We start from the raw sequence: 144,179 nt of genomic DNA on the forward strand, positions 1-144,179 counted from the left end.
CACCCATATATACCTGGGACACATTTCCCTTTTAATATCAGAATGTGATAAAAAGGCTAAGTTCCTTTTGGGCATTAGTTAACCATATATTTATTAGTTCTTTTAATTCTTTTTCAATCAACTCTTCACCTATTTAAAATAAAACATTGAGGATTGAGAGCCCACAGGAACAGAGGTACCTGACTCAATCTACATGTGTACCTGCTGAATGCAAGATGAAGGATGGATTAGAGGCTCTGCAGTGAGGAAGAGCAGACTTTAGAACTTGGCTCACAGCTCATTGGCTGATATCCCCTTTAAACCTTTATTTTCTTACAGGCAAAATGAGAATAATAGTCTACTGAGTTAGGCTTTTCAGGGGAGGGAGTTTAGATAACCTGTGAGAAGTACTTCTTAGCACAGTGCTTAGCAGGTCTTGCCATTACTGAACCCTGACCTGACACATGGTAGTGCCTCACTTAGGAAACTCCAGCTGTAGTTACAGAAGTCACTTTTTTTTGTACTGGAGATTAAACCCAGAGGCATTTAACCACTGATCCACATATACAGGCTTTTTTATATTTTATTTAGAGACAGGGTCTCTTTGAGTTGCTTAAGGCCTTGCTAAATTGCTCACAATCCTCCTGTCTCAGCCTCTAGAGCTGCTGGAATTACAAGTGTGCACCACTGCACCTGGTTGGAAGGCACATTTTGTCAACTATCACCATGATTTCCACCTCTCCTAACTTCACTGGCCCAATGCCCAGGACTGTACCCCAACATCACTGTCTGCTATAAGTGAACCTGTTCACTTAATCACAGCTGGCTGGTAATGAACACTGACTCAAGATTAGCTATTAGAGTCTCTCTCTCTCAGAATTATGGGTTGTGAATCAAAAGCCTTCGACTGGAAGCTAGGAGCTGTTTCAGTTTTGTAGCAGTAATCAAGAGACAAAACTTCTAGCTCAGAATCCACAGGGGCACTAATCCCTCTAGTTTTCAAGGTTAGCCTTGGATTCCATGTGATACTCTAGATCTTCCAGTAGATTCCCTTACTACTATTTTCTCAGGTAACTAGTTGCAGTTAGAATCTGCAACCTACATTTTTTCTTAACTATTGTTAATATTAGTATTAGTCATTGTAATAGTAAGAAGAACAATATATTATTAGTAACAGTGGTGTCATAACACAGACTTCTATTTCTCAAAATTTTACATAAACTGTTTCCATCCTTTATGTTTCATTTCACCTTTATGTTTTATTTACATCCTTTAGATAGACTTCAGACTTTACCCTTGAATATATATCTCCATGAAACCTATATGATATCACATTAAATATTTGTTGAATATATGGAAGAAAGTTTTGAAGGAAATAAAGTTATTTTGGCAATGTAAGAAAATATACTAGAAAACAAGGAGGCTTTCAGCAAATACTTTAAAGCAAGGCATTTTATTAGGCAATGGTTAAAAAATGTGTACATCTCTTTTTGTCCCTGAGTTACAGAATAAAAGTTGAACTAATTAATAATTTTCTTTCTCTCAGTTAAACACCACTTAGTAAAGGTTGAAAGAACAGAAATAGGAAGCCAAAAATTTTCAAATTTTAATTAAAAAATAAAGAAACCTTAATATTATGATTCTTATTAACATAAAGAATGTCTCCATAAAAGCAGATCTTTCTGCTGCCCTGCTAGAACACAGCCACGCCCTTTGACCTCCATAGAACTGTTACAGTGCACACACTTGTAGTCACCTTCGAAAGCAGGTTCTTGTTTGAAGATTTGAGGTGAATGGCTATAGACTGCAGCTTTTGTGAACTACAGGGAACTGAGTTGGCTGTTGTTAGTTTATATAGGAGGTCCTGGTCACTTGGTGGAGGATTCCAACTGGGGATGCTGGTTAATTAAAAAAGCAAAATATTATAATGATGAGAATTTGAGAAAAAACCTGTAGAAAAAACCTTTGTAAAAAAAAAAAAAAAGAAAAGAAAAGAAAAAAGAAAAATAATCCTTTCTGACAAGGAATTAGAAGCTCCCTGAGTGTGTTTGGATATAAATATACAGCAGACTCTACTGTCTTCCTGGACTTTCTGTATGGGACTGTGCTGGCAGAACTTTCACCTGGTCCAATCCTGGTTCTATTGTTTGAAGAGGGCAGAGAGTTCTTTTACCGTGAAATGGAAGGAGAACAAAAATGTGCTTTAATTTATTTTTATGATAAATGTCACAAAAATCAAAATCTAAAGCTATAGATTTTTTTAGTTTGATGGTCATAATGTAAAATGGAGTCATTTAATAAGAGATTGAAATGAGCATTTGCTAACAATGAAGTCATTATTTTAATGAAACCTGATCAACTTTCCTGAATAATTTGGGATTTTTTTAAACAACATATTTCAAGTCAGAAAAAAAGGAATAGACCATACGTTTGGCAGAAATGAAAAATGGTTACTATGGCAGCTTGATTTGGACATGGAAAACCTGTTTCAAGCTATTCATAAACCCAACTCTTGCAAACTATTTATTATGTACAATAAATTATATGAAACATGTAATGAAAAAAATGAGAGTGACTTGTTTTAGAACTCAGAGAGTTAATGAAAACTATTTGAGGAGGAGGGACGAGGTGAGACGTGGATCCTGCTGCTCCTGCTGAACTCAATGAATTTTTACCTATTCCAAGAAGACCCCCCACTCTTCACTAGTTCAATGCAAATGTCACATTCTTTACGAGAGAAAAAAATTGGGAATTTTTCCTAACCACATAAAGAGCACCATTTTCGCAATTTAAACATTATTCATTTCACTTCCATTCTTCATGAGTGACTGAACATTTCTCGTTACAAACCCAAGGCGAAACTTAGAGAAAATACTAGAGATAGGGAGGGATGCATTGACAATCCTCTGTTCTGAGTAATTTATTCTGTAAGAGTGCTATAAAAAGACAATAGGAATATATTTTGAAGTGGGGCATGTATGTTTTTGTGAGTCAAGAGAAGTTGGCAAATCTGAGTCCAAAATAGTTCTATTGGAATGTACCTGGAAAAGAAAAGATTTGATTTCTGATGACAAATATAAATAATCTAATTGGCAACATAAAATTTACATTCTACAAGCAAGAATATTTAGAAGTAATACATAATCAGATATTCAGTAATCCTGTATGGATAATAAATGACATGGAAACTTTACAATGGTGTAGAAGGATTTAGGTAGAAAGAAAGTAAGTGGTACATTGCTGTATTCATTTCAAAACCTGAAGACTCATGCTTTGCAGGATGGAATTAATTTGGAAAAGAAACGAGGAATAGGAAGACTGAGATGTATTTAAGGCAGGGGTCTGGTGGGCAGGACAATGTGTGCTAATGAGAGCAGTGTTTCATATGTTTTAAAGTATTTTCCTATAAAACAGGCAGTAAACATTTCAACCTGTGTTCAAAAATCTATTCAAAAAAAATGTGGGTGGCAGGAGAATGAAATTAAAATCCCACTGTACAGTTACTGAATCTGTGAAGTAGTACAAATATACTCTCTCTTATAAGCAAGATTAAACAGAGCTGTATCTCTGGAGCCAAACTACAATGGATTGAAATCTGGCTCTTCGTTTATAAACTATACCACCTCAGTGCCTCTGTATCTTCATACTTAAAATGGGTTGTGTAATGCCATATTCACCCCAAAAGAATTATCTACGGCACTAAGTAAGTAAAATTTTGTAAAGTACTAAGAATATGTACCATGAAGTGAGCACTGTGTCAGTAACTACTAAGTGAAAATTAAAAATTTTAAATTGCCTGTCTAATTTTTTAATATTAAAATATCTACATTGAGCAAATTTTAGTTATTTTTCTTATTATATGGCATCTTGTATTTTAATTTTAGTTTAACTTAATTTTTAACAGTTCTTCTGAGAAACAACTGACATATAGTAAACTGTACATAATTAGGGTGTAAAATGTGATAGATTTTGACAAACACATACAACTGTGAAAACATCACTAGAGTCAAGATAGTGAAAATATTCAATAACCCTGAAAAATTTCCTCCTGTCCCATAGTAGTCTCACATGTCCATTTCTGTTCCCCACAACACTGTCCCCTGGCTACTATTTGTATGTTTTCCTCTGTATACACTAGCTGGCAGTTTTTACTATTTTGCATAAATAGAATATGTAATTCTTATAAATTCTTTTGGGGGGAAATGTCTGACTTCTCTGACGCACCATGTTTAGGCCAAGATAAATCCTTTTGTTGTTGTTGTTTTGGTTTTTGCCTGCATTAGTTTACCCTTTTTTTATTGCCAAATGATATTTCTCAGCAATAGTACTGTGGGTGCAGCTATATCATCATTTATTTTTTTATTCACCTGTTGAAGAACATATGGATTTTTTTCTTAGATCTTTATTATTACAAAGAAAACTACTATGAAAATTTATGTATAAATTGTGTAGGGCCACACATTTTCACTTTTCTTGGCCACATATATAGAAGTAGAATTCTGGGTTGTTATTAGTACGTTTAACTTCCAAGAACTACCAAAGTTTCCTAAGTGAGTGTACCATTCTATAATCCCACTAATAGTTTTCCTCTATCAACAACTGATAGATCCATGTTTTCATTTTAGACATTTTGTAGGGGATTTAAGATATACTATTTTAGTGTTAACCTGCATTGCTGTAATGATTAGTTGAGTACATCTTCATGTGCTTATTGGCCAGCCACACACCTTCACCTTCAGTGAAGAATATATATGTCCAAATATTTTGCACATATGTTACTGAGTTGCTTGTTTTCTTATTACTGCGTTTCAATTTCCAGTCTGTGTCACAATTCATTCTTTTAACTGTCAAAGAGTAGCTTTTAAGTCCAATTCATTATTTTCTTTTATGAATTGTGTGTTTAATATATCTAAGAAATCTTTTCCTAAGCTGTGTGTGATGGTGCATTCCTGTAATCCCAGCCTCAGCAAATTAGTGAGGCCCTAAGCAATTTAGTGAGACCTTGTCTTAGAATAAAAAATAAAAAACAAACTGGGGACCTAGTTTGTGGTAAAGTGCCCCTGGGTTCATGGGTTCAATTCAAGAAAAGAAGGAAGGAAGGAAGGAAGGAAGGAAGGAAGGAAGGAAGGAAGGAAGGAAGGAAGGAAGGGAGGGAGGGGGAGAGAAGAGGAAGGGAGAGTGGGAAGGAGGGAGAAAGGAAGGAAATTAAAAAGAAAATTTTGCCCACAGTGTAGGGAATAAAGTTCATTTTTTGACATGTGGACATCCAGTTATTTCCATTTTATTCATTGAAAAGACCATTTTCTCCATTGAATTCTTTTTGCAATTTGTCAAAAATTGAATAACAATATATATGGGTCTATTTCTAAATGCTCTATTCTGTCCCAGTAAAATATTTTTCTTTCTACCAATATCACACTATAAAGATATTTATAATAGTGTCTTGATCTTTATAATGAAGTTTTAGAATCAAGTGACATAAATTTCCAAACTTTATTCTTTTCCTGTTAGTCAGACTTTTCTAGGTCCATTGCATTTTCATATGAATTTTAGAATCAGCTTACTAAGTTTGACATTAAAAATCATTCTTGAATTCTTATTAGGATTGTATTATTTCTCTAGATAAATGTGAGGATAATTGTTAGGAAAAAACTCTTTCTTGCCATCCAGGAATCCATATTTCTTCATTTACTTGTATCTTGTTCAGTAATGTTTTCTAGTTTACAACATGCAAGTCATTTGTATCTTTTTATGATATCTATTTCAAAATATTTTATTTTATGATTTTCTAAATCATATAGATTTTTAATTTCAACTTCAGTTGCTTGATGTTAGTAAAAACACACCAATTTTGTTTATTGATCGTCTATCCTGCATCCATCCCAGTTAATTCATGGCTTCATGGGATTTTATATAGACCAACATTTTATATGTGAATAAGAAGTATTTTACTGTTTCCCATCCAATCTTTCTCTTATCTCATTTCACTATCTAGAGCTTTCAGTACAATTTTGAACAAAAGTAACAAATGTACATTTTTTTCTTGCTCCTGATCTTAGCACTCAGTCTTTCACCATTAAGAATGGTTATGATATTAAACAGATTTTTCATAGATGCCACTTTACAGTTTCAGTAACTTATCTATTCCTAGTTTGCCAAGACATTATTAGAAATGGATGTTGGATCTGTCCAATGCTTTACTTATTTCTATTGGGATAATTGAATGTATTTTTTTTCTTTTTTAGTCTACTATAAATTACATCCATTGATTTTTCAAATGTTAAACCACTTTCTCATTGCTGGCATAACACTACTTGTTCATGATGTCTATACTTTCTATATATTTTTAATCCAATTTTATAGTATTTGTAAAGAACTTTTATATCCATGTTTATGAGGTAAATTGATATGTGGTTGTTTGTTTTGCCTTATATTTGGTGTTAGTACAGGAATAATGCTGGTTTCACATGAGTTAGGAAGTTTTCCCTTTTCTTTAGTATTCTGGAAAAGCCTGTGTTGAACGGTCTTATTTCTTCCTTACACTGTCCACTGAAGCCATCTGGGCTTGTAGTTTTCTTTGTGGAAAATTTTTAACTATATATAATTTATTTAACATAGAGAGGACTGCTTAAGTAATCTATTTATTATTGAGCAGAGTTTCATAGTTTGTAACTTTAAGAAATCTGTTTTATCTAAGTTGTCAGATTTATTGAGACTAAGTTTTCATAGTTCTCACTAATGATAATTTTAGTACCTGTGAAATCTGTAATGATGTCACTTCTTTCCTTCATGATATTAGTAATTTACATAGTTCCTTGTTCCTGAACACCTAGAGGCAAATCAGTTTTAATGATCTGCTAAACAACCAGAGTTGGATTTTTTTCTTTGTCTTATTTATTAATATTTTTATTGCTGGGCATGATAGCACATGCGTGTATGAGGCAGGAGAATTGCAAGTTCAAAGCCAGCCTCAGCAACTTAGTGGGGCCCTAAGCAACTAAGTGATACTTTATCTCAAAATAAAAAATAAAAATGGCTGGGGATGTATTTCAGTGGTTAAGGATCCCTGGGTTCAATCCATAATTTCTTAAGCTGAGGTTACTGATTTGGACTTTTATTTCTAATTTCTATTTATTTATTTCTAATGGCATGTGCTTAAGGATAATATGTATGTATTTTCCTCTAAATATGACTGTTATTGTATCTCACACATTTTGTAATGTTGTGTACAAATTCATTTATTTCACAATACTTTTAAATTTTCATTTCAATTTTTTATTTAACTCATGAGGTATTTAGTAAAATCAGCCCTCAGTATCCATACTTTTTGTTACCATGGAATCAACCAACTGCAAATCAAAAATATTTAAGAAAAAAAAAATGTGTCTATATTGATCAGGTACAGAAATTTTTTTCTTGTCATTATTCTCTAAACAATACAGTATACAAACTATTTACATATAGTCTAGAAGTGAGTTAAGGTATATAGGATGATGTGTGTAGGTTATAGGAGTACTATAAGGGCAATAACATATACTAAAATAGCAAATAGTATGCCATTTTATGTAAGGCACTTAAGCATCTTCCGATTTTGGTATCTGCAGAGGTGCTTGAACCAATCCCCCATGGATGTAAGGGACAAATGTATTGTGTTAGTTACTTCCAATTATTTGTGGATTTTCCAGATATCCTTTCACTATTGACTTTTACATTGTACTGTAAATGTTATGGTTTGGATGTGAGGTGTGCCCCAGAAGCTCATGTATAAGACAATGTAAGAAGATTTAGAAGAGAAATGATTGAGTTATGAGAGCCTTAACTTAATCAATGAGTTACTCCCCTGACAGAATTAACTGAGTGGTAACTGAAGGCAGGTAGCATGTGACTGGAGGTGGGTCACTGGGGGCATGACTTTGGGGCACATATTTTGTATCTGACAAGTGGAATACTGCCACCCACTCTGCTTTCTGATCAGCATTTGAGCTACTTCTCTCCACCACACTCTCTGTCATGTTGTTCAGCTTCACCTGGAGCCCCAAGGAATGGAGCCAGCTGTCTATGGACTGAGACCTCTGAAACTGTGAGCCCTCAGAATATAGTTTTCCTCCTCTAAAATTGTTCTGGCGAGGTCTTTTTAGTCACAGCAGCGAAAAAGCTGATTAAAAGAGTAACTACATTGTAATCAGGATATCCACTTTTTATAAGTTGAATACTTTCAAGTTTATTAAGTTTATTAAGATTGTGGATTGTGCTTAGAAAATGACATACTTTGATAAATATCCTGTATGCCCTTGTGGGGAAAAAAAAAAAACTGTATTCTGCTGTTCTGTGGTAGGGTGTTTATAAATGTCAAAAAGGTCTAGATGGTTGGTGTGTTGTTCAAATATTTTAGACCTTCACTGATTTTCTGCTTACTCATTCTTTTAACTATCAAGAGAGGAATGTGAAAAATCTCTACTTGCTGAGAGCCATAGCCAAGTAGGATTGACGCATGGCAATTTCCTTGTCAGCCTACTCAATGTTGCCTAGAGGGAGGACTCTCCATTGTGGAAATGGGCTTGCCTTGGACCCAGGTCATTTGCAGTGACATTTCATGAATGTTTTGAGAGTTTTGGTTTGAAAGGTGACCTTGCTCAGGGATTAGGGCGGCTCCAGGTTTAGGGTGGATCCTGCTAGATTAGGGTGGCTCCAGGTTTAGGGTGGATCCTGCTGGGAATAGGGCGTCTCCTGCTGCCTCAGGCGCCCACTCCTTGAGTTCCCGTGGAGTTCTCGCGGGGTTCTGAGAGTATTTGGTACGCAGATCTCGGTGGAGGGAGTGGTTTTTCCCCAGAACATGCGTGTTGTGGGCCGGTGAGAGTTCAGGAATAAAGAGTTGCTGTTGGAATCTACAAGTTTTTGTGGTGGCTCGGTGATTTTGTGCCCAGGCAGACTGCGGCATCTACTGATAATGATTTTTGTCTATTTCTCCCTGGAGTTCTATGAATTTTTTGGTCATGTATAATCTAGCTCTATTGTTAAGTACATAAATATTTAGGACCATGATGTCTTCTTGATGATTTCACTCATACTTATCATGAAATATCCTTATTTATCCACAGTAATCTTCTTTGCCATATACTGTACTTTGTTTGATATTAGTTTGTCCATTCGAAATTTCTTTTGCTCTATGCTATTCTGGTGTGCTTGCCTTTTTCTTTTCCAATATTTACTTTAAATTTGTTTGTGTCTTTCTAATAAAAGTGTATTTCTTATAGGTTCAAATATAGTCTTACATGTTTATCCAATCTGATAATCTCTGTGTTTTAATTGAGACATTTAGACCATTTACCTTTAATGTGATTGTCTATTTGAAGTTGTACTTTAACTCCACTTATTATCTCAGCCCAAGTACTCCTAATTCTCCTTGCTTTTATCACCATCTGACATAATTATTCTGTTCCAGTCTCTGGGACTCCTTGCCATTGTTCAAACACAAGTAGTTTCCTGTCTCCTTTTGTATTTACTACTTCCTCTGTTATGTGATTTTTGTCAAGCATATTTATGATTCTCTCCTTTAAGCCTTTCTTCAACTGTCCTCTTTGCCATGGGATCCTCACTGATCATTTTACTTAAAATTGAATCTCTTCCCTCAATCCCTGGTTTTATTTATATTATTTTCTATTTTTTTTTTCCTCAGGAGAACTTATAAAATGATGCATTGTACATTTTCTTTTCTGTGTGTTTTCTTTCTCCGCCACTGCCCTGCCTCCCCCCCAAAATGGATGGTACATGTGGCCAGAGATTTTTATTTGTTCTATTTTACTACTTCATCCATGGCACCTAGAAACATACTTAGCACGAGGTAGGTATTTTATAACTATACCAGATTCAAGCTAAACCAACTTTATAACTTATGAGGGTATATTCAAACCGATATAAGATATTTCTATGTAATATATGGACCTGAAAATATCTAAGTTGCATTGCTCCCTTCAGAACTCTATTTTCTAGAGGTATACCTTTTTTAGGAATCAAGAAGTAACCTGCACATCTGAGTACCCAAAATCAACATCACACCATCTATATGGAATCCAACTGAGAACTCTCAGTGCCTCATCTCCCCCAAATTTCATTAATTTCATTTGTACATAACCCTATCAAACTTACTGTCCAGCTTTTGGTGCCACAGCAGAGTAGTAACCACACAATGTAGTCAGGAAAGTTATTTTTATAAGTAAGATTTTTATACTGGATAGGAACTAACATTGGTTTACTTTTCTTTATGCATAAGACCTATGATTTAATGCTTAATACATCACCCTTAGATATATTGCTGTGTTCATTTTGCAGATAATGATATTGAGGTCAGGGTATAAGTGACCCCAAATGAAAAGCTTGGATTTTTATACAGCTTTCTCTTCCTCCTAAGTCCACCTCTTTGTAGTTACATCATGCTGCTTCACTGTTAATGGCAAGAGTGGCAACTGATAGTCCACCAGCAAGGAAAGAATATAATCTAGACAGAAATATTCAGACCACAGACCATCCTACATTCCACAATTGGTGTCGAAGATGTCATCTCTGGATAGCACAGCAGAGTCATTAATGTTCATAATGATAAAACCAAGTCATCAAAAAGAGATTAATTACATTCCATCTACTCTGTTTAAGAAGGCAGAGAAGTGTGAAATCCATTTTAGAAAGATTTCCATCAAAAATGATTAAAATTTTCAACTATCCAGAATGATTCATTCCCTGGGGTTTCTACATAGCCAAATATGTAAATGAAAAAACACAAATATTGCCCATTTTCCACAAAACAAAGCAAACAAATCACATATACACAAAGGTGTGGAAAAGATTCAACTGAACTGTGGTTTGGCTACCCCTACAGTGCTTACCAGGGTGTATACCTAAACTGATAGGCATTCATTTTTTAAAATAATGTGTACCTTTTCTCATTGGTCAGGTGTCCATTTGAATGGTTAGTGCCCCTGCCAGGAAGGTTTTAATTATTTTGATTATTTTTTTCTGCTATATGATCTTAAAGGGAGGGGTTAATGTATTCCCCATAGTTCTGAGCACGTAGTTGAAATGAGTGTGTCTCTTTCACCCACAGCTTCCTAAAAACCTAACTTGGCTTTAGGTACAAAAGAGAGGTTATTTTTATTACACAATACTATTTGATTTGAATTTCAGTTATAAAAACAAGAAGCAAATGTACTCCTCATCTCAGTCTAGTGCTTCATATGTGGTAAGTATTTAATAAATATTAGTTAAAAGAATTCTTTCCACCCATAGAAAATGGTTAAATAAATTGTGTTAAATTGCAGCACATTTAGGTGATGGAATGATGTCTACCTATTTATTTCAAGTAATGAGCTGACAGATGCTCATATGGATATTTATTCATCCTCTATCCTCATTTACTAGAAGAATTTTTGACTTCTAATAAGCGCTCAATAAATATTGATTGAAAGGATAAATGAATAAGTTAAATATAAAATTAATGAACAAGTTATAAAACTCTATTGATATAAGTATATGATAAATATGAAAATTTGGGGGAGGGGATAGGCAATAACTGAATCAAGAAATATGTGCAATGCTACATGGCAAATTATTACTAGTAATCACTTTGGTAAACTCCACCTTTTACTTTATTTATATGTTATTTAAATGTTTACCAAACATGTGCATTACTTTTATAATTGAAATAACTTATGGTATTACCATCACAAAAGTGTTTCACTACCATCTGACAGTCTAGTAGTTAAGTGTTCATGATAGAAGGAAAAATTGAGATGCTATCAGCTGCCCACGATGTAGAACATTTCCAGAACACTGCTGACAAGACCAAAAACAATGTCTCCATATTGAGAAGCCTTAAGTGGGCAGGTAGTGGAGAGGTGTGAAAATTAACCAAAAGAGGAACCATCAAAAATATTCAAAGAAGGAAGGATGGGAATGAATTCCTCAATATGTCTGGGACTTCCTTTTGATTATTAAAATGTTGGGAACTAAATAGAGGTAGTAGTCCTCGTCATATAACATTATGAATGTCACTGAATTGTTTACTTTAAAGGGGTTAATTTTACGTGATGTTAATTTTACCTCATTGAAACAAAGCAAAAGAATGTATATTCACCAGATAAAAATTAAAAAAAAAATGCATAAAGGTTTTGAAAATCCTCCAGGCAAATATGGGGAAATTCCTCAAGGGACTAATTCTCCAAATCAGAAAGAACCCATTGTGAACATCAGGGTCCAATTATAAAAATAAATCTTAGTCTATTCTAATATAAGAACCTTCCAATTGATCTTCCTTACCAAAGCAAGTTAACAAGGGGAAAAAATATCATCAAATTTTGATACCAGAAATGGCCAACCATTCTCAGCCAGGTTGACCACAGGTTGCTGCTATGCTCTGCAATGAGCTTCTCACCTGCATAGACCACGCGTTCTTCATATGTTTATCCCCAGCCTTTGATGGAGTGTCTGGCATGGTACACAGTGGTTGTTGAATGAAGCAGTTTAACATGAGGCTTAATGCTGCAAGAAATGACCAGTTTGGTGCTGGCCAGTGGAGGACGAAAGCCAGAATCTACAAATAAAAGCAAGCAACATTCTCAGAATAGCTTATTTCTTTCCTGCAAGGCCTTCTGCCCATACAAACACCTAAAATTCTATTAGAAAGCTCGTGGAAAGGGGTATTCCTGGACTCTACCTCCAGATAGTTGTGTTCAGGGAAAACTTAGAAATCTGTTTCACAAAAGGTTCTCAGGTGGTTTGATGTAGGTGATCTGTGGACCACACTTCTAGAATCCCAGCTCTAGCTTCCAGCTGTCTTCCTTAATTTGTGGCAGAAATGGAAGCTCAGGACAGGGACAGTCTATGTCTTTTCACATAAAGAAATGTGGAATAAATAACTACTAGACTCTTTTGACCTGTTTTCATTCAGTGTAGGAAATACTTTATAACAATCAAAACTGTCCAGAAAATGAAAATGACTTGTGGTGTTATAAGCTTTAGAAACATGCTTGAAAGAAACATTTCTCAGGGAGTTATAATAATTCTCTTGCACTAAGAGGGATTTCAATTGGTTGGCTCCCAGGGTTCCTTCCAACTCAGGTTCTCTGATTCTATATTAAAAACAGCTTGAGTGGGCAAAAAAAAAAAGCAGATGATTCATATATATCTAACTGCTTTGAGAACTGTATATTTCTATAAAATAAGAAGTATTATTTACAATACTCTTGATTTGGGGGGTAGTATCTAACATGGTTTTTTGAAGTTTTCTGAACTTCATTTTAATTTGCATGAAAAAATCAAATACAATATTGCATTCAAATAGAAATTTGGGGGATAAATTTTATTTGTACAATATAATAGGGATGAGGTTTTTAAGATCTATTTTTGTCATTGGGCTTAATAATTTTTACTTTTTCTGATTTAAAAACTAATGGTGAAAAATTTGCAAAATTCAGAGAAATTTTAAAAGGACATAATATAAAGTCACATATGATTTCACCACTTAGAATTAACCTTAAAGTAACATTTGGAGCTATTCTTTACCCATCCCACTCAAATACAATGCTATGGTAAATACGTAATGAAAATGAAAATGATTGTATCTGGAGCATTGATTTAACTTTACATATTTAGGATGGATCCTCAGCTATGGAGACTCTATTTTCAGCCCTATGAATATTTGCAGACATTCCATGCATATTTTCAAAATGCTTTACAGGAAGATTGCACCAATTATGGTTCTTCCAACCATGGAGGGGAGACCTAACTCATTGCTTGGTGGCAAGTATCAGTATTAACATAAAGAAACAACCAGAAACAACCAGAAAAATTTCCACCAAATTTAATGGGCAGAAATTTGAAATTTTGTTTTTCCTTATTCTCCTTTGATTACTAAGGAGCAAATTTGAATATATTTGCAACTCCATGTTACTCTATGTATCTTTTTTTCTTTTAATGTTTTAGGTCTTACTTAAATAGTTTAAAATTTTGTGTCCTACCCAACCCACTGCTGCAGAGTCAACCTGGAAGAACTGAAAGGCTCTTCAAGATGGCGGACCAGAGGGAGGCAGCATTCTGTGTTGCTCTGTGATTCAGATCTCACCGAGTTGGAATACTGCATCTCTGAGAGTGTTGAGGACCTCTATATAGCTGCTCTCCACAGAAATCACCAGCACTGTGATCCTGCACAGGCCTCAGTGGTCCAGTAGGATGCCTGGCATTCAAGCAGGACCCAAAGTCCCAATTTCCAGCCCATGCAAGGGTCCGGAGTGCCTTAGCAGAATCACCTATCAAAACATCTGCAGATCACCAAGACTTCACTCCACTCCCATGCAAGTCACTCAGCTGCTACCTACCCACAGCACAAGGCCATTGCCCAGCTCCCCCCACCTCACCAGGCTCCCCAACCTCACCAGGCTCCCCCACCTCACCACCCACCTCACCAGGCTCCCCCTACCTCACCAGGCTCCCCGCACTGAAAGCAGGCTTCCGCCATCTTGGCTCAACATTCTCATCATATTAGGTGAAGGCAATTCCCAGATCAGATCTCCAGCGGCCAGGTACCAATTTCCAACCTTCCCCCCTCCCCAGTGGCGGTAACCCAACACAGTAGCTGCCCAGTACAGGTGTGCAGTGCGACCAGGGAGCTGCCTATGGGAGCCCGGGGTGAGTTTCCTCAATTGGGAACTGCTAGGGGAGAGGGAAACAGGGCTAAAATTTGGAGCCTAACAGAGAGACCAGGAACTGGGAAATCTCCAGGCAAGAGAGGGAGATAGTACCGGGCACTCACGTCATACAAGCGAGCGGTCCCAAACAGAGACCCATGAGGTGCATTCTTTCTGCAGGGACTGGCAGGTGCCTCTCCCTGCATCCAGGCACCCTGCACCAGGACCAGTCTTCCCACCCTGATTACCTGCACCATATGGAGGGTAGAGACACCAGCTTACAACAGATGACCCCACCTATTGGATGAGAAGAGAAGCAGGAAAGGTAAGAATCTCTAAAGCTAGCTACAATCCCAGTTTCTTCCTTTGAGTTTTTTGTTTGTTTGTTTGTTTGTTTTTCCTCTTCTACCCCTCTATCCTCCGGCCCTCATATCCCCAATATATGTGAAACCAAGAACTTTGCATGAAATAGGACTTTGAGGACTGAGTCATCTGAATAATATAATATTGAGGTGTTGTGTATGCCCCCCCTTTTTTCTTTTTCTTTTCCTTCTTTCATTTTTCTTTTCCCCTCCAAATTTTAATGTTTCAACATCTGTATTTTTCTAAATACATATGTGCGTTTGTTTTCTGTACTCTACTGTCATTGCCTACCCTAAATTACTTCCTGTCTATTCTCTTGCTACTAACCCTCTTCACTAGATTTCTCCTTCATACTTCCTAAGATATATTAACTTTATATCCTCACATCCTACCTCCTCAGCATATCCTCCTATGCCTCACCTCCAATTTATTGTCCACCATGAGAAACTATAACCCTTTTTAAAAAACTACTGATTATATTTTAGATAATAATTGAATCCAACATTTCTGTACATTGAGACTAAACTACAAATGTCTTAATTACAACAAATTGTTCATGGGTGGCATATTGTTGATAGTGGGATCTGTTAACATTATCTTTCCCCACAAAGGAGAGGTCTTGGAACCCTACAAGAGCACTACAAACCTATAGGGTAAAATCAATAACAATCTAAAGTCTCATTGCCTATGGCACAACCAGGATAAAGTATTTATTTATTTTTAGGGTGAAGCTCAATCTACAAAATTTTTCATGTTTCTTAGGGGGGAAGCACATTTTAAAGAGGAGGACATAGTTATCAAAGTTATTTTAATATTTTTATTCTTGAAATTAAAGATATTGGTGGTGCTAAGGTTTTTGCAGAACTAATAGTTCCATTTTTTTAAGGAAAACAATATGTCAATAAATATGAATGACTTTTTCAAATACTTGGGAAGACACAATGTAACATAGATATACATTTTTTCACTGCCTGCACCAAAATTTTGTTTTCAATAAATCACAATAATTCTGTCAGGGCTGGGGATGTGGCTCAAGCGGTAGCGCGCTCGCCTGGCATGCGTGCGGCCCGGGTTCCATCCTCAGCACCACATACCAACAAAGATGTTTTGTCCGCCGAAAACTAAAAAATAAATATTAAAATTCTCTCTCTCTCTCTCTCTCTCTCTCTCTCTCTCTTTAAAAAAAATAATAATTCTGTCAGCAAGAAGTAATTTCAGGTAATGTTTTATTTTCATAATTTAAAAAACTCCTTCAAATTTGACAAGATTCTTTAACATCTACAATAACAAGAATATCCTACATAAATCACTTACAAAATCATGTCTTTACTATATGATATTTGTTGTCACCTAATAACTTTGTGAATCATCCTGGAAATGGCATCTCCCCTCTGGGTGACCACCAACAGGTGTTGGTGACATCTCTGGCTGATGAATATGAGTCCATTAAACAAAGAGTGTATAGTCAGAAACTTCTGAATTTCATACAGTGTGTTTTTGTCCCATTAACTTTTTCCTGTAAGATAAAACATTTGTTAAAAGAGTAATATAAATACAATGATAAATTTTAGCATTTCCATAGTCTTAAAATAATCAATTTTAGAGCAAGATTTATTTAAATGAGCACAACTCTCTAGACACGTATTATTTTTTGTCAATAAAATTTACTTTAATCTACTACTTAAACCTCCTTTTTTTAGAAAATAAACTTCTTCTACTTATAAGTGATGCTTGAGATGCTGAGAATTCTTTGGACTGTACTGAGTTTCCTGGAAGTTTCTCTCTTTACTGTGTCATGCAAAGGAAACATTGCTTTCTTTTCATTTATTTGTTTTTACTACCTTTCTCTGCAAGATTATAAATGACAGATAGATATCATGGCAACCTAAAAAATGATCTCAACAAATCATATTTTCCAACATTTTTGTTCCTCCCCTGTTAGTTTGGATATCAAAATCTGTGGACTGTAATTCAACCAGTGCAAAAAGAAAAAAAAAAAGTTTGATACTTACTTTCCAATATCAGTCTAAGCATTCAAATAAATAATCCCAAACTTCTGCATTTAAAACAAAGTGTTTTGGGTAAATACCAATTAATTCATAGTCTAGCTGCTTCTTTGTGATATTTCTCTCCTTTCTTTCCTATTTCTCAAGGTAGTGTCAATTAATTTCTTCAAAAAGGCTTATCCTTGTTATAGTTGAAACTGTATCCTTGCAAAGAGGAAGGAGGTCTGCATGCTGTCCATATCATTTTTGCTGGTCTATGATCTGACAAAAGCATCATGGTCTTCTCTAGTCACTAGCATCTGGCTCTAGTGCCACTGAATTGTTGCTGGTACTGCTTTCCTTTTGAGTGGTTGGAGGGATGGACATAATGCCATTGCTGATATATGTCTGGTGAATTTCAAGGAAATGTCCTGCTCAGTCTTCACTGCCTTATCTCAGCTCTTATGGTCTCTGCAGAACCTCTGGTCAGCTGCCTTTCATCTGCTCTTAGCCTCACCATGGTGGTTCCATTGAAGGTCTGTTTCATGGTAGTTCAACCAGTTGTTTGAGCCTCCTAGATTCATAAGGTGACTTACAGATCTCTTCCATACCCACCTTTTCTCTGCCATAATAGGTCATCCTGACCTTTCAGTTGCCCCAGGGTTGATGTGAACTACCTGTGAAGGTTCTTCTTAGCCCCTCTTTTTGATTAAATACAGGCCAACAATTTCTAAAAAAAAAAAAAAAAAAAAACATAAGTGGCATAATGTAGCCTCTGAATTTTTTTTTTTTTTTTTTTTTTTTTGCTTTTTTCCAGAGACTATAATTTTTCTGAGCTGCGGCCTGAAACATTAAGTACTGAGAATCATTTTTTTTTTCCTCCCAGTGTTTCAAACCTAACTTCCTTCCCTTTTACCTTTTGCATTTTCCTAAGGGAAAAGCCAGGACATTCAATTTGAATTCTTACTTCCCCTCCCTTGAATTCTCTCAGAACCACTCTCAGGACTGTATCTTTGTCTTGCTTTTGGTTTAAGTTGCGATTTCCTCACATCTAGTTCTTTTCTGCTCTACACTGAAGCCTATTTTCATTCCTCCAAGACTTAATTTGTATACATAAATAGCTCCTAGAACTTAGAAACATGCTTTCAGTTACCACAAATCTCGATTCACAAGATTTTTGTCTCACTACACACTGATGATTAAATAAAAAACATGAACAATAACTCTTTTTCCCTCTTTGTATTCCTGTTTTAATAATCCAAGTCCTTCCTGAGATAACAGATGCCTCTGGCTGAATAAAAGGAGGGTCAATTAATTTCTTCAAAAAGGCTTATCCTTGTTATAGTTGAAACTGATGATAGTGAGAAATTACTTTGTCTTCCACTCGGTTTTCAAATTAATTTCTTAGAGATCCATTCCTTTTCTGTAGAACTTACTTTTTAAAAACAAAATACTTTAAAATAAAGATAGACTATAGTTTATCTTGAGCTACACAATAGTTTTCATATAGTACTAGGAGGATTTCAATAAAAATGTTTTAAGTTTCAATCTAATTGAAAAAGCATCAAGTATATTTTGTCAACCTCCAATATTGTGAATAATGTAGGGTGGAGAGGTTTATACAAGGAAGAGACAAGATCTTCATTCAGCCAATGAACACATAGTACAATCACAATAAAATGGAAGACTAGAAATAACTGTGTCAACATGTGTTTATTGCTTGCAATTGAAATAATAATAGCATAGTAGCTAAAAAAAAAAAAAAGAAAAGAAAAAACAAGTATGCTACCATTTTCTTATTCTTCTCACTGCCAAATCTTTGGGGAAAATAGTAGGTACCCAATAGAACTTATTGCCCTTCATCATCTGTTGAATAGCAAAAAGGAGTACCCAGTCTGAGCAACTTGATAAGAAAGTGAAGACATAAAGCAGGAAAGGTGGGCTCAGCCTCACATTGAGGGTAGAATCAGGACAGGTGGAAATGGAGAAAGCAACTCTTTGAGGCAAGAAGAAATCAGCACATAGAATGGCTTGGGAAATTAGACTCGTGGGTTCGGAAGACAGTGTTGTTGTAGCAAGCATTAAGTTGGCTGAACAACACAAATTCTAGAAAAATTTATTTGTTCAGATATTTGTTCTTGGCATTGCATCCTCCCCCCCCCCCCCCCGGCCCTGTGCCTCCATATTTTTCATAAAGCAACTGTTTTTTCATATTCTTCCTCTTCATGAGATTCCTGCTGGCTCATTCCACTGCTTCTGTTTACTTGGTCACAGCTGTCCATGAGCGTCTTTCTTCTCCCAAGTGGTCTGACTAAGCAAGTTCATGGCAAATAATGAGCAGCCCAAGGGTCAGTCCCAATAGGTCTGCAAGATTGGACTTTGGGATAAATCCATTTTTGCTACTAGTACTTTTCTTCTAATCCTGCAGCTTAATTTCCATTGAAATAATAATAGCATAGTAGCTTAAAAAAAAAGAAAAAACAAGTATGCTACCATTTTCTTATTCTTTTCACTGCCAAATATTTTGGGAAAATAAGAATATATACACAGCTAAAACTCTCTTCTAGCCCATAACTCTGCTGGAACTGCTTCTTCCAGAGTCCCAGTGGTTCAGGGACTCATCTCAATGACTTTTCTTTCAACTTTATTCTCCTTGATTTCCTTTTTTGACACTAACCAAGATCTCTTAAAGTGTTGTTTTTTTTCCTTCTTCTTAGGTTTCCAGAATATAAATATCTGATTTGCCTCCTACCTCTCTAAACAATTATTCTTTTTGTCTCCTTTTGCTCCCCAAATGTTATGATTTTAATGTTGTTTGTCCCCCAAAGGTTCAAATGTTGAGACCCACTGTGGGTGATGTTGAAAGGTGGTGGAAACTTTAACAAATGGAGCCTGGTGGGAAATGATTAGGGTGGAGGCATGGCCCTGGAAAGGTAGTGAGAGGGAGCTCATTCTCAGAGAGTGAGAAGTTATAAAATAAGAAGTCTAATCCCTGATCCCTAAACATCTCTGGCTACTTACCTTGCATGTGCTAGCCATGATGCCATATTGTGAACAGCCAAGAAGGTCCTGAACAGATGTTGGTGCCCTGCTCTTCAAGCTCCAAGCTTCAAACTCAACAAGCCTCTTTTCCATAGGAAGCCCTCATGCTTTGAGTTTTTTGTTACATCAGCAAAAAATGAATTGATTACACCAAATACAGGTGTTTTCTATGATTCTGTCATAATATCTTTTTCCTCCCTGCAATATCTTCTTTGGATTTATACTGTGTACCTTGAGTATTACTTCTATGCAAAAATAATTTATAACCTCTATTTTCAACCGAGTTTTCCACTAGATTATAATCCTGAATTTCTAACTATTTGCTGAACATTACCACTTTAGATATTCCTATCAATCACTTCAGTTCAGTATGTCCAAAGCTGAGGTCCCCAATATCCTTCTCAGATGTCCCATTACTTCTCTGTGTCCTTTTCTGGCAGTGTTGTGCTAGACCTGACTCATACCAGTTTATGAAGACTCATTGTGGGCATTTTTTTCCCAATCCCAAAGTCAGCCATGGTGGGAGCATTTATACTACAGATAAAGGCAAAAACTACAAATCAGGGCTTTGTTTTCTTTGTTCTTTCTCCTCTCCTTCTTCCTCTCATTTCTTTCTTCCCTTTTTCTGAAAGCTAAACATTTTCCAGCATCCTACTAATTTTTGTCATACCACTCTCCCAGTTACTTAACTTTGAAATATGGCAGACATTTGGACTCTTTTCTTTTCCTTAGCCCCTAAATCCATTCCACTGTCAAGTTTTTTAATTTTCGGATCACTGCAAACCTTACTACCTTCATTACTTCTAGCCTAATTCTTGCCAGACCTTTCTACCAGTCTTTCCCTTATCTCTAACTGACTGGGCAAAGGCTACTAAATTAATCTTTCTTAGGACCAGTTCTGACTACAGTCAAAAGTTTCAACATTCTTCTTGCTTAAAAAAGTTTAGAGTCATTAATTTTCTATCAAGATCAGTCATAATCTGGTCCCCCAATCTAATTCCAGCCTGTGTCTCAGTGTTCCTATCAGGTATCTCAGGATCCTGAGTTCCTAGTTATTTATGGATCATAAAAAGTATTTAGGAAAATCTGAAGAATCAAGAAGAATCAAGCTATCTAATTGGCTATATGGGGACTTTTATTTATTTATTTTTTTTTTACTATGTGTCTATTTTTTTCCCTCCCAAAGAATACCTTTGCCATTTCCTCACATCAAATCTTACCTATATATCAAGGTTCAGCCCAAGGTCAGTTTCTCCAGTCAAAACAATCCATTTCAACATCTAAGGACCCATCCTAATGTACTTTACTTTTATAATCACGTTTGTAATTTTTGCCTTTCATTAAGATTTCCTGTGAGTATACTACATCCTATTTGTAAAAAGTAGGCTGGGCCATGATGATTTTCTTCTTGGGTCTAAGGGGCATATAACCAAAGTTTGTTGAATAAGTCAATTTAAATGAATTAAACTATATTCAGCATTTTTTTCAAAATTTCTAGTAATTTTTCTTTTTATAACATGTTCTAATGGAGGAAGAAATTTTTTAAAATTATATTTGTGATAGTAATCATTGAGAAATTGAGGACTGCCACTTAGATGAGGTTATACTTGGAACTTCAGATTCCCTGCCTTTCCAACATTATTTTCCACCGTACATGCTCTTACTCTTTACTTTCTAGGCAGAGTTTGCAAGAATGGATGATTGTTTGGCTAATATACATATTGCCTAGACATTAAAGGAAAGATATTAAGAAATACTATACTAGACCAGAAGCTCCATGAGGACGGAGACCATAACTGTCTTAGTCTCCAAAATAGTATCAAGTTTGACTAAGCAATATTTTGCAAAATTAATGAACCCACTTCCTGTGCTTTTGTCAACTCCATAGGTAGAAGGATGAACATCATTCCTAGCATTATTTTGCTGAAGTTTATTTTTCAAAGTTTTTTTTTTCTTCCAAGTTATAAAACCACTGTGTTGTAGATTAAGGACTTTTCTCCAAGGGCTTTATTGGTTTATTTATTTACACAGTTTGACTATATCTTGGCAGATAGCATCAGTAACTGAGCACAGAAAAAGAGTAATCGGGCACTGTTTTAAAATTTACTGATGACCTCTTACAGAATACTTTAACGTGGGCAGCTTGAGTAACATCCCTGACATTTTTTGCCCTTGTTTGTCTCTGTTGCATGATGGCTGACATCCTTAAATACATAGGTTATAGGTAATGATCATGGCATCTATTTATCTTGTCTAAATATATTTACCTTGTTCTAATTCTAGAGAGGATTGTGTATGTTTGTGGAGGTGTTTTGTGTGTGTGTGTGTGTGTGTGTTGGGTGTTGTTTGTTTTTTAACATTGGATCAGAAAGTTTCCCCTTTGTTTTATTCTCTAATCTGGAAATGGCTCCACTAACAGAAGCCAAAGATCTCTTAAAAATATATGTACATAGACTGGTTGACAGTACAAATTGTTAAACCACATGAGTAGATGGCACAGTCTAAAGAATATCATCATAGGCCAAGATCCAAAATGAGAAAAAGACATTCTGAATCCCATGAAGGTGACAGATAACATGTCAGGGCTTACACAGAAATGGTGAAACAGCTATTAATATTCTCTCTATTGCTTCTAGTATGTATTGTTTCCCCCATTTTCTCTAAGCTGTGTATGTTTTTATTAAATATTAGTATTTTGTCTACAGCTGATTGCTTTAATTTTTGTTATACCTCATTCCTCATAGCAATATTTATTATGAAATCCCCGGTCTACTAAATGCACCTTTCTCTTGCTGGCTTTTAATGTGCTCCATGCCTCTTGTGTAGCTAACAATTATTGGGTTTGGGCTTATGGAAGCCTCCTATAAAGCGTAGTTTCCAGAAACACATTTTTTTGGGGAGGGTATTTAGTGTTAAAATGAAATAGTAAGGCCCATTAACACATCTGACAATCCATTTCAAGATATCATGATTCTGAAATAAGAATGTGAAAAAAGCATTATCTTAGCCTCATCCCTTCCATTTCTCTCTATGCGTAATATTTTCTCGATTAGTGTGGTTGGTAGACTGTTGTTTAAACCAGTCAATGCAAATTAGCCTTGTAATTTCCTTTGTAATAAAAGTCTGTTCTTGCTCACCTAATCTGCAGTTGCGTATTATTCAGGCTGTTGTTTTGTGGTTCTATTAAGGATAAAGGAGTCAGAAGAGCGGTAAATATAATCTACTATCATCTAGTTCAGATATGGGTTTTAAATGATGCCTTTTTTTTACATTAGTTTAAAATAAATTTTGTGAAACACTGGCTGTCATCTTTGAAAGTGCTAAACCCCATATTTATTTTAATACATTTCTTGGAAAATAGTGCATAATTATAACTTCTAACATACATAAGGATAGATAAGGTATTTTTCAAAATATTTTAGAAGCTCATGTCCAAGGCTAATGACCAAACACTCATACCAACACAGAAGGAACACATGTAAATTTATAAATAATGTGAGTTATACTTTCATTTCAGGGAAAGTCATTTGTAAATTAAATAAGCCTTTAGACTTTCTTGTTGATGATGATAATAACGGACAACAATATCTCATAGCATTATTGAGGGCTGCCATTTGCCAGATTCTTAAAATAAATTAACACTAATCTTCACAACAACCCTGTATATTTATATATGTTTTTTCCTATTCTGTCAGTGAAAAATCAAAGCTAAAAAGATTGTATAACTTTCTTAATACTTCATGCTGGGAAATTACAGAGTTGAAATATGAAATCATGTCTCCCTGATTTTGGTACACATCCTCTTTGAATTCCTTGCTCCTCACCCACAACCTCCAAATACTTGGATCTCACAATTTGGAAAATATGAATTTGCTATTAGGGTTTATATAATTGCTAATTGCCTAAAATAATTTATAACATTTTTCTATAGAAAACATTTTTCTTTCCATATGGATATTTGTAAATAAGATCTAAAATGCTGATCTTTATTAATTTTGTTTCAGTCTGGCACATTGCACCCAAATACAATTATCCCTTAGTGTCCACGGGGGATTGGTCCCAGGACCTGTGAATACCAAAAATCTGCAGATGCTCAAGTTCCTTATATAAAGTGGCATAGTATTTGCATAGACCTAATTCACATTTTCCTATACATATTAAATCATCTCTATATTATTTATAATACCTTACATAGTGTGAATACTATGCAAACATCTCTTATATTGTATTTTTAGAGAATAATTTCAATAAAATTGTCTGAGTGAGTTTGGCACAAATTAAATTTTTAAAAAATATTTTTAATCGAAGTTTCATTGAATCCACTGATGTTGAACCTGTGGTTTGAGAGGGCTCTCTGACCCACCCCTCAAGTCCCGTAGTCAACATTAGCCACCTTTTCTGTCCTCCAGTTGTTTAGACCTCTGCCTAAGCTGGAAAAGACAAATGTTCTTTGAGCTCCTCAAGCAGAGCAGGAAGCTGTCTTACCCATTTCATATCAACATCTCACAATGTCTATCACTAAATGGATACTTAATTGTTCTCCTTTAGGCTCTAATGTCTACATTGGGGTCTTAAGGAAAAGGGTCAGAATCCACCACCCCCAGATAGTAAAATGTGTTGAAGGGATAAGTTAGTCATTCAATTCATTGATCAAGTTCTTGAACAAAAAGAGGCAAAGTAGAATAGCCACCCCCAGAAAGAAAACAGAAATGAGTCACAAATTGTCTTGTCACCAATGAGTCCTTCATGGGATTATTTGAATCATCATCATCATCATCATCATCATCATCATCAATAACTATCAGTCAGTACCCCATTATCTCCTAGACTGTGCCAGCTTTTTAATATATTAATATTATCTCATTTAATTCATAGAAAATATGGCTAATATTATTTCATATCTTAGAAATGAGGAACATGACACTCAGGGGAATCACTGCTATAACATGTCAGCCACCAGCTGAACATAAGTCATCTTCCTTCAACTCTGGCTTTCCCCACAACACCAAATCTGGAATTTATCCAGGAAAATAAGAGTTCCTGTGTTTTATAAAATGCTACTGTTTCTTTCACATACTTTGTGTAATTATAGATTTATAGCTGTGCAATGAGTTTTATAAACTATTTATATATTTAAAATATGCTCTACACCAAACAAAAGCACATTGTTATTTTCATGGAATTATTAAATGTGCATCCAGGATTTGGACGCCAAATAAGGTAAACATGGGCCACATTGTTATTTCTAGGCCTATTTTATGGAGGGGTGAGTGTGCAGGGGCGTGTGGTGTGTTACCCACAATTTTAAGAGGATGCAATTCTTGAGCTTGATGATACTTTACATATAGTTTAATGTTTAAAAGAAAGTGCCCCCAAACACACCATTTCTATTACAAGCTAGATTATTCCCTATCAGATGAAAGACAAATTGGGAAATCTTTGAAGTGTTGTATGCAGCAGCAATTTCAAGTGATAGCTATTAGAAATGCATGTAACCTTATTATGCTAATATCCAAATAAAAGATGGGGGCAGAAAGGAAGAGTGAAATACAAAGCAAATAGTCTGTTCTTTACCTAGCGTCACCCTGGAAGATGTCTCCATTCTGGTTCTACTTCTTATTACAACCTCCTAATTTAGTTTGTGTTTATTTAATTATTTGTCCACTTCAGAAAGAAAGTTACCAGTAAAATGACTAATTTTTAAAAAGAAACCAAATATATTTCACAATCTCTGCCAATGTGTAATGTCTTCTAACACTGGCCAAAAATAGCAGTAGACTAATTTTGAAATAACTGTTTTCTCTGCAGAATTTTCAATGATATTTTCACTTGCCCTCCTTTCTTGAACTCCCGCCCCACGAAAAAAAAAAGGGGGGGGGGTAGGGGAGATAACAGATTACAGTAAATTTTGGCAAAGAATTCTATTTGCATCCTTTTCTTAGAAGTCACGTGCTTTGGATTTCCTCTTGTTTATGATATATTAAAATGCCTTCCAGATGTTTTTAATTATAGAAAAAAAAAACGTTTTCAAGAAAGCAGAGTAATCCATAATAAAATTTCCTTTTTTTTTTAATGGCCAATAAATTAGTATATTCCAGCTTATCAAACTGCCCCATAATTCTGAGACTGACCTGTTTCTAGAAGGTCAGGCATTGAGCTAGACAACTAGATTTGGGCTGAGGTTGAGTTTTACCAAGAACACTTTCAGTTCCTGTTTCCAATTGAGGCTGCTCTGTGCCTGGGGCCTACCCCCATGTAAAAAGCCATTGGCTGGAAGTGCTTAAATGTCCCACACAAATATAAACACCTCCGTAGTGTTGGGAAGATGAAAGGAACAGCTTATTGATATTGTATATGCTAACATTTGGATGTGGAGGGAGACGGGACAGACAGCATTTAACTGCTGGTCTCCAATGCTGTAGCTGGGCTGTAGGAGGAGGTTTTCATTTACTGATGTTGGATGTGTGCCCAGACTGCCATAGTAGAATTTAGGGAGAAACACAGAAAGGGGTAGAACCACAGAATGGTTTGGGGGAACATCCATGTGGAGCAGAAGAATAAATATATATGAAGACTGCTTCCAGAAATCAAAGGACTAGTCACTGGGGAAGAGTTTTAAGCACCCCCAAATCCTATCCTGACCCTCTCCATTTGCACATGAAGGTAACTCTTCATTCATCCTAATATTGATTTAGAGTAAGATAAAATTACAATTCAGTTAAAGGGAAAGAGGACGGGGGAGGGCTGGAAGAATTCTTAGACCACTTTGCCTGCTATTTTAAGCTTAGCAAGGAGATAAATGTGGGTCAGTGGGCTGTATTTTGTTTTGTTTTTGTTTACTAATATTATTGAAGCAGAAAGGCCTTTGTGGATCACGGACATGGTGGTTTTTAAAATGTAACTGCTAATCAGCTATCATGTAGAACAGACCATAAAACTGCAAAAATATAGATTTTTTTATGGTTCAAAATGTGAATTTAAATGGGACATGTGCTGTTCTCACTTAATGGAGAATTTTCTGCTACTTCTCTCATCACCCCATCTCACCTCATATCTTTATTGTGACTTTAAGCATATTTGCCAAATATGAGCAAGCATGTTCATAATGATAGCTCTGGAAAGGAATTTTATCAAAGAAATGTCTACAAAAAGTGGTGCTTGGGAAAATTTTAAATAAAGAAAGTGAAGTAGTATGACAGATATAAAGTGGACAGTCAGGATTTATAGAGTACCCACTATATATAGAAGAAAGAGAGTCTTATAGAAGAAAGAAACTGGAAGAAATTTCACTGGACAAGAGTGGATGGGGCAACAGTGGAAAGCTATGGGGTACCAAGAAGACCTGTTAGCTCAAAGGTTAGAAGCCTGCGATTCACAGGAAAGCATGCAGGATTCAATGAGTATCTTGTAGTGAGAGAAAAGAGTGCCAGTAGGTCAAGGATGGTTAGCACTTTGAATTTTACAACCAAGCATAAAATACCAGAGGGAGACAAAATGCTACTATTTGTTTCTGTGGTCAAAATGTGTCTGTTGGGAATAAGTGGAAGATACCAAGACAAATGAACTCAGTGTAGGGTTCTCTCTTACCACCAGTAGCATCTTCAGTGTCAGCAGAAAAGGGACTGGATGAAAGGAAATACCACTCAGTTTATTCCACTGGGCATCAAGACCACTCGACTCAATTTGAATGAGGAATTTGGAAGAATCTTTGGGAGATGTGATGTCTGGGAGAAGAGGGGATCAGAACATAAATGATATAAAACAGAATGAATAAGGCAATCTCCATCCAGAACGAATTGAGACTTTTGAAGTCACCAAGTAGTGCCACCCTACTGTACCAAGATAAAGAAATATAGATTGAGTGGTTCAACAACTCACACTAGCAAACATTTATTTCTATCGGGCTATGAATTAAGCAGAATTCAGGCAATGTTCAGGAAACAAAAACTACCAGTAACACTAGAACAAGCACTCCCTCAGTTATTTTAGCCAGAAAATGCACCTGTTGATGTAGCTACAGTCAAAAGGCATTGCTCCTCAATATAGGAAGCCCACTGTGATCCAGGAGCTTTAGTAGGAAATCAAATGGAGTAAGAAGGAAAGAAGGGATAGTCCCCATCCCTTCTGACTTACCAAATCAAAACTTCAGTCCGTGGAGAATTGTTGGGTTTTTTAGCCCTGGTCTCCTCTCCTCCTGACCAGCGGGATTAGGGGGAAAAGCATGCCCCGAACAGGAGGAGCCAAGAAAGGTAGCCCTCTCTCCCGGGAGGACAATCAGACGTTCCAGGGAGAACAAAGCAGGATCTCATTTAATAAGGAAGTACACACAGCTTATATACTGCACAGGAGCCAATCAGAATAAAGGTCAGAGGGGTGGAGCAAGTTCACATGTACACCCATCCTATAGTCCTTCCAAGGAAGGCACGAGCTGTCCAGGAGGGCGGAAGAGTCCAGGACCTATCATGAGGTGGTCTGCCCCCTCATCACCACCCAGCACCGCCTTCTGGCTGATCGCCAGGAGCCACATGTACAGCCTCAAGACCAGGAAGCAGGCAGCCACACCCTACAGAGAATAAATGTCCAAGCTGGATCTTACCAATATATATATATATATATATATATATATATATATATATATATATAACCCACATTGCCTAGGATATGGCCCTGACATGAATGGAGTTAATTATCATGCATTCCAGATAAGAAATATTTGTCCACAAATAACCTGAATGGAGCCTGAGGCTACCTCTTCCTTCTTCCATCTCTTCTGGCCCCAACCTTGTTCCAAGGAAAAGCTCATGATGCATAATTCCCATAAAATTCCCATAATTAATAATTCCCATAATTCCCATAAAATTCAAAGTCCTATAGGATGGTGACCATCCTTGACCTACTGGCACTCTTTTCTCTCACTGAAAAATAGTAGAAGCATTCTGGTTGGATGAATTATGAAAAGCCTAAGGAAGGCTGTATATCTACAAATTGTGAGCTACAAAGCTCAGTGGTGACGGAGGAGAAAGTGAGAGCAGACAAACAGACACAAAGATCTTTTATACAACTGTGCTGTTAAAAGACTGTGCAGTGTTTAAAGACTGTGCAGTGTTAAATCACAATGAGAGCAGGGTGCTGTGATACATGCCTGTAATCCCAGCAGCTCGGGAGGCTGAGACAGGAGGATCACAAGTTCAAAGCCACCCTCAGCAACTTAGTAAGACCCTGTCTCAAAATTAAAAAAGAATTAAAAAACGGTCTGGGGATGTGGCTCAGTGGTTAAGCACCCTGTTTTCAATTCCTGGTACAAAAAAGAAAAAAATGAAAAATCACAATGAGATCTGAGAAAAATTACTAGAACTAGTCAAACCTCTAGAAACTAAATCATGAGATAACTTAAAGAAATGGTGATTTTTTTTCTTAGTGTAAAGATGTAAAATATTAAAGAGACAGGAGTAGGGGTTAGAGGATGGAACCATACAGTTGTCTTTAAATATTTTGGAGATGCCCTCTAAAATAATCAGTAGACAATATCCTATTCTTGAGGGGGGGCACAAAGTTCAAGGAAGCTTTGCCAGTTTTGTTCCAAACTTTAAATTCCATCACTGTGTCAAGTCAGAGAAAAACTGAGAGGGATGTTTTCAACTGGACACCCATCTTAGATGAACGGTTATACCAGATGACTCATAAAAAATTATTGTCCAAACTGGGGCTGAGGGTGTAGCTCAGTGGCAGAGCACTTGCCTAGTACGATCAGTGCCCTGAGTTTCAACCCCCAGTACCCAAACTAGGTTTTACACACATGTGCGAACGCATACATGATGGAGTTTTCATTATGACAAATCATCCAGAATGTTTCTAAAATAGAGTTATAGAGACACCCAGTTAAAGTTGAATTTCAGATAAACAGTAAACTGTTCTTTTTTTTAATCATAAGTGGGTCACATGTAATGTTTGGGGAAAAACCTATACCAACAATTTCTGTTGTTTATCTGGCATTCCAATTTAACTGAAGTTATCTGACATTGTAAGTTTTAATTTATTCTACATTCTATCTGGCAACCTTCTGCTGTAGAAAACATACAACAAAAGAAAGGTGTGTGTGTTTGTTCAAAATTCATAATTTACATAATTAATGTAATAAACATAAAAAGCAGGGAATGGGGTGTCAGAATTCATTTGTATGTCTATGGCCATTATAACCTTGGGCAGATTGGAGGTATTGATCTTACAGCCACAACAACAGGTGGACTTATTTTTTTTGTCCCCATTTTTAAATCATTTTTGGCTGGATTATTTTACAGTTTCTAAGAATTTTAAGATGTGTTTATTTTAAGGTTGCTTTTTCTGTTCATCATATTTCCACTAGAAATTCAGAAAGGATTTTGTTCTAAATGATTCACGGTATATCATGGTGATTATTTGGCTTTATTAGTATCTTCTTATCAAATCTAACTTTTAATTCAAAGTTATTTAGTTGGATCACATTACTTTGCTGCTAAAGCCTGAATACTGATAAATTAAAAGTTGAATTTCCTTTTAATAGATTATAATTCAGAAATTAAAATTAAAATCACAACAGTGATCAAAATTTCTTACAAAAATTTTATTTCAGGTCAGCAGAAATGTGGTTCACATGACAAAGACAAATGAAGGAGAATATTTTTATGTTTCAACTAAAAAAACTGCTATAAGGTTAAAACATAACATCTTTATAAATTATAAGATTCTTGATATTTTAAAAATATAAATTAATTTTAAAATCATTACTTAAAACTCAGTACATAAAATATGGAGTTGTTACATAAAATATGGAGTTGTTAATATATTAAGTCACACTATTTTAAAATGCCTACTTTACATATTCACACAAAACAGAATTGCCTTGTCTAATATAGACCCTGACCTCAAAAGACTTAGGCCTAAGTTAGAAGGTAATGAAAAAGTGAAACAATTATAAGAAAACGAATTCAGGGTGTCATCAAGTTCTCAAACCAAAGATTTAGAGAATGGAAACAATTATCATGGGGATGGAGCAGTTGGGGAAGTTTCATTGAGAAATAGACTTGGTTTGTTTCTTGCAGGACAGGTTGGGCATGCATTTTGGAAAGAAGATCCATAAAGTCCTATCTGGATACAAATCAGTACTGAGATCTCTGAGAATTTCAGGAGAAAAGCAGTATGTATACCTTGGACAAAAAAAAAAAAAAAAAATAAGAATGAGGGTAGGAAAAGACAAAGATAATGTAGGAAGCAAAGAAAAAGTGGAAATGGAGTCTGCCCTCTGGCTCTGCAGGACTGTGCCTTTGTGGACTCAACTAATAGAAAATAAAAAATATTTTTAAAAAATGTATTTGTAATGAGCCAGTTATGGTGGTGCATGCCTTAATCCCAACAGCTCGGGAGGCTGAGGCAGGAAGATTGCAAGTTCAAAGCTAGCCTCAGCAATTTAGCAAGGCTCTAAACAACTTAGTGAGACCCTGTCTTAAAATATAAAATAAAAAGGGCTGGGGATGTGGCTCAGTAGTTAAACATCCCTAGGTTGGATACCCAGTACAAAACGAAAACACAAAAAAACCCCAACTGTGTAGACTATAGACTATTATATATATAGACTATAGACTGTATAGACTATTTTTCTTGTCATTATTCCTTAAACAACTCAATATAACAATTATTTATGTAGGATTTACATTATATAACGTATTATGAGTGACATAGAGTCAATCTAAAGTATGGAGACGATATGTTTAGGTCATATCGTCATGCAAATACCATACCATTTTATATAAGTAGCTTTGGTATCTGCAGAGACCTGGAACACTGTCCGTGGATCCCAAGAGACAACTGTATTTCCTTTTGTAAATGGCAGGACATAATTTTGAATGGGAAATAGAGTTATATAAATCAGAACCTTAAAGACCACACCACAGAATTAGGACTGACTGTTACAGCTACAGAGCCACTGTATACTCCTGCCCAAGATACAGGGATACAGGCATCCAAGAGTGGTGTTTCTGGTGGTATGCATTATGTATGCATTTCAACAAAAGCAGCTTAGAGTGCTTTGAACCATCATGCCGAAACTCCGAATATGCCAACTGACATAATCATTCTTCTTCTTCTTTTTTTTTTTTTTAAACAGATTTTCAAGCTTTTAGGGTTACTTCTATTCAGAATGAAGACCCATAAAGTCCTATCTGGATACAAATCAATACTGGGATCTCTAAGAATTTCAAGTGAGTTGGAGGCTTTGTGACCAGAAGGTGAGAAACTACCTTGATCCTGCATCCTTGCCACAGGCAGATCCCCCACTGACAGCCACAGGGGTTTGGCCTATGTCAAGGCTTTCAGATCAGGCACTGAGATTACTTGCCAAGCATTAATCTCTGTGAGACCAGACACACTGTTCAAAGAGATGTCACTTCCGTGCCATTCTCCCCAACTAAAGAGGAAGGCATTTCTGCAAGCTATATTTTTGCCAGCTCGTCCATCAGAGAATATTTATTTGTTCATTAATTTCTTTTATGATCATTGTACAAGTTACACAGTACAGTACCTCCTGATCATTTATTGCCCAGATTTACGCTCTGTGACTTGATGGAAGGTGCAGTTCCAGAATGGAACTCTCTCCTCTGAGTAAGCAGTTATGCTGCAATTTACAGGATTAAGACAATTCTTTTTAGACACTGTAATTAGCACTGGACTTATTTATACATCTCCCTTAACATTGTGTCCCCTTTAAAAATACTTTTATTTAAAATGGCATGCAAGGAAATAGCTTGGCATGCCTATGGGGGTGGGGGGATAAACCACTGATAAATCCATCTGTTAAAAACCATGGTACACAAATTAAAAGAGTAAGTTAACATTATATGCCCTAATCTCCCAGCACCATTGTTTGTACTTAGGGTTTCTTGCAGAATAGTCAAAAGATACATTTTCCAGTAGACCAACTCCTTTTAGGCACACCCTGAAAATGCTTTGCCTGTTTTAAATAGGTCCATTATACTCTCAGACACCTACATATTTAGTAAATCCAGCCTTAGTAAAGTAACTGGTCTATACGGTTTCCTCCTCTATTATTTATTTTTGTCTTCTCCCAACTCCCTTTTAAACAATTCACAGTCACCAAAAGATGTATTAAATTCCTCACTAAAGTTTCCCTACTAAGCTGATTCTGCCTCTAGCAGAGCAAGAGGCAGTAACTCAACAGTCCTGAAATTTCTTTTCTTAATTCTTAAATGTTTCCCTTCCTCCATCCCATGTGAGATAGGTGAGAAAACCAATTGCCCCCACTGCTTAATGCTTCACAACTCAGAAACTCACTCCAGCCTTATGATTTTGAATCCCAACCCAGCTGGTGGTTTCTGGATTTCGGGCTCTGAATATGAGTTCAGCACTTTTAAATCAATCACTATGAACGGCATTTCTGTCAAATGGAAATCTTTTCTTCTTTGGCAGAAAAGCTTTCCCGATATTTGGCTACAGCCTCAGAGAACTGAACAGTCTCATAAATGAAACCAGGATGTAGAAGAAAAATCAAACTAGATAAAATGTTCTAACATCGTCATTGGATGAGTCCTGTGCAGTAAGCGGAGGCACCTCTGCACCCTGTAAGATTTTTCAAACAGCTCTCCCCATTTCAGGCTAATGGCTTGCTGCAGTTCCACTAGCAAGGGGTTACCTGGGTTAGGTGGAAATGGGACGAGTAAGCTACTCCTGGGATTCTATTCCCCCAAACTTAAAATTCTCTCTTAAATTATTAAAATGCTTTAAGAATTGGGTTGCTTCATAAATTTCGCTTGTTATTGCTTTTAGCAGGTTATGTCCTCTTTCAAAGTTCAATTGTTGGTGGAATTGCTTAGCCAGATGTGATTCAGCAGCTTGGGATGTTCCTCCCTCTCCATTTCATTAGGACTAGTTTAAATCTCAAACCTTGAAAATGAAGAAATATCATCAAAGTCTTGGCAACAGAAGGGAAGATCAACTTTCTCTTTTACTTAACTAGTCATACAAAAGAGATTTTATAATTTTTAAACTGTGTCCACCCCAAAGTCACGTGTTTTAAGGTAACAAAGAAATTAATGGTTTCTATGTTTTTGAGATTTCTATTATGCTTTTTTACTTCATGTATACATGAGTGTCTCATTATATAAAATAATCTAAACTTCTGGGCATGGTGGCACATGCCTGTAATCTCAGCCACTACAGAGGCTGAAGCAGGAGCATAGTGAGTCTGAGTTCAGCCTCAGCAACTTAGTGAGCCTCTAAGAAACTTAGTAAGACGCTGCTCAAAATTTAAAATAAAAAAGGGCTGAGGATGTAGCTTATTGGTAAAATTCCCTTGGGTTAATCCCTGGTACAAAAAATATTTTTTTTTAAATAAAACAGTCTAAAATATATAGAAAAATATCAACTGTAAAACTTATTAGAAAACATCCTACTAGAGGTGATAATCTTCTCCACCGGGCTGCATAAAGGATATTGGTAGTTTCCTGCCATTTTCCATACGGTAGAGATGTTTACTATATCTTGATGTCTTCATTGTACTCAGAATACTTCAATAATCTAATAGATACCTCAAAGTTATTTTATCTATAGATAACCCTTGATTTATGAACACTGAACCCAAGATTTTTGAGCTCTAAGTTACTCTGTGGTTAGTAGATATAGGGGAATGTTAATAGTGAGGAAAAAAACATGAAAACATTTGAAAAATTCATGGAGAAAATACTGAAGTAGGTATATTCATTCATTTAATCTTTATCCAGCACATATTTATGATTTACTGTTACTGAGTATGGAATGCCAAGCACTGTATTAGTTATAGAAATTCATCAGTAAGTGAAACAGACATGGTGCCTACTTCATGAATTCGGAACATTGGTCTCCTTGAAGCAGGAAGGGCAAGCTCTTGAACTCTTTAAAGAAACATGGTTGGACTCAATTACTGCAGATTTCTGAAAATCTAATCTAACTATACAGCAAGGAAAACTAAGGCAGGGCCATAAGCCATGTGTTTCAAAGGGATAGCTAGGAAAGTCATAGAACTTTTGAGTTAAAAGCATCTTTTAGACTTTATATCCTAACCCCTTTTTTTAGCTCAACTGAAATCTTTGTTTATTTTTATGGATGAGTTTAGTCTAGAACCTATATCTATTGACACCCACAAAAGTATTTAACAAGGTTGTTCTTTGAATATTATAACCACAATCCAACTTGTCAGTGTAGTCAGAGCATAAAAGAAGGTGTTTTAAGTTAAACTGTGTTCACCCCAAACTCACGTCAAAGTCTTTTAATGGTTTGGATCTAGAATGTCCCCCCAAATTGCATGTGTTCAGAGGTGGAGCTTTGAGGAAATGATTGGATCAGAAGGGCTTTGACCTCATCAGTGGATTAATCCATTCATGGCTGAATGTACTACTGGGAAATGAGACCTAGATGGAGTAAGTAGGTCATGGGGGGCATACCCTGGAAGAGTTTATCTTCTCTCTGGCCCTTTTCTCTCTTTTATTTGCTTCCCAATTGCCATGTGATAATCAGTTTTCCTCTGCCCTGGGCTTTCTCCATGATGTTCTCTCTCACCTTAGGCCCAGAGACATGGAGTTGGCAGACCATGAACTGGAACTTCTGAAATATACTTTTAGCCAAAATATATTTTAGCCAAAATATACTTTTCCTCCCTTAAGTTATTTACATCAGGTATTTTGTTCACAGTGAAGCAATGATAACTGATATAAAGTCTTTACTGCTAGTTCTTCAAAATGTGACCTTATTTTAGAGATAGAATTTTTGCAGATGCAATTAGTTAAGAAGAGGTCCTGTTGGGATTGGGTGAATCCCTAATTCAATATGGCTGGTGATCTTTATGAAAAGAAGGAATCTGGAAACTGATGTGTACATAGGGAGAATACCCTGTGAAGACTTGTGCTGTGCTACTACAAATGAAAAAATTACTAGAAGTTGGAAGAGAAGCCTGGAGCCTCCATAGGGAGCATGATTCTCCTGAGCCCCGATTTCAGCCTTCTTGCTTCCAAAACTGGGAGATAAGATAAGCCATACAGTGTGCTTTATTATAAAAACCTTAGGAAACTAACAATTCCACTGGAGGTTTACTCAGTTTGCTTACTCGCTCCTTGAGACTTTCATCAAACAAGTATGTATTGAGCACCTAAAATGTGCTAAACTGCAGAAAACACTGAAAGTACAAAAATGGATTAACCTGATCCCTGTCTTCAGAAAAGTAGACAAATATTTCAAAGTGTTAAATACGTGTGATGTTAGGTTCCTCCCACCCCAATCTGGGATCTACTTCTATCTGTGTGTTTCTTTCCTAATAAATATGATTTATTCCCCCAATTGATACTGAAAGACTGGATTCCATTTCTGTCTTGGGCTCAGCCTCTTCCCTGGAAATACATGAAATTGGTGCTTCCCAGGAGTAGTTACTGTCTCCAGTGAGTCATGGGCTGGGGGTGTAATCCAGGCCAGTGACAGTCCCTTAGTGTGCTATTAAAGCAAGCATCTCCAATCCACCCACAGAAGAGTGCAATGAGGACAGCGTTGAGTCCTTGTCATGCTTTATCAGGGCCATAAAATGAGTCTTTAAAATTTTAAAGTTTTCAAATGAAATATACAAAGGTTGATTATTTAGCAGTGTATCAACTTTACCCTTCTGTGGCAAAGGGAGCAGATGATAAAATTGTTCAAAGGAGGCTTCAAAACTACTTTATGCCATTTTATTGCAACTTTAAAGAGAACTAAAAACAAGTCTCCCAGTAGGCCCCAGGCTGGCTTTGCCATCTTCCCCTCTGAGGGCAAATTTGCCTTCCTACAGCTGATGCTGCTGGAAGCAGGCCCTCTCCACTCTCCCTGGGACCACATGGTCTCTGCTTCCAGGTCTGCGTCTGTGACAACCAGAAGCCAGAGGAACTGGGGGGACCCTGGCCCACAGAATCAACAGTGGGATGAGTCATGCCTTAAATTTCTCCCACTTCGTGATTACCTGTTGCTTTTCTCCATTTCCCAAAGACCTCTTCCTCCAAGTCTTTTTGTCTCCACCACCACCATGGTCGCATGCATGCAGAGAACAGTAAGAATGAATTAAAGACAAAGTTAGTCTAAGGTTACACTGACCCTTAAGTAATTTATGAGGAGGATAGGGGTCCCACATATGTATGAAAGAAGGGGAAGAAAAAATGTACTTCTCTCAAGTTGTGAGGACCATGTACAGTATTTGTATTTTGCAGAAAACCCACTGGGAAAGCCCAAACAATGAACTCAAGTGAATTTATGAGGTCCTTATTGTCCATGATTTTTAGTACAGTTGCTATTTTTTTACTTGAAAACAATTCCCTTTAAATCCCACCTTTTGAATCTAGAAAAATAAAATAAAAACTCATAAGGTGGCATCTCCCTTTTGAATGGCAGAAAATGAACCAGGAGTCTGGTACAAATGACCCTCTTGGTCCTTTGGTATTGGTTTTATTGTCTCTTCTCAGCTGCAGGAGAGCACATTGGGAAGCTAAAACATTGCCCCAGTGGGTTTGTATTGGACTTTCTGGGATCCAGCCACTGTCCTGGTGGCTACTACCCTCTCAGCTACTATATTAAGAAAGGCAATTAGAAAATCTACAGCTACCACATAGATAACCCAAAGTAAAATGCAGAGAAAATTAAAACCTACAATCAATGGCTATGAGATCACAGAGAGAGTGAAATTTAAGGAACATATTCTTGTTAGAAATATATATCCATTCACATAGTCATTTATTTTTTCAAAAATATTTATTGAGTATCTACTACACTCCAAGTACCACGCTAACCTTTAGGGGCCTAATGTTATACAAAAATAGAGAGAGCTCACAGTTTGATGAGGGAGAGGCATCAAATAATGATGTAAATAAATTAATTAAAAGTATAAGTGTTAACCGGGCATGGTGGTGCAGGCCTGTAATCCCAACAGTTTGGGAGGCTGAGGCAGGAGGATCTTGAGTTCAAAGCCAGCCTCAGCAAAAGTGAGGCACTAAGCAACTCAGTGAGTCCTTGTCTCTAAATAAAAATACAAAATAGGGCTGGGGATGTGGCTCAGTGGTTGAGTACCCCTGAGTTTAATCCCTGGCACCCCCCACCAAAATAGTACAAGAGTTACGTAGTATGAAGGATAATATGTGGGTGCCATTTGGAAATAAGTGAGTGAGTTTTACCCAGCCTAGAGTAGAGGTAGTGGTGGGAGGGTCTCAGAGAATTCCAGTCTGAAAAATTAATTATTGAACTTTGATTTAGAGAAACAGCAGGAATCAATTACCTAGTTAGAGGGGAGGCTGGGGACGGGGTCAGGAACACTCCAGGCAGAGTCCAGTGGTGGGTGACCTGTCCTTTGTCAAAGGAAGAAGGCACATGTAAGATCTGAAGGGAAACCTGCGTGGCTGACCATGGGAGAGAAAGGGATGAGACGAAACTTCTGTGGTTGGTAGGAGGCAGCCAGTCCAGGCAAAGCTGGGTAGAACCTATTACAGCTATTAGAAGTGACCGCACAAACAATATAGAGCCACACAGAGGCCTCAAGTAGGGAGAGAAATGGGTGAGAATACCATAGCTCCTGCTGGGATTAGCTGCATTCTGCAAAACTGTGTGCTGCCCTTCTAGATCCATATCTCCCAGGAACCAAAGTAGCACTGGTTGTCCTGCACACTGATTGGACAGCTTCCTATTCTCCAACACAGGGGATGCAAATCACTGTTAAAAATGCAGCAATCTGGACCACACACCTAGTGAGATTAGCAACTAATAATAGATTCAAAAAACAAAATGCTCCATTTGGAGTATCTCAGCAGAACCACCTGCTAAGAGAGTAAGGAGAACTATGTGAAGGTATTTCTGTGTTGCCTTTAATTTGCTTCCATATCTATACACAACCTCTAAAACAGCAAATACTCCATCAAAGTTTATCAAAAGTGAGAGTAATGTAATTTAAGTTGTTTACCTTCAGGAATAATGAGCTGATTCATAACAACAGAGCAGTAACCACACTTCCAAGCTACTGGCCAAGAAAGTCTGGCTATTACCCAAATTTGAGTAAATCACACCACAAACACATGTTGATTTTGGCCACCCCTCTTTACTCAACTAAATGTTGATTTCAAATGATCTAAACTCCCCACATTTACTTTTACTCTGTTCTTCAACACACTGTGGACTGAGGGCTTTTCTCAAAATTCAGATCTGCCTGTGCCATTTCATGGTCAAACTCCGTAGAAAGGTCTTGGGTGCCTTGGTCTCATCTGGTCTCCAGCTTCCTGCCACTGGGTGCTCCTCCTTTCTGTTCAGGGCCCTCTATGAGAGGGGACCAGAACAAGATTTCATCCTTGTCCTCGAGATGTAGATGGTCTGCTGAGAAATACTACATTACATCACAAGGATTACAGTCTATGACAGCTACATAAATGGGCAGCTTCTCACAGAGTAACTGCAGGATGTCAGCAGAGCACATATGACCCATACTTATTGCAGTCTCATAGAATTTGGGAAGCTTTTCTGGATTCAGCATCGTGTAACATGCAGCCCTGGAGTAAAGACCACCCAGTTCAAGATGGTATTCTGTGTGTTCCAATGCTGGTTATTTTCTTTCTTCTCTGCTGATCTTGTTTCCCACATTGTATTATAAATTCCTTGAAGACAAAGACTATTGCTTACCCTTAAATATCCTGGACGTTGTTCATACAAGTGCTGACCACACGGCAAGCACTTCCAAATATATGTTGACCAAGTAAGAGGATATTAAATTCTTACCTTGGGGTGTATGGGGCAAGGGAGGGAGTGGTTTAGTGATTCCTCCAAATCAACCACGAATGGAAAGCAGAGCTATGTGGAGGAGGCTGGCATGAAGACAAAGCTCTCTTGGTACTTAAATTTTTTTTAATTTAACTGTGATAATGATATAATGGCTATATGATTTAATTGGCAGGTAGGAGCCAGAAAAAGACCTCACTAACTGACACTAATGAGAGGTAAACCCATTGCAGTCCGACTGAGGTCGCTCTTGGTAATTGATTTTTCTATTTTTAAAATATGTGCTTGGCTCACTCCAGCCAACATACACACAAGTTGACTGCAACACAGAATACACTTTGTTCTTTCATTTTGTCAAGTGTAGTTGCATTTTAATTATTTATGATAATACTTAATAGTATATTAGTAAGTGTCCTGTAGTGTGGCATGTAAAAGTAATGAAGTCTTAGTAATATGAGAACACGATAGAGCTCTCAGCTATTAAATCTTCACTGAGAAGTGAAGTAAGGCTGTGGGCTACTCTGGGAGAATTGGGGGTTTGCAGATTAGGGAAGTGAAAATTAGCAAACTTTTTCTGAATTACATTTATGAAGTATATAGTGATATTTTAAAATGCATTGAATGTGACTAATATGTTTGAATATGAAAAAATATGTTAAATATGTGTTTCCTTTATGTGGGCTGCTCAGTAGATATTAAGATTTCTTAAGAAAAAAAAAGCCTCAGCTGGTTTTCTACTTGATGGCATTCTTTTATATCCTTTATTTTTATTCCTAACTCCCACAAAACACATTCTATCTCCAGATTATTAAGAATAATTTGAGCATGTGAAGGTTTTTTAAATTTTAAATTAATCTCTCTTATGGTTATGGATGGAATTATAATCATTTCCTGAGGAAAAATAAGATTAATGTTTTAAAAGTTATATAAGACTTGACTTCATATTTTTGCTATTGGTATATTTTACATAGTTTTTTTTTTTTTGCTTAAATATTCTGTTACATCCAATTTTCCAATTCTAAATTCCAGAAATAAATTTTACAAGATCCAGTTGAATAAATGTCTGCCAGAAACTACCAAATCCTACCTCCACTTTCCCTCTCTCTCTCAAAAAGGACCCTCCTTCACTGCCCCAGGGTCTTTGTTCTTTTCTACCATTTTAGAAGTGTTTGCCCAGTATCTTTGTCAGGGTAATTAAAAAAATTCTTTCTGGTTTTTAAAATTATTTTTGCAGATCATGTCTTCCTCTTCTTTGAATAGCTCCTTCTTCATTTCTCTCCAATTTTCTCCTCATCCCCCTGATTTCTCACAGCTCATTCCTCATCCTCTTTAAAATCTTTATTGGTAACATATCCTTATTCTAATCAGCTATGTTCCCTTATCCACTAATTTCATGGATTCTTTTTTTTTCCCCTCACATTGTACCACACTCGTAAAAGACTGAAATACATGTTTTGTCCTAATACTAAAATATTGAGGATATCTGTGTTTTGAGGTTTTACGTGGCCAATTTTTATTATAGAGTTCCCATAGTTACTTAGTCCATTGGTGAACAATAGGCATCGAATGTGCATAATGAGATAATAATGCATAATTCTTGTGGAAAGAATTTTTATTTTATTGTAAAAATGAAAACCCAGGGAGAAAGGAGATCTTGTCTCCAATTTCATGATGAGTAGCTAAGGCAAGCTTGCAAATAAATATCAAAATTGTTATCCTAGTGAATATTTTGGCAACCAATCTTCTGCAGACAGAAAAAGAAATATATATATATGTGTGTGTATATATATGTATATATGTATGTATGTGTATATATGTATATGTACATATATATGTATGCATATATATATAAATGTGCATAAATAGTCACTCATAGAGGTTAAAATATTTATTCATTTTATATTCATCTTAAAAGAAATGGTTGATAATGACTTATCTGAAAATTTGGTTGTGAGAATAAATGGTACTTCTCATGAACATAGAAAAGCTAGGCAAGGCATTGTGTCTAAAGAATGTAAGTAATAGAACAAACAAACTAGGAAACATAACATACCAGTTTTTCCAAGGGGAGACCTGGAACTCACTCAATGTGTATGTGGAGAACCAAGCTGAACTTGGGAGATTGCTTTAAGAGTTTTAACCATGGTTGTAGTACCTCAAGCATTATATCATCAATTGGTGGCAGATGCTCTATTCCTAGGGAAAGATACTAGCAAGAAAAAGTGGATTGGAATTCAGATTTAGGACTAGAGTTTCTCAGAATAGGAATTTCAAGAGAGTGTGCAAAAATTAACCAAGATCTCAAGTCTAGAAACTTGGGCACACGAAAAAAGACAACAACTCAGTAGCCCATTGGACATTAAGAGGCGACAGTCCTGGGTTTGATTAGTAGCACATGAAATTAGGAGCACAATGGCCAGGTGATCATCTGGGGTGATCATATTTTATGCTCTGGCCCTGTGAGAGATACAGTTGTTGCCTACTATGAATCCAGACTGCTTTGGGAACTGTGGTGAGGGTATCCCTTCAGGAGAAACAGGAAACATACCTGGACAAGACAGAAACAGGAACTGACAAGCAGTAATTTCCAAAGTGAAATATCTATGTCTATATATGTATCCATTTATATACACAAATAAATGTGTATTTGTGGATACATATGCACACATACCAACAAGGCACAGCTACTCTGCATTTTGCACCAGAGAAATCTGTGGCCTTAAAGTTGTAGGTAGGTTAACATGTAGACATACCACACCCTTTATTTACTCCAAATGTATCCAGGAACCTGTGCAATTTGACATGGTCCACAATCTCATGTTTTTCAATACTGTGGACTAGGTAACTTGAAAACTCTCCAAGCTATCAAACATCTAGAAACTTAAGAAAAATTATAACACACATCCTTTTAGATGCATAGGCAAAGTTGTAAGAAACCCAGGTTTAAAAAAATAAATAGGAAATTAACAAGCAGCGCAGTGAACCAGAGCTGACCCTTCAGTGCTAGTAGGAAGGAGCTGCCATTCAGAAACCAGTGGGCAAGGGCAAGGCCTGGAGTCACCAAAAAGGAAGAGAGATACAACCATGATGAAGCTGGAATTGAATAGCATAAATTTAAAACCCCTCCCCATTTGTAAAGGAAAACGATAAGGATGATTTTCTGTATGAACAAGTGGAGGGAAAGGACTATATATTTTTGTATTCGGCAGCTTTCCGTCTCTATGACCAAAATACCTGACCAAAAAAAAAAAAAAAAAGAAATAAAAAAAGGAGGAAAAGTTTATTTTGGCTTATGGTTTTAGAGGTTTGAATCAAGGTCAGCTAACTCCATTCCTCCAGGGTCAAGATGAGGCAGACCATCATGACATAAGGGCATGGTGCCAGAAAGCTGCTAGGTTCGTGGCAGACCAGAAGCAGAGAGAGTGATTAAGGCACCAGGTACAAAATACAAACCTTAATGGCATGCTCCCAGTAACTTACTTCCTCTAGCTACACCCTATCGGCCTACAGTTACCACCCAGTTAGTTCATTAAAACTATTAATCAACCAAATGGATTAATTCAAGTGATTAAGTTACAGCTCTCTAATCTTTCTACCTCCTACATTAATACAGGAGCTTTTGGAGGGACACCTCGTACACCTCATATCTAAACCATAACAACTTGAGAATTTGTAACTTCATACTTCCCTTTTGACTGAAGTCTTTCAAATTTGTACTACAAATGTGTGTATATACCACCTCAAACTAAGAAGTTTACACGTCAGAAGCCCAAACTGCTTGCTTGCTACGTACAAGAAAACATAGTTTTGATGGCAGTAGAAACCCTCAACAAGGTGAATATGAGTCTTTGAGATAATCTTGATTCAAAATGGCATCACAAATTAGAATTTATGAAACACAGTAGAAAACAGCCTCCACAAATAAAATCATTACATGCAGGAAGCAGGGGATTAGTCACATCTTATCCTCATGTAAGAAGTTTAGATACTATAACATAAGTATGTTTAAGTTGTCAAATATTTAAAAAGGCTATGAAAGAATGATAAAATAATATACTATAAAAGGACTGTCAGCAATTAAAAAAATAGAGTAGAGCACATGTAATTTTAAAAATATAGTTGATAAAATATAAAATAATCTACTTAAATAAGATTAGATCTAGCTAAAGAAAGAATTAGAAAATAGGAAAATAGAGCTCTTAGAATTATTCTTAAAACATAAGATAGAAAGATGAAGATCAGCCTAATATAGAATAAAGATTTTCCAAAGGAGTCCAGAATAAAACAGAGAAAATTAAAAAGAGATAGTATTGAAATAATCATTGAGAAATTGCTCCAAAATTGAGATGATCATGGATTATAAGACTTGAGAAGTAAAAGTATTTCCATACTTGATAAATACAATTGAATCCACACCTACATACATCACAGTAAAACTTCAGAACACTAAAGTACAAAAGGATCTTCTAAAAGCCACCAAGGAGAAGGGAAAAAAAACACATATTTGAAGAATTAAAATTATACCAATAGCACAATTATCATAACAACAATAAAAATCAAAAGGAAATGAACACTTTAAGGAGTTGAAAGCAGAGAGCTATTAACCAGAATGATGTGCTCTTAAGATCACCCTACAGAGATGAATGTACTTTTGACATTCTCCCCTTCCAAATTTAGCTCAGATAAGGTGACTGATGGTGACACACACAAATACAACACACACACCAAGATGGCATAAAAAGGTCTATTAATCATAGATCAAAGCTTTCTAGGATGATTAGACTCCCAAGCAAGCCTGAAAACCACTGAGAGTGCAGGCAAAGGAGACTGGAATGGGGTTTGTGATGGTTACCATTGAAGGATCCAGGAAAGGGTTTCCTTGAGCTGTTCGGGGTTTGCATGGTTTGAATTTTCTGCCACCAACACAAGAAGGTACCTAAGAAACCAGTTAAAGACATATTTTATTCCATCAAGTAAAATTTCTCTGCATTGAGAAAATGTTGAAATGGGCACAGAATAAATTTAACCCAATCCTTAACTTACCAGTTGCTGATTTTATGGAACTGATCTTATGAAGAAAGGAAATCTGAGTGCATACAATTGGCTTCTACTTCTTTCCCTAATTCCTGAGATGATGTGATGACTCTGCTTCTTGTGTGCCTAACATCACATCCTATTTGTTTTTTGATTTTACAAGCTGTCCACCCCAGGTTCAGGTACACACCAATTGCTCTGCTACTTCCTCCAAAACAAAATGTGCTAGGTATTAAGTTCACAGATGCTGGAGATTTTGCTCACTAGATTTTACTGATCTCCCCCACGTTCTGCCAAGTTCCCATAGTAAAGTATTTTTCCTTAGTCTAAACCAACACTGTTCAAGAGAAATAATGGGCCATATGTGTCATTTCAAGTTTTCTAGTAGCTACATTAAAAATAAATAAAAAACAGATGTAATTGATAATACATTTTATGTATTTAACATATCCAAAATAGTGCAAAAAATTGAGATTTTTTTTAACCCCCTTTTATTGCAAGGATGAATTTCAAGTGTTGCCTGTATATACCTCTATTTTATACATGGTGCTGAGGATTGAACCCAGAGCCTCACACATGCTAGGCAAGCTGAAACCCCAGCCCCCCAAATTCAGATGTTTTATATTCTTATTTCCTAAGTTTTCAAAATTTAGTATATATTTTATACCTACAGAATATCTTAATCAGATATTAATATTTTGTCAGAAATACATGTTATTTATAATATATATTATATATATATATATATATATAGAGAGAGAGAGAGAGAGAGAGAGAGAGAGAGAGATTTCATAAGATTTAAAGAGTGAACTCATATAACTAAATGGTCCCCAAATACACTTTTTAAAAATGATTTTAATAAAATTTAAATGCAAATTAATTTAAATTAAATTAAAGAGCTATTTTCTCAATCTTTCCAGCCACATTTTAAGTTCTCAGTAGCCACATGATGACTAGCAGCTCCTAAGTTGAACAATGCAGACCATTATCACAGGCCATTTCAAGCCTCTCTTCCACTTGTATGTCACATCTTGAATTAGAAAAGCAAGAATGACACTTCAGTTTCTGAAAATGACCTTCCACTGACATTTGAAACTCTTTATAACCTCTGGAAAGCACTAAAAAAAAAAAAAAAAAAAAAAAAACAAAAAAAAACAAAAACATGAATCCACAAGCAAATTCTTAATGAAACTAGTTAAAACTCATTTTTTCTTCCTTTGTTCCCCTAAAGAACTGTCTCCTGCTTCCTTTTAAGCCTTTATTTCAATGGGGCAGTACTATTATTCATTATATCCTTGGTGAGTTGCTATGTCATGATCCCAACGAACACAATCCCTGAGTATAGGTTAGGTTTGGTTCCTAGATTGCTCTCATTCACTGGCTGTGTGATCTTAGGCAAAGTTACTTAACTGTTCTGAGCTTCAGATGCCTTATCAACAAAACGGGGGTAATAATGATGCTACTTAATCACATGGTATAGTGATGACTAAAAGTGATAAACCTAATAAAGTGCTTTACTTGGTTCCAGAGCTTGGCAAAAAGTACCCAAACAATGTCAGCAAATATTATTGATCTCTTTCCCACTAAAATCTATGCCTTTTAAGATGAGGGGCTGTGTCACAGCCTGCTTGATAAGTTGGCATCACTTAGAACTGTGCTCTGCCTATGGCTATATATACAACCCAGTAAATGTTTATTTTGGAATTGAATTCAAATAAGAGTTATTGCTCTCTGCTCCTTGTGCCCTGTTTGTTATATCACCATTTTGTACCTTCTTTTGCTTTACCCTTTTTTTGTGTGTTCTCAGTCTCTACTGTCTAAAGAGACAAGTGAGAAAAATAAAATTTAAAAAAAAACCTTTTCATAAGACAAAGCAGTCCTGGAATAGAAATGAAGTTTAATTGCAAACCTGCTTTGGAATAAGGATGCTGGGCATCAACCCTTAACTCCTAGAAACACATTTGCACAACAGGCCTCTCTGCCAGCTGCCCGACGGTGGCTAGAGTGGGGCTGTGTCACAGTGCGAAGGTGGTGAACTGCTGCAATCTCTTGGGTCAGCATAGCCATCCTGTGTACACTCATCCTCCCAGGGTCTGGCAAAGACATCAGGAAGTTCCTTTGCATGCTGATTCTTTGAATAAAACACTTCAAACTCCATCACAGTGGCTGCCATTAACTGATGAAATCAATTAAGCCAGCCACACTACCTGCTGAAAACTGACCCGGCAATGACTCAGAGGAAGAGACGGCTGTGTCTCAGATGAAATGAAAGGAGAGTGGACTGGCTTTCTTCTTCTGTTTTGAGAAGCAAAAGTTCCAACGACGTGTTCCTTTACTCTGCTTTGAGAACAGCTTCCCCCAGGACTCTGAACCACCCCCTGGTTGGCGTCTTTCCTTAAACTCACTAAGTTATTACGGCTAATTCTGTGGTTAATGGTTTCTGGAAAGATGATATCTACCAGCATCTGAGTGTACACATTTTGGCCTAAATATTGAGAAATCATAGGTATGTAATGCAAAGCCTGGGCGTGCCGGCCTGTAGAAAGTAGCTCATTAAGATTAATCTTTTACAGAGTGACTAATGCCCAGGGAATGGCCGAGGCCTTCGCCTCTGATTCTGCAGAGGTTTCATCCATGCTTTCAAACAGGTTCCTTTGGCATGCAGCTGGTCACTATTGAAGACTTTACTTGAACATATGGAACTTAAAAACCTCAATTTCTTTTTAACTTTTGTATACTGTAGCAATTTCTTGAAAATCAAATGGCAGAACCTAAACAGTAGACCGGCTGCCAAAACGCATGCCCAGTTGGGGAAAACTGTGTGGGGACTCATCCAGCACGCTTCGAGAGCTTCAAGTGCAGCCTGGGAGAACTCTGTATTACCTTCTGTTCCCATTCCTGAGCTCTGCCAAACTTTTGTTTGAAAAAGCATCTTTATGCAGGCAGTACATTTGTTATGTCGTATCTGAGAACACTTTCCACATTGGCTCCTACTTTCAACTTGAGTAAATGTCTTGCTCTCCTGAGCCACTTCTACAGAAGAGACCAAAAAGACTCAGGGCAGATGACATTATGCTCAGGGTCCAAGGCAGACCTTCTCAAAGGGGAATTTTTTTTTTTTTTTTTTTTTTTGCTAAAGTTAGTATAAGGCAAGAAGAGTGTTCCATATGAGTGCTGTAGTCAGCTAATAGAAGTCAAATTCTTTCTCAGGGAATTGTTAGTCCTCATAAAAAAGGAGGAAGAAATTGCTGCTTTATCAATAAACGCATACAGCACCGAATACCTACACAAAGAAATTTTCAGTATAATTTATGGCATTTCATCATGTTGAACTGCATTCCAAGTAATTCACCCTGGCAGTTTTACTCTCAAAATGGAAATCTTGGTATTTTTCTTGCCTTCATCAAATAAAATGAGTTTGTGTTCAACTGTAGTCCATATACTTGATAATTTGTCTGACTCAGTAAGGTTATTAGCAATTTAAGAAATAAACCCATTTGGATTTTCAGAGAGTTAGTGGAAATAGGAGATGGCTATGATGATCTCTTAAAAATTACGATATAACACACAAAAGTGAGATTTAAGTAACAAGATTTTCCATATACCAATAACACCAGGGAAATTCAAACTCCAACTCCCTCGATTAATTTCCAGGGATTAAGAGGTTGGTATTGAAGTCAATGAAAGATACATTTTACAGAGCTGAGAGGTCAATTCAATTCAGAAAAGCAGACCAAACAGCACACACACTCTCTTTAGAGTTACTGTGGTTGAAATGCACCCGGATCAGTTGGGTGGAAGATTTTTATAAGATACTCCAGGCTGGTCAGAGCAAAACAGAGGATAGTGGTCACAGCCAGAGGATCCTAAAGGTCTCATTGATAGAATTATAGACCTCTAAGGGCACTTAAAGATTATTCAGTCCAACCTTGCTGTTTTGTAAAGGAGGATATTTTGAGGCTTAGAGAGATTAAATGACTTCCCTAACACCTCTCAGCTGGTCAACTGAGGGGTCCCCTCTCTTGTCTTTCAGAGATCTTTTTAACTCCCTCATCAAATTCTTTCAGGAATTATTGATTTTCTTGCATCAGTTCTTTTGATTTTATAGCTTATAATGAGGTTCATATTACTTTCTAGGTAAAATGTCTATTAAGAGAATTTTCACAGTCTTTGCTTATTATTTCCTAAAGTTCACTTAGCTATTTCCAATATCGCAATGAAGGTACATAGATATCAGTTGCATTTGGATCCAACTTTTCCATTTATCAGACACTTTGATTTGCTAATCATGTAAGTTATTTATTTTTTTTGACCCAGTTGTGGAAGACCAGCAAGTTTAAGTGACTTTGCCAAGGTCACAGAACCAGACACTAGACAAGTTGAGACTTGAACCCCTCACTTTTATTATAACATGGAAGTTATGGATGGATAACTAAGGCTAAGAGCTCAACTTCTAAAGATTTTTTTTTTTTTTTTTTGAGACAGGGTCTCTCTAAGTTGCTTAGGGCCTTGCTAAGTTGTTGAGACTGACTTTGAACTTGCGATCCTCCTGCCTCAGCATCCCTAGTCACTGGGATTATAAATGTGCACTACTGTGTCAGCTCAATTTCTAAAGTTGTTAATGATGAGGAATCAAAAGGATCTTTTGCTGTCTCCCACTTGGAGGAGAGCATGGGATTTAGACTTACAGAAATTCTACCTCTACTTTATACTGGTTTGGGGATGTTAGTTAAGTGAATTCTTTAAGTTTCAATTTTCTTGTTTGTTTAATGGTGATAACAATAATCATTGAGTTTTGAGAATCATTAAGTGGGTATACAGTTGAAAATGTATGTATCTGATTGCTTTGCACAATATAAAGACCATATAACTCTTACTATGCCATTATTCTAAGAGATATTATTAGCAAGACATAAATAATGCCCCCTATTATCATCTATGTGTGTGTGCACTGTTTTATGTATAGTTGTGTTTATATGGGTTTCATTGTATGATATCAGTAATTATCCTTCATGTCTTTCAGATTGTAAGCAACATTAGGTCAAAGACATGTGATATTGTTTCTCCCATAACCAGAATCAGGGGTGAAAATGAGGTTGACTTTGCTCACTATGACATGAGTTTTTCTTGCCATACCCACAGATTTATACTTTGCTAGAAGTCACAATTCTAGAAAAGGGCATACTTCTATCAGGAGATATGACAATGACTGCATCGAACTAAAAGGCTGGTATCTGGTCACAGTAAGCCCCTCAAACCTCTGAGTTAAATAAGGGAGTTGGTGGACTGTCTGGGGTTATTGGTCCTGATTGTCCAGTGAAAAGTGAACTGCTACTACCCCGTGGAGGTGACAGAGCATGGCTGTAATAGAGAAACCCTTAGAGTATCTTTTGAGACCACCATGTCCCATATTAAGGTTAGTGAAAAACAATAACAAACCAGTCAGGGCTGATTATGTCCAAGACTTATCAGAAATTAAGAAGAGAAGTAAAGGCTTAGGATTATTCTATCAGGCAAGCAACCATGGCCACTTGAGGTGCTTATGCTAAGGAAAATGGAGATATGGAACCAGTAGTGGGGAAAGGTACCATACCTATGTGACCAATAGCAGCAACAAAGACTGCAATTGTTATGAGTATTTGTTCTCAATTTTGTTATGCTTGGGTATGCATGCATAAATGCATTTGTGTCTATATGTGTATGTGTGTGTGTGTTTGTGTGTGTGTGTGTGTGTATATATATATAACATTTTTTCTCCTTTTTCTGTTCCTTTATCATCTAATACCAGATATATTATTGATAGTTAACTTTATATCACAGTATTTAAGTTACTAAATATCAAAGGAGAAGAGAGAACATGACCCCAGGACTTTGCATCTTCTTCTAGGGAAGGGTTAGGGAGTTTTCAGTAATACACAGAATAATTGTCAGTTCTTCTTATTATTTTTTTTTTACTTAGAGATTAACTCCGGTTTAAAGAAATGCATATGTGCCAACTTTTGAAGGGATGGAATACAGCACATAGTACTAGGTGTTGCTGTGAAGATATTTTAGAAATGATTGAAGTCCATACTCATTCGACAAAAGTCAGAAAGACTCTCTGAGGTAATCCAGGTGGGTGTGGTTCCATCACTTAAGAGGCCTTAAAAGCACAACTCCTTCCTGAAGAATAAGAAATTCCACTCATGGACAATAGCTTCAGACTACCAACACACATAATAAATTTCAGACCTTCCTAGTTAACCCTAAATCATGTAAGCCAAGTTCATGCAATCAATCCCTTAATGTATATATTGACACAGAAGGTGTGCATGTGTGTTTGTGTTTGTATTATTCTTTGTCAGTTGTTTTTATCTTTGTAAATAGTCTTTATTTCCCTGTTGGCAGGGTCTATATATAGTCTTGTTGATTTGTAAAGGCTTTTTATATGTTCAAGATATCCATCAGAAATACATTTAACACATTTTTTTCAGTCTATCATTTAAGCTTTATTATGCTTTAAAATTTGGAGATCTTCTTAAGCTTCATGAATTCATGTTTATTAATGCTTATTTATGATTTTGTATTCATATTAGAAATTCCTTATATTTTATACAAATTTTAACCTATTCCTATAAATATAAGTGACAGATGTCATAGATAACCATGGAAACTGCTAAATAACTTTCCTTTATTCATTATTCCCCAAGCTCTTTTATAAAACCACATGACATACTCCCTCAATTTTTTTTTCTTTTTGTTGCTAGGGATTGAGCCCAGTGCTTTGTGCCTACTAGGCAAGCACATAACTACTAAACTACACCCCAGCCCCTCAATTATTGACTTAGTTTCTCCAGAACTTGAATTCCTGCCTTCTCCAAGAGGTTTTCATTTGGTCTGCCTTCCACTTGTAGGCATATTATGTTATTTCTAATAGATATTTTCCATTCTAGCCACAGCTCAATGTGATTCAACTCATGTTCTTAGTCATTTAAAGTAGTTCTTGGAACAAGGAAGAACATTCAAATGATAGGTATAATTTTACTGTGGCTTGGATCTTTTGGGTTTGAAAAGCAAGTATTCAAGACCTTATCTTGAATAGTGAGAGTGGGATGTGCTTTTGGAGAACTGCATATAGAATGCTAAGTATTGAGTGAGATAATAGAAGTCTGTATAAGTCTATAAACAAGAGGTAACACTTAATTGTGCAAGGTGTGTCTCAGTTAAAGAAGCCTTCACAGAAAAATCAAAAGGTTCTGGAAGAAAGAGTAGAAAGCATCCAGTGGAGAAGATGAGAAGGGAATCCTAGGCAGAGAGCAGAACATATACAAAGACAAGCCATGGTACAGTTGTTGATTGGCAGACACTAAGGTCTAGTTATGGCATAGATGCTTGTTGGAGAGTGAGAGAATTGGGGCTGAGCATGTAGACAGGGGTTGGCACAAAATGACGTCACTCCATGCTAAGGCATGTGCGTTTTATAAGTGGGCCCCGGAGATTCACAGAAGGTTCTGAAGTCATAAGATGATAAGATCATATTTACATTGAAAGAACAAAACTCAGCAGAAGTAGAAATGAAGCAGGACATCATTTAGATTTCCAGCCATAACAGCCTAAACTAAGTCAGTGTCAGAATTGAGAGGCACTGACCTAGGAATTTAAGATGGCAATCATTATGTATCCATTCAAAGATAATATTCAAAATATGTAACAATCAATTTGGCAAAGACACTAACCAGCAAAGATGATGTCACAACACCATCAGAAAGGACTCCAGATATAAACAAAGCAACAACAAGGCTATAATTTATATGTACCAACTGAATCTGAGAACTGACTTCCATGTTTGTGTTTTCTTTGGAAAGGACACCAGGAATTGAACTCAGGGGCACTTGACCACTGAGCCCCAGCCCCAGCCCTATTTTGTATTTTACTTAGAGACAGGGTCTCACTGAGTTGCTTAATGCCTCACTTTTGCTGAGGCTGGCTTTGAACTCTCGATCCTCTTGCCTCAGTCTCCTGAGCCGCTGGGATTATAGGCACGCACCACCACGCCCAGCTCCATAACTGTTTTGAGTCTTATTTTCAAAGTTCAAGTTAACAGTGATTTCAGAACAATATTGTGGAAGGTAGGGACAAGAGGGAGAGCTTGTTCACTAAGGTGCCCTGGCAGAGGGCAGGTAGTTGATAGAATGCCCAGCGGCTGTGTTGCTGTGAGCCAGGTATAAGTGAATAACAACTGTGATGATGATGTCTGAGAACCTCAGGAGGAGACCTAGCCTTGAGAACTCACCAGAAAGTAAGTGCTTTTATCATACACAGAGGTGGCACTGTGCTTCCTTAATCATACAAAGCCACGCCGTGAGCAGACATTTCACCTATTGATCTGTCTTTCCTATGGACTTAGAGAAGGCAAGGCTTTTTACAATTCATGAAATTAGAACATCATTCCTAAGTTGATGATAAGCCTGCTAAATGTTCGTTCTGACTTGGCCCTGTAACATTTCACAATGCTAGACCTTTCAAACGGAAAGATTAATTTTGGAATGGAAAAAAAAAAGTGATTTTCATTCCTATTGCATTTGATCTTTGAAATGGTAAGATTCCTGGTTATTTGCGGTTCTAAACTTTTCTTTTTTTAATTCACTAGCCTCGGAAGATTTATCGGCAGTACAGAGAACAAATAACTAACCTGATCAGTGCCAGCATCTCCTTTAGATTCCCTAAGTATTAAAACATAACTTTAGCATTTACATTGCTTTTACTTCAGAGTTAAACATTAGCTACTTTACCCTAGCCTATTCTTTTATCATAAACAGGCTCAAAATTATACTTGTTTGTTGACATAGAGAGAAAGAGAATTAAAAAAGAACTTAATGACAAAGTCTTTTAGAGGTGTTTTGAGATCGAGAGGGGAAATGAGAATGCTGTCTGCAGTTTTTCTGTACCTTATCTACACACTCCCTGCCTAATATTTTTTCTCTGGATGCTTTAGCACATTTTAAAATGTCCAATTCCTCTTTGTTCCTCATAAAGGAGATATGGAACAGGGATTCCAACTTGGTTAGACATGCTCTGACAAGAACACTCACAGCAACACTAAGGCACAAACCTGTTAAGGATTTCACCTTTTAAGAAATGACAGAGTAATTACAGGACAACATGTCCTTCATGAGTAAAAACAACCAAACTAAAATGCTTTCAAGGCTGGCGTGGCCTACTTCTCTCCTGGCAAGCTGCATAAATCATCAACTGTGAAGGGACTGTTTCCTGGCCACGTGGCACACGTGTGCACACGCGAGTGAGCACACACGGACACATCATGGGTTAATGCACTCGGTTTCAGGTTAGTTGAAACTCTGATAATAAACCCCCAATACGTTTTTTTACCTCCATCTCTCTCCCCCTTAATCTTTAAACCTCAGGCTGCTTTTAAAGGGAAATTTAATCCATATATGTCTGCCTCATTTTCATTTAAATCGTCAAAAAAGTTGTTTTAAAAGAGTTCTTTGATGTCCCAGACTCCCTTGAGCCTTTTCTTAGCCTATTTTCTTAAAAACAGGAATTAGCATTTTCCCAGGTGCAGAGGGGCCTAACTCTCTTCCTCTCAAACACAGCCCCCACCGTCCTGCCCAGGCTTCAACTGGAAAGAGAAAAAAAAAAAAGTTTTGGAGTTATAGAGGGAGTGCTGTAAGAGAAAACAGCTTATCTAAGGATCAAAAAGCATTTGCAAATATGAACTCTTAATGTGGGGCCTTCCATGGAGGTTAATAATTAACATTTCTCCCCTTTCTGGGCCTCATTCTGCCCTAAGGACCTGCCAGGGGAAGTGCCCAATCCCCCCCAATCCTTGACTGATGCCTGAGTTTTGAAGAATACCGAGATGGGGATCTTAAAACAAGCAGCTTTTTCTGCCTTCTCATATTTGTGATAGACTACAGATATGCCCATGCGGAAACCCGTAGTTTCTGCCCTCTGGGTGGTACTTTACTTCTTTGCTTTGTGCCTAATGTATATCATTTCATTCTAGCTTTCACATTCAGGACAGAGCTTCTTAATCATTTTTAGATACACAAAAGTAGGCATATTCCATCTCACTGTGCACAGTATTATCCAAAGAGTAATCTATGTTTGGCTAAAACTCAAGGATTCCCACAGTGAAGTCCTAACTTTAATCAATGGAGAAATCTCAGAAAATTGTTTAGAAGAAATGTACAGTTCAAGAAAGAACAAATATTGTAGTTCCAGAATTCTTACTTTATTTTTTTTTCCCCAAAACTTTTAAAATAAGCGGTTGTGTTTCAAATAAGCTTTCTTTCAACACCATCAGAGTATCTCATTTCAGATTAAATACAATTAATATCAGAAGGGATGAACCCGAGATAGCAGTTTCTATGAATCATCCTCAAGAAATCCACAGTCATCATATATCAAGTGACAAATCATTCTGGAATCCAAAAATAAGACTCCAGTTCTGGTGGCTCAGACCAGTGAGGGGGTTTTGTATCAGTTTTGAAATGCAAGGCTGATCAGATCACCCTTTTATGACCCTTGGTAGCCACACTGCATTCATGTTAATGGGTCAATAAGGCTCTTTCAGATCTCATTGCTGCCAGGGCCTTGGCTCCCTCTTTCTGTTGACTGTGTCCCAACCCCAGAGACCCCTCTGCTCTTCTTTGGCCTGTGCTTGCACATTTTCATGCCTTTGCTGATGTTGGTTCCTATCCTAATGTTCTTTCCCCACTTTCTATGCCTACTAGACGTTTCCTTGTCCTTCAAGGTCTACCTCAAAAAATAGCTCCAGTGTGTAGCTTCCTTGATCTCCTTCAGGAGGGCTGTTATGATTCGTCTCTTTATCTCTTGGTCTTCCCCATGACCGTATAAGCTTTTGGAGGGGAGGCACAGATAATGTTGGTTTATCACCAGCACCTGGCAGACTAAGTGCCTGGCAGTGTAACACTCTGGGGATAAGACCTTGCCCAAATTACTCACTCCCACCTACAGAGAGAGTCTTCAGACACTGCCAAGAGGAAACCAGCCAGGCTGGGCTTCCATAGCACCACACACAGGCATTTTCTAGATGTATGTTAAATGGATGACTGGATGAATGGATGATTAGGATCCAAAATCTTAGAATTTAAATAAGTTCAAGAAATTCACAAGGACCTAGTAAGTACTTAATAGTGTTTCTAATAGGAGTTGTAAGGAGACAAGTAATTCCATGTCCACCTGAAAGAATTTTAGATTAAGTGGTGAACCAGGGCTTAAGCACCTAAGAAGATGAATAGAAATTCCAGAGAAAAACCACAGTGTAAGTACAACAGACAACCTGTGAAGCCAAAATAGTTGATATGCCACCAAATTAAAGTAGGGAGGGCAAGTGGGTCTTTAAATAATACCTTAAAGAGTTTAGAATTTTTAACTTGCCAAGTACTTTTCCATAGATTAGCTTCTCCAAAATTTACCACTATCATGCCTTGAAAATATCGTTATGCATTCCTTAAGAAAATGTGACATAAAATAATAATAGCAGCAATAAATAAATAATTTAATCAACCAACTCAAATTGTCCCAGCTAGAGAACAGCAGAGCCCAGAAATAAGGATATACATCTCTTCGTTCAGGGCAATTCCAAGTTTTGTAGGGCCCAAAGCATATAGAATTGCCAGACATGGGGGGTCTTCTTGAAAAGAAAGATAGAAATACAAGTACAAAATTAGGAAGTAGGTATTTATTTAGAATGAGAAAAAAAAATCATAGCATAATATTTTTTTTTTAAGGGAGAAAGGTTTTCATCTTTTTTTTTCTTTTTCTTTTTTCTTTTGGACACAATACCTTTATTTTATTTACTTATTTTTATGTGGTGCTGAGGATCGAACTGCACATGCGAGGCAAGCACTCTACTGTTGAGCCACAATCCCAGCCCATAGCAAAATATTTTTATTAATTGCCTGACATACTCAATAATGATTTTTTCTGACATTTCAAACCATATCTTCAGATTGTATTTCAAACACTAGGGTATGTCCTGTATCCATCAGGACCAAAGTTATGCCACAGAGCCAGTTTGGAGTAGTTTAGAAACAAAACCACTAATACTAAAATAAGCATTTGCATTCATTCAAGCTGTGTGCAAGGCTAGAGCACCCAACGAAATTCACCAGCACCTGCTTTCTCTCCCTGAGATCATCAGAAAGCCCATTGTGTGGGGTGGGGATGGAATCACCTTTTGTGGATTATCCACTAAACCCAATACTTGGTATGCAGAAGGCAATTAAAGCATATCTAATAGATGAATGCAAGAATGAATGACAAAGCAATGTTTTATGGTGAGGAATCTATACAGAGCAGTCTCACTAAAGCTCCTCCATCTATATTTGAAGGAGAGAATTTGTGAAGACAGCTAATTTTTGAATACAACAAATGATCAGCAGCTGGAAAGGGCTCTCCAACCCTTATTAAAAGAAGTAGGACATATCGTTCAGAGGACCTAGGCAGAGGGGTGGTATATGAGCAGGAGTTTTGCGGGGCTTTTATTCAATTCCCTTAGCTGCACCTTAGAAAAATTATTCTCCTCATAGCTTAGGAAAATGAGTCTTTGCTAAGTCACCAGATATTTTCTTTTAATTTCATGGTAAATTTCTTGTTGATCTTATAAGAGGGACTGTCCCCATTCACTTTGTGTCCCCCTATTTTACTTTCCAGCCTTCATACCTGGTTGTCAACTGCTCACATTGTTCATCAGCCCTGAAGAGTAGGTAATGTTATTCATAGCCCTGACTGCATCCTCTACCTCGCTGCCCAAAGTAGAAAAAGACCTTCTGGAAGGAACTGAGCCAGATAAGCACTCTCTTCACTCTTCACCATCCACACTCCACTCTTTGCAGTCATGTGTTTTCTCGTCTCAGTGTGTGAGTCCAATTCTTTTTGTTAGGATATGCATGTATATAGCATCTCCTGCTGTTTTTGGTAATCCACTTCCCAAATTACTCCATGTGTAGCAACATTGCTTTGGATGCCTCTATAGTTCTTTGGGATTATGGTCTTGTATCAATCTCTTTTTTTCAGCTATGTAACTACAGGTCTCAGAATGAGGAACACCACTTTCTGCCCTGCATTCATGTCTTCTTTTTGAAGTGCTCAGTGACTAACCCTGCTGCATACCAAGACTGTTTGTTCTTGGTTACCCTTTTGTGCACCTTTTTTAATTCTTCCCCGTATTTCCTGTAATAGGATATTCATGTGGGAACATAAATGTAGGGTTGATATGCACTGACCTTTGGTGTTCAAATCATTTGTGAAATCTGCTGCATGGCCTTTCAGTTTTCCGTTATTTACTTCCTTCCGTTATTTTGCTTCATTCACATCTGTGTCTGCTTATTGTGCACCCGAATATGTCAGAGATTTCAATGGCAAAGAGAAAAAAAAAAAAGCACCGACAGACCATCTTCTTTTTCAAGTTATCATATCATAGAGGGTGATCTTTAAACAGACTTGAGAGTACTCTGAAGAAGATGGCATGAAAATAGAGCAACCAAATATGGTGGAAACTTAACTTATGGCTAAACTAAGCAAGTCAAAACATAGGAAGATAAAGGACATGATTGAAAAATTTTTTTGAAATTTTTCATGCAGTGTTTTTTTCTCTTTATCTTCCTAATATTTGCCTATACAACTTTTATTAGCCCTTCCAGTTTCAACATCTAAAGTGCTTTACAGAGCTTTGAAACACTCTTCTAGCTTCAAGCTTCATAGATATTTGTCTCCTGTCTATCTTCTCCAATACACTCTGTATCCCACAGGATGATAATGAGGTTACCTCTCTAGTTTACTGCTGCTTTCCAGTTCTGGAAGCTGAAGATGCTCATGCATATTTGCTAAAGGAATCTCACCTTAGTCTCCATGTCCTTGGTATCTAATATGGACCTTTTCTATTCTCTACCTCTTTTGTTCCAGCCAGTTTTCTCTTCATTTTTACTCAAAAGGCCTTTTTGTGACTTCCACTTCAGTCTCATTTTGTCTTTTTGTTCCTTTTGCTGACTTTCCATTTCAGAGGTTTTATAATGTATTCTCCTCCTACCACTGTCTATTCCTCTATGGATTTCTGAGTCATTGCTCCCTATAGTAAAGATGTGTCTGGATCTTTGAGGGTCTGGCATGTTTTAGAGGTGCCACTTTAAAAGACAATAATGCATCCCAGGGATAGAAAGTTGACCTCCGCTCTCAGTTCCCCCTAGGAATGGCAAATGATGTTGTCCAACCAAGACATCAAGAAAATTCAGAAAGCAAATTGAATTGAATTTTTAGAAAATAATGGAACAGAATAAGGAGGTAAAAATGGTGAAGGGAAGAGGTGTTGTGATGATAGACAAGCAGAAATAGGAATGAGAGATAAATCTATCAGGAGTTGGAAAATTAAGTCAGTGTGGTGAGTGAAAATCACTTAAGGCCCAGTGGCTAGAAGCTTTTGATTAGAAAAAGCATGAGTTTTATTCATCAGCCATGCAACCTCAGAAAAATTACTTAACCTCTCTCTTCCAGAAGAGCTTTGAGAGAAGAGGTCACCAAGTGTCTGTCTTGTGCTTTTTTGTTTGGGTTTGCTTTGTTTTATAAAATATTTAACCACGCAAGACATGATTAAATTCACCAATGTAGGTTGAAGCCTTAACCATGGTGTTTAATAAACGATGGTCGTTATAGTTTGTTTGAACCATAAGAAAAGCTTTTGTTCAGGAATTGCAGAAAGAGGAGGAAAGAAAAAAACAATATTAATTCAATCAGCTTCCAGTTTCTTCAGCATTATTCTACTGTCCACACTATCCAACCAGCAAGGAAACCAGTAGAATTTCCTAGCTCTTGAGAGCCCCATTTCAGTGAGTAAAGTGAAATGCTTGCATTTCCGGAGCTGGCTCTTGTCCCCCTGGTCAGTTCAAATGGGATCCGGCAGACCCATTGGAAATGAAACATGGGCAGCACATAACCAATCCCTCTCAAACGACACCACTAAAATGATGAGGGTTCACATTGCGCAGACCCTGATGAGTTTGCTTTGGGGGCCCTTCACTGTTGTACACTGTGTTATTGATGCTCTGACGTGAAATCTCAAGGAAAAGACCTAGTTAGTTCCTGTGGTTCCTCTTGGGGAGAATGGAGAAGCTAGAGAGGCCCATTTTTCTATGGCAGTTTGCCCACAAGCTACAGCCTGTATCATGATGATGAAATGATAAACACTGATGATTACCACCCAACATTTGCATCTAAATTCATAATGCAGAATGTATTCTATGTAGCAAACCCAGCACCCTTGCTTGTTATTTCTCAGTGCATTACAAAGCAAGGGTCTGAAAAATAACCTTCCCCTAATGTTTAATGTTCAAGTTAGACACTTGGGGTTTTTTTGTGTGTGTGCTTAGACATGTTCACAATGTTCAAAAAGGTCTGCTAAACACTATTTCTTGCTCTTGAAATACAATATTTTGAACTCTATTATTCCACCTTCATCTGCTCCCCATGTAATCTCATAGTGCAGAGTAATTTAAAAGAAATATTGTTCCTATGTGGCTTTCTTGTTTTAACTTAAAACCAAATTCTGGGCTATTGTAAAGTTTAGAAAAGCTACCTCAAAAATCTGAAGACTTAGCTGTATTCACCACATAAATTTCATAACATTTCTACTAAACTCTAGGTAGCCCATCCCATCCATTTCTCTAAACACAGGCTCAAGGATTGAGCAGCTATTTTAGATGGCCAAGATGAAGTACGATTACGTGAAACATCTCTCCCTATTTAGCTCAGAGCCTCAGTCTATGCTGTCTTAGCTCTGGGGAGCCAGTCTCAAGGAGGTTGGAGCAGGTGTGGGAAGTCTTCCAGACAAAGGTCTCACCCCCACAAGGACAGGGTGTGCTTAGGCTGGCTGGGAATTCTCTGGCCTCTCTACAAGCAGTTTTGGCTTCCTCCTGAATTTATAGTGTGATCCTGAGGTCCACTAGGAACCATTTGCTTTGATCCATAGTAAGTCCAAGTTTTATAGGACTCCTACAAATTGAAATTGAATTTGGAGCCCATTCTAGGTCTACCCCCGAACCAGTTTAATAGCATGGCAGGTTATGGCCATAGAGCAATAATCACTCCTGGCCCTTGTTTATTATTACAATCAGCTCAGCAGGAGGGCTTTCTTACATGCTTCATTGAAAGTTCCCATGTCTTTTTCCTCTTCCATCTGTATTACCTTATATTAATCTTGAATTATGGCATCTCTTTAATATGTAGCTAAGAAAACATGCTTTCAATATATAATATTAAATGTTATATATAGCTATAGGTACTGCTTAACTGATTATCAAAGAATGAAAAGGACAAAAGAAAGCGTAGCTGTGGCCAAATATGACATAGTATGAAACATCATTAGGTTGCTGTTAGTGTTTGAGGCTGGGACTCCTTATTCAAACATGGTAGAAGAAGCTGTCTTTAAAATGCATGGCCAGCCACCAAAGCAAAGCAGGACGGATGCCATTTAAATGGAGATTGTAACTCTGCAACAGCCAGTAAACTTTTTTTGGAAAGAAGTGTTCATCGAGGAACTTCGAATCAACTTTGTATGTAAATGTATACTAAAAATAAGCCATGCATTATGGATGATAGGTACATGGCTCTGTCTCAAGGATTTTTCAGACTAGTTGGAAAGCAAGCCACTTACCTACAAAACATTTCATCCAAACGTCCATTTCCATTTCCAACCAATGTGTTGTGCTGTATTTTTTTTCCTACAAGAGCCTCCAGACTAGCTGTCGGGGTGACAGACACCCTGCCTTGTCACTAGCTCCATGTAGACCAACATATGGAAAAGTAAAAAAAGGATCTGCAGCCCAAACAATGTGCTTCTGTTGCTTATTTCCGAGTGTTCTGTTGGGCTGGTACTCTAACTGTCCCACTGATAATGTTTTCTTGTCTTAAAAAGTGATGAAACCAAACATAAGTTAGAAAAGGGTCCAAGAGGAACAAAGAAAAAATGTGGAAAATATCTGTGGTCTCAAATGATATGTTTTCATTCGATTTCATTGAAAATATTTTCAGATCTAGAATATTTGCAATGTACGGCTCTCCCTTAGAATATTTAACTTTCAATATAGGCAAGTCCCTTAGTAAGGAATTGTAGAGCTATCAGCAGGTAACAATTCACACAGATGCATTATTTTTGAGACTACATCACTCAGTGCATTTATAGTATTGGTATTATAGAATCTCTTTTGTGGCTTTTTTGTTGTTGTTGTTATTGTTCTACATATTTGGTCTCTGTCTCTGGATTCAGTACAGAGGTTCCTCCTCCTTTATCACCCTGCACTCAAACTAGGATTCCCCCCGTTCTGAGCTGGAAAGGTGTTGCTCTCCATTTTAGTGTTTGGCTCTCCATCCTGTGTTTTGGTCCATGTCTATGGGTTTGGCAGAGGTACCACGTCTATGTGTTTGGCAGTATCCAGGTTAGGCTCTGTCCTCAGATATTTCCAGCCCCCATGAACGTTTTAATGTGGCCCTTTAATATTCCTTCCTGTAAGTACAGCTAACTGTCTGCTGTCTGCATTGCACTCTTCTCGGTGCTGATTAGATAAACAGAGATTCTTTCTCTGGCAAAGAAATTCTGACCCGATCCTTTGCACCATTGCCTTAGCACACTGGTACAGACAAGGGAGGCTCTGAACACTGAGGATCAGCTTTTGAGAAATCCAGAGGGGCCCAAGATGACAGCCTCTGACACAGGCAGGCATGACAGAAGGGTATTAATTATCCATAACTACAAGCATTTCCATGTGCATGCTTTCCACCTGCTGGGCCTAATGCTGTGATGCTCTGACTTTATCCACTGTAGGAATTTCTAAAAGTCATCATCTTTGTGAACAGTGTTTGAGCACTTGCAATGTGAGAAAACTGTGAGAGGTGCTGGGAACCAAAGAGGAAGAAAGACAGATCTCCCATCCTCTAGGGACTCACTCCCTAGGTGAGGAAGAATTGAACGAAAATGCTAAGATGCAGAGGGTACTGCACTTAGGACCCTGGGAATGATGGAAATAATACGGGCAACAGGATTTTAGGGAAGGAAGTACTTCAGTCTGGGAATGCAGCTCTACACAGACTTGATTTTCTTGATTCAGACCTTGAGGACAAGGTCTTTCGTCCTATGCAATGAACACTGGTGAAGCTAGATATCAATAAGTTAAAAGCCAAGATTTTTAATAAGTGTGTTGCCAGCAAGTTGGAATTGTATGCACTTTTCTGTAGAAGTAAGAAGCTAGAATTATGGAGGCAGTCAGCCCCATCTCAACGTGTGTTAAGCCAGGCTGTAAGGGAGCCATGTAGATGAAGCTGCTGAGGCCCTTGTTTGCACAGGAAAGCCTTGATAGATAAGAAAAAAACACTGAGGCTGCAGGCTCCTGCTTTGAACTGTGCAGATGCGAGATGTGCAAAGAATGTTACAAGCCCCCTGCTTTGACACAGATAAGAGAAACAGAGAGAAGATAGAGCCTTGGGTCAGAAGGCTGAGAGCTTGGAGAAAGGCGATGCTCATGCATTTCAACCAGCCAGGCTTCCAGCCACCAACATGTGGAAAGAGTCAGGGAGAGGAAGAATGCCACTAAGAACTGGAGTTTCAAAGCCGGGGAAGGGATATGCACAAGTACAGAAAGAGCCAGAAACCTTGAGCATCAACTGGTCTCCTAGGAGAATCATTCTTACCTGGAGATCTCATACCCAGAAGGACCATGTGAGCTCTGGACTTTCTGAACAGGTTTCTAAGTCTCTAGCTATTTCCACCCTGGCTGCAACCTGATCAACTTGTAAGCCAGGGGGTGCCCAGTTGACCTGTCAGTTCTTAATAAAATTTTATTGCAGTAAAATTGAATTGCTAAGCCCCTAGAAATTGACCCAGGGTTGACTCCATCCTTCAGATTATATCAAATGGTCAGGGTTCCCAGAATCACACGTGTTTCCAGGTGAATCCAGGGGCCAAGGTATGTTAGTGTTTTGTGTCAACTTAGGGAGGTGGGTACATTCTGAGAGAGTGAAATTCTTCAAGCATTAAGTTTGTCTTGTTCTGGCCCAAGCATGATAGTGGAGCCCTTGGTAAATTTTTAACTTGTCATTAAAAATGCCTTTCATATCAGAATTTTCAAGGACACTGACAGCTGAACAAAAAGAAAAGGCAAGCACAGGAATTATAAAAATAACCAATCACACATTTTGAATAAAAAAATGAAATATACCTTCTTTCAGGGTGTTTTAAGAATAAAGAAGTGCATTTTTTGCTGATAGACTGCTATTAAGGACACCTCTAAACCTATCTGCCATAAGAATATTGCTCTGCCACTCTTCTTGTAAAGAGGAAAATGAATGAATTTGGCAAATGTAAAACTTGCAATGTGTTTTCAATTGCAGATCATGACACTTTCATCCCGAAATTTGGGGAAGATAACTTTTAATTACAGTAATAAGAACCACATGGGCCATGATTGATGTGAACCTGATGTGTCCTATTTCTTTATTAATCTTTTTAATTAAAAGCAAAAGCATGTTGTATCTGCTGGGAAGGAGATGAGCTGGGTGGTGACGCTCTGCCTCAACTATGAGACAGCAGAGCCTGATGGCCCACCAACAGCCCCTGCTCACCTGAGGCCACCAGGTGAGGGGCCCAAAGTGGGGAACACTCGATTCCAGCTGGGAATCGCTTTCCTTATATCTCTTGCTGAAAATCATCTACAAGAACAGCCTTTCCCCCCTACCCACCCTTTCTGTCGCATTGATTTTTGCTGGCATTGTTAAAACTGGGATATCGGGGAGGGAATTTAAATTATGGCCACACCAGTGTTGGGAGTTCATATTTGCAGTGAGAGTAAAGATAAGGAACTGAAATGAAAGGTGGGAGGGAAGATGGAAAAGGAGCCCAGGGCATGATGGGAGCATGTCAGAAAGCACTGAGGCCCCAGAGACAAAACCACGAGGGTTGCACTAACTGGGATTGTGGGTTTATAACAAAGCCACAGTGGACAAGATAGGAAAACAGGATTGGGAAGAATGAGAAATATAGGTCAACAATCAAAGTAGGAAGCCATGATGTAATCATGCTTTGAACTTTCAAGTCTGCGAGAAGTCATTACTTTGAGCTCTGTGCTATAGATTCAAGTATTCATCAACAAAATTGGGGGGGGGGCAGTCCTTCTGGGCATCAGGCATTGTGCTAGGCCTTGGAGTTGCTATTATTAGGAAGACAACCCAGAAGAGACATAATCTCATAAGTGATTAGGCACATATGTGAATATGGAAACAATAAGGGAGCCCTCTAACTGCTTGGTGGAGAGGCAGGGTGAACATTCATAAGGCCAGAACACATGAGCTGACTCTGGAGAATTTCTGATCTTCAGAATCAGAAATTGTGGAGCTCCAGTTATGGAGCTATGGAAGCAGCGTTTCCATTAGGAAAGTGACACATAGTTGGGTGTAGGTCTAGATGGGGTGAATGGTGCACAATGAGGCTGGAGAGACAAGCAGAGATCAGATCAAGAGGGGACTCTGCTAGGAGGGTTATGGGAATCCACTAAGGGCACTTAAGTAAGTAGTTGTCAAGGGAAGGGGCTAAAAGCAGAGTTGTAGGGTCAGAAAGACTGGACCATATATCGAGCCTTTACTAGCCACTGATATTGAACAGCTAAGCTTCATTGTTGTCCATGAAAGTAGGGATAACACCTCCTGAAGGGTTTCAGTGAAGACCAGATGATGAAGCATATAAAAGTGTCCGACATGGAATAACTAGATGCTCAATAAATGTTGCTTTCAATTGCGTGCACAGTTCCTGGTTTGGCAGAGATTTCCTGAAGAAAACTTCAACTTGAAGCTTCCCTTCCTAATCTAGTTTGGATGCAATTAGGTAAATCTTTCTTTACCCAGAAGATGCATTTAGTACAAAGCAAAGATTAAAAAAAAAAAAAAAAAAAAGGATAGCAGCTTCACTGAGGTTGAGCCCAAGTGCAGACCAGGACAGACCAAGGGAAAGCTGAGTAGGTCGAGGAGGAGGTGAGAATTGCTGGGGTGCTGGGTGGGAGGCATGGGGGGGGTGGGAGGATAGCCCTGGCGAATGGGGCTAGGGGATCAGCCATGGACTGCAGGATGGCTTTGCAGCCACATCAGTGTTCCTGTGTTCCTCACAGTGCTTCTGCATTCCTCTCGCCCTCCAGCTCTCAGCTGTTTTACTTGTGCCATACAAATGCAGATAAATCCTGGCGTTTCTCTTTTGAAAAATTAAAAAGCTTTTCAGACAGTGCACCTGATGATGACCCATCCTTGGCTCTTTTTTTTTTGTATCTGGCATGGTGCTCTGGGTACATGTGTGGGGAGAGGACCCACCAAGGATATGATCTCAACCCTTCAAACCCATTATCCCCACAGCAAATATCAAGCTTTCCTGGCTCTCTTTAGGTTCATTATGAACAGAAGGGGTTAAACTGTGCAATGAGACAAAAGAAAGAAAAGACAGGAAGAGAAAAATCAGCACAGTCTACCCCACAGAGAAAGAGACCTCTTATTAAATTAGTTTTTCCAGATAACACATGATCCGTTTCCTCATTGGGTCACTGTTATCTTTAGTGTCATTTGTTGTCAACACACTTCCCAAAGCCAGCAATCTCTTTCTGTTTTTGTTGAGGAGGAGACAAATATGGGTTGTTCAAATGAAGAGACACAGAATGAAGCAGGTCCAGAAATGCACACTTGTAATCCCAGTCACCTAGGAAGGAGGCTGAGGCGGGAGGATGGCAGGTTTGAGGCCAGTCTCAGCAATTAAAGAGACCCTGTCTCAAAATAAAATTTTAAAACAGGGCAGAGGATGTAGCTCAGTTGAGTGCATGCCATCATATGCAAAGTCCTGGGTTCAATCCCTAGGACACACGGACACACACACACACACACACACACATACACACACACACACAGGTGTGCACATACGCGAATGAGCCCTTGCTTGCTGGCTTTCAGGGGCATATTAACATGCCCACTGGGATAGTGAAGATGCTGAGATGGCATGCGATAAAAATTTAATTTAACCTGGTATATTGTTAAATTGAGGAAGGTCCACTTTCTGGTATTCAGGTGGAGAATCACTGGTTAGGTATTTTGGTGATATTCTGATCCTTCATGCTTAAGCAAGAAAAACTAATTATCTTTAAGGGTCTCTAATTGCTGAGATCGGCCTCAAACCTACCATCTTCCTGCCTCAGCCTCCTTCCTGAGTGACTGGGATTATGAGCCACGGCCCTGCTTCATTTTCATTTTGATTCTCATTTTTCTTGGTGGAAAATTTTATTTGGGATATCTGAGGGGGGTTGACACCAAACTCTGCCATAGAAGCTACCATCTTCTCCTTCGATGGTCAGACCAGCCCTAGAGACTACACGTGATATCTATGTGCACATCTGTGACGGAGGCCCTTCTTCATTGCTCTCCTCTCTCTTCTGTGCTTTGACTTCTGCATCTCCTCCGCTGACTCACATCTCCACATTGTTCAGTAGGTGTTGAATATTTTCTTATTCTCTGAGGTTTAGGGTTTAATTCTGCACCATTTAGATCCTTTTGAGTTTTAGCCAGCATACAGCTGCTCCAAACCTAACTTCATCTCTTAAAGATTACTGACTTGATAGAAATTTGGAAGCCTAACAGGAACTATGGAAAAATGTTTTGACTTGTATTTTTCCAACTGCCTTAGTTCTGCCAACTAAAGATCAGTGGGAAGAAGATAAAAGCATACCCCTTGTTAATTTAATACCACCCAACTCATTCCTCTCAGGATCATATTAATTAATAAGTCGTGTTATTCAAAAATTTATTGAGCACCTACAATAGGCTGAGTAATATGCTCGGAGATGAAGATACAAACGTTGACAAGACATAGTCCCTTATGGGTCAGTAGAGTGTGGTGGGGGAATTTGAATATGAATTTTTAATAAGCCCATTAGGAGATCCTGATGTAAGTAGTTGGAGACCAAATTTTACCAAACTCTAGTTACTGATGATTCAATTTTCCAAAACCCAAATTTATTTTCAAAATAGAGGAGAGTACAGAATGTTAAAACCCTTTTAATTGTGTAGTCTAGCCCTGTTTGTAACATAGGCCTTCAGCCTAATTGGTAAAGGTTTTAGCAAGCAGAGAGCATATGTTGATAACACCTCAATTGATATTAATGGTCCCTAATGAATCATCTGTTAGTGGTAAGAATTGTACTTTTTTGGCTCTCCTGAGGCCTCTAATCTCTTTCCCTATAAGTTGCCCATAAATATACTGTCGGTTTTCTAAAAGAAACAAAGGGAGGAAGAAAGCAAGCAAGCTCCAATTGAAAGGAGGAGAGGGAGGGCTCAGACTCTGGTCTGCCTTGTGCACTTGGACCTTCGAGAGGACAGCAGATATGAACAGTCTACTCTCCTTACTCATGAGAAGCAACAGCTTTCTCCATTCATTCTTGGCACTGGTTTCTAATGTTCTTTCGTCTTGCCTGTAATTAGAATGTTGATTTAAGTCCCTCACAAAGTGCTTTAAAAGGTACAGGACACTCTGGACTTGCTGAGGGGAAAATAGAAGGCTCTGCTCTTTTCAACCATTGCCTCTTGGACTGGACATGGAGAACCCCAGGATAGAATTATAAGCTTGCCCCAAGCAAAACAGAGTCTATATTTTCAAATCTTGGGACAGCTGTTTGGCCAGGGCATCAGTTCAGCCCATTAACCTGCTCTGATAAAAATATAATAATGATAGTGTGTGTGTGGGGTATTGCATTTACAGCATTACCATAGAACTCTATAATCACTTGAATATATCAGATTAAACAAGAGAGCTTTGACTTTTAAAGGTCTAACACTTGAGATGATAGCTATTTATGGATGAATGACCCCAAGGGCTGGCATTTGGTTTGTTGGGCCGGTATTCACCCTGTACCCATCAGTTTGCTGGTTGTTTATGGTTGACATCTATTCCGATTGGCTGGGTTTTCAATCCTTATCAGTTGTGGATTTACTCAGCTACACAGATTTTCGGTATCAGCCCTGTGCTCTGTGATTTGGTGAAGATGTTCTCTTGAATCCCACTTCTTATGAGTGAACAGGCCCAGCTGGATCACTGTCATCAGGGTCTGAGAGGCCTTGTATGTTTTTCAGCTACACTTCACAAAGCAATGTTTTATTAATGTTCACAAAAATAAGAATTTTCAGAGTTTTGAGATGTGTTTATCAGGAATGTGAAGAATCCACAAAACGGTGGTGTAGATCAGGCAAACAAAATTTTCTTGCACATTTTAAAACCTGAATACACCAATTGAAAGGGGGAGAGGGAGGGCTCAGACTCTCAGCTGCCTTGTGCACTTGGTTATTCTCCATGTTCTTCCCACCAAATTGGGTGTACAAAGTTTCTCCCTTTAACCTCCCTTTATTTAAAAACCAGGGTTCTAACAACCTACTGGACTAGCACCGAAGACAGTGATTACAATGACACATGAGACAGGCATGGTCCCTGCCCTCATAGAGCTTCCATTCCAAGATCTTGAATCACATTATAGTACCTACATTTATAGCAGTCACCAGTACTTACTATTTTTCAGGCAGTATTTTAAACCCTTTATATGTCTTACTTAATGTCATCTACCCAATAACATCGTGAAAGAGGTTCTATTACCAATCCCACTTTGCATATTGGTAAACTTGATCTCATAGAACTTACATAACTTGTTAAACATTACAAAGTTAATAATGAATGATAAAGCCACAATTGGAATTCAAGCAGTCTCACTCCAGATCTTATGGAACTATAATTATTACCCAACATGAGTCAACATGGAATAAATAAAATTTTAAATACTGGGAAACTGAACTCTGAGTATCCTTATGGTTTCCCTGGTTGACTGTTGAGATCCAGGGTGAAGTCACTGACTTCCCTGGACAGAAAGAATTGTAGATCTCTTAGAGAAGAACCAAGAAAAAAATATTTTTGGCATGATCTCTGAACAAAGATCATTCAGCTTAAGGTCATTTCATGAACCAACCCACTTCACCCGCAGAAGTTTGACTTTATAGGCTGTTTCCTTCCCGAGACTCTGAAATATTCCTTTTGGTAACTTCCAAACACTGGGCTACCTCTGTCATCTAGAGTGATCCAGGATGAGTTTACTCTGTTTGGCTACATTGTCTTTCATGCCTTTAGCTCTGCATTTTCTCATTTACAGGCCATTTTTCAGAGATCTCATTGATGCCTGTGACCAGATTTTCACCACAGTTAGGATTTGTGATATGTATATGATACTGGACTTTCACACAGGTGTTTTTCTTCTTTTATTAAAATATAGCAAAAAATTAAAAGTTGTGAGATTTTTTCATAATGAAAACCCTCCTCATGATGACACTGTCTTGATGAACTTTGCCTACTTCCCTACACATTACCAATCTGCCAAGTAACCAATGCTTCATTAAGTGGGGCTGAGTCACAGTCCTCTACTCTGGGCCCTCCCCAAAATGCATTATCCTGTTAACATTTTTAATTTTCTTAAGATGACAATATTTCTTGAAACTATTTCTCTAAGAATGGAAGAAAATTATTGAGAAAAATACATTTTAAAGAAAAATAGATTAATTCTATAAGGAGGTGTCTTAGTCTCTCTTCTATTGCTATAACAGAATACCCGAAGCTGGGTAATGTGTAAAGAAAAGAGGTTTATTTGGCTCACTCTTTTGGTGGCTGGAAAATCCAAGAAGCATGAGGCCAGCATCTGGGGAGGACCCTCTGGTTGCATCATTACATGGCAGTGAAATTGAGGAGGAGCAGGTGCATTCAAGAGAGGTCACATTATGGAGAGGGAGCAAAAGAGTGGGGAGAAACCAGGCTCACTCTTAAAACAACCTTCCCTTGTAGGAGCTAATCCTGTAAAATATAAATTGTCCTGCAGTACTAGCATTAATCCCTTCACAAGGGCCTCACTTTTTAAACATCCCACCACCTTTCTATACCATTACATTGGGGACCAAGCTTCCAGAACATGAATCTTTGAGGAGCAAATCATATTGAAACTATATCAGGAGGTAAAAACTGTTCTTTGTTTCTGGCCTGCTTTAATCAAGTTCATTACTTGCTTGGCTCCTATAGGTTTTTAAGCTCATGTCCTGGGACTTTGATTTTGTTTTCCCTATCATATGTGTGCCAAATCCCTGGCACTACTCTCGCCCTCTTGATAGCATGTTAGTCTGTTGTTTTGCCTCAACAGATGTGTCTGGGTGCAGTTCACAGAATGCATGCATCTTTGACCTAGAAGGCAAGTTTTTTGATTTGAACTTGTACTTGTCTTCCCCTGCTCTTCACCCACTAAAATCTTTTTGTCTACTTGCAACATGTTAAATGTCAAGACAGAAAAGTGGCATTCATCCAGGTAAGATGTTTTGCCGCTTACAGAAAAGTGATATGGAGACACATCGTCAAGATGTGACATGGCAAGGCCAGGTCAGGGTCAGGTCTTAGAACACAAAATGCAGAATTCCCTGAGACGCAACCTGAGATCCCAGCCGAAGTGTCAGAATGTCATCAACACAAGTTAGAGTCTCAAGAGAGCCTCTCCCAGCATCGTATTTTTAGAAAGAGAAAAAAAAAAGGCAGTCTTTAATAACTATAACTGGGCAAGAGCTCATCTTTATAGCCCATTATATTGATAGAAAGAGCATATAATGACCCCTCATTAAAATCTAAAGTCTCCAATTATTTTATTATTGTTATTAAATATCTATTGAGTTCTAGCTTTAATTTTACCCAGTTGGTTCTATAGATGTAAATGACTTGGTTGTGTAGAATTTAATTTAGGCTTTTTTTTCTGGCCTAATATTAAAAAATAATTTTAGGTTTGACAGTTCCTTACCTCTCCCAAATACACACACACACACACACACACACACACATGCACACACACATAGCCCTGCCAGAGACACACAAGTCCATTCCTTTCCTTGGTGCATATTATTTTCACTATTATTTCTATAACAGAAAGGAAAGAACTTGCTGGAAGAAGCAAAGGACACATGACTTTATTTGAATCAGCTGTAGAAAAAAAAGGGGGGATGTCATGATTATTTAACTGGGATGAGGGTTCTGAAGCAAGGCATCCATCTCTACAATCAAAACTGAGAAAATTGAGTTGTGTGCCTATTTTTTGGAGGAATGTCCAGCTTCCTTAGGTAATTTATCCAGTTTTTCACACAAATTTGTAGAGTGCCTACTATGTGTACTAAGTATCTTGAGATACAGAAAAAAGGAAGGCCAGGCCACCTGTCCTCAGGACATTTCAGGACTAGGAGTCTATGAATGGTCCTCTTCAGAAGCAGTGGCTCAAATGATTTAGCAATAGTGGAGGCCCTGCTGGGTTTACAGATCTGACACATCAGAGTCAGCTCTGGATGGTGTACCATTGTTGGCGTACCTAGATGGCTTTACCATTCTTAGTTCTACCCTCCAGGGGTGACTATTTTTTTTAAGGTTTTAATTTATTTTCTTGAAAATATATTCAAAATACTGAGAAAATAGAAGAAAATGTAAACTGAGTTCCACGGAAAGTCATTTCCTTCTTTCCTCCTCCATACAGCTACTCTGGGCTTCCTTCTCTTCCTGACAAACCCTGGACATCATCTTAAGGAGACATTTTAAGCTTTCACCTGCAGATTCATAGGAAACCCCATGGGGTGACTTAGAAATGACCATCCAGTAAATCAAATTAGCTCAGAAACTGTCAATACTTGTTTTTAACTTCAAAGGCGATATTAGGTCTGAAAGAAACTCCAAGGTGCGCATGCGTGCACCCACATCTTCTTTCCAAATATCTCTTTGTTCAACCATCTGCCCTCCTCTCTCTCCTTTTCTTATTAATAAAATATGGATCATGATAAAACGTAGGAACTGGAGGAGAAGGTACAAACGTAGGAGGACAGAACATTGCAACATGCCCTTTAGCTGCAAATGATCCCTTTGAGAGTTATCAACAACTGACAGGGAGGAGAACATGGCTAGTGACGAGGAGGGGGCCCTCAGTGTCTTCTTGAGACCCAAATCTTTGTATAGTAATATTTTTTGAAGTAATAGAATCTTCAAGTGGCAATGATTGGGAAATCTTCCAAAATTACTATATCAAATGACACTATTAATAAAGTTATTTTAATAATACTAGCATATGCTTATTTGATGTATTATTTAATCAAATAATTGAATTAATCAATTTTATTTTTCTTTATGGTTGAATAAAAATTCACTGTGTATACATATCACATTTTCTTTACCCATTCACCCATTGATGGACACCTGGGCTGGTTCCATAGTTTGGCTATTATGAATCGTGCTGCTATAAACACGGGTATGTATGTATCACTATAATATGATGAGTTTAATTCTTTAAGATAAATACCTACAAGTGGTATAGCTGGGTCTTGTGGTGTTTCCACGCCTAGTCTTTTGAGGAACCTCCGTACTGATTTTCATAGTGGCCATGCTAATTTACAATCCCATCAACAGTGTAAGAGTTCCTTTTCCTCCACATCCTTTACAGCATTTAATATTATTCTTATTCCTTATGACTGCCATTGTGACTGGTATGAGATGAAATCTCAGTGTAATTTTGATTTGCATTTCCTTAATTGCTAATGATGGTGAATATTTTTTTCATATATTAGTTGGTCATTTGTATTTCTTCTTTTGATAAATGTCTGTTTAACTCATTCACCCATTTATTAATTGGGTTATTTGTGGGTATTTTTTGTTTGAAGTTTTTGAGTTCTTTATATATTCTAGATATTAATACTCTATCAGAAGAGTAGCTAGCAAAGATTTTCTCCCATTCTACTTTGCATTTCTAATAGTTCTCTTCGTTATGCAGAAGCTTTTAAATTTAATCCATATGCCCATTTACTGTTAATCTTTCTTCCCACTCTTGCTCCCAGGAATCCATAAGGTATTTTCTGTCTGTATATTTGCCTTTTCTGAACATTTGGTATAAATGGAATCGTGTCACAAGTGGTCTCTTGTGTTAATTTCTTTTATTTAGCATATACTTTTGAAGCCTGTCTCTGTGAGAGCATTTATCCTTGGTTTGTTCTTTTTTACTGCTGAGTACTATTCCATTGTGCAGATACACCACATTTTATGTATCCACTAACCAATGATAGTTCATTTCTGGCTATCATAATTAATGTTGCTAAAATTGTGCATAATATGCAAATCTGGATTATTGCATATCTTCATTTCTCTCAGGAAGATACCTAGAAGTAGAATACCAGGGTCATATAAGGCAACGGATTAATGGGGGAGGGGTGGGTGGAAAGCAAAATCTGAATTCAGGTAGATCTCAGTTTTAGCCACAACTCATGTTCTACTGTGTTTCTATATTTCTGTGAACAAAAAATAACTATTTGTTGTCATTAAAGAATGGAAATATAGCATCTATAACACTGGATGATCCTGAGATGCAAAAGATAAAATATAATTCTCCATCTATAACCAGGCACCTAGAAGTTACTTACTACTTGGAGGCTACTACTATTGTATTATTATATTGTATTATATTGATTGTATTATCATTATAATCATAGAGGAAGGATTTTAGATAATAATTCTTCTTTTATTATAAGAGCACAAGGTAACCATGTCATGCTTCAAACTATTCTTCATCATTTACTGACTATCGGTCCAAGCAGATAACTCAGGAGACTTCCGTTTTCTAATCCATAATCTACCTTTCAGATTTGCTTGAAGGACTTGGTAGGATAACATGGATGAAAGAAATTAGCATAAATATGTTCCACTCTATTTACTTATTCATGTATTTCTTGAGAAGGGTCTTGCTCTGTTGCCCAGGCTAGCCTCGAACTCACGATCCTCCTGACTCAGCTTCTGAGTAGCTGTGCATACCACTAAGCCCAGCTGTGGTACACTTCACATTCTTAGTAAATAATAGACATTGAAATTACTTGGGAGAACTTTCTTTTATTCACTTTTTTCTACAACTTAATTCCTCAGAGGTGACCATTCATAAAAATTCATTCATAGTTTAAGAAGACTGAGATTCAGAACTAGGAGAATTATAATAGAAATGACAGCTAATATTTATGGAGCATTTACTAATATGTGAGACACTAAAATGAGCATTTTATGTAGCCACTACCTAGGATCTTCCTAATAACTATTATTAGCACAAGAGTGTACTGAGACACTATTATTTCCATCAGTGAAGAAACTTTGCTTTATGGAGGACCACTAGATAAAGGACAAAACCAGGACATGGCTGTCTGTCTCAAGACCAGAACCTTAATCTTTGCTAATACCTGGTGTTCAATCACAGCAGTGAGTTCAGTCCACCTGATTCCTAGGTCGCTTGGGCTCTGAAAGGTTTATATGCTCTGCAAAATGTGATTATTTAATCTAATTAAATCTGACTCTTACCTCTTTTCCTTACCACCTTTTTCACTCAATACAGTTGGTGGGAAATCCAACCTCAGTTAATTTTCTGGGGTCCTTCTGTGTCTTTGAATTGTGTAATTTAGAATAACACAATCCTAGAGCCTATGCTGGCCAAGAAATTGTGGAAAGGTTTTTTTATCCTCTTGCCTTTAGTCCATCAAGATCACTGCTGAGATACGTGATACCCCTATCAGTCTAGAACTGGTGGAATTCTTTGCTCACGGCATCTACATTCTGTAGTTGGAGACCTCATGAATGCCCACAGCCTCTGTACTTAGTGTTTCTGTCACTCTTCTATGATCCGTGTACCCATGCCCATCAAAGATCCCAACAACTCTTCATTCCTGGAGCAGGGAGCGGTCTCTGTGGTCAGCCTAAGTCTCTTTTCTTTCCCTCTCTTTTCAAAGACTCTGTTTTACCAAGCAAAGGCCTTTCCAGTCTCCCCTGAGAGAAGAGAAGCTGAAAACATGAAAATCAAAAGCTGCGGATACCCAATTTCAAAAGGGTTAGAAAAAAGATTCCCAATATTTCATGGTAAACCCATAAGACACAGTTAATTTTGAGTGTGGTTATCCTGCCACATTACATTTTCAATGAATCACTGTGCTACAGGTATGTCAGACATTTGGAAAAGCAGATTAGAGAGTAAGCTGACACTGCTGATATTTCACAGGCTCTGAAGGGACCCAGCATTTCTCCAAACCTTTGATTCCTAACACACAAAGCGATGACATTGTTAGCAGGAAGTGTGTATTTGAAGCCCTGCTAGTCCTCGGAGTTAGTGATGGTAGCTATAGTTGCTGGCACAAGCAGAAGCCCAAGGAGTGCCATTAAAAAAAAAAAAAAAAAAAAAAAAAAAAAAAACTTTTTCTCCTTATTTTCCCATTTCCCTTTTCCTAGGTGTATTTCTTTGCTTTTTTTCAAATTATATTTAGCTACACAATTAAAGAGTGGCAAAATAGGTGCCAAAGTTGCTAATTATATAATTATGAAAGTACAAAGCAGCTATGGTGAGTAGTGAAAACATCTACTTGTTCCAATTAGGAAGCCATTAAGGGTCCTGCAGCCTGGCTCCACATTCCCCCTTGAGGTCACCATTCTGCAGGAATTTACATTTGGGGGCTCACTGTAAAAGGCTGAAGTCCTTGCCTCATCTCAGGGCCTGAAGGAGTGGGCAGGAAGCATGGAGGTTGTTCTGGGGAAGAGACGCCAAGGTTTCAAATGAAAGCTCTGAGCATTTTTTTTGAGACCATCTCTTCTGATCCTGATAACCTGTGCAGCTCTATAAATTGCGTGTGGTATTGGGCCCATCCTAGAGAGAAATCCGCTCAGCGTCGCTTTCATGGCTAATGTGTCTCTTTATCTGAAAGAGTTTTAAAATAGGTGTTTTAATAGCATTTTAGAAAGTATAGGGCTAAACAGGTGATATCTTTCCCCAAAAGGTTATCTTCCCTCAGCACAGAAAAGTTGGTTAACATTGGAGGAGGCTCATTTGATAGATTTATTTAGCCCCCATTAAAGGTCAGGAAATAGTTCCTTCTTTCCTTGGTCCTTCCTTCTCTCTTCATTTTTTTTTTTTCATTTCTTGTCCCTTCTTCTACATTCAAATGTCCTGTCTATAATTTTAAAAAATGTTTTAATTAACTATTACACAGAGAAGAAAATTTAGTTAAGATTTTAAAACTAAAAGTAGTTCATTACAGTGTGTTGTGTACTTGAAAATTGCCAAGTGAGAAGATTTTTAAGTGCTCTTAATAAGGAAGGAAGGAAGGAAGGAAGGAAGGAAGGAAGGAAGGAAGGAAGGAAGGAAGACTCCACACAGCTTAAGAAAGAGAACAATCAGGAAACTCCTCGGCACTCCACTGTTCCTACAAGTAATCATTATCCCAGATTTTATGTTCTGTATTTGCCAATTTTTCTTTATAGGTTTTTAACATACATATTTCTTCCAAAACAGTATATTATATGTGAACTGTATTATATACCTCCAATCCAGAAATTCATTCTATATGTATAATTTGATTTTGATCATCTAATGTTATATTTTGAAGTCCATTCATGGTAATGCCTACATAAATACCTAGTATAAATTCATGCGTTTATATTCTTTTTATTATTAATATGGTATTTGTTAATATTGTATGTAGCAAATTTATATAACATGTAGTATACACTGCATGTAATATATATTTCCTATTGTATAGTATTCCAGTGGGTCAGTACCATGATTTTTTTTTCACTAGTCAGTGGGTATTGGGGACCTGTCTAGTGTTTTATTTGTTTGCTTGTTTTGTTTTCTGCTGTAGACAAGTGACTATGATGATTCTTATGTATATCACCTAATTTACACTTGCAAAAATTTTGAGTGCAGCAAACTTTACATTTTGTGCTCTCATGACCCCTTTTAACTCTTCAAAATTATTTAGGACAACAACGAACTTTTGTTAATTAAGTGGAGCATTTGCTTTTTGTGTATTATATTTTATACCTATAGAATTTGATAGTTTTAGAAATTGAAACTCAGAAAAGTTTAAATGCTTATTAATTTATGTAAAAAAAAATAATAACCCCAGGACTGGGGTCATGGCTCAGTTGGTAGTGCTTGCCTAGCATATGTGAGGCGCAGGTTTGAGTCTTAGCACCACATAAAAATAAATAAAGATTTATTGACAACTAAATATGTATATAATAAACCCCATTATATCTTGCAATGGAATGAATGTTTATGTATCTTTTCAAATTCATATGTTGAAGCACTAATCCCCAATGCCATGGTACTTGGAAGTAAGACCTTTGGAAGGTAATTAGATTGTGAATGTGGGCCCTACAGGAAGGAACTCTGCCACAGTCTGGCTGGGCACAAAATAACCGAGCTGCCACACACCCTTGTAGGTTCAAAACAGGAACTCCTTTATTCTCTGCACTCCCGCGAATGCCACCCACGGGGCGGCCTTCTCTCTGGACACGCCACACACCAACCGGAAATCCTGCCTCCGGCACTTCCCCAACCAATGGGAACTCTCTCTCCGGGAATCCCCAGGAGAACTCCAAAGTAGCAGGCCAAGGCGGACAGCAGGGGTCTAATATACACAGCTTAACATAACCATTATCATCTCAATGGTTTGCTGGTGTCACCTCTCAACCACTCCATTCTGGCAAAAATGCCATGCATCATTCGGACTCAGCCATGGCTCTCAGCAGAACCCATGCCCTTACAAGAATGGATGAAAAAGACTTGATCTTTCTCTCCACCAGTTGAGGATACAGCAAGAAGGTACCCATCTGTAAAGCAGGCAGAGGGACTTACTCAGGGTCTAGATACACCAGCTCCTTGATCTGGGACTTAGTAGTTTCCAGAATTGTGAGAAATAAAACTCTGTCATTTAAATTAATTGTGTTTTGGTTATAGCAGCCTGAGCTAAGACATACATTAAACTCAATCATGATTTTATGAAAATAACTATTTTTTTTTTCAAAAGGAAAATAAGTAATGAAAAGAGTAACATGATTTTAAATTTTCATAAATCTTTTTTTTATATGTGACTTAAAACAATTTCCTTGCATCTCTCTGTATTCAGTCAGTTGGGTTTGTTGTTTTGGGTGAAGTATTTGAAAAACATTTGATCTCTCAAACATATAATTGGAAATAAGAAGGGCCCCTGAACCTCTGGAAAAGATTCTGAGACCACACTTCAAGAAACACTGCCTGGGAGTTGAATTATTTTTCAAGATATTACCAAATTATTTTACAAATTGTCCAAATTTATACTCCTACTGACAGTGTGTACAAAGTCTTACTATCAGTTCATGTCCCTGATGATATTCAATATTATCATGTTTTTTTTCATTTAAAAATCTGCTATATAGAAAATAATATTATATGATAGCTTTATTTTCATTTATCTGATGACTAATGATGCTAAAGATATCATATATACTTTAAGGGCTAGGCATGTTTCCTCATAAAATGCTAGTCAACTCTTTCACTCATTTTAATATTGAGTAATTTACCTTTTCATTGATATGCTTTCTTAATATTTTGCCTATTTTCCTGTTGACTTCTACATATATTACCCACATCTTATCCTCATTGGTGTCCTGCCTTTTTATTCTCCTTATGCTAGTTCGAGAGAGTGAGAGAGGAGAGAGTGAGAGAGGAGAGAGAGAGAATTTTTAATATTTATTTTTTTAGTTCTCGGCGGACACAACATCTTTGTTGGTATGTGGTGCTGAGGATCGAACCCGGGCCGCACGCATGCCAGGCGAGCGCGCTACCGCTTGAGCCACATCCCCAGCCCCTTATGCTAGTTCTTGATGAAAGTTTATACATTTTAATAAAGTGAAATGTATCCACCTTTTAAGATATAGTTTAAGAAGGCTTTTCATGTCTTTAGGTCATAAAAATGTCCTTTTATATGTTCACTTTGCTTTTCATGTTTAAGCTTTTAGTCCACTGTGGACTGTGTGTTATGAGGTTGAATTTTTGCATATCTAGAATCATTAGTTTCATTCTAATTTACTGAATTGCTCATGCTTTCCTTGCTGGCTCAAATCACTATTTTTTGGTACGTGAAATGTCATATGTGCTTTGATCTACATCTGGGTTCTCTATTGAATCAATTGTTCTATTTGTCTGTCTCTTACCAATATCACAACATATTTATTACATTATCTCTGATAAATCTTGTTATATGATAATGCTAATCCCTTCAACTTCTTTAGAAACACCTCATCAGAGATTTTTCTACTCCAAACCTCATACTGGTTTTGTTCTCTTATTTGCCATACGAATTTTGGAATAACTATATCCATCCCCTAGAGATGAAAAAAAGAACTAGTCATGTAAATTGGTTAGCACTACATTCTATGTATAGATCAAATTGGGAAGGACTAACATCTTTATGAAATTGAGTCTTCCTATCTTTGAGTGTTGTATACCCCTGAAAGCTTTTGGTCTTCATTAATGTCTTTAAATAAATATTTAAAAAATTATTTTCCATGTGGTCCTGCATGTCTTCTGCTAGATTTTTTGACTGGATACATTTATATTGTGTACTTTTATTATAAATAATACCATTTTTAAATTTGCAACTATATTAGTATAGAGTCATGTAACTAGCTCTTTTAATATCTGGCATTTTAGTAAAATCTGTTTTTAATTTTAATAATGTGTCAATAGTTTCCGGGGAATATTCCTGGTAGACCTTTGTAGATAGTTGTGTTGTTCGTCTATTACAAATATTTAATGTCTTCTTCTTTTTCAATTCTTATTTGTATTTTTTTTTATTTACTTTTTGGGGATTTTATTTAACGGATGAGAATAGCAGCTGTGCTTATGAATAGAAGTGTTGATGGCTGGCATCTTCTCAGCTTTTCTTTGAAAAAGGAAATGTTTTTTTTAAGTTTACCTTGAAGTTATCATAATGGCAATGGCATTCTTTGGCAGATATTTTATCAGTTTATGAAAATTCCCTCTTTATATTGTTAAGAACATTTTTGATGAATGAAATTTTTCCATGAACAAAAGTTGAATATTATCAAATACTTCTGTAGCTATTGAGAAGCTGCCCTACATTATAAGACAGTATTGTACCACAAATCACGAGCTGGGGAAAAGAACAAAATTCAAAACTCAAAGTATAATTTCTACCCAATGTGTCTTGATTTTAACTATTATAAGTCAAGAATTTATAAGTTGAACTATGGGTAGTTGGGGACTATATTTCCAGACTGTGTTAGTTAGAACACATTGGAATTTCACACCCTCCAGGCATATTCAATCTCATACCACTACATAATGGTTCATTTAATCTCCAGTAATGCTTGTAATAGTTAAGTTTATTTTGAACTGCTTAATTATTACAATATATTAACAAATCTTTGGTTAGTTTTTGTTTTTTATCCTTTGAATTTAGGCATGTCTCAGTCTTATATTTTAGATATTTTTTTCATAAGCAGCACATAACTAGGCTTTATGGGTATGCTCCTATCAGAATCCCCAAAGTAGATGGTCTCTAAGATTCGCCTCCTATCTTTGTCCTCAAATTCATCAAGACTGAACTTCAGATCACCAAGGAATAGCAGTTGCCTCTTAGTTATTTTAATCGTGTTTGTTTGTTTGATTTATTTTGGGGCATCAAAGATTTTTCTACTCCACTTTCCTGCTTTTGTTCATTTTTAGTCCCTTTGGACTTCCTCTATCTTTGTCTTTCCTATTCAGACAAATGTTTTTAATATTTAACATAAATTTATGTAAAACGTTTTTATGGCAACATAACTGGTTAGGGTACCCACTTTCTCATATTACTAAACCTAGAATTTCTTTGTCATTTTTGTCTTAAATACTTTTATACAGAGATACAAAAATTGTGGTATATATGTGTATTAAGAATTGTAATGCGGGGCTGGGGATGTGGCTCAAGCGGGAGCGTGCTTGCCTGGCATGCGTGAGGCCTGGGTTCGATCCTCAGCACCACATACCAACAAAGATGTTGTGTCCGCTGATAACTAAAAAATAAAATATTAAAAAAATTCTCTCTCTCTTAAAAAAAAAAGAATTGTAATGCAACAAAAACAAAAAAAAGAATAGTGTTACCTTAGATTAGGTAGAGGGAAGTGAAAGGAAGGGAAGGCAGGGGATGTGAGGATAAGAAAGATAGTAGAATAAAACAGACATTATTACTGTATGTATGTATGTGACTGTATGGCAATGTGATTCTACAATATGTATACTCAGAAAAATGAGAAATTATATCCCATCTATGTATGATATATCAAAGTATATAAGTGTATTCTACTGTCATGTATAACTAATTAAAACAAATAAAAATATTTTTTAAAAATACTTACATATGAATGTTGAAAAGTCATAAAGTTCATCAGATCACCAAAATTTTACTTCTGATTTATGACAAAATTACTCAAGGGGTAGTAGATGAATGTTTATTTGCACAAACACAGTGTTAGAAGAGAGAGGTACTATTTAGGCAAGGAAATGATGGCAGAAATCTGATCTTCATTAATGGATTCATCTAATCAGTCACCAGACAAGTGTTCTGCACTAGCCAAAGGTCACAAACTGGGCTGGGTTTTGGGGTATAGCTGTGAACAAGACAGACAGGACCTTTGCCCTCACAAGCCTTGTCCTTTTGAAAGCTACTGTCCTCTGTAGGCTGCAGAGAATAAGTTGGCAAGGTCTATGTGGAGAAATGTCAGAGCATGAGCAAGAGCTGGTCAGAGAAAACAGGAAGGCCACAGACTATAACTGGTATGGCTGTTCAAGCAGAAGGTTAAGGAAAGCATTTAAGAAATGCCAGTTTTTCATGTGGCACTAATAGTCCCTGGTTGGACCTACATTCTCTAAGGGCAAATAAGACCTCTTACAGAGATCATGAAGTGTGGGTAAGGATAAGCATTTAGGGAGATGCCTTTACTAGGTCTGCAGAGATTTTACATATTCTGTAATAGGATTTTGCATCTGTTGTGTATCCCAAATTACAGTGGATGAAGTATTGTACAATAGTAATGAATGAACTAGAACCAAAATTCCACCTCACTTTTGTTTTAGGTAGACAAGAAACCTCACACTGAACTTGAATCTTCTCATAGGTGTTACCCACCCTGATCATTGGTCACTCTTTGGATGTCAGAAATGCCCTTTATTTACACTTCATGCAGCCAGAACTGTAATCCAATAACAATTTTCCCAGTAAGTGCTTCTCTCGTACCACTGGGAACAATTGCTTTGCTGCACTGCACTTAAAGGGAGTTTAAACTAAAAAGACACAAATTTCACTCACTTATCTACTGTGGTTGTGGATATGCTAAAAAAAAAAAAACTATTTTAAATTATTGAATTTGCACTCCTAGGAGACAGCAACATAATTGCAAAGAGGTACCTTTAATTTTTTTATGTATTTACTTATTAATAAAGAAGAACTTTCTATTCATATACCAAAAGATTGGTCCAGTGGAACAAAACAATAATGCAATGAAATCTCTAGTTCATTAAATTGGAATGCTGGGATTGAATTACTAATTTATGTTGTTTATAATTTCATAATATAAATTATACTATTTTAAAATATAGGAGAAAATGGTTCCCTTGGAATCTGCCTTCCTCCAACTCTGACTAGGAAAGTTTTATTCTTCCCTGAGGAACTGGGAAGTAGGGAGAGGCATTGAAAGATTGCTGTTTCATAGGCGCTCACCATGAAACATTCAGAATCCTGTTTCCTGAACTCCAGGAGGCTTAATAAACATAGCCCATCACTTACAGATGCTCATTCTCAGGCTTTCGAAAGACATTGTTATAAAGGAAAAGCTGGATTTTTGAAAATTTGACTTCAGAGGTGTTACAAGTATATTTTCCCAAAAGGTACATTTTGAGATGGAGAAATGTGAAAACTTCATACGAATTAGCACTTTGGAAAGGAAGAGAAGGCGATAGGGTCAGGTAGGTGGGCTACAATGCAGCATCAGAGAAGGCTTCCGCCTAGACCTGGGAGAGCTGGAACTGGGGACATCAGAGTCCAGCAGGGACATTCCCCTTTTACTCCTTGTGGATCAGCTATTGGATGAAGGCGGATGGGCGTGGCCTGGGTGTGGGGAACTCCTGCAACACAAGTCTTTTCAGAGGGTTGTAGCCCAAGGCTTTCTGCTGACAGGGCTCACAGTTAAGTCCTGAGAGAGATTCTGGGAGGTGCCTCATAGAACCCTCGACTTAAAAAATTCAACAAAAACCAGATAAACATTTGTCCAAAGTTAATGAAGGATAAATATCTGAGTTGGGAGATTTTAATGTTCATTAGACATACATTCATTGACTTAACAACCATTCCTTTAGTAATTATTGCATGCAGACATTTTACCAGATGCTGTAGAGCTGAACCAAGTACCAGAGGCAAAGGACACCCTGAGTGCTGGGCAGCACAGCAGGCCAAGAGTGAGGGAAAGGCTTCCACCCAGTACTCACAGAAACCATAAGAGACCAGAATTGGTTCCGAGGAGGAAACATTTTATAAGTTTTAAGAATTTATGAGCTTTAAGCATAGTGTGTAGGTGGTAGAGCAGGGATGTAGTCTGTCCTGCCTAAGCCCAAAGTCCACACTGTCACGAAGGCAGGCAGGCTACCGTGACACAGGCAAAGTAAAGCAAGGCCACTTCTTCTTACAGTAAACATTTGAGAAATGCAGAAGAAGTGACTAATTCCAACTAGAAGGAAGATTGGAGGAGCCTTGGAGACTGAGGAGGATTCCCTGGGGTGGAATAAAAGGGACAAATTGAAAGAGATGCATGACATTTAGGAACATAAAGTAATTCACTCTCTGCACAAGATTCAATGTAATATTTCTAAAACTCAAGCTACATCATGCTTAAAACTGTGGCTCTGCACCTTGATCCTTCATGATTCAGCTCAAAATTCTTAATGTAGCACAGAAGACCAAACATCATTACCATAATCAGGTCTTAATTTCCCTTGTCAGCCCCAGCCCTTGACATTCTCCAGTTTAAAATCTATAGCCCAGTGGAATGGAGCTACCTCCAGTTCCCCCTTAACTTGATCCGGGTCCTCTGCTGTGTCTCTATCACTCTGTGCATCACTGTTTCTCCCCTGCCTGTCTTTGTATTTCTGCCTGTCTCTCCTCTGCCTTCCTGCACATTCCTCTGGTCCCAAACCAGGTTTTTGAATACATGCTCATACTTCTTGGGACCTGCTTTCTCTCACCTGGCTCATTCCTACTCCTCTCTCCTCATGCCTTGCTTAGGGAAGCCTTTTTGGGGTCTCCCTCATGCTCTCACAGCACCCTGTGTCCACCTGTGCCCATCACAGTGTTGCTCACTGTGATGATTAAAACAGCCGCTCCCTAAAGGTGTCTTCTCCTCACTAGACTGTGCTCCTTCAGAGAAGGACTGTGTGGCATTTACAGCATACCATTTGTACCAAGCACAGAACCAAGTGCACAGAAGGTATCTAATGTTAAAAAGAAGAGAGGAAAGAAAGAAGGAGGGAGGGAGGAAGGAAGGAAAGAATTTTGTTTCATGTAAGAAGCTATTGTAAGGTTTACTAACAGCTTTTAGATCAAGAGAAAAGAAAAAATTAGGACATTCAATTTCAGAATATTTTCATGTGGATGCTAAAACGTGCCTCTTAGATTTGGGATGTTTTGTAGTCACTTTGAAAGAGAAAGCGAAAAGTTTTTCACTATTTTCACTCCATTTGTTATATCTTTTCTGCTATGGTCCTGACATTTGCTATCTTCGCTCCTCTGACGTTTCCGTAATGAAAAGCAGATTTTCTTTCCTTTGGTTTTTCTGTGTCATTTCAGATCCACCCTCGCCTCTACTTTTTTGTAACTTTTCAATTATAAAATTGTATGCTTGTTATATAAATTTCAGAAACTACAGAAGTATATAAAGGATGATACTTGCCCTTTTAAATGTTTCTACAGAGACATTCCAATTACGTCTTTCTCTCCCCTCTCTTCTTTTTCTTCTTTATGACAAAATTGCAATAGAGCTTTATATTCAATTCCACATTCTGCTGCTTTTTTTCTTCCACAAAGCATAATACAAACTTTTCCCCAAGTTATTAAAAATTCCTCAAAAGAACTTTTTTACATTTGTATGCAATATTTAATTATATGAGCACATCTTAATCCATTTAAAAGTTCCCTCATTTAGGGACACTTAGATTTCATTTTTTTAATAGAAAATAACTAAAAGATAAAGTAGCAGTGAGTCTTGATGTTGGGTAAAAGTGCCACCCATGTGGAATGATGATTTTAGTTACACCAGCCCTCTCTGTTTGAACTACATCATTTTGGCCTCTACTCATTTTATTTTTTTAATTTTTATTGATTTGTCTCTACTCATTTTAAAGCCTTCAATTTATAATCCAGAAACTAAAGACCACTTCAGGAAATTATGAGACTGATCTGGTAGTCTTTAGAAGAAGAAAAAGTTATCTACACCTATTTATTCATTCATCACATGTTATTAATTGCCATTTCTGTGGTTTGGATCTAAAAACTATGGAGCCCGTCTGGAATAGGCCTTCTGAGAGCTCCTGGTTTTCTGTGGAAATCAGTCATGTACACAAATAACCACAATGGAAGTCTGTGAGCATAAAGTCATGAGAACTCAGACAATTAGTGTTAGCCAATTTCACTGGAGACATCTTTTCTGATGGGGCACTTTAGAAGGCTCTAAGGTAATTAAAATATTCTAGAATAACTTATTTGCTCATTTGTTCAGGTATGTATATTGCATGCATGTGGACCATTCATTTCAGCCTCCTTTTTTTTTTTAAATTTTTTTTTAGAGAGAGTGAGAGAGGAGAGAGAGAGAGAGAGAGAGAGAGAGAGAGAGAGAGAGAGAGAGAGAGAGAGAGAGAGAGAATTTTTAATATTTATTTTTTAGTTCTCAGTGGACACAACATCTTTGTTGGTATGTGGTGCTGAGGATCGAACCCGGGTCGCACGCATGCCAGGCGAGCGCGCTACCGCTTGAGCCACATCCCCTGCCCAAGAAGAAAGGCAATTTCAGCCTCCTTTATGTAGCTCAGTTTTGAGGTGCACTTTATCCAGCTCCATCTCAGATGGCAGCCCCCTTTTCCCATTTACCTTGAGGTGCCACTCACTCAAAGATGATAGTGTTAGAATGAAAAAAATAATTGCTCCATATTCCTCCCTCAAGCACCCTTGGCTTTATTTTCAGAGCTCATGCTCCTGAAACACACTAATTTGCCTCTTTCACCTCAAGGCTACTTCTAGAAAAAGCCAGCCATGCTTCAGGATATGTAGATTCTTTTCTGGGTGATGGTGTGACACCATGAGCCTTGCATATTTCTGAGAGTTGAAAGAGGATCACTAGTCTGAGTGCTGCTGTGAACTCATCATCCCAGGCATTTTTGAGGATTACCTTTTTATGCCTTGTTGACTAGAAGACTCCTGAAGATTGTTTCTGAAAATAACAAACATAAATGCAAAGATGATGCCAATTGTCAAATACAAACCAGATTTTAAAATAGCAGTGTGCACTCTTCATTAACCTTTTAGCTGTTATTGTCCTCTTCTGCATGCATGGGGGAAACCCAGATGGATACTAATGTGTTTCATATTTATTTTTCTGGTTCATATAATTTTTAAAGTAGTTTTCTTACTAAAAACAAATTCTTCTAATAGGGGTCTGAGCAGGAAGAGAGACCAAGATGAAGAGTCATACCTCTGAGGTAAGAAACACAGCTGTTGTTGCCATGATTTGTTCAAAGATGAGCTCAATTAATGGGAAACAAATGATTTATAACCCACAAGTTCACATGTGAAAGGCATTACTCTGAATAAGTAATCGGCTGTAGGTCTGGTGTGGCTAATGTGCTGTATCTGTGAACATTGTTCCTACACTGTGAATACTTGGGGTCATTGTTAGCCAGCTCTCAGGGCCAGTCACAGTCACACTCAGCCACTTCTGCCTCCTGCCTGTTATACCAAAGAATATGTTTTTCTATCCTTGACTTCCATGTCTTTTCTATAGCTATAATTCCTATTAAAACGTGTTGTTTCTCAGGTTTAACATTTTCTTATACTTTCAAGTTGGATGTTTCCACAGCTGAAAGCAAATGGTTTCATTCCTCTCACCAGCTCCACTCAGCACTGAATATAGAGCCAATCTCATCCAGTTGGGGCATCCAAGGAACTGTGATGTGTCTGATGCAGCTCATGGTAAGTGACAGGCTGTCAGCACAGCCTGAGCAGGTGGCAGGGCCAGGAGGAGGGGCTTTTCTAAAGCAATATCCAGGTTTCTTACAATGAAATAACCCTGTGTTGGACTTTCAGAAGTAAAATAATTGCTCACATATGAAACAACTATAGTAATTATTCTTAAGCATAAGAATTTCCTAATCAGATTAATCATATTTAACATTTATTAAGGCCATGGAGAATTACATGGGATTTACAAAATGCCTGGTCAACATTTGAGACATTTACATTTAAGCAGCACAAAACAGCCAAAATATTTGTAAGAAAAACATATTTAAATGTTCATAGTGAGGATATTTCATGTGGCTCAAGCATTTCTCAGAGGCGAAAAGGATTTTTTTTTCTGATTTTGCTTTTAAACTTATAATTTCCCTCTATTTACCCACCATTCTACTGAGAAGAGTGGAAATAGACTTTTCCTATAAAGTTTTTTGAGAAGCAGGTTAAATAAAATACCAGGTCATTGCAGGTGTCTGGGAGAAGATTTATATGCCCCCAGTCTCTTGCCTCTTACATTGGATTTGAACTTGGATTCTGTTTCCTCTTAACTGATCCTGCATTCTTACCGGAATGAAACCATGTTGTTTAATCTGGTGTGAGCACTGCTCCATCCTCATACAGAAAATTAATGGACTGCCCACTGTCCCAGAACATCAGAAAAATTAACAAGACATACACCTTTGGAGGACATTGGACACCAATGTTATGGAAAATGCCACAGTACTCTTTCAGGGCAGTGGTGCGTTCCATAAAACGTATGGCTCAAGGAGAAACTCGGTTATAATGATATAAAGCAGTATTTTTGATAGAAGAACTCTGAAATGTGCAGTTCTTTTTGTTGGCACTCTCCCCTATGCTATGCTGCATAGAACATGTGCAGGACTATTCTGAGTTTTCCGGAAGTGAAACAACTTTATGGTAATCATATGCAAAATGTTTCTCAAGTTTTTTTGCAGTTTACTTTTTTATGAGTCTGTTAAAAATTTAAGAGAAGCCTTGTTGACATTTTATATGCTTATTTTTCTTTCAAAGGAAAATTGGAGGATTTTTAAATTTTCATATCTAAGATGATAAAAGGTGAAATAACATCATAATTCTTATCTTGTTCAATTTGATTTTTGGTTGTTTTATTTTCTTTTTATGAGTTTTATTCATCTTGGAGCCAGTCTTGTATTCATCATTTAAAAAAAAAAAAGTTCACTTTTTCTGTTTTGAGGAATTTGCTTGGAGCTAAAAAGTATCAGGTAGAATTCAGTTCAAAAGATCAAAATTCTTAAACTACAACCACTGTTAACAAATACTATAAATATTTTAAATATTATCATTTAAATATTTTAAGTACCCCCAACAAATGATTTCAGTGAGTAGTTTGTCCTTGGAGAAAACTCAAGAAATGAACATATTGTTGTCTTGAATATATTTAAATATCACAATCGTATCTTTTTCCTCCCAATATGTTTATGAAATGAATGTTTTTAATGCAAAGATATGGCTACAGCCATTCATTACTTTATATAATGTTTTATTCATCCAACTGACACTAAGATTTTTATAGTTCTCCAAATAGATCACTGATCTGAGTATTTCTTTGACCACCCAAGTACCTCTGGGATCTCTTAAGAGAGAAACATTATGACATTTGTAGATACAATTCATTAGATTTAACACAACAGTTAGTTTTTAGTTAAATATTGACTTGTACATCCAAGTTCTATCTCAGGGGAAAGAATGATGTTTTATCAGCAAATGGTTACACTGACTTTTTTGTAGCATTGACTTCACCAAAATTTATTGAGCACCTATGGTGTGCAAAACAACACTTAGCTATCCTATGTATGTGTAGCAATGCAGTGGAAAGACAGATATACATAGAAGAAGCACTCAAGTTTTATTTTATATTAATTTATTTATTATTATATTAAAAAGGTAAGAATTAGTGAGCTATTAAAAAGGGTTGATGAGTTCCTTCTAAACAGGCAAGTATGTGGCAGCTGTGGGAGGGAGAGAAGGAATGGTGGCATTTTTCAAAGTAGCATTTGGTATTACAGATTGATGCATGAAAAATAAAAACAAGTATAAACTATTGAGTCAACAAATTATTATTATTATAGCTGTTTTTATGAGATGATCTTGTTCTGCTTTTGGATTAGGCTGCAAATTTCAGTCACTCATTTGCATTCCTTCTTTGAAATGACTTTCCTCTGGTTATATATTAATTTGATGTCTATGGGATTCCTAAGTTAGAAGATTGACTTGACCTGTGGCTGGTGCCAGAGAGATTGCATCCTGTGTCACATCAGCGAATTAGCACTGACTTTAACCCTTATATGGTAAAGCCTAACACAGGCAAAACAACATCATCGTTATTTTTCTAACTTCCAGCACTTCATTAACTATGACACCACATAGGGGTTATATAACTGTGAGCATAACTTTGTAAAGTTTATAAACATAACAGAGAACGTTCTCACGGGTGTCCTAGGCCAAGCTGCATGCGTCGCTTTTTGGGGTCAACCAAAGTTCCTTCTCCAGACAGCTCACCCTTCAGTTGCAAGGGAGGTGCACTGCCCACACTGGCTGTCCCAGCGCTAACCCTCCATGAGCATGCTCAGCCGCCCTGTACTCCTGCCAGAATGTCACCAGAGGAAGACGGATTGCCTCTTAATAATGTTTCTCCCAAGTTTCACCAGTCCCTGGGTTCTTAGTGCTTGACCCTTACAATGTGGCATGCCTCAAGCCTCTGGCCTAAAAAAGACCATGAGTCCTGGGAGAACCAGATTTTCAGCCACAGCTGCAAGCAGAAATCCAGGACAGAGAAATCCATGCACACTCAGTGAATCCAGGCAATTCCAACTGCCCAGTTCAGAACACTGAAGCCTCATCGCCAACCCCCAGGAAGGCTCAGAAAAACTCCAAGTCCACCCTACCTGGCTGTTAGGCTGAGTGGTGATTTCTTTCAAAGGCTCCTCTCCAGTCTTGACTTTCTTCATTATCCTTCCCCGCTGTGCAAACATTCAGATGTAGAACATAAGGCCATTTGAGGAAGAGACTATCAGGGAACTCTCCTCGGAGATCATCTGTTCAGGAGCCTTGATGGTAGAAGACTATTATCCTAGACAACAGTTTTGGTGCCAAGAATATTCAGCAGTATTGCTTCATGGTCCAAAGGCAACACATATTAAAGTGTACTGATATACATTATATCTATGTATGTTCCTCTCTACACTTTAATCCTCCTCCCAACCCCTTTATAAATACATAAGGGCCCAGTGGACAGGCCCACCACCTGCCTTATAGGATAGTTGTGTCACATTGGACTGTTATTCTTTGGCATTTTACTTTGAGTCATTATTTGAACTATAGTAGATAGATTCAAATAGCCAAACAATGACTTATGCTTTACAGATCTCTCTTGGGTTCCCTCCTTATTCCATGTTTTTTGTTGTTTTATTTTCGTTTTTTTGCTTTTTTTATTTTTTATTTTTTTTTAAAGAGAGAGAGAGAGCTTTAATATTTATTTTTTTAGTTTTCGGTGGACACAACATCTTTGTTTGTATGTGGTGCTGAGGATCGAACCCAGGCCGCACGCATGCCAGGCAAGTGCGCTACCACTTGAGCCACATCCCCAGCCCCTCGTTTTTTGCTTTTAAAGACCTTATTTACTTTGTAACAGTTTTAGGTTTACTGTATAATTGAGCAGAAGATGCAGAGATTCCCTATATAACCCCTACCCCACATATACGTATCATCCCCATTATCAACACCCCTTCCAAAACTCTCTGCATGAGTTACAGTGGATGGAACTACACTGACACATCATGATCACTACAAGTCTGCAGTTTGCCTAGGATTCACTCTTGATGTGGTACATTCTTTGGTTTTCGACAAACATATAATAACAGGTTTTTCCTCCCTTTCAATTTCTTAGCTATTTTATTAAGTCTATAAAATTATGTTTCTCTTTCAAATAGTTTTTTTCTCTCTCATTATGATTTTAAGCAAAACACTTATAAAGCACTCTATGTCTCTCTATGTCTCTCTGTCCAAGGGGACTGCCAAGAGCCATGTTTGGTTGGAGGGAGATGGCTTATTCCCCTGCCAGCTTCAACCCAGCTTTCAAAAGAGGGAGTTTTTTCTTAACTGAAAACTCACTCAGTCTGAGATTCTTGGGGGAAATGTCTTGTGGGAACCTGGGAGGTGAGGATTTGGCAGATTGGAATTTGAATCCAAGATCTGGTATTTAATTGTTGAGTGCCTACGCAATTTCCTTAATCCTGCATGCCTCGATTTACCCTCCATGAAATGCAGATCATAAGAATTGCTGGACTTAAGAACATAATCAGTAAGGATATGTCTAATACTTAGTAGCGCCTGGCATGTAAATGCTTAATAAGTAGCAAGGACGGTTAAGGAGGAAGTTTTTGAGAAAAAAAGAGCTCCCCAGTATTTAATTCTTATAAATGATAAATTAAGCTAATATTTAAGCTGATGTTTAATTTGTGTGTGTTTGCACACAATAGGGATTAAATCCATGGCCCTAAGCAAGCACTCTAGCACTGAGTTACATCTCAACCTTCCTTTTTTTCTTTTTCTTTTTTCTTTCTTTTCTTTTCTTTCTTTCTTTTTTTATTTTTTTGGATTAGGGATTGAACTCAGGGGCACTTAACCATTGAGCCATATTCCCAGGCTTTATTTTTTTATTTTGAACTTAAGGATCTCACTTAAGTTGCATAGAGCCTCACTGATGATTGGCTGAGGTTGGCTTTGAACTTGTTATCCTCCTGCCTCAGCCTCTTGAGCTCATGGGATTATAGACGTGTTCCACAGTGCCTGGATTTTTTTTTTTTTTTTAACAAAGTAGCTTTGTTAATCTACCCCTATAATATATTTAGTCTCTTTTTTTCATGTGCCCTTTCTGAAGACCCAAATCTCTTAGTTCAGGTTTCATTTAAGAAAAGACTTTTGGCCACAGACTCCTCATCTGGCACTGCCTCCCTCCACCCACTGCCACCGCCCCCAAACTAGAGGGAGCAACAACCACAGTAAAGAAGCTTTCCGTAGGTTTTACATTCACATCTACCCAGACACACAGGGAAGCTGAAGTTATTTTTTCTCTAAATGTAGTACAGATATATGAACTCTAAAGAGAAAACCAGTACATGTTTTTCAAATGATAGAATTTTTGTTGTCCTGGAAATTAAGGAGAAATATGATCAATTTTTCAGATTCTTCATTAGCAAATTTCCAAGTGCTCCTCCCTTTGATGGTCAACCCAATACCCCAGTCATCATTGTGCTGGTAATTCATAGATAAGTCCGATTAAAATGCAGCTTTTGAGGGACTGGGGTTGTGGCTCAGCAGTAGAATGCTTTCCTAGCACATGCAAGGTGCTGGGTTTGATCTTCAGCACCACATAAAAATAAATAAATAAATAAATAAATTGAAGGTATTGTTTTCAACTACAACTAAAAATGTATGTATTAAAAAAATGCAACTTTTGAAAGTCCAAACAGGCAGAAAAGCCACCTAGAAACAAACAAAATCATCAAGAATACCTGTAAGAGTAGGGATGAAATCATATCTTCAGTATCTTTCTTCCCATAAAGATTTAGATCATAAATCTTGGGTGAAGTCATGACGCTTAAGTAAAACCTACTCAACACTGAAGCAACTGGTGGGGTTTTTGTTTGTTGGTTGGTTTGTTTTAACTAATGCCAAGATCTAAAATGCCTCCGTAGCCACAGAGTGAAGCAGTTAGAGCTGCAAATTTGAGCACAGAGCACTCCTTTATCCTCCCACTCCCCAGCACTGCCAGCATCTGCTCTCTGCAAAGCATCCAGAGAGACCCTGATGGACATTGATGAAGTTCTGATCTTCATGAAGCTTCAAGTTGAGGAGTCCGACAACAAACCATCAGCAAACAAGGAAAGGCAACTAAATACGTATAGGAAGTAACAAATGTCATAAAGGAAGTAATTTAGTGTGATGATGACGGTGTGGGCAACATGCACAGATCAGGTGCTGCAAGCCCTCTTTGAGATGACCCAGCCAGCCTCATCAAAATAATGAGATGTCAGCCCTGGGGAAAGGCAAGAAATGGAGCTCCAGGTAGAGGCGAGACTGAGGCCTTGAGGCCAGACAGAGCTTGATAGGCTGACAGACTGGCCTTCCACTCTTTGCTCTGCTGCATATTATCTGAGCAAATCTGTTTGGCGTGGTGAATATTATCATTAGAAGTGTGAGCAGCAGGGCAAGCTAACAGGGTTCACAGCTTCTCCACTGACCAGATTTGTGCCCTCCAGTTAGTTACTTATCCTCTCTGTCCCTTAATTTTCTCCTTTGTAAAATGGGAGGAATAATAATATCTAGTTAATGAATTGTTGTGAAGATAAAACTAAATGAAACATGTAGAGTAAGACTGATCACATGGGAGACATACAAATATTAAGTTTTCTTATCATTACCATCATCATTATTGCTATTATTAATGCTGTTAAGACTCTCTGAACTCAGGGGGTTAAAATGAGGATAATATTAATAAAGCCTATCTCATAAAATTCTGTATAGATTCAAATATAAATGTGTGTGCGAGAGAGAGAAGTATATGTGTGTGAAGTCAATTTAGTTGAAATTCACCTTTGCTTTGAATAGGCACAGTTAACAAATGACTAAATAGGATTTTCCCTTTCCCAAACTTCCTTGGCTCCCACATCAACCTGTATACACTTAATGAGAAAATGTGTTTCTGCCCTCTTAGGATAAGAGGAGACACAGATGTCAGAGTTGGAATCTGGGTTTCTAAGGGGTGAATTCTTTACAGTTGAAGGGCTTGAATATATTTCCAGATTTATTGCATTCCAGGATTAGAATCATTTGAAAACATACTTCTAGGATCTTTAGTGAAGCTACCAAGTCCCTGGTTCTCGGATACCTTCTCAGCTATTCATTTCATTACATAAAGTAAGGGAACACCTATAATTTCTCCCCTGGTACTTGTCCATTCACTCTCTCATCAACACGATGAAAGGAGCTCTGAGGTTAAGGACTGAAAAGCCAGAGGATTCAGCAGATGAAACCTAGTATCATGTCTTGGGCAATTTGCATAAATACTCAAAATGCTTATTTCCCTATTACAAAGTGAGAGAGCTGGATTGTGTGATTTCCCAGCTTACCCCTACCCATGAAGACTTAGGCCTCCAATTGTAATTAATCCTGAGTTCTCTCAGTTACCTTTGCCCCAGGTAATAAGGAAATATATGTTTCTAGGTACTGGATGGAGGCCAACACTTGTGGATGGATGGGTGCCATTTGTAATACACATCATTGTTTGAACAAGTAGAAGTTAAACCCAAACCTCAACTGCCCAATAATTGCTGACTGCTCTCTGTGTGTGTGTGTGTGAAACACACCTATGTTAAGCACAATCAAAATCAAGCATGTGATTTTTTTAAGAGCACAATTCTTTTAAAGTGGGTCTAAGGCAGAGATATTGAAAATTCCAATACCACCTCTTATTAAGATGCTTGAGAAGATGTCTTTAGGTTACAAATTGGTCAAAGAAAATACAAAATACTTTAGGGTCAGTTTCTTTCCTTTTTTTCCCTTTCCTTTGTCTTTTTACTACCCCACTGGATTTCGTCACTGTTACTCTTTGTCATTTGAAGTGAAAAGCTCACAGAGAATAAAAGGAAAATCATCTACTTACACTAATGCATTAAATTTGGACAAGGATAGTTTTCACATTTTTTTTCTTGTTTAACAGGTAAATTCTGAAACTGTTTACCCTCTGTTTTTTAACCCTCTCCCTGCTGGGACAGGGTGGGGGCACTACTTAATGGGGTGCCATTGAGTTCATTTAGTAAGAAATGCAGAGAAGTGCCAACAACTGAACAATATTCTTTGTCATTGTGATGGGGAAGAAGAGGCTCTCTTCAGAGCATTTCTTTCATACTTTGTAGCTCTAAAAGTAGCCAGTTAATTAGATTCCATGGTTACTGCTATTGTAATATCTGCTTATTTGAAGTGCAAAGATAATCATCAATTGTACACTCTTGACTACACTATTAATGGCTTTAATACCCACATTGTGTTTACATTTTGCATTGTAACGAACACTTAGCTATTGTGGTTTTTAACACGTAGTAATTCAGCGAAGACTGTCTCCGTGCAATGCCCTTGCCATTTCATTCTGCAGTATTAAGTGTTGTTTTTCTAGCGAGGTCTTGAAATGTGGGGCATTATGTATGAGTTATGCTAATTTGTTAGGGCAATGAATACATTAATTTCATTAGTAAATGGCCTCAAAGCAATAATTACCAGTGTAGGTGTGTCAAAAGCGATCATGTTCAGTTTTGCCAGTTAATTATTAAGATTTTGTTCTGAGGGGCCCAGATTTGACATCTAGATTCAATTTAGCCATAAATAAAACCCCGAAGTATGTAGGGATGAAGAAATGTAGCCAAGAACTTGTTTTGCACTTACGTACTTCCATGTTTTGTCCAATTGTGACTGCCAATAAGATGCCAAAATAATTAGTGTCAGTGACATAAAGTTTTAGTAGCCCCCTCCCCCAAAAGGAACATTTTATTTAAAAAAGCAATTATATTTTCTTGATATCCTTCTTGGCCTTCCATAACTGGATTTTTAAATTATCTACAAAACAGTATGTAACTTGCTAAGATGAATTCCAGTTAGAATTGTTGTCTGAAGTTCCTCTTTAAGTTAAAACTCACTTTATTTTTTTTTTAATAAATGGAATTTTCCTCTAATGGATTAATTGGCTCTGTGAGTCTGCTATATTATTATACCACTTGAACCATTTGCTGCTAAGCAGTAATAGTAGAACCTATATTCCAGTATTAATTTCCACAAAAATCTGACATTCTTTTTATAATCATACACCTGTTGGAAACATTTAATGCATCTCCATTTGCTAAAATTATGTGTGAGGTCGTTTAACTCTGAGTTCGGGCTGTTTATGCAATCTTGGAACGCTAACCCAATTTCAGTGTCCTGGTGTCCTGCTCTAATGGGAAAATAATACTCTGCAGAATTTTTGGAGAAAAGAAGTCCTGTGAAGTTTGAGGAACAGATGACACACAAGTGTGAAGAATGAGCACATGAGCCACGACAGGAGAGGGAGCCAGGCAGATGCAGGATGAGAGATGGGAGAGGAAGACCTTACAGGAGAAAGTGTACGAAAGGAGCAGGCAGAGAGCACACTACTATCAGAGTTTAACAATGCAAAAAAAAAAAAAAAAAAAAAAAAGTCTTTTGTTGTTTTGCAAAGCTTATTGTCAAATCAAACACCAACAGTGATCCTCATCCTAGTAATGGTGATATGAGCATGGAACCGGCCAGCCAAGAAATTGATTTCTAGTTCTAGATTCTTCCTATCTCATTGGAAAATGACAGGTGCTTCTGTTCTCCTGATCAATTTTCCAGACAGCGAATCTGTCAATGCAGCCTCTAACTTCTACACCAGCTTTAGCTTTGACTATATAATATTTTTTTTCAACACTTCCAAACTTCAACCAGATTCCTGCTATCTGCAGCAAGCTTTCGTGTGCAACAAAACATCCTAACCCCAGGATTTGGAAAGGCAGATTGTTTTACTCAAGAGCGAGTTTACCTAGGTGGTAATGAATGAATACTGTTCCTTTTGATAGATCCAACCTGTTTAGACAAAGGTATGTCTCTCTATTTGTTGTGCTAGTTCTCAGTGTTAGGGACTGGTTGAAAAAGATCATTACTTCTCCCTTTCAAATAATACAGGATTCCAGACTTTTGAAGTGACTCTGGTTTAAACTAGCAGAGTCTAAATATTATTTAAAGATCCTTGATTGACACTAATTTATTTTAAGTAGGATCTTTGGTGGTAATCTTGATTAACTATTGCTACATCTGCAATATGTTTACAGACATGAATTGCTATTTTTATGAAATGTACACTGGAAGATTGAGAATCCAAGTAGCCCTCTTCTGACTGAAGATATTAAGCTAAGATACAAGGTTTTACCTGCTCAATTAAAGGGAAAGCTTAGAGGTTTTATATTGGAGTTACAGAGTAGAAATGAAAAACTGGGGCCTCTGCCTTACACACCTCCAAGATCGTCCTGTTGACATAATACTCTGAATGAAAGACAGCACTAGGAATAGGGTCATACACAGCCCTGGTAAGGACTCACCCTTAAGAGAGATCTGGGTTTGTCTAAGCTCTGCCATTTACTCTCTGAATTACCTTGAACAAGTCACATAATCTCTCTCTTCTCATCCATAAAATGGTAATAACGCAATATTCACCTGCTTCACAGAGATGCCGTGAAGATTAAATAAGCTAATGAACATATGGAAAGAGCCCAATAAATATTAGCTATCATTGTGAGCAGTGATATCATTCTTATAAAGCAGTAATGCCAGAAATCTATAAAACCAGGATGCCTAAACATAAGGTGTGCTTTCTCTGCCCCAACTTCCAATGATGCTTCAGACGCTAGAGGTTTCACGTGTTGGCTCAACGTATTGGCTCAGTGGCAGATCCTCGGGCTTACAGGCCTTTCCAATCTCACTCTCTGGTACAGGAATTTGAACCTCTCACCAGGCCCCTAAATGTCCCTTAGTTATTCACCAATATTCTTTGCTGGGTCAACTCCCTTGGTTCATTTTCTCTTGTTTTTTTTTTTTTTTTTTTTTTTGTCTTCTTCATTGTTCCTCCCAGTGTCTCCACAGCCTCTCCCACCACCATGCACCATGCTCTCTGCTTCCTCAGTTACAGTCATTTTCCAGATCAACCATCAATAGCCCTAGCATGCTTCTCTTGCCCCCATGTTCTGTATAGGACACATGAGTACTTAGCTTGACTAGCACAGAAAAGCTACACAGTGAGGGTGGAGCCAAACAATTTCACACAGAAATATCCAAAAGGAATTAAACTCTTAAATAGTATTCCCCTGAATCTCTTTCTTGCAGCCTGTCACAAGATACTTACAAGCATTACTACAAATTTAAGGCACTACGATGCACCATCAATTGTGCTAAGCCTTTACATAATTTTATTATTTAATAATCACTAACTTATAAGTATAAATATTATTGCTCCTTTAGGGGTGATAAAACCAAGACTTGGAGAGAGTTTGAGTTACCTGCCCAAATTCATATAGCTGGTAAAGTATTGAAATATTTATTTAAACCCACATTCGATTTCAAAGTCCATTCTCTTAACCACTACCTTCTACTCCTTTCCCCTAGATGTTATAGATTCTGACTGTTTGAGTCAAATTTACCCTTCTGACATAAGTCTTGGAGCATTTACATAAAAGAAAAATAAGGAAAACTTTGCCACTCTGCATAACCTATTTATTTTCCACTTTAACTTCCTAAAAGTTTAACCCTGTTCTTTCCTTCTTGAAGGAATTTTATTTTTCAGAATGGAGGGATGTCATTAATGGAAGAAACACCAGAAACCTGTAAGCTAATGATACAAAGGTGGTAGAACTTTTCATGTAGCTTTGCATATGTCCATTACACATCTGCTGTCAGGTAGGGTTTATGTTATAATCTGAGCAGGCCATGCTTTAAGCACGAGAATAGGAGAATGCTAGCTGATAGAGTGTGGATGATGCCTGAAGACCCATTCAGTTACTATTACTGCATATAAGATGGAGCAAATCACTTCAGTACCCATCTTCATTTGGTTAAATGAGTGGGCGTCAAGCTCCTGAGAAGCAGCAGAGTTTATACTAGATATAAGTCAAGCCAAAACTAAGGGTTACCTCAAACAGCACTGTATTTCATACCGATATTTTTAATACTTTTTTGATTTATGTTCAAAGATTATAGATACGGATATGACTAATAAAACAGATTTTAAAACACATATGTGGAGGATCATGAGACTTCATAACAAAATAAAATGGATTCTCCCAATAGAAAAGATGGAGAAGTTGAATACTCTGTTTTGGCCTCAAGTATCTCTCTTTGGAAACTTAAGCAAGACATAAATACAGGTTCCAAAGGTATTCCTGTCTCTCCTTAACGAGAGAATGTGTACATTCATTCTGCAAAGCCCCAAAACAAATGTTACACTTCTGCAGCTTTATGTAGGAGCAACAGACCCAGGTCTATAGGGAAAAGGAAAGAATAGATGGAGAAAAGGTGATTTCTACTATCCAATCTGCAATTTTTGCTGATGTCACTGTCCTTCTCTTTAAACCTGGGACTATTAAAAGATAAGATGCTGCCAGAGTTAAAACAAGTCGCATGACAAGGAGGAAGCAAGGGAAGTTTTTGTCTTCCTGCTCTGCTGCACACCCACCAGGGCTTGTCTGCTGTGGTGCATTCTGCAATATTCTTCAAAGCACCAACAGTTGGGCATAGGTGGATGGAGAGACTGAGGGCCTGTGGAGCCAGAAAACCCTAGAAACACAATTTTGTTTTATAAAAGCTCCTAATGCCCAGCCCACGGAAACCATATTGTCTCAGATTCATCTGCCTCCCAGTGTCCTCACACTCTGGTACCTCTGAGATTGCTGCCTTCCTTGTTCCATCATATTTGAAAACTACCCAACTCCAGATGCATTAGATGTGGCCCAGCAGCCAAGACCTGCCTTAGCACATACCATCTCTTGGATTTCAAGAAGAGAACTGTCCCTGTAGAATTGCCACACTCTTTGCAGAGATCTCCAAACTGTCACATTCAAGCCAGGCCACAGATCTCTGCCAGGTGGCAAGGCTGCCCATGGGGAAGAAGGCACAGTTGTTTTCTCTCCTGCCACAAATGTGACTCTAGAACTTGTTAAACAGGTTGTCTCTCTACTTAGGCACATGGATTTAGGTGAAATCTGAACTTCTGAATTTTAAATTAATATTTATGGCACAATTTAATACACATTTAGTAATGTAAAGAAACTGATTGAAAGATGTGGTTTGCACATAAGCCCCACCAGAAACTCATTTACTAACAGAATCCCAACCCTAAGTAAAATAAACAGCTTTGCTTTCTACTGACATTTTATAACCACCTTAAGGGAAAGGTGGAGAGGGGAATTGGGTTTCCATGTGGATTTAATTCAAGAACTTCCCGAGAAACTGCTTGAAGGCAATACAGTAGTGTGCCAACTTTCTTCTGTTAAGTCACAAAAAAATAGACTGTACCAAATAGAGGGGATCAACCACAGCTGCAAAGAGGAAATTTAGAATTATCATCAGACCCATATCAGAAGGTCCTTTATGTTTATAGCTTCATAAAAGTTCACAGTTAGAGAATTTGCTGCCAACTAATAAAAAAGTAATGAAAAATTTTGCAGAAATTTTTTTGTGTAGACAGCAGTTACCTAATCCCTAAATCCTGATGAATTCATATATTCAAAAATATTTAAAAGGCAAAATATACCCAAGAATTTATTTGTGATCCCTTTAAAGGCACAGGTCTCAACCTCATTAACAGATAAGAAACAACTATATTGTTTGGCTGTACATCAGTATGTGTATGAAAGCATATTCCAGTTTCTTTATTGCCCAAATATTCAAAAAACTATAATTAAGCAATGACACTCCAGGGTGAATGTTATTAGGTAATAATGAAGGCCTTGTCCCTCTAATGCCCCTTGATGTTTGCTATTACCCAGAAACCCCTGGCTTCTGTGTCTTTTTGTGATTTTAAAGGAAATCTCTCTTACCTTTATTTTTAAAATGAATTCTAACAAGAGAGCTTTTGTGTAAACTGCACTAAACACATCCATCCATTCAGAGGAACGTGGTTGCTATTGGAGGGGTGAAAGGAAGACATGAATAGCGCTTGAAAATATTTCTTCTGCTATTTTTGGTGCTGAGCATTTCCCCCAGTGTATTTTTAATATGAACGAGCAGACACCTTCTGTGTGTTTCATAAGTTTCTCACGTCTCCCTTCCTGTCCGCATCCCTCTCTCAGCCCCACACTGCCAACCTGGTCTGGCCTGGTCTGGCTAGGAGGCTTTAGCTTCAGACAGATTGCCCCTAACCTTTACTTTTCATTAGGGAGCACAGAGTGGGATAGTGGGGGGAGGAGGAGAATTAAAACTGGAGGTGTTTCAAGCGGCTGTAGTACATTATGCCACTATATGATAAAGTCATATAGTTTGAAATGAAAGGTGAAGTATGTGGCTTGCGATCTGGCATTAAAATTCATTGCTGTGTAGAGCTCATAAAAATCTGTATATAAATGTTGCTGCTATTATTTATGAAGAATAATTGTATGATAATGCTTCCTCTTTAGTTAATTATTTGTGTAGAGTCCTAAGAACATTTAGCTATTATTATTATTTATAAAATCTGTATGTTTATTTAGTGCTACGTGCCAGTCACTGTCTTAACATACATACATTATCTCAGTTAATCTTCACAATAACTGCTATGTAGTGCATTTATAAACCTGAGTTATGGGTAGTAAGTTCTCCTAAGTTACAGGACTAGTGAGTAGTAAAGAGAGATCTCTGCCCAGGTCAGTCAGATCAAAAGCCCAATATATTAACTAGTTCACTCTGTTAAATCATTGTCATCCCGAGACCCATGTTAAGTAAGTAAATAGAGTAGCCTTTTACAGCTAAAGAAATCAAGACTTAGAAACAATTAACTTATAAATGTCATACAGTTATCCAGCAGTGGACCAGGGAATAGAAAGCAGACATTTCTGAATATGGCTCACCGCCTTGACCACAAAACCACGTTGCCTGAACTCTTTTGATGATCCTTTCTTTGGGAGTGGTTATTAATGTTGGAAAGCTTGAATGACCATGATGGAAGTCTAGATTAGCACCAATTGCATTTTTTTTTTATTAACAAAAATATAAGCTTACCCATGAGAGCTACTGCCTGGGAGGTATGAAAGAAATATCCAGACAGAGGATCAAAATAAAACAAACCCAATTTAAAAGCCCTGCTTTTACCATAAATTTGGTGCACTAGAGGTCAAATCAGACCCCTGGGTGCAAATGGAGTTGAGCACATCTCTCACTTAACACAGATGTTTTACTGTCCTTTGACAACCACTGTTTTTTTTTCCCACAATTCTATTTTATATGTATAAAAAGGAAATGCTACCAGCTTGCAGATTTTCAGGGCTTTTGAACATTCTTTTCCAATGAGCACGTGAATCAAGAAGAAATAGAACATAGAACAAACCTCTCTCTCCCTCTCAAACACACACACACACACACACACACACACACACACACACACACTCCAAAAAGAAGCAAAACCTAAAAAAGCTCTCTGGTCCCCACCCTGCTATTTGCATCCTTTCCTGCTGAGATAGATTTCAGGAGGGCAAACCACCTAAGTACCCCTCCACTTGCCCATTGTGCTGATTTTACAGGCATATCATTTTTCACCAGAGCACAGTTGCCAAGCACCGGCAAGATGCCCTGGTAAAAAACCCACACCTCGCCATCTGCAGCCGCCCTGCCTGTCCCCTCAGACCCAGCCATTCCATCATCCCGTGTGGAATGCCTGGAGCTGTTTGTTGAACTGCTTCATGTTACTCTTTGACTGAGAGAGAGACAAATGTTCCATATTATCTTTAATTTCCATAAAATTGTTTTAATCTTTGCTTTATAATAAATGTATAACGGTGCCCTCAGGGGATCTCTGTTTTGTATTATAGGTGTCTCCATTGGAGTTATGTGTGAGATAGAACGGCTCAGCCTTTGCCTTTCACCCAAAGGACTCAAAAGATACTTGGAAACAAAAGATTCCTCTGGGAATCATCCATAAGCATAAAATGGAAAATTTCCTCTCCTCCAGTATGTCTCCATCCAGCTTCCTTATCCTGGAGTCATGGTTATTAGCAACATCAGATCCGGAACCTGAGTCGTAGGAGCTGGGAGAGATTTGCCTTTTATCTGATAGTACCAGGTTTGGGTGTAATAGTTACACCTGCATGTATGTATGTATATATATATATATATATATATATATATATATATATATATATACACACACATACATATGTCATTAAAATATATCGTATAGAAACAGAACTGTAAGAATATAATTAATTAAATAAACCAAAAGCCTCCACCAATGTGTCAGGTTTCAACTTCACAGCTCCGATGGCTCTTGAATATACCAGTGTGATGAAAAAGGAGAAGGGGAGGAGGTGGGAATGGGGAAGGTCCCATGAATACATTTTTTGACATTTTGTTTATTATCATTTTATCTAGGCTAGTGGTAAATGGATGGACTTGTCAGCAGAAATCTCTTGGTGAAGTAAATAAAGAATCTTAATAGGCAGGGAGAAGAGAACTAATGGCAAATTGCTCACAAAGAGATCTAATTTATTGGTTTCTTTTTCACTGAGATTCTGTTCTGGATTCTGGCTTTGCCAGAAGAAACAGCTGAATGATGACATGAATCCACAAGCAGAGAAAATGCTCTATCTGGTCAAAAGGGGGAAAGGCGCAGGATTCTCTATGGCCTTACCCAACTTCTTCTGAAAGTTAGCTGCTGTATGTAAATGGTACCTCGCACAAAGCTCAAGCCAGGAAAGTTGCCTTTATTTTTATTTTTTTGGTCTGTTAATAAGCCCAGGCTGCATTCACGAAAGAAAAATATTGAATGTGGCCACACCGGTTATAACATTATGACTATTTGGGTTTAAGCATAATAAAGACACCAACAAGAGTTCCTCAGTTATTAATATTTTTTTCAGGTTAAAAGGCAGCAATAAATCATAAAGAGCATTTCCAAGCAGTAGCACTTTAATAGAAAATTGCTTGCTATTTAAACAAAATATTTGTTCTTCATCTCAGGAAAATATGTGGATGCTTCTGAACAAGGAGCTATTTTTCTACACTTTACCTCCTATAATTAGTCCCAATCCTACTTTAATTTTTTTTTTTAATTTTTTTTTGCTTGCCTGGATCACAGAAAAATGGGGCCCAGATTTGCTTTGGTCGAGTGGGCAGTTCCTTCATTAGTAGCCTAAGTTTTTCCACAAAATGCAGCATTCTGACTTCAAATAGTCTTCTTTTGTCTCCTTCCTTGTGAAAGGGCTAGAGTCCTTGGTGTAGCACTCTTTGGGCATGGATGAAGCAAGTGAAATAGAGAGTTTTGATCCAGGAGAGATGGGTAAGACTTGCCATCCACCTCTTTTAGTTTAGAAGAAACTCTTTCACTTGTGCATTTTGGAAAAGACTCCCCTGGAAACCTTGAGCCCAGAGGTCTGCTCAGGATGCTGCCATTTATCTCCAAAATTTGGATTATTTACATCTTTGGGCAGGGTTTGGGAGGAGAAGGTCACAAAGATATTAACCTATCTTTCTTCACTCCTGGATCAGACTTGTAGATTAACAGGAAGGAATGGATATTTTAGACCCTTGCATAGTGCTCATTTGACCTCTCAACTTCATTATAGCCTCTTAAGGAAGCCAGCAAATTCGACTGACTACCTCTCAGTGATCATACAGCCAATAATAGTCTATTCTTTGTTCATTTACACTGGAAGGAAAATGTAATCATGAACATGTTTAAATATTCCCTTTGGCCAAAAAAACAATCATATCAACAGCAGATGGAATCAGGTTCATAGGTGAAAAACAAACTAGCCCACCATCACCAACATGGATGGCAGTGCCAATTTCATATACTGAATTAAACACGGGTTTTTTTTTTCTCTTGAACATAAGTTCCTAAAAAGAGTTCCTGGCATTCCAAGTAATGATTATAAATCTACCAAGTTAATTTATGAACCAATAAAGTCCTGTCAAGTCTCCTTCTCATCTTCTGGAAAACAGGTCTGCAGAGAGGGGAGAGAAAAGCCCAGCTAGTTACTAAGGAAATATATTCTTGCTTCCTGAATATTCCTCTTAAGCCTTGCTTTGGAGTCAGTTCTGTGCACTATGAAATATGGAAATCCCTTCAAACACAGAAGGTATTTGGGGTGATAATGGTCTACATTGTTAGATAGTAAGGCTTTAAGGAAATTAACAATACATGCATCATTATTATATCCAAACTACCATCAGATTAAATTCAAAACTCTAAATGAAAAGCTGAGGCATTCCGTTCCTCAGACACATAACATAAAATCAAGGCTGTTACAAGGAGACAGTATTTAAGATGTGGCCCCTCCTCCCTTTTCTCCGAAGTAAACACCTTGTAAATTTGTCTGAAATTTTCAAATTTTGCATTAATTGAGCCTGCTTGACTATTCGTTTGAGTTTGGGTGTGAAAATACATCAAATCATAACACACAAAATGCTGCACTCTCAAGCCACATTTCATAACATGATTTCATCAGATGGTCTTAATTTTCTGCATGACATTATCTTTTCAAGCTGACATAAGACTGGGCTATGATATTTGCATACTTAAGACAGAACAAGCAGCTTAACTATGTTTCTGCTTGTGTGGGAATTTAAGACATTTTTACTTTGAGGAATCAAACAAATAAACCTTAAAAAAAATTTCCTCTATGAATGACTTTTTTCTTGCCTTGTAATGAAAGAAACACTGTGAGCTATTTTTAAATGATGCTGTTGTATCCAAACAGCTGTCTTAATATATTTGAGATGTATATATCCTTTCTCTTGAAGGCCTCTGTGTTAGTCAGCTTTCCATCACTATGACTAAAATACCTGACAAGAACAACATAGAAGAGGAAAATTTTATTTGGAGCTCACAGTTTCAAAGTTTCAATCCATGGTCAGCCAACTCCATTCCTCTGGGCCCAAGGTGAGGCAGAACATCATGGCAGACAGGTGTGGCAGAGAAAAGCTGCTCAGCTCAGGGCAGGCTGGAAGCGGAGAGCATGATAGGGAGGAGCAAGGGACAAAATATAATCCCTAAGGGCTTTCCCCAGTGACCTACTTCCTCCAAACACACCCCAAATGCCTATAGCCATCACCCAGTAATCCATTTAAATTATTAACCTACTGATTTGGTCATAGCTCTTAATCTGATTATTTCACCTCTGAATATTAATGCATTGTCTCACACATAAGTTTTTGGGGAATACCATGTATCCAGACCATAACTGTCCATCTATTTATCTATTTACCTGTATACCTACCTATTATCTATCTATCTTTGGTTCTGTTTCTCTGAAACACCCTCATCCAGTGAAGAAGAACAGGAACTCAATTCTCTTTCTCTCAATTCCATCTTCTTTCCAACATATTCTATCATCTTCCCTCTCGCAAGGTTTATAACCAGCTAAGACTGTAAAAATATTAGTACAACTTGGAGAAAAAGATAATTGCCCTCCCCCTTATTGAATTCCGTCAGAGAAAACCATTTTGTTTGTTTGGTTCTTTGTTTTAATGAAAGGGAGAGAGTATATTGGACTATTTCTGATAGACATAGATCTTGTTAGAGTCTTGGCATAATATATACACAATAATAATTCTGGCTACTGCACATTGAACCTAAAATTCTCTTATCAAGTTCACCAATGGTCTCCGTATTCCCAAGTTATTCAATGCATTTTACTTCATCTCTCATTCACATCTAGCATAGCTGATCACTCATCTTTGAAATAATGTTCATGTGGCTGCTGAGGCACCATGTAAGTCAGCTTCCCCTCACTGGCCATGCCTTCTCCAGCTCTTTTTCTGATTCTCCTCTCTTCCTGACCTCAAGCTTTGAATAGTCTATGGTTCCATCATCTCCTGCTTGGATTACTAAAAAACCCTCCTCACTTGTCTCCCTACTTTCTTGCTTGATCCACATGCTGAGAACAACCTGCAATGTATCTTCACCCTTCACCTCTCCTCTGATCTTCAAATTATAGGTCAAACTTCCTATGCAATACCCATTTAGATGTTTAATATTCATTTATCAGTGAAAAATATTTGCTGCAGTGAATAACAGAAGACTTGACTACTGTGGGCTTGAACACAATAGCTAAATTATGCCACCCAGTAGGTTTTTTGGACTGTGACAGTCCAGAGCTGATCATGTTGCTCTATGACAACCTCAGGAATCCACTCTCCTCTGCCTGCAGCTCCATCATGCATTTGGTGTGTACTTGGTTCTTATCATCACAGGGGGCTGCTGCAACTCAGGTATCCTTTCTGCATTCCAAGAAGAAGGGGAAAGCCAGAAAGTACGGAAGACAGAAGCCTTTTCCTTGTGAGGATACACCTTGTTTTACTTTTTTCCAAAGAGTTTAGTTGGGCAGGTCTACCTTTATCTTACTAGCCAGAATCCTATCCCCTGGTCCCTCTTGACTGTAAGGGAGGATGGGAATTGGAGATTTCATTATTCAGTTTGTACCCAGAGTAAAGAAGGAAGAAGGGACAAGAGATGTTGTTGACTGAGACAGGACACCATCTGCCAAGGCACCTCACACTCAACAGCCTCAACCGCCAAGTAGGTGCCTGTGAATTTTTTTGTTCTCAGATTTAAAAGTGTTGTTGCCATCATTGACTTTTCTCTTCCTCTTTCTACTACACATCAAACCTACCAGCACATCTTTCCAACTGTACCCACACTCCAACTGCGTCACCCCATCCCTTCTATTTCCCCCTTAGTCTATGTTTCCATCATCTCCTGCTTAGATTACTAAAAACCCCTCCTCACTTGTCTCCCTACTTTCTTGCTTGATCCTGAGGGTTATTCTCTACTCAGAGACCAGGTGACCCTTTTGAAACCTCACATCGCCTCACATCTCCCTCAAAACCCTCTGATGACTTCCACTTCACGCAGTGACTGTAATAACATCTTCATTCTCGACCCGGCTCTTCTGGATCTCCCTCTGCTATGCGCACTTTGGCCTCCTGGAGAATGCAGTTTTCCACTGCATTCTCCTGCCTTAGAACCTTTGCAGGGTTCCTTTTGCCTCCAACACTGGACTGCTACTTGTCTGTGGGTCTCACGTCTCCACTTCCTTTAGTCCTTTGTTTAAATGTTATTTTATCATAGGGACCTTCCCTGAATTCTTTATACGAAAGCAGCTACTCCACCCAACTCCATCTCTTTCTCTCTCTTTATATTGCTTTATATTGCTTTTATGACCACAAGATATTTAGTTGTTGCGTTTTTATGTGTATACTTGTCTATTTTCTGTTCCCTCAACTGGAACTTCTCTCCACGATACTGGAGCCTTGATTTTATTTATTGCCTGCACATAGTAGTCACTCAGTATACATGTAGTAAATTAATGTTTACAGAGTGCCGAACAATGGTAAGTACATTGTATACATTATTCAATTTAGTCCTTAGAACCCTGTGAGGCAGGCACGGTAGGGTCTTCATTTTATAATCGATGAAACAGGCTTAGAGAAGTTTGCAGCTTACCCAAGATCTCATAGTTAATACGTGGCAGAAACAGGATTTGACTCCACATCTACCAGACTCCAAAACTCAATCTCTTAACCCCATATTTTTATTGCCTTTCAATAACTACTGAAAGAATGATGGATATATTTACCGACAAACAAAAGCTTCACTGGATTTTCCTTGTTCCCCAGGGCTTTTTATGGTTTAATTCCATTTGCATTCGATGCTCGGTTGTAGTCTCTTGTTTCCTGTGTTTTCTAATGGTTAGAGGGAAATTTCACAAGCCTCAGGAATCCTCTAAAAGGAACCTTCTGGAATGAGTCCACTTTCTTCTCTCTCCCCACCCCTGATCTTAGAATAGTTTGTGGATTGATCTTCTAAGAGTTTGGATACTTTCGCAGCACCTTTTAAACAAGAATAAAACATAGCACTACCTCACGTAATCGACCAGAGTGGACAAAGCAGAGACATGTTTGGAGTCTTGCCTGTTTACTTCTGATTCTCCTTTGTAATTTAGTTGGTTGTCTAGCATTTCTTGCTGTGAGATACTTGAAAAGAATTCAAAGTTGAAGAATCTACTTCTCAGGAAAGTTGAAGAGTAGGATTGATCAAATATGCAAATTACATGGAATCTGGACTTCAAATAAATAGGCTATGTTTATTTAACAAACATTTTTTATTAAAATAAAACGATTTGATTCTCCTGGACTTAGATCCTATTTTCTGTGACTGGTATATTTTTGAGAAAATTAGTGAGGAAATTTGGCATGCATGAACTTAAATCTTTCTGCAGCAAAAGGTGGGGAGTTACATGATCCAAACTGCTGTGTGCCCAGGTATATATACAGGTATCTTTGCAGCCTGGAGTTCAAGTGATGGTTTATCTGGGTCAGCCAAAGGGTGGCTTCCTGTCACACCTTCAATTTTTGAAGAATTTGCTACTTGGTCCAACAACTATAGGCTGTTCCTTATCAGAAACCCATACTACCGAATGCAGTTGGGATCACCCAATTCTGACCTTTTAACTGTATCTGAATTAATTTTTAACTCAAGGTTTTAACAAGACAATGAAGAGTTAAGAGCTGAAAAAGACCATGAATAAACCATAGATTTGCTGAATCAACCTCATCTTACATAGATAAATCTTTGAACAATTCCAAGAAAGAAGAGGGATGAAACTCTGGGGTGCCTCTGACCTTGGCTAACCAGCTCCAGGCTCAGTCACTCAGGGGATCCCTTGGTGAAGAGTGTTTTCCTACCCAACTCCCACTGCTCAGCCTCTGATCCCCACTGTTGACTTGCAGAGCTCCTTACAGGTTCACATTGGAATGGTGGAGAGGTTACTGTAAGCCAGCCACGATCTAAGCAGTTTCATAAATATTAGCTCGATTTAGACACTCTGAAGTTAGGGTTATTTTTCTCTCCTGGCATAGACTAAGCACTCAGAAAATGCTGAAGATATTGAAGCACAGAGAGATTAGGTAGCTTGCCCAAGGTCACCCAGCTAGAAAGTGGCAGCACCTCATTAAAAACCCAGGCAGTCTGGCTCCAGAGCTCAAGTTCACCACCTCCATGCAGCACTGTGCCTTCAAATTACAGAGAACTCTGACCAGCAGCCAGCAGCTAGTGCCTGTGAAGTCATTCAAGTATACAATTTCTGCTTCAGCTACCCAGAGTTCACCCACTGCTCTCAATGCTGAAGAGCCATTTAGAAGGAGGTTCTGCACAGGAGTTCCCAAGACCCAGTTTGAAAGAAAAACTCTGCCACGAACCAGTGGTGTGACAACGCAGGTTATCCCCTCTAGACTCCTCAGTTTCCTCAACTGTAAAATGAGGGGGATGGACGCTGGACAGTTTTAAGGTCCCTTTTGGCTGTAACATTTTATGAGTCCATGTCCTCTATTATCTGTTCCTATTTCTCCCTCTTAAAAGTTATAGCAATTGGCTTTTGTACCAATGTGCACTACAAAAGCCACAGACGGTAGTTGCAATGATATTGAGGTGACTGCCTGCATCACTGTGACTACTTCCAGGGACTCAATGTCTAAGGCGGGAGATGAAAATGAACTCTGATGTCTAGTGGCCTGAGAGGACTCACACAGCCTTCCTTGTCAAGGATGATTGGCACAAGGGGAGTCACTTCAAGGTAATCTGCTTAAAATGGGAACCAAATTTTCAGAGACAAGACTGAAAAAAAAAATGGAGGAAGGGCTGCCAATCAGGAGCAGGAGCAGTGAAGGAAACAAAACCACAGAGATGCCACCTTCAGAGGTACCAGAGAAGAGACACCTGACTCCCCAGCCGCCTCTCCTTCTATTTCCTTCCATTGGCCGAAACTGCATTCTAACTGTTAGCCCCTACATACGAAAACCATTCTCATCTGTGGTTTCATTTACTCTGTGGTCCACTTTCTCTTCTTTGTTAACCGACTTAATCCTACAAGATTCTCATTTGTCATTGGCTTTGCAAGTTGTTCAGAAAGTTACCCAACATCATCATCATCACCCTTGTCTTTTCAGTATTTTCTATTTCACTCCATAACATATTAATTGTGTTTGCCTTCTACGGTTCATTGTTTGACAGTCAGTGGAATATTGACAAATGGAAGCTTTGGTGATCATGAGATCCTGGGGCCAAGTTCGGTGAGGATATTTGTGTGAGGATTACTTGTAAGTGTTCAGTACATGAGAGCCTATTGCTTCCCTATGCCACCTCATAACTGTGAGTACCCAAACATGAATAGTTAGATACCAAGGATCTCTAGTATAATACAGGAATTAAGGTGCCCGACCTTAATTAGATTTACAGACACACACGTCACTGATCTGACTTACGTAACTGTACTCCTACACATATCCACAAGACTCTGTTCTCTCTTTAATCAGTTAAGGGATTATTCAGTTTAATGGCCAAATGCTGCATACACTTATCTTTCTTGTAATTAAAACAAAAAAACAAACTTTAAGTCTTAGATATCCCTTGCTACACAAGAAAGTTCAGAAATCTTCTCAGTCATCATTTGCCACCAATCTAAAAAATGTCTCAGTCGTTTCTGGGACATAAGTGAATAAAGAGTGTTTATTTACAATATAATCTTGATTCCTGATTCACCTTTTCTTCTTTGAAGGGATAGATATACTTTTATTTCCTTACCAGTGATGTGGCATCAAATATATGACATCTGCTCATTCGCCTCTCTTTTTCCACACTGATTTTATCGTAAGGAAGTACGTTTCCCAAGTTCTCATGCCACTTAGTTTGAATGCAGTTTCAGCCAATGGAAGGGACTAGAAGGAGCCGGGGGAGAAGTCAGGTATCTCTCCTCTGGTAACTCGGAAAGTGGAATCTCTGTATGTGTTTCTCTGCTCCTGCTCCTGCTCCTGCTCCTGCCTGGCAGCCCTTCTTCCTGACCTCAGCTTCTGCTGAGCCACCCACACCAAGGTTCTAGCTCCAGCTGTTTTCTCCAGCTTTTAGCTCTGATAGCACCACTTCTCTTGTGTTTCCTCTGATCTTCAATGTGGTCATGATTCCCTGTTGTTGCTAATCTCTGACTTGCCTCCCTGTCCTCTCTTTGGCTTCTCAGCAATTTCACTATCAGTATTACCAATTCCTTGTATTAAATTCTCTCTACTCAAAATACCTACAATGGGTTTGATTTTCTTGACTTAGTCCCTGACTAATACGGTAAGCATGAAATTAGGTCCTTGTGAACCAGCTGAGTCTAAATTCTACCTCAAAAACACTTCATGAAAATTTCCCTATCCAAGTGAGTTGCACTGAATAATTTGAATAGTCTTCGTAACTGCTCTAATACACATGCCACTCAACAACCTTCAGTGAAGAGGGAATTTTCTTGGGCATGTATTAAACAAGGTACAGATGTACTTACTGAGGTTAAGAGTCATTTCCTAATTCTTCCAGGAAATAAGTTGTCAATTCCTCTTTGATGTCATCTTTTCAATCCTGTTATAGCTTCTATTTCATTATACTCTAGCAGTATTTCCTAACCTTAGTCCTGTTGATGTTTTGGGCTGAATAATTTTGTGTTAAGGTAGGAGAGGGGAGACTACACTGTGCAATGATATTGAGGTGACTGCCTGCATCACTGTGACTATAGTGATGCATTTATAGGATGCATTTTTTACCCTACCCAACAGATTCCCTCCCACCCAGTTGCAAGAATAACTCCAAATGTGTCCAATGGAGCAGAGAACAAGGTCAGAGTGGCCCCCAGCTAAGAACCACTATATTATAGTTATTTATATACAGATACATTTCTTATCTAGATTATAAACTCCTTTGGCTGGGAATGTGGCTCAAGTGGTAACAGGCTCGCCTGGCATGCACAGGGCGCTGGGTTCTATCCTCAGCACCACATAAAAATAAAATAAAGCTGTTGTGTCCACTGAAAACTGAAAAATAAATATTTAAAAACTTCTCTCTCTCTCTCTTTCTCTCTTTTAAAAAAGATTATAAGTTCCTTTATATGAATAAATATAAATTGAACATATTCCTGATTTGAATATAATAAATACTCAAAATTGTTGTTAATTAATGCATACATTAATTTATGATTAGTAGACACATGGATTTATTTTATCCTATTTGCTTTTCTCACAGAGGCTAAAAAGAAAAGAAAACATAACATTATGCATATATTTAAGGTAAAAGTGAGAAACCTTGAGGGTAATTTTTATTGGTGTTTGAACCAAATCAATTTCAGGAAGAATGGTATAACAATGAGCATATTGTTCACAGAATGAACATTTCATATTATATTCAGAATGATCACAAAAATGATCTTGACATAAACCTTATAATAACCTCTGTGATACATAAAAATTATTATCACTGTTTTAAAATGAGGAAAGCAGGGCTCAGAGAGGTTGAGTGACCTTACGAGCCTCACTCAATATATAACAGCTGGGACTTAGGTTCCTTCTTCTGCCTCGTCGTTCCATCCTCTTATGGGGCTTGCAGGACACCTCTATCTTCTATCTTTGTTGTCTTCTCTATTCTTTCAGGCACCATCCTTTCCTTCCATCTCTGCCTGGGTCTGTCCATTAAAAACATGGATTGCTCAGTTCTCTGCCCTTGGCCTGCTGCCCTTCTGAATGCACATGCTTCTTCTAGGCTGTCATTTCAGGTCAACCACTACATCTATGACTGCCAAACACAGAAACTCTGTAGCCAAACAGCCTGGATTCAAATGCTGGCTCCCTCATGACCTAGTCTGCCACCTTGGAGAGTCACAAAACCTCTCTGTGCATCAAGCTCTTCACCTATAAAATGAAGTTGGAGAACAGTACCTACCTCAGTGGGGAGCCTGGAAGACTAAAATAGCAGAATTCATGTGTAGTACTTAGAAGAGTGCCTGGTACCGAATAAATATTAATATAGACTACCGAGTTAAATAAAGCAGAGCAGATGTCCCTCAGTTGTCCCTCTCCTGAGTTCTAAACCCAAAATAATAGAAAAGATGGAGAAAGGAAGAGGTCCACGGTTTGGTGAGAATGCTAATGGAGAAACACACATTAGGAGACAGATAAGAAAATAGGAAGAATAAAGTCCCAAAGCATTTTCACAGACTCATCCAGTCACAGTCTCTGGCCCTCTCTGTTGGCGAAGCCCTGACATCGGTGCTATTGTTGCACTAACCACCCTGCGTTTTAGTTGTGTTTAGGTGTCTGCCTTCATTACTAGTCTGTGAGACCTTCAATTCAATTAACAGGTCACAGTCATCTCTTTATCCTTGGCACCTAGCAAAGTGCCTGATGCATTGTTAGTACTTAATAAATCTCTGCAGATGAAGGAATGAATGACCTGGTAAATGCAGATGGATGGTTTAGAGACACATCTCCCAGGTGAGGCGAACTTGGGTCACTGCTTCTGATTGTCAGAGCTCTATGGCGATAGCTAAGAAGACCACTCAACTCCCAGTTCTTTACCTTTTAGAAGCCCTCATACATTAGCTACTGCTCTGCAGCTCTAGCAAAACTGTAGCCTGGGTCATGGCCTCATGGTCTTCAACTCTCGGAAACTTAAAAAATTTTTTTTTTTTGAAATCTCACTACTTCTGTTATACATCAGTTTTCTTTTTCTGCTCGTGATATTGCTTCGTATTTCACAAGGGCCCTGTGATGTCCCTGCCTCTCTGTAGCATAAAAGCCTTTCTAATGGCCTCAGGTGAGTGCAGTCCAGCCCAGAGGCAGAAGGGTGGACCCACAGACCCCTGGAGTTCCTTTCAGCATTAGAAATCCATGCAGCAGAGCCAGACAGCAGGATTTCTGCATTTGTTATTCTTCTGTTGACCAAAATCTAGTAGTTAGGATCGTTTCTAAACAAGGACAGCAGAGAGAAGAGAGGCCCAGGTAATATATTGGTAGATGCCAGACAAAGTGACAGGGAAGTGAAGGAAAAATATCTCTGTGCATGATGAAAAAAGAAGGGAAGAGAGGGGGCCCAGTGAAGGTATTTCAGTCCATTTTCTCCACAAATAAACAATTGCAGTCTTAATAAAAAGAGGTTTCTTTTGATGATAGCCAGCTAAAGTGCACATTCTCTGTAGTAAAGTAGCTTTTAAAGCAAGTTTAAAGGGTTAGAAGGGTCTGGAAGAAGAGTTTATAACTAGCTGTCTCCTGCTTTTATGCCCTGCTAGCTTCGCAGTCCTCCAACTCCTTCCCGCTCCCCAACCCAAGGAGAGAGCAAATGTTCACTGGCCCAGATTAGCGCTGAGCGATGACTTTTTTGGCATCCAAACCAGAGTCAGCTCAGTCTACCAGTTCAATTTCAGGTTCACAGATCCGGGGGTGATGTTTTGGCTACTGACTTAAATGTGTTAATTTTTTAACACTCACCAGGTCGCCTTTTGAAGTTAACACCATTTTAAGGCAAGTAAGGAAAATTCACACCTCTTCAAAGGCAACTGTTTTCAGAAGACTTACAAGAGTGTAGTGTGTGCTGATCTACCTGGAAGCTCATCACTTAGAGAAAGCATAAAATGTTTGAGCTGGAAATTTTTTGTTTTTGAAATTCACGTATATAAAGAGTGAGTTTAACATTTGTTAACAAATTTTTATTAAAGAAGCAGCATACAATGTCTGCTTGCTGGAAATTGTAGAGATACAAAAGTTACTTTTTCCCTCTAGGAGCCTGAGGTCTCAAGAGAGCCATTGCACTTCTATATGCACATCCTGTCTTCTCCACTATATTCCAGCAGACTCTTTGGTTTCATCTATTTATTTTTATAAGTTTTAGCCCTAGCCCAGAGCCTTGTCAAAAGGACATACTTAGTGATACTTGTTGATTGTTATTCCAAAGCCCTGGGAAGTCGAGGAAGTTTGCTTTCTTTCTTATCATTTTACATATTCTCGTTAATAAGTCAAAAAATACCATCCAAGCCAACAAGCATGTGAAAAGATGCTCAATGTTGCTTATCATTAAGGAAATGCAAATCAAAATTACAATGAGGTGAATTTCACATCCATTAGGAAGGCAACAGTATGAAAACAAGCAAAATAATAAGTATTGGCGAATTTTGTGCACCATTAGTGAAAAATGTAAAATGGTGCAATGCCTACGGAAATCAGTATGGCAGGTCCTCAATAAATTTAAAATGGAATTGTCATATGACCCATAAATTCCACTTCTGGATGGATATATATATATATATATATATATATATATATATATATATATATGAAATAACTAAAAGCAGAGTCTCAAAAAGATATCTGTACATTCATGCACATAACAGCTTTAATTCACTGTAGTCTAAAAGTTGAAGCAACCCAAGTTCATTGATGGATAACTTGGTATACTCATAGAGTGGAATATTAATTTAGCCTCCAGAAGGAAGGGAATTTTGACACAAGCTATAATATAGATGGACCTTGAGAGCATTGTGTTGAAGGTATTATATCACCAAAAGACAAATACCATGTTTCCATTCATATAATTCATCTACAGTCAGATTCATAACAAGTAGAATGGTGGTTACCAGGGGCAGGAGGGATGAAAAAAATGGGGATTTCTTATTTAATGAACATAAAGTTTCAGTTTTACAAGATAAAAAGTGTTCTAGGGATTGGTGCACAACAATGTGAATGTATTTAACAATACTGAGCCATACATGTAAAAATGATTAAGATGGCAAATTTTCTTATTTATATTTTACTGCAAGTAAAAGAGATACCATCCAAAATAATTAATGAAACAGTTATGTAGGTGAAATGCAGAAGGGTGTTCTGATTCCCTCTGGATTCTTAAATGTGAATGATGTAGGTCACAAATAAAACATCACTCTGGTTTTTATGAGCTGCAATATTGGAATTGTATCAATTTCAGAGTCCATTAACTTTTGATAACCAGGGTGGTTAGCGACATACAGTAGATTCTGTGTGTATGTGTGTGTGCAGGTGTGCAAGCACGCCCAAGCCCCACCCCACCATATGTACTTTAAACACAGCAATGCTTACAGGAAGTCAAGGAATGTGTTAAATATGAAAGGGGGTAGTGACGCTTGCTCTTTGAAAGGGAAGAGATGGAAATTAATGTGATTTAAATGCAGTATGACAAATATTTAGCAGTAAAATGTTCATTTTATCAGCAACACTTTCCTGTAAAATGAAACTTTGAAAATGCAGCTCCAAGTTTCTTGCATTGCTCTTTCATTATGTATGTGTGCCTTAGTTTCTCTCCATCACATTAGTGCAGCTTTGTGACCCTGAGGTAGAAATTACGATTGTCAATTATCAATAATATAGCTGGGAATTTGGGAAGTATACGTTATTAGGAAAGAATTTTTCTTCCTTTCCTTTCCTTTTTGTAAGGGAAAAAAATCCCTAAATACAGTGATGAAATATTTCATGTCTCTCCTGTCTGCAGAAGGAAGATGTGGAATTAAGGAGAGCTATAAAATATAAAGACTCTAGACCTGCATGTGATTATCCATATTAAATTGAAGTAAATTTACTTTACATTGCTCACTGCAAGTTTTTTACTTGTAAAACAAGATTCCCCCCACCGCCGCCCTGGTTTCTACAAATCTAAATGCCTTGGAAGAGTTGAGAACTCAGGCTAGTCTGGGTGGCTTTTCTCCTTTCAAAGGGTTCAATTAAGCCATATTAAAGGTGATTAATTTAAAATAACCTAACTGGAATGACTTTTCTAGTAATTATCTGTCATCTGAAGAGAGGCATAAATTCAAACGTATACAGATATCTTGGCTGAAAAAGAACAGGTTTCGTGAAGTCTTCGTGGTTCAGTTCTTGAAAGAAAGATTTTTGTGTTTGTGTATGTGTAAAATCTTTCATCCCTTCTATGGAAGCTAAGATCAGACATTAATAACCTATACTATGTGATTTGCAGATATTTTTTCAGAGACCAGGACCAACAATTTCAGTATCCTTTTATATTCTTCAAACCCATACCTAACTCATTCCTGAATATCTCATAAGGCCTTGACTTGCCCATTACTATCTCCCAAGTTTAGAGCTTTAATTATTTATTTGCTCAGATTATTGTAGTCATATATCTGATTGTAATTTTTCCATCCAGTATATACTTTTACTGGTGCAAAATTAATCTTCATTCAATCATCTGGTTTTCACCAGGGCCGTTCTCTGGCTCATAAACTCCCAGTGGTCTACATACAACACTATATCTAGTCCAGCTGCTTAGTTTGTGTTTGAAATCCTCCACAATCTGGACCTAGTCAGTCTTTCCAGGCTTTCCTCCCACTATCCCTTCTAAGCCCTCAATTCCTGCTACATGTGGCTTTAAAACTTCTCAGAACATTTTCTTCTATGTTGTGCTGTTTCTTCCACATAGTCCCAATTCTTTGCCAATTAAAACCCCATTCTTTCTTCAGAACCCAAACCAAGTACCATTTCTCCCATGAACACTTCTCTCATCATGATTCTTAAGATATTCTGGACCTTAGCTTTCACATCCTAAACCCTTAGCTCCCACGTTTTTTTTGCAAGAGCTATGCATCATCCGCTTTGACATTCATATTGGATCTACAGCTTTGCATATTACATAGTAAACGTTTATTGATGAAATATTTACTATGTTTACTCAATTTCCATACTTTATTGAGTCAATTTGTTGTTAGTTTAACTAATCAAATTCTCAGCAGAGAAGAAGCATCACAGTTTACTAGACCAATCCAACAAATTCAGGAAGCATTTACTGGGAAACCTGCAATGTTCCAGTCAACTTCCAAGTGCTGGGAGATGAAGAGGTACTGACAAAGAAACCCCAGGCCACCTGAAGAACTGAGTCAGGAAAACAATGCATAGGGAAAGGCTCTCAGTACACACCCTTCACATAGACTCAACAAAGACTCTGGTCAATGAAGAGGAGGACAAAACGTACTTTTCAAGACTGTCTTGAGGCCTGAAAGACTCCACTAGACACAGGACACAAATCTTCTATCATGTATAGCATACACACTATGTAGTAACTACAGCTCCTCGTTTTTATGACCATTTTTCTTTTCTTCCTAGTAAAGCTGGTGCTGACCCAATTCCCCTTCCTTTCCACTCATCTGTACTTTCTCTCTAGCAACTTTAGGATTTACTATTTGTCTTTGATGCTCTTAAACCCTACTATTAATATCCAGGTATAGGGAGTTTTTCCTCGTATAGCTCATGTTTGGCAACATGCATGTCTTTTTAAGCAGAGTGTTTCATCTCTGTTTCTAGTTAATTCTCAGGAATTTTGTCAAATTTTTCTTCACGCTTACCTCTTCTTCTGGGTTTTCTATTGTTTATACCTTAATATTTCTTCTTTTAACATCCATACCTTGCATTTTTCCTGTTATATATTCAACTTTTTCTGTTTTGAATTAGCATATGTTAATTGTACAGATTCATGGGATTCAGTGTGCTATCTCCATAAATGTATACAGTATACATTGATTATATTCACCCACACTTCTTCCATCTTGTATGCCTGCCACTTGTCTTCTGATTCTCCAATTCCCTAATTTATGTTTGAGTCTATCTTCCAGCTTCAGGAGTATATTCTCTAGGGTTCTTCAGAAAAAAAGAGCCAATTAGGTATATTTTACACATATTTAGCTTCTTCAATCTGAAAGTCTGAAACCCAAGATGCTCCAAAATCCCATACTTTTTGAGTGTTAACAGGATGTCACAATAGAAAATTCCACACCTGACTTCATGTGACAGGTCACAGTTAAAAATGTAGTCACACTGAAAATATTGTGTAAAATTACCATTAGGCTATATGCATGAGGTATATACAAAACATATAAATTTTGTGATTAGACTTGTCTTATCCACCAAAATACCTCATTATGTGTATGCAATTATTCCAAAATTAAAAAAGAAAATAAAATTCCAAATCTGTAATCCTGCTGGTCCCAAGCATTTCAGAAAATGGGTACTCAACCTATAGATGGAGATTTATTATGAGGAATTTGCTCATGCAGTTATGGAGACTGAGAAGTTCCACATCTGCAGTCTGCATAGTTTAGACCCAAGGAAGGCAGGTGATATAGATCAGTCTGAGTCTGAGGCCTGAGAACCAAAGAAACTACTAATAGTGTAAATCCAAGTCTAAAAGCAGAAGATAGAAGATATGTTCCAATTCAAGCAATGAGGCCAGAAATAAAGGAATGAATTTCTTCTCCTTCTGCCTCTTTCTTATTCTATTAAGGGCCTCAAAGTATTTGGTCATTCCCAACCACACTGGGAATGTCAATCTACCTCACTCAATCTGTTGTTTCAGTGTTAATCTCATCTGGAAACATCCTCAAAGACACCCCCAGAAGTCATGTTTAATCTGGGCATTCTATTGCACACTCAAGTTGATGCATAAAATTAATAATCACAAGGAACATCAATCCAAAGTTATGTTCATTAGCCTCTTTCAGAGATTGTTTTTATAATTGCACCTTTAAAAAATCTTACTCATTTTTACATCTACTTGTCAGATGAGTTATTTTATGGAGGAAGATGCTTTTTGCTCTTGAAGTGATATTCAAGGATCTTGGTTGATGTGTTCTTGGCTGACAATATGAAGAGTAGATCCAACTTGAAAAGAATATGACTGAGCAATTTAGCAAGGCCCTAACCAATTTAATGAGACTCTGCCTTAAAATAAAAAAATAAAAATTTTAAAGAAGGATTGAGGATATAGTTCAGTGGTAAAGTACCTCTGGGTTCAATCCCTAGTACCAAAAACAGAAAGAAAACGTAAACAGAAAAACAAAACAAAACAAAAAGAATGTGCCTGAAACTCAAGCTTTGGAAAAGCCAGTGTCTCAACAAGGACTCAGAGAAACAGAACTAAAAGACCCGACTAGAACAACTGTGGAGAAGGAAAGTTTATTTAAGGGCTCATGATTTCAGAATTCTCAATCCATAGATAGCAGGCTCCATTCCTTAGGGCTTGAGGCGAGGCTGAACATCATGGCAGAAGAGTATGATGGTGGAAAGCAATCACATAGTGATCAGAAAGCAGAGAGAGAAAAATTCCACTCTCCAGATACAAATATATACCCTAAAGCCACACCCAATTCCCATCTCATCCAGTCATACCTTACCACTTCAGTTACCACTCAGTTAATCCCTATCAGGGGATTAATTCATTGATTGGGTTAAGAATGTCACAACCCAATCATTTCTCCTCTGAAGCTTCTTGAATTGGCTTATATTGAGTTTTGGGGGGACACCTCACATCCAAACCAAAATAGAATATATATATATATATCATGTAAACATCAAAGAGTGTACTTACAGAAACTAAAGTGGCAACGATACCTCTAAAGATATAAATTTTGTATGTGCGGTCCACCATTGACCACATGTTGTTTGGTACATACCAATGAAATAAAGAGAAAAAAAGTTTATTACAGGAATTGGTTCTCACACAATTATGGGAGTGGGCTAACCAGTCTCTATAAGGTTATTTCTTTTACATTTTAGACTAAAGCTTGAAGTCATCAGGGCAGGGAGTTGCAAAGAGAAGAGGTTAAGGGCAGAGAGCAAGAACAAGTTGAAACCTACAAGGGCAGACTGGAACCTGTGTTGGTTCTCTCCACCTCTAATCTTGATAATAGTCACACCTTGAAGAAGTTCCTGCCCCTTGTCATTGAGCTTAATGGCTTTCCCAGAAGTTGAAGAAGCTAAAGGAGAATCTAAAAGAAGATAGAGAGATTGCCCAGCTGCTGTCTCCTATAGATGAAGTAAATAAACATATAAATGCATGAGTTGCAGAAGTGCCTGGAGACCCTGCTTGGATCTCCAGGACAATAAGGCAGCTACTTAATTTCCACCTTCCAGCTGTTATGCAGAGAAAGATTTTTTATAGACTACCTGAACTATGTCATACAGGGAAGGAATTCTGGGAAGCAAGGTTCACCTGGCCAGATCTGTATTACTCCTGATTATCTCATATTCTATCTATAAGTCTGATTAAATTAAGAACTGAAATCAGAACCTTGAAGAAATGGGATTTCCACAGTCATTGCAGCACTATTACAATATCCAAGATGAGGAAATGATCTAAATGTCCACTGATGGATGAATGAATAAAGAGAATGTGATATATAAAGTCATATATCATTTAACAATGGGGATATAGTGTGAGAACTGTGTAATTAGGCAATTCCATCATTGTGGAAACTTGACAGAGTACATTTCTAAGATGACCACTGCACAATAAACATATGGGGCCATTGTGCTACCTGTGGTCTGTCATAGACCAAAACATCGTTATGTGATGCATGACTATGCATGCAATGAAATATTATTTGGCCTTTAAAAAGGTAGGAGAAGCCAGGTGTGGTGGCTCACACTGGTAATCCCAGTGGTTCGGGAGGCTGAGGCAGGAGAATCACAAGTTCAGAGCCAGCCTCTGCAAAAGCGAGACACTAAGCAACTCAGTAAGACCCTGTTGCTAAGTAAAATACAAAATTGGGCTGGGGATGTGACTCAGTGGTCGAGTGCCCCTGAGTTCGATTCCCAGCACCCATGCCCCCCAAAAAAGTAGGAGGAAGGAGAAGGTAGGAAATCCTACAATATGCAATATCAGGGATGGAGCTCAAAGACATTATGCTAAATGAAATAAACTGAGCTACATAAAGGCAATATACATGAATCCACCTTAACTTAGATATCAAAAACCGTCAATTTCATAGTATTAAATTAAAAAAAAAACAGTGGTTGACAGGGGCTATAGGGAGGAAAAGGGGGGAGTTGCTAATCAATGGTCATATAATTTCAGTTATATGAATGAATAAGAGGTCTGCTGTATAGCATAGTGTTGTAATAACAATGCTGTATTGCACAACTAGAAACCTGTTAAGAGGATTGATATTATGTTGTGTGTTTTTATCACAATAGACATTAGAAGGCTGTCTTATAGCAAGGAAAATGGTTAACTATTGTAAGAATGAAAATATATCTTCCCATCCCTCTTTGGAATTTCTACCTTACATTGAGTTCCTCAACACTTCCAATAGCACACAACCAATTGACAAAACACACATAGTGTATCAGCTGGGGTTCTGGCAGCAACAGATGCCATCCTCAGAAGATTTGAAGGTATTTTACAAAGGGACTACTTAGAAAGTGGTGGGCAAGGTAGGAAGTTCACAGGTCTAATAACAGAGGCACTCTTACCATACCCTTGCCCAAAATAACGAGAGAGGTCAGTTACCAGGACCCCAAAGAAATGAGTCACATAGACAGGGTCACTTGGAGAAAGCCAGGGACTTTCCATAGAGTGACACAACCAGTCAAAACATCCCTTCCAATCAATGAGTCATAAGACCAAATGTTCTCACCTCCCTTTCTAGTACTTCCCATCAATTAAACATGACAAAAACCAGAGGGCTAGGGAACTGATTGTCACTCTTCCAGGGTAGAAAGCCAGGTGGAAGAGAATGGAAGATATATGAGAAGGAGCAAATGGAAAAGATTCAGCAAAATAAAAATCATCATCATCATCAACAACACCCTCTACACAGAAATTAGAAAGATCTAAAAATTACTTGAGCTAATTCTGTTATTTTAGAGGTGAAAAAGGCAATGTGTGGAGTAGTTGTGATTTATCAGAATAAAAGATCCATTAAGGGCAGGAATTTCTTGCTCATTTCATATCCTTAATACCTAGCACACTGTCTGACTCATAGTAGGTGCTCAATAAATGTTAATTTAACCAATTTGATTGACTCAAATTGGATTATGTAAGACAGAGGTGCAATTTAAACAGTAGTGTCCTGACTTTCAATTGTATACCACCACCTCCAGATATCATTTTAATTTTCAGGCATGCTAGAAATTGAACAATATAACTTCCTTTTTACTCCCACCCCACCATAAGTGATAAAAGTCAGAAAGCAGGAAAGAAGAAAATTAAAGGGTCTGCGTGATTTACCAAATGTGTAATTAGCCTCCAATTAGATTTGAATAGGCTGCAGCACTTTCTCCTGTTGAATCTTTTAGTACTGAGCATATTGAGTGCTTTATCATGCCTTCACGATTGCCCAATAGCCAGCCAAGTGCTGAAGCTTTCTTGTGTTTGGAAAATGAATCCATATTTCTAATACCAGTTTTTCTTTTTACCTATTTGTAAATGATTTATTGTAGTAGCAAATCAGATCACGATAAGATAAAGCTTTTTAGAGGTCATTAAAGAGTTTTGGGGAAGTTCCTACAAAGATGCTAGTCTTACATTGGCTAGGTGATAAGGCAACTTAACAATTTATGTCAAAGTTTGCAAAATGTGTTTGTCTGATAAACAGTTTGCTCTGCGGGCATCAATCATACTTGCTCTCCGTGGTGTGTTGTATTTTTCATGAAGTGAACTTTAGTGACTTTGCCCATCTATAGGTTTTTCGAGATTGCAGCATGCTAAAGAGAGCTTCCCCATCTCCCCTCTGTGCTGCTGCATTTCAAATCTCCTAAGGCAGCCGCTGTAATGCAGGGTGCCAATGTGGGCAACCTCAACAAGTAAGGAAGGAAATTGTGGAGAAGCTGGTGTGGAAAGAGAAGAGTCAAACAGTCGTTGGATCAGGGTCAATAGAAATACTAGGGCAAAAAAGACAATGTTTGTATGGGAATGTACACCTACCCACCCATCAAATGGGCACGATGACATTCTGTAAGACTATAATGGTTCACAAACACAAGGAGCTCTTGATACCAGGTAAGAGTTGATTCCCAGTCTCAGCTCTGGTCCTTGCCATGTTCTCATTAGTAAAATGAAGGTAATACTATGTGCACCACCCCCTCATCAGATCGCACAGAGGTCAGGCACAGGAAAGCAGATGAGATTACATTGTCAATGAAACCACTATGCAAGTAGATGCCATCACAATAAATGTTGACTCAGGAGAGAGGATATATTTATTATACTTTCATAATTTAAAAAAGAAAATACCTAAGACTGCAGGACAACTTGGTTAGCATACATTTGGCTTTCTCAAATCTTACCATTTTAGAAGCATTTGCAACTGCTTATAAATCACTTCTCAAAATTGCCCTGAGCTGAAATGATATTTCTAAGCGCATGTTAAAAGCCTATAAGTGCTTCTGTTCTTGAACAAAGTGAAATCAGGTTACGTTAATAGAAGTATTAATTAATTTGCTCTAATTTTATTCAGCAGAATTAGCATTATTGAAAAGTCTTTCCCATCCTTGAGTACCCTAAAGTGTGTGAGGCTTTAGAGACGGGGGGATCCAGCTGCAGCACCTGGCAGTGGGTATGAAAGCGTGGAAGGTTATTGTCTAATGTGGAAACCTGAGATGTTACAGGGAAGTGCTGTGGGGTGTGTTATAATGAAAATACCAATCCACATTAGCCATGGTTGCCATAAGCAAAAATCTTAATATCTTGGCCGAACCTACTTAAGGTTCATGTAATAAACCCGCATTCCTAATTTTATTAGTGATGTGCCAAGTTAAGCACTTTGCTGGCCTTTGGACAGATTTATAACTTGACTGTGCTGAATTAGTGGTGACTGACAAGAGGACATTGTTTTATAGGATGCTATTTAGATAAAAACCTGCAGGGTGTTTCTGTAATGTTGTCACTTCAAGTCCAAACAGGAAAAAAGAAATGTGTATTAAGGAGGACTCTTCATTAGCTTTTATGAGTTTAATCTAGCGCAGTCAAATGCTTCCTTATAAGGCAAGACGTTTTAATGTACAGAGACAACCTTATCTCTGTTCCAGGTTTCAGAATAAAACAATCTCTTAGTATTGAGTGAAAAGAGAAAGTTCGATGAGTTAATATTTGTTAGGCACTAAGGAGAACAACGAGTGGCACTCAGCAGGCACTCTCTGGGTCTGTTAAATAAGCTAAACACAGAAAAGTGAAGTAAGTTTTACACACTCCATAATATATTTCTATGTATTTTTTTTTACTGTTCCATTGTCTTTTTTTTATTGGTTGTTCACAACATTACAAAGCTCTTGACATATCATATTTCATACATTAAAATCAAGTGGGTTATGAACTCCCATTTTTACCCCAAATACAGATTGCAGAATCACATCGGTTACACATCCACATTTTTACATACTGCCATATTAGTGACTGTTGTATTCTGCTACCTTTCCTATCCTCTACTATCCCCCCTCCCCTCCCCTCCCATCTTCTCTCTCTACCCCATCTACTGTAATTCATTTCCCTCCTTGTTTATTATCCCATTCCCCTCACAACCTCTTATATGTAATTTTGTATAACAATGAGGGTCTCCCTCCATTTCCATGCAATTTCCCTTTTTTCTCCCTTTCCCTCCCACCTCATGTCTCTGTTTACTGTTAGTCTTTTCCTCATGCTCTTCCTTCCTGTTCTGTTCTTAGTTGCTCTCTTTATATCAAAGAAGACATTTGGTATTTGTTTTTTAGGGATTGGCTAGCTTCACTAAGCATAATCTGCTCTAGTGCCATCCATTTCCCTGCAAATTCCATGATTTTGTCATTTTTTAGTGCTGCGTAATACTCCATGGTGTATAAATGGCACATTTTTTTATCCATTCATCTATTGAAGGGCATCTGGGTTGATTCCACAGCCCCCCAAATCACATTTAATCAATCTTCCCCTCCTCACCAGTATTTTCTTGCTAGTGGTGTTTTCCAAATTGTTAGTCATTATTTTTCCTCGTGGTGTTTAAAATTCAAATACTTGTTACAGGGAGAAAGACCAGAACCTTCTATCTATTCATGACATCAGCATGACCAGTCCTGATGTGGTTTTTTTTTTTTTTTTTTTTTTTTTTTTTTAACTAAAGCAATCTGTCTGTTCAGAAGGCTCAGTAAGGATGAGAAGTGTGGGACCTCACTGTACCTCACTGTCAACAGCTGGATGGTTTCCTGAACACAGACCTTGGCAGCCTTCTTGGTTTGGTTACTAGGGAAGAAGTCTTTGGAAACTGAAGCCAAGGACTATAAATAGGTTTTCCCCGTGACCTAAACAGGTCATTGTCCTGAATGTCAAATTCATTAATCCAACTCCAGACCCTTCTCATTAAAAAAAAAAAAAAGAAAAAAAAAAAAGAAAAGAAAAGACTTCCTGAACTTTCTCTTCCCCTCTGGGACCAAAGATAGACATAACTGTATCTTGAGCTGATTTTCTATGCACTCACTACCAGTCTTTATGTAAAATTCAAAACTCCAAATGGAAGATCCTTACGGGCTTCTTAGAATCTGTGTTAGACTTTTATTTTAAATGTTGAGCAAAAAAGGGCTGAGGATGTGGCTCAGTGATAGAGTGCTTGCCTGGCCTGTGAGGCCCTGGGTTCAATTCCACAGCACCATACTGCCTCGACCCACCAAAAAAAAAAAGTCAAATAAAGGAAGCCAGCCAAAAATCATTATTCTGTTCCCACATTTGACAAAAAAAGACTCCTGTGGCCAGCATGGCATCAGAAGATACACACAACAGGCATATCCAAGCACACTGAGAGGTACATTTTGAAAAGTGAATGTGGTTTCACTTGAGCATTCCCCAAGGTGGGATGTGACAAGAAGTAAAATTTCACCAGCATTTTCATATTATTTCTCCCATCTCTTTTCTAGTTGTAAATTAATTTCTTAATTTACTCAAGCAAAAACCCAGAGGTTAAATAACTTGTGTAAGATCACTAGGAAATGAATGGCCCTGCTACTGCCAACCTCTACTTTTTATGAACTTTCTGTCCCCAACAGAAGCCCTCATACCTTGCAAGCTTTCAGCCACTTTGCTGATCCAGGTACAAGGATTACAAATTAGGGATCGTGTCCTGTATTTCTTATTCTTGATGTTTCTAATTTTGGGGGCAAATATCTGACTATAAGTGCAGATAGACTGGGTCACCTTCTGACTCTTCCACCATCAGTTGGTGGATACGCTGAGGTTCATTCTCCTCATCTGTAAAATAAGGTTGGTAATAGTGACTTCTTGTTGGATTGTTTTGAGTATTACCTAAAAAAATAAAGGCAAAGTGCTTAAAACAGTATGTGGCACATAGTAAGGTTTGAGTAAGTGCTAGCTTAAGCATTGTTGCTGTTCTTATTGCTACTTTTCTCCTCTTCAGAATTTTTTTTTTAATTTAAGTTAGGAGAGACATGACTCCTTCTTTGTTATCTGTCAGTTGGCTTATGCAGGTATGGGAGTCAAAATTCTGGAAATTGCCATTGTGTCTGATATCCTCCATCTAGATCCAGGACTCAGTACTCTTTTTCTGATATAAATCAAAATTCAGATTGAAGTGTGTATATACATACACACTTACATACATGTCTGTGTGTCTCCATATGCAAAAATGTACACACACATATACATCCTAGAGTAGAATTAAGTGATAGAAATGAATGTGATTGACAAACTGACACTGAAATTTCATCTCAGGGACATTGTATCATAATGTCTATGAGACTGCTTTCATTGCATAACAGTGTGTGTGTGTGTGTGTGTGTGTGTGTGTGTGTGTGTGCGTGCACATATATTTTGACTCCAGGCAGAGAATTATCTAATTAAATTTTGGTTTGAAAAGCAGTTTCCACCACCACACATTGGTGTGTGGCTTCTCTTCTCTCCCCTCTCTCTCTTTATCTCTTCTCTTTCCTTGTTTGAGTCCTAGATAGCAGATGAGACTTCTGCTCCCCTTGGCTGGCCCATTAGTGTGCTTCTTGCTTCTTGGAGCCTGGATGAAGTCACATGGCTAACATGCCACCTCTAATCCCATTTTCCATTTGTATATTGGATTTTGTTAACCACATTTTAAATAAAAATACAGCATGATTCTAATGTACTAAGGAGTTCCAGGGATAACCATATAATTTCAAAATGATACTGATTTTGTTTATATGCAGCATAATCTTTTACAGTCCTTAGTCTTTATTTGAAGCATTGCAAAGTGGATTTTTATGAAAGGTATTATAAAGGACTCCTTGTTTCTGCATAACAGATCTGAACGTTAACTGATCAGAGTTCAGATAAATAGTCTTTACTCTCCATTAAAATATTAAAAAGCCTTTGGTAAGAAACTGGCATAAAGATCCTTCATTCTTGTTTAATGAACACTTGTTGGCAAGTATAACACTTTAATAGCTTTGCAGAATGAATTTTGTGTGTGCATCCTCCATTTCCCTGTCAGACACTTGTCCAGGTGCTGGAAATTTATTGGGGGAAGCATATTTTTACTCATTAGTTTTGTATTTGATTACAGAATAGTAAAATATGAACCACCAAGTCCCTGAGGCATAGCTGTGTACATTGAGATTAGTCATTGCGTGTCATCGTGTTTTCCATAGGAATTTATATGGACAGATAGGATAGGTGCTTCTTAAGTAGGTTTAAAAGCAAAGCAAATTTGTATTTAATCTTTTTTTTTTTTTTTTGCAGCTATAGTTTCCCTAATGGAGAAAAGGTTAGGCTATATCATATATTTTAAACATAGTTTTAATTTTTTTCTCTTTTCTATTTTTTTCCTTCCTAGTTGAAGCATATCAGATTTTCATGCTAACCACTACTAAAAAAAAAAAAAAAACCAGTGCCTATAAGGACGATATGATATAAAACCTGTCAACAAAGACCAGTTTTGCCCACATTCCAGCAAGCACAATGAGGAGGGATGATTATAGGTGTAGACAGCCTCACCATTCAAACAAGGAGCTTAAATACAAAACAGAAATTACAGGCTGATCTTCCAGATACCTCTCTCTCTCTCTCTCTCTCTCTCTCTCTCTCTCTCTTTTAATCTACAAAGCTGAGGGGGTTTCTTTTATAATATAAAGATTGTAGTTTCCTCCTTAAGCAAGTTATAAGTTTGGAGACTGAGGTGGTAATTTTTTTTAAAGTTATGCTTACACAGAGAAATGATCGTTTTGTTGTTTCGCAGTATAATAATAATAAAAAAGCAGCATTAAATAAGTGATTTTGCTTTAGATTGTGCTATGCTTAAGCAGTGCCAATCATATTGTGCTCTTTTCTATAAAGATGCTCATAAATGCAAATTTCAAAACAGAATCTAATGAGGTACTTAATGGTCACAAAACTGGCACATTTGATAATTAATGTTCCTTACTGATTTTTTTGCTGATGCAGCATAGTGATAAACAGTGGTATAAGTTAACTAAACATATTCTTGAACTAGTTAAAATAAGAGCACGAAAGAACTTTAATAATGCTATTTGCTACCAAGTGAAAAAACACTTGATGGCACTTTTCTAGGATATGTGAGAAGACTATATACAAAGAATGTTTCCTGTGAGAAGCAGAGATCCCTTCCACACACAAAGAGGTGTGAGAAGATTCCTGCAACTTATCTGCTTATACTATGTCCCACTGACAAAACTAAAATACTTCATTTCCAATCTATCAAACAATAAGTACCACTTACTGAGTACATACTATGTGCCAGGCTCTTAATTTTAAAATTTCATTTCATCCCCATAACAATTCTATGTACAAATTCTCCTATACAAATAATTGTCCCCATTTTAAAGATTAAGGTTTGAGGCTTAGCAAAGTTAAATCTACATAGCTTATTAGTGAGAGAGAGACCATCTATAGGGAAGGCATTGGCACATAACATAAGAGTCCAGACTTATTAAGCACATAAAGCCTGAGTTTAAATCCATGATTTACTGCTTATTTTGCAGCTATGTGACACACATATACTCCTTCAGCCTCAGTTTTTTCATCTGTAAAATGAGGTTAATAATATCTTACAGTATGTAAGAATTAGAGACCATATCTGTAGTTCAGTTTAGGATATATGACATGATGATATGAAATGGTTGGTCTTTCCCTCAAAACACACACACACACTCTCTCTCTCACACACACACACATTCACACACTATACTTCCAAAGAATTTAGCCAAATTGCAGTTGGAAGACAAGTATTCCTGTTTCCAAAGCTCAGAATTTTTCCAATATAATATTTTGTCTTTTGTAAACATGAGTTATAGGTAATTCTTTGTCTCACAGCACACAAAGCAAATTTAAATTGCAGTGACAGATACTTGAATCTTCAAATGTGACATATGATTTTATAAGTGTCTTTAATAAAAGTATATTAAAGGCCTTGTCAGCCTTATGACTCTAAACCTGGTTTTGTGTGGGCTCTGTGTGACCTTTACAACCGTTTGTAATAATATTGTGTGAAGTTCTGTTCAAAATGAATGCAGAACTTGATTTCTCTTTAACCCTATTTACTAATCACAGAATTTAATTTGGGGTGTGTGGGTGGATATGTAATTCTTGACATTACTTTGAGTGGTTGACTTGAAACCACTTTTTAATGGAGAACACTCTAGATTAAAATAATAATGTAGACATGGTTGGGGAAAAAATATGACCCAAAAGTCTTTCCTCGACATTGTTCTTTCAAAAGAAGGGAAGACCAGATACCCTAGTTTGAAAACTACCACTCTAGTTTTTTTTTCTTAAATTACATCAATGTTTTATGGCAGATGGATCATGTTTATTTTTTTATTGTTGTTTGTAAATTCCCATTGACTTCAAAAGGGGCATGCCTACTAAGAATAGTGTGCATTTCACAGCTTAGATTTAAGGGATTTGAGGGACTCAGAAAAGCTGAAAGATAATTGAAGACTCACAGGGGAGGCATAGAAAGGATCAGAACAGCAAAGGGAAGCTCAAGGAGGATTGTAGGGGCTCCAAAGGAGCTGTGAGTGGATCAGAGTAACAAGCAGAGGTTAAAGGAGCTCTTAATGGCAAGGAAACAATGAGAGAGAATTAGAATGTCACAGGGGACAAACAAAAAAAAAGAGGATACAGAATGGGCTAACTGTCCCCAGAATGCTATACTTATCCCAGCAATCTCATCTATTCCTGCCAACAGACCCAGTCTACATGCTGATATCTCATCCCCAGTACCAGACCATAAATCCAAACTCCTGCTCATCTGGGTGGCCATAGGTAGTTCACACTCAGTATGTCTAAGCTTGAATTAATTATCTCATCTCCCTGGCCATGACTTAGGTGTCATGGTGTCTCAGAGAATGTCTCTGACTGATGCTCTTCATTTTGGATCTTTGGGTATTTGGATCAAAGTCTCATGCTTTGGTTGCGGTCACTGCCCGCCCTTAGATTGCACCTTCACCTGCAATCCCGCAGGCCATCCTCAAGCCCACAGTCCTAAAGAAATCTGGTATCTGACTTTCTCCTTCTCTGAGAGAGGAAATTATTACATCATCTGCTCTAGAAATGGAGTATTATTCTAGATTTCTCCCTCATTTTTACCTTCTTTATATAATAAACCAGAAGGTCTTATTAATACTACCTCCAAAATATTTCTCCTATTCTTTTATGACACTCATCTTTTTCCTCACTGGCTTTTCCTGTGAGTTCATTTTTTTTTCTTCAAGCTTCCTTGCCTGGAACACTGCACTCATCTCCAACCTTGTTTCCCCATCTGCATTCTCAATACCACCACCCCCCCACTTATCTACACTGTGGTTCTAAAACCTAAATACAAGCGTATCAAATTATTTAATCCAGTGAAGAATATTTCAATGCCTCCCCCCAAGACAAAGTCCAAACTTATTAAATCAGTATATAAATTCCTTCTAGGGCCACCCCCTTCCTTATTTCATCAACATAGTTTTCTGCCATTTCTTATCTCCTGTCACCCCGCAACCACACTAAACTACTTGCACCTCCATGTAGGTCATACTACCACACCTGTTTTCTCCATTTGATACGTCTTTCTCTTGGCCCCACTGTCAAACCTCCCTTAAAAACAACACTTATTCTTCAAGATTTAGCCCAAATGTCTCTCAGCTGAAATACTTCTAGGGGACTCTAGGCTTTCCACTCTGCCATTCCATCTCTGTAGCATGGTCAGATATTCCCAAGTTATATTACCATGGAGAGAAGCAAGGAATGTCCAGACCATGCAGGTAGATCCACACCATACATGGAGAGCAGCTTGGGGTTTAGGGAGTCTCATCCAGCTGAAGATGGTGGGTAAAGTCTGTCCTAGCACATTAAGCATAATAGGTTTGGGACAGGTCAACATCCTGCAGATGACAGTTCAGATCTAAGGAAAGTCAGATGACACCTGTGAGTTTCCTCATAAGGAGATGGAGCTTGACAAAGGAAATCCAATAGCAGTGGGTTAACCTGGGTAGGCAGATGGTTGGTTGACTTATGTGCATTCTGTTAAAGAAAGCAGAATTACAGCCCCTATGATGAGGGATAGTTGATAGCTTAATAAAACTGGATTTCAAGATCAGGAAACAAGACAAATCACCAGCAGCAGAGCAAGGGACACCATGTCTTAAAAGAGGCAAATATTCAGTCACAGGAAATGGAGGCGTGCTTTAACAGGTCCATCCGGGCAAGCTGGCTTGATGCCGAGCCCCAGAGGGACTGAGTGGGGCTGAGCCCCAGCAAGGCTACAGCATGCCTGTAGTCTCACTGTGAGGGGAAGAGCCAGAGCCAGGCAGCGCCCAAGCCCTCCACACCACAGCTGATGTGAATTCTGCCAAGGAGGTGTTTTCTCTTGACATCTGGCCTAATTTTTTCCTTCCTTAATTTTATTCAAGGCAACCTGAACAGCGATCATTGTACCATTTTGCTTTACTTTTGTTGTGCCTTTCCTTACTCTTTTTCTTGAACAATCTCTGCTTGATATTTGCAGACTTCCAGTGTTTGTAAACTGTCAACACATTCTCATTAATTGTTGCTTAGTCAGCTCTCTTTCCAGTTTACATCCATAACCTTTCTTTGCATTTCAGGCCATTTGTTACAAAAGTATTTCCCTAGATCAGGGTTGTCCTCCTTTTCTGGCATGGATGCAGCCTCGTTCAAATGGGGAACGCCAGAAGATGACTCCCTCCATGTCGAATCCATCACCGTCGACCAATGTGGGCGGCCTGCTGCAGAAACACAGTTCCTCGTCCTCTCCCAGCCATGTTCATCAGACAGAAATGTAAGTCTGTTTCTACAAAGTACAATGATCTCCTCGCCTAGAATGGCAAGAAGCATCCAATCCTCTATCTAAAGAATTCAGTTAGATATTATGGCTTCAAGATTACATGCAGCAACTTTAAAGGCCTAAGAGGGCCAGATTCTTGGTCTATTTCTGCTGGACAACCTTAGACAAATTCCTTAATTTATACTGGCCTCTGTTCCCTTATCTGTAAGATGGCCATGATATGCAAACTTAGAAAGGAGCAAATACATGTCCTTATGACATGAAACTGTCATAAAGAGAAAATATGTGTCGATAACTTTAATGCTACACACAATTTTTCAACAAATGGGTTCATAATTATGTATATGGAAAAACACTCAGATCCAAGTTTCTTTATTAGGGTTTCTTTTTTTGTTCCACCCCCAGAATTATTAAAGCAGACACTCCCTCAGGCTGACATCATTGACATATTCTCTGGGATTTGAGGATGAAAGTCCCTTCCCCAAATTCATTGTATTCTTCTCTTCCTGAAGAAGCAGGGCAATATATCTTTGCCAGTTTTATTTAATCTTCAGAAAATTGCCTTATGTGAAATTCTAGAGACTTCCTGTTTCTATTCAATTAAGATCTTTATTTATATGCCCCATCCCTGGTGGGAATTTCATAAATATATTTTTGCAAGTGCGACTCATCTCCTGCCCAACTTACACCAAAAACTGTTGGGTGTTGCAGATAGAAACATGAAGTCTGATTGACCAAAAGTTCTTTGGCCATTGACAGCTTGAGCAGCTTTTACATGTCCACCATCTTGGGTTTTTTTTTTTTTCTTTAAATTCTAATTTGTTATATAAGACAGCAGAATGCAATTCAACTCATATTACACATATAGAGCAAAATTTTTCATGTCTCTGGCTGTACATAAAGTAGAGTCACACCATTCGTGTTTTCCTACATGTTCTTCAGGGTTTTTTCCCTTTTTTCCCCCCATCTTCACATCAAATCTATCAGGCAGGTATAATTATCTTTGTGTTTCATAAGATTAAATTAAAGCTTATGATTTTTATAAGTATATTACAACTAATTAATTGAAAAACAATCTGGGTCTCTTCATGCCCTGTTTGTTATACAGGCTCTAAAGAAAGGAGACTTCAATAGACTTTTTTGTCCACCATATTGGCCGCCATATTGTTTAATAGCTTTAAATTTGGAGCCAGTTATCTCTGGATTTGAATGCCGGCTCCAGCTCTTAAGAACTATGGGCAAGTTTTTGTAATCAATTATAACCCTTATTTCCATTTGTAAAAATACATGTAATAGTCCGTTTCATGACATAATTGAACAGAGTGCTGGATGTGTCATGTAAGTCTGTGAATGGTAGGTCCCTGGCAGACAGCTCTCATACATAGTTCCAGGTGCTATGTGTGGTTTGAATGTTTCTCCCTCGAAATTTAGATCTTGCCAATATGATAATATTAAGATGTGGAGGTTTTAAGAGATAATGAAGCCATGAAGGTTCCTCCCTCATGAATGGATGAGACCCTTATTTAAAAAGAAAAAAAAAAGGCTTTTTTTGCAGAGTTAAGCTACACATTTGGCTTTCTGGCTCTTCCACTCTCTTGCCTTTCCACCTCCCACTATGTGAGGGCACTGTAAGTAGATCCTCAGCAGAATGTAGATGTCAGGAGGAAGAGATCAGGAGGGAGAATAGGGAGACTGCCCCTGAGTAACTTCCTGGGTAGTATAGGACAAACAGCACCTGCAGATATTGCTGAAAAACTTACAAAAAGGCATTTTAAAATCAGGACTTACATGACGGGGTCCATGCCTCTCCAAAGAAGGAAAAAATGCCTGACTGATATTTTGTTTGGACTAACACCTGCAGGAATACCTTGTGGATACTGAGTGCCTTACCCAGGATTGGGCAGGGGGCTGATTTCCTTAACCCTATAGAGCTATATAGGGTTAAGACAATAGCCTCTCTTTGGTATCCCTCTCTGGCAACTTCTCCCTCTTTGGGAACTCCGCTTTCTATTACTTTAATAAATCCTGTTACTTTGCTCTCACCCTTGTGCCTGTGGATTTTATTCTTCAAATTCATAAGACAAAGAACCCAACCCCACATTCTGTGCTACACTAGCCCCTCTATCTTGGACTTCCCAGTCTTCAGTGCTAGAAGAAATAATTTTCTAATCATTTTTAAGCTACTCAGTATTTTGTTGTGACAGCAAAAATCAGACTAAGATTCTGGGCAAATCTCCTTTGTTCATAAAATTATTAATGACTCTCAGGTATATTCGGAGGAAAGATCAAGTCCCTCGTTCTTGTGTTAAGTGTCAAAATACTTAAGAATACCTCATTCATTTCCACCCAAAATATTTTATGATTTTAAGCAAAGTCCCACCTACTTTTATTTAAACAAGCAGTTGATATTTAGGAAGAGTTGAAAAATAATATTGTGTTAGTTGAAATGGGGAGTGAATAACTAATATTTTTACTTTAAATCTTGTAGAATCAGGCTCCTCTCCCCCTTTCCCCAGAAGAAAAGGTTGCTGCAGTATTTAAAATGTATATTCAGTGACATCATGGAACTCATGAAGTTACTCCTGAAACCTCAAAATGGTTTTGTCAGAATTGTTTTGGAAATAACCAAATGATTTCACTTTGTACCCAAGACCAATGTTTTTTTGTTGTTGTTGTTACCTAGAACATTCAAATCAATTTCCTAAAACTAGCAAAAATCACCAAATTTTCTCCTCTGACTTTGATCTACATCCTAACTGATAAAACTGTTATTTCCCAGGTCTTAAATGAACAGATAACCTCTATTCTGAAGGCTGTGTAGCTTAGTATAAGGAAGACAGGGTAGCTCTCAGATGAGGGTTCAAACGACAGCTCCTCAATTAAGTGTTCTTCATGATCTTGGGCAAGATTCTGAGTCTTAATCATCTCATCTAAAAATCAAGTGCATTCATTCTTTCTTCAATGAGTAGCTATGGCACGATATGCACACGTCTAGACAGTAAGCATTCAGCAGGGAACCCAACACAAGCGTCCTTGCTTTCAAGAAATTTGTATTCCACATGGGGAGACAGACCTAACAAGTGGACAAATAAATAATGCATAATCTGTAATACATCTGATGACAAAAATAACATGGAGAAAAATAAAATAGGGTAAGGACAACAGGAAGTGCTGAGAGGGTGGAGGTAGACCGCTATTGATACTAAGAGAACAAGTATTGCCCTTCTTCCCACAAGAGTCTGGAGAATTGCCTAAGACAGCATAAACAAAAATTCCTGCAAACATGGTTGATTATGAAGGACAGGAGCTGAACTGATAAAAATTAAGATGAAGGCAGATAATGAAGCAAATCAATGAAATTAACACACACCCGAAGAGAAAGCACAACTTCAGGCTTTAATGTGAGTTAAGTGTATTTGAAACCTGTCTTTGATAATGGATTGTAAATGCTTAAATCATCCCTCTGCACCTCAATTTCCTCCCCTGTAAAATGGGGATAATACAATGTCTTCCTCAGGGAAGGGCTCTCTAGCATTATCATGAAGTCCCTTCTGATGCAGTCGTGTGATATGTCTATTACTTGTAGAAATGGCCAGTATTCTAGACCTGGTGTGGTTAAAAATCCATCTAATAAAGCACAGGTTGCTGTGCACCCTTAGGTGTCAATGTCATGTTTTGTTGCTCAAATTTGAAAGTTAAACTGTTTCCCTAAATTTTCAAGATGCTTACCCTCTTCACCAGTCTGCAGAGACTCTTTTAAACTCTAGTAAATGCACATGCTTCTGGTAACAATCCAGTTGGGATGGAGAAGAAATTAAAGTCAACAAATGATGTCAATGGATGGGTTTAGCCTGGGTGAGCTCCATCCAGCTGAAAGAAGAGAAATAACGTGCGGAAGTTTCAGATATGTCCTTCCCTTTTTCATAGCCCAATCCCCCTGCCTGTTGCCATGGATGATACTCAGCTGGCAGGTGCTGTCACTTGTCACTTACCATTGTAGAGGTTTCCCGGCCCAGTACATTTGGGAGAGCTCTTAGAAGAAGAATATTGCTATTCTGAGATTCCATACTCACCTCTTGTGCGATTCATCTCCACTTGAAACTGAACGGAATCCCATTAATTATCGCTTCAGGTAGTAAATCAGTTTCTCATATGTGAAAGGAATGCAGCAACACGAGATCCTCTTTTTGTTTGGGATCGCCAGAGGGTTATTACAGATGGTATTGAACTCATAAGAATAATTTTAGCATTACTGCAACAACAAAGCATTTTGTAAATGTATAACCTTGTTTTTCTTAAAAAGCCCTGAATAACTGTGCAGTCACGTTGCTGGCTTAAGTGTGATAGCTCTTCTCTCTTTCTCTGCTCCCTCCAACTTTAAAAGCATGTATTCAGTCTCTGGCTTTAAAGTCAAGGCAATGTGCTGATTGACTGTGCTGACATAATTGTGTTAATGACAAGACACGGAGGCTACATTGTTAGATAGGTCGCTTATCATCACTATTTATTTAGTTCATTCTGCCAAGTCTGAATTATACTTTTTATACATTGTGGTTAGAGCCAGTCGTTTAAAGTGCTTCAGTGTTGAAACAACATTTTTTTTTTTTACAAGTCTTTTAGCTGTAGTTCAAGAGAAGGGGGAAAAAAAAAAGTCTTCTACACCATCATTAAACAGGGTTCAAAGTAAGTCCTTGCTGAAAGATGTGAAGTTTGAGCTCTTAGGAAATGAAATCTTTGATCTCCAAAATGATTAGTGAAAACATTTTTGTACACAAGCCCATTTTTATCTCATGTTAAAAATAATAATACAATTTAATCTACATAATACTTCTTTCTAAAGCCTCGAGTGAACCTCTGTTGCTAGTGTCTAGAAGTAACTGCTCGGGAGCCCTCTGCTCACCATTGAAGAAAGGAACTGGAGATGGGCCTATCTTTCAAGGAATCAAAACTATTTGGCTGACCACAGAAAGGTCTTATTTATGTGGTGCCACCATCCTGTTTTGAAAGGATGGTATTTCAGAGATGTGAAATCTCAAGATCTTTTTTTTTTAATGAAAGTTAATGCAGAATTAAAATAAAAATAAAGAAATAACCACGAGTCATTAGATTGCACTGTTGAAGCAATAAGCCAACTCCAAGGCATTCTGTGAAAATAGCAAGTGTGGCCTTTAGAATAAAAAAGAACCATAAAGGCTAAGGTAGTTAGCACAGGCTGAGCAAACCTCAGGCTGACCTGACAAAACAGAGGCTAGAAAGAACAGTTAAACTGAATGTTCCAGTTGTTCTCAAGTTCATAGCTCTGGGCTTCATGATTGTCTCTTTTATTCATCTGAGAAGCATTTTTAAGCATTTATGTATGTATGTATGTATGTATGTATGTATTGCCAGGCACTGTTCTGGACTCTGGGGTAAAGTAATGAACTACATTAAACTCCTGTGGTCATGAAGCTTCTATTCGATGGTAGTGGCACATGCATATTTTTGTACATGGCTTGGGTTTCTCTAGAATGTACCTAGAGATGTTATTGCTGGGTCACCAAATAGCCTCATCTTTGTTATTATTGGTATTGCCAAATTGGTCTCTAATAAGGTTGCATCAATTTACTTGTAAGAGTTTCTGCCCATCTCACCAACCTTTAATATTTTTATACTTTTTGATTTTGTAAATCTGATGAATGAGAAATGTTATCCAAGTGTGAATTAAACTTTTGTGACTCCTAGGGGTACTTAGGGAGGTTGAGCATCTTTATTGTTCAACTGCTCATCTCGTTATCGGTTACTGGTCACTCTGCTTCCTTTTATCTGTTCATGTCACCTGATTTTTTTTTTCACTTGCTCTTTTCTAAATCGAGATACTTGTCTTTTTTCAATTGTTTTGTTAGAAGGTTTCAGATGTTCAGGAGAATAATCTCTTGTCAATTATGTGATACAAATAAATTCACCTAGTTCGTGCTTTTCTTTTTTCCTCATAGCATCATTTACTAGATTGAAGTTTTTAACATCAAATTTTCCTTTTTTTTAAAGTCATGGCTTTATTATTGAATAGTCTTCCTACACTGAGAAAGTAAAGATATTCTCTAACTCCTTCCAAAAGATGTTAAGTTTTGCTTTCACATTCAGGCCTCTGATTTACCAAAAAATGGATTTGTGTGTTGGTTATGAGGTTAACTAGTATTCACATGGATTTGTGGTCCCCCCTCAGTCATACCAAGTAGTTCTATGTGTTCATAGATCTTTGCTGGCCAACCAGTACAATTTTCCCATTCTCCTGGTCCAATCAATCTAAGCATTAGAAGTACAGTTCTAATGATAATGTTTCTTGTATAACATAGCGTGCCTCATCTTATTGTTTTAAATCATCCCAGCTTTTTACATTTCCATATGAATTATATGATTGTCAGATTATACTTTAGAAGATTTTATTCAAATATTGATTAGACTAAATTAATTTGAAAGGAAACTATATTATCATAACAGAAAATCTTGCCCATGAACATAGTAGATCTCTTCATTATTTTTAGATCTCCTTAAAATTTCAAATTTTTCCCCTTTAGGGCTTTGTACTTCTTCAGTTTTTGTTAGAATACTTTTTCTGAATGGGATATCTTTCCTAAATATTTTTCCAAATGCTGATAATTGATGTAAAGGTACTGCTTGTTTGTATATTGACTATCCAAAAATCATGTTGAAATTGTTTTAAGCCTGTACATGTATTGTTTTGCTCTTAAAAAATCACTCTCATGAGTTGTAAATGTTCTTTCTTTATTTCTAAGTTTTTAAAAGAATTCTTCATCATATGTTAAATATTTATATTATAGACCTCCAGCACAAAAATGAATGCAAGTGGTGTTAGTTTCAGTGTTGCCTCTGAAATTATTAAAACATTCAATCAAGTATGATGTTTTCTTAAGATTTAGCAAAATAAGCATTCTTTTTTTTTTAATTTGAGGAATTTCCTTGCCATTTGAAGGTTGTCATAATTTTTTATCACAAAGTAATACTTTCATCAATACTGTATTTGCATCTACCAAGTTATCCCATGTATTTTTCTCTAATTTTTTGATACTGTGAGTTATCACACAATACATTACCTAATGCTAAGTTAACTTTGAGATACACTCATGATATGTATCTTATAATATGTTGTAGGATACATTATTTATTATTTTTGCTTTAGTTATAGTAAAATATGCATAACATAAAATTTACCATCTTAACTAGTGTATATATTTAAGTACTTTTTTACAACAAATTTTTATAACATTTTCATCTTGCAAAACTAAAATCCTATGACCTTTAAACAAATTCTTGTTTTTCATTTAGTCCCTTACAACCAATATTTTACTTTCCAAAATCAAAATCCATGATTTTGACTGCTGTAGAATTTTAGTCTGTTTTCTGTTGCTATAACGAAATACCTGAGGCTAGCTACTTTATAAGAAAAAGGTTTATTTAGCTCACAGTTTTGGAGGCTGAAAGTCTAAAATGAATCATCTGTTCATCCTTTGGTGAGAGCCCCAGGACAAATGGCATCACAATAACAGCAGTGCACGCAGAAGAGATAATCCAGCAAGAAAAGAAACCAGAGAGATTTAGGGCTAGAATTGTCCATTTTATAACAACTCACTTTTGTGGGAACTATCCAGGATCCCACAAGACTTACATTTTTTCCTTACTTTATTTATCTATTTCCTTTTGGCTATTGTGAATGATGCTACAATGAACATGAGATGCAAATAGTTTTAGTTATGATATTTAATGTATATTCAAAAATTAGATTATGTCATGATATTTTCTTCTCTTTTCTGGTTTAGGGGAATCTTCTTCCTTTCTTTATTTAAAATCAACTTTATCCTTCTAGAGCATTCTAGTTTTATAACAAAATTGAAATGAAGGTACAGAGATTTCCCCTAAATTTTATTCCTTCCTACATTCATAGCATCAATATCTTCACATAAGTAACAGCTGAGAATCTACACTGATAACTCATTATCACTCAAAGGCCAGAGTTTACATTAGGGTTCAAGTTTGGTGATGTTCATTCAATGGATTTGGACAAATTCATATCCACCATCACAATATCATACGGAGTAGTTTCACTGCCCAAAAAAACTCTTCTGAAGCTCCACCTATTCATTCTTCTCTCCAACATAACACCTGGCAACACTGATCTTTTCACTGTCGCCACAATTTTACCTTTTCCAAACTTCCATATAGTTGGAACCTTACTGTATCTAGACTTTCCAGATTGGCTTATCTTAAGAATATGTCTTTAAGTTTCCTCTGTGTCTTTTCATGGTTTGATAGTTTATTCCTTTTTAGCACTGAATAATACTCCATTGTCTAGATGTATCATTGTTTTTCTATTCACCTATTGAAGGGTATCTTGGTTTCTTCCAACTTTGGGCAATTATGAAAAAAAATCTGCTGTGAACATCCACGAGCAGGTGTTTTGTGGATATAAGTTTTCAATTCATTTGGGGAACGTGAGGGAGCATGACTGCAGAATCATATGTTAAGGGTAGATTTAGTTTTGCAAGAAACTGCCAGACTGTCTTCCAAAGTGCTGTGCCATTTTACATTCCCACCAGCAATGAATGGGAGTTCTTGTTCCACATCCTCATTGGCATTGGGTGTTGTCAGTGTTCTGGACTCGGGCCATCGTGATAGGTGTGTAGTGGTATCTACTTGTTTTAATTTGTATGTCCTGATGACATATGATGTCATATGCTTATTTGCCATCTGTATGTCTTCTTTGGTGAGGTGTCTGTTAAGGCCGTTGGCCCTGGTTTAGGTTCTGAAGTTTTAATAGCCCTAATAAAATTAAGTAAGAACTATTCATGTTTTTTTCTTCAGAACAGTTTGTTTTTGATTGGGATTATCTGTTCCTTGAATGTTTGGAAGAGATGATCTTTAAAATCATTGAGTTCTGACATTTTTAATGTGGAGGTATTTTAACTATTTATATGATTTGTTTAATATTTTCTTGTCTATTCAGTTCATTTATTCCTAAGTACTTTTGGTAAATTATAGTTTTCTGGAAATTTTTGTAAATAATTTTTTCAAATATATTTACATACCATGTTTTCAGGACTGTGTTAAATTAGTACTCTTTGTATTTATGTTTGAGTTCTCATTCTTAATATTTTTATTTATGTATTTTGCCACAGATTTGAATATTTTGGAGGAGGGTGTACTGGGGATCAAACCCAGAGGCACCTTATTATTGAATTATATCCCCAGCCCTTTTTATTTTTCATTTAAGACAGGATCTCACTAAGTTCCTTACAGTCTTGCTTAGCTGCTGACCCTGGCTTCAAACTTGCAATTCTCCTGCCTCAGCCTCCTGAGCCACTTGTGATTACAGGCATGTTCCACATCGCCTG

Source organism: Spermophilus citellus, assembly GCF_964194105.1.
Source record: "Spermophilus citellus genome assembly, chromosome: 9".
Lineage (NCBI taxonomy): Eukaryota > Metazoa > Chordata > Mammalia > Rodentia > Sciuridae > Spermophilus > Spermophilus citellus.